Source organism: Salmo salar, chromosome ssa06 (assembly GCF_905237065.1).
Source record: "Salmo salar chromosome ssa06, Ssal_v3.1, whole genome shotgun sequence".
NCBI lineage: Eukaryota > Metazoa > Chordata > Actinopteri > Salmoniformes > Salmonidae > Salmo > Salmo salar.
In genome coordinates, this window is record NC_059447.1 from 481035 (window position 1) to 625213 (window position 144179).

The 144179-nt window shown below is 48.1% G+C and overlaps 2 protein-coding genes and 2 pseudogenes across 3 annotated transcripts in view; 1 reads left to right on the forward strand and 3 right to left on the reverse strand.

Moving 5' to 3' along the window:
• Positions 1 to 4714: 4714 nt before the first annotated feature.
• On the reverse strand, positions 4715 to 13186 carry LOC123723667 (dynactin subunit 5). 2 transcript variants are annotated; one of them, XR_006770083.1, is made up of 7 exons: positions 13009 to 13186; positions 12184 to 12252; positions 11751 to 11869; positions 7866 to 7977; positions 6053 to 6155; positions 5182 to 5442; positions 4715 to 5110 (listed from the first exon to the last, which is right to left on the reverse strand). XR_006770083.1 is itself a non-coding variant. In XM_045719546.1 (6 exons), exons 1-6 carry the CDS (start codon positions 13054 to 13056, stop codon positions 5345 to 5347), a joined length of 549 nt encoding a protein of 182 aa, XP_045575502.1. In that variant the 5' UTR covers positions 13057 to 13186; the 3' UTR covers positions 4715 to 5344. The 2 variants fall into 2 exon arrangements, 1 of the variants encoding a protein (XP_045575502.1); XM_045719546.1 differs by having other exon boundaries at positions 4715 to 5442.
• A 356-nt stretch (positions 13187 to 13542) lies between these two features.
• LOC123743347 (acyl carrier protein, mitochondrial-like) lies at positions 13543 to 19376 on the forward strand (annotated as a pseudogene).
• Positions 19377 to 31859: 12483 nt separating this feature from the next.
• On the reverse strand, positions 31860 to 101108 carry LOC106594621 (trinucleotide repeat-containing gene 6A protein-like; annotated as a pseudogene).
• A 24896-nt stretch (positions 101109 to 126004) lies between these two features.
• Positions 126005 to 144179, reverse strand: part of LOC106597605 (E3 ubiquitin-protein ligase RBBP6-like) — a 39596-nt gene continuing 21421 nt past the window's right edge. The window contains 11 exon segments of the mRNA XM_045721263.1: positions 126005 to 126037; positions 126223 to 128726; positions 129892 to 129907; positions 130740 to 130846; positions 131112 to 131456; positions 133878 to 134098; positions 136142 to 136245; positions 136708 to 136880; positions 140401 to 140543; positions 140844 to 140940; positions 143278 to 143366. Of these exon segments, the coding sequence (XP_045577219.1) occupies positions 127286 to 128726; positions 129892 to 129907; positions 130740 to 130846; positions 131112 to 131456; positions 133878 to 134098; positions 136142 to 136245; positions 136708 to 136880; positions 140401 to 140543; positions 140844 to 140940; positions 143278 to 143366 (2736 nt within the window). The 3' untranslated portion in view covers positions 126005 to 126037; positions 126223 to 127285.

Below are 144179 nucleotides of genomic sequence, written 5' to 3' on the forward strand. Positions count from 1 at the left end.
AGGCTACCTGCCGTCCCTCTACTCTAACCACTAGGCTACCTGCCGTCCCTCCACTCTAACCACTAGGCTACCTGCCGCCTCTATACTCTAACCACTAGGCTTCCTGCCGTCACTCCACTCTAACCACTAGGCTACCTGCCCCCCCTCCACTCTAACCACTAGGCTACCTGCCGTCCCTCCACTCTAACCACTAGACTACCTGCCGCCCCTCCACTCTAACCACTAGGCTACCTGCCGCCCCTCCACTCTAACCACTAGGCTACCTGCCGTCCCTCCACTCTAACCACTAGGCTACCTGCCGCCCCTCCACTCTAACCACTAGGCTACCTGCCTCCCCCTCCACTCTAACCACTAGGATACCTGCCGTCCCTCCACTCTAACCACTAGGCTACCTGCCGTCCCTCCACTCTAACCACTCGGCTACCTGCCGCCCCTCCACTCTAACCACTAGGGCTACCTGCCTCCCCCTCCACTCTAACCACTAGGCTACCTGCCTCCCCTCCACTCTAACCACTAGGCTACCTGCCTCCCCCTCTAACCACTATTCTACCTGCAGCCCCTCCACTCTAACCACTAGGCTACCTGCCGTCCCTACACCCTAACCACTAGGCTACCTGCCCCCCCTACACTCTAACCACTAGGCTACCTGCCGTCCCTCCACTCTAACCACTAGGCTACCTGCCTCCCCCTCCACTCTAACCACTAGGCTACCTGCCTCCCCTCCACTCTAACCACTAGGCTACCTGCCGCCCCCTCCCTCTAACCACTAGTCTACCTGCAGCCCCTCCACTCTAACCACTAGTCTACCTGCAGCCCCTCCACTCTAACCACTAGGCTACCTGCCGTCCCTCCACTCTAACCACTAGGCTACCTGCCCCCCCCTCCACTCTAACCACTAGGCTACCTGCCGTCCCTCCACTCTAACTACTAGGCTACCTGCCTCCCCCTCCACTCTAACCACTAGGCTACCTGCCTCCCCTCCACTCTAACCACTAGGCTACCTGCCGCCCTCCACTCTAACCACTAGCCTACCTGCAGCCCCTCCACTCTAACCACTAGTCTACCTGCAGCCCCTCCACTCTAACCACTAGGCTACCTGCCGTCCCTACACTCTAACCACTAGGCTACCTGCCCCCCCTACACTCTAACCACTAGGCTACCTGCCGTCCCTCCACTCTAACCACTAGGCTACCTGCCTCCCCCTCCACTCTAACCACTAGGCTACCTGCCTCCCCTCCACTCTAACCACTAGGCTACCTGCCGCCCCTCCACTCTAACCACTAGTCTACCTGCAGCCCCTCCACTCTAACCACTAGTCTACCTGCCGTCCCTCCACTCTAACCACTAGGCTACCTGCCGCCCCTCCACTCTAACCACTAGGCTACCTGCCGCCCCTCCACTCTAACCACTAGGCTACCTGCAGCCCCTCCACTCTAACCACTAGGCTACCTGCAGCCCCTCCACTCTAACCACTAGGCTACCTGCCGTCCCTCCACTCTAACCACTAGGCTACCTGCAGCCCCTCCACTCTAACCACTAGTCTACCTGCCTCCCCTCCACTCTAACCACTAGGCTACCTGCCGTCCCTCCACTCTAACCACTAGTCTACCTGCAGCCCCTCCACTCTAACCACTAGGCTACCTGCAGCCCCTCCACTCTAACCACTAGGCTACCTGCCCCCCCCTCCACTCTAACCACTAGGCTACCTGCCTCCCCCTCCACTCTAACCACTAGGCTACCTGCCGTCCCTCCACTCTAACCACTAGGCTACCTGCCTCCCCACCACTCTAACCACTAGGCTACCTGCAGCCCCTCCACTCTAACCACTAGGCTACCTGCCGTCCCTCCACTCTAACCACTAGGCTACCTGCCTCCCCACCACTCTAACCACTAGGCTACCTGCCTCCCCCTCCACTCTAACCACTAGGCTACCTGCCGTCCCCCCCCTCTAACCACTAGGGCTACCTGCCTCCCCTCCACTCTAACCACTAGGCTACCTGCCGTCCCTCCTCTCTAACCACTAGGCTACCTGCCGTCCCTCCACTCTAACCACTAGGCTACCTGCCTCCCCCTCCACTCTAACCACTAGGCTACCTGCCGCCCCTCCACTCTAACCACTAGGGCTACCTGCCTCCCCCTCCACTCTAACCACTAGGCTACCTGCCGTCCCTCCACTCTAACCACTAGGCTACCTGCCTCCCCACCACTCTAACCACTAGGGCTACCTGCCTCCCCCTCCACTCTAACCACTAGGCTACCTGCCGTCCCCCCCTCTAACCACTAGGCTACCTGCCTCCCCTCCACTCTAACCACTAGGCTACCTGCAGCCCCTCCACTCTAACCACTAGGCTACCTGCCCCCCCCTCCACTCTAACCACTAGACTACCTGCCGTCCCTCCACTCTAACCACTAGGCTACCTGCCGCCTCTCCACTCTAACCACTAGGCTACCTGCCGTCCCTCCACTCTAACCACTAGGCTACCTGCCTCCCACTCTAACCACTAGGCTACCTGCCTCCCACTCTAACCACGGGCTACCTGCCTCCCACTCTAACCACTAGGCTACCTGCCTCCCACTCTAACCACTAGGCTACATGCCTCCCACTCTAACCACTAGGCTACCTGCCGTCCCTCCACTCTAACCACTAGGCTACCTGCCGGTCCCTCCACTCTAACCACTAGGCTACCTGCCTCCCCTCCACTCTAACCACTAGGCTACCTGCCGTCCCTCCACTCTAACCACTAGGCTACCTGCCGTCCCTCCACTCTAACCACTAGGCTACCTGCCTCACCCCTCTCACCACTAGGCTACCTGCCGTCCCTCCACTCTAACCACTAGGCTACCTGCCGTCCCTCCACTCTAACCACTAGGCTACCTGCCTCACCCCTCTAACCACTAGGCTACCTGCCGTCCCTCCACTCTAACCACTAGGCTACCTGCCTCCCCTCCACTCTAACCACTAGGCTACCTGCCGTCCCTCCACTCTAACCACTAGGCTACCTGCCGTCCCTCCACTCTAACCACTAGGCTACCTGCCGTCCCTCCACTCTAACCACTAGGCTACCTGCCGTCCCTCCAGTCTAACCACTAGGCTACCTGCCGTCCCTCCACTCTAACCAATAGCCTACCTGCCGTCCCTCCACTCTAACCACTAGGCTACCTGCCTCACCCCTCTCACCACTAGGCTACCTGCCGTCCCTCCACTCTAACCACTAGGCTACCTGCCTCCCCTCCACTCTAACCACTAGGCTACCTGCCGTCCCTCCACTCTAACCACTAGGCTACCTGCCGTCCCTCCACTCTAACCACTAGGCTACCTGCCGTCCCTCCACTCTAACCACTAGGCTACCTGCCGTCCCTCCAGTCTAACCACTAGGCTACCTGCCGTCCCTCCACTCTAACCAATAGCCTACCTGCCGTCCCTCCACTCTAACCAATAGCCTACCTGCCGTCCCTCCACTCTAACCACTAGGCTACCTGCCGTCCCTCCACTCTAACCCCTAGGCTACCTGCCGTCCCTCCACTCTAACCACTAGGCTACCTGCCGTCCCTCCACTCTAACCACTAGGCTACCTGCCGTCCCTCCACTCTAACCACTAGGCTACCTGCCGTCCCTCCACTCTAACCACTAGGCTACCTGCCGTCCCTCCACTCTAACCACTAGGCTACCTGCCGTCCCTCCAGTCTAACCACTAGGCTACCTGCCGTCCCTCCACTCTAACCACTAGGCTAGCTGCCGCCCCGCCACTCTAACCACTAGGCTACCTGCCGTCCCTCCAGTCTAACCACTAGGCTACCTGCCGTCCCTCCACTCTAACCAATAGCCTACCTGCCGTCCCTCCACTCCTAACCAATAGCCTACCTGCCGTCCCTCCACTCTAACCACTAGGCTACCTGCCGTCCCTCCACTCTAACCACTAGGCTACCTGCCGTCCCTCCACTCTAACCACTAGGCTACCTGCCGTCCCTCCACTCTAACCACTAGGCTACCTGCCGTCCCTCCACTCTAACCACTAGGCTACCTGCCGTCCCTCCACTCTAACCACTAGGCTACCTGCCGTCCCTCCACTCTAACCACTAGGCTACCTGCCGTCCCTCCACTCTAACCACTAGGCTACCTGCCGTCCCTCCACTCTAACCACTAGGCTACCTGCCGTCCCAACACTCTAACCACTAGGCTACCTGCCGTCCCTCCAGTCTAACCACTAGGCTACCTGCCGTCCCTCCAGTCTAACCACTAGGCTACCTGCCGTCCCTCCACTCTAACCACTAGACTACCTGCCTCCCCCTAACCACTAGGCTACCTGCAGCCCCTCCACTCTAACCACTAGACTACCTGCCTCCCCCCTAACCACTAGGCTACCTGCAGCCCCTCCACTCTAACCACTAGGCTACCTGCAGCCCCTCCACTCTAACCACTAGGCTACCTTTAAACTGTTTGTTGTTGTTATTGTTGATGCAAAACGTTTTTTTGTTTTTTAACGGAGTCCAACGAATGAATACACCCCCTCCCCTTTTTTTGGTTCTAATCAGACGAACTAAACGGGGAAATTGAAAGCGATTCAAAGCCAGAGATTATAATACAGTATGAATTCAAAGGACTGTAGCCCCCCACCAGTTACTGATGTGATGTAACAGACAAACACACTGGTTTAAAAACATGTTTATTAGTATCAACTATAACAAATGCAGGGCTGTGGGGGGGGGGCTGTGGGGGGTCTGGCGGGGGGAGTCAATCCGATTGCATGGTCGTCAAGGGTGCATGGTCGTCAAGGGTGCACCTTTAAAATGTGGTCTTTCCGTCAAACAACGGAAGAAGCAACAACCTTTTAAAACAAGGTGCATTGTTGACAAAACGCCGCAATCATATTGAATCCGCCGCCCCGAAGGGCCGATAATGAATGAAGAGGCCCAACAGCACGACAACAACACAGACAGACAGACAGACAGACAGACAGACAGACCTCTCACTTCCATCAGGCTGCTTTCTGTTCAAACCAACTCTGAATCAGGCTAAATGTGGTTTTCATGAGGGTAGGTTAAGGTCTACAATGTTGAGAGACAGCCCTGGTCTGGGAAGTGGAGGCTCGAGTCTGGTAGGGGGGTATATCTGGATAGGGTAGACTAGGGTAGAGTAGGGTAGGGGGGTATATCTGGGTAGGCTAGAGTAGGGGGTAATATCTGGATAGGGTAGAGTAGGGTAGGGGGTAATATCTGGGTAGGCTAGAGTAGGGGGTAATATCTGGATAGGGTAGAGTAGGGTGGGGGTAATATCTGGGTAGGCTAGAGTAGGGGGTAATATCTGGGTAGTGTAGAGCAGGGTAAAGTAGGTTAATGCAGGGATTTATATCTGGCTGAGGGAGAGGAATTTCTGGTAGTAACTCTTGGTCACGTCAATCATCAGGTCCTGGGTACATTCTGGGAGCTCTCCTGAAAACAGACCTGAGAGAGAGAGAGGGGGAGAGGGGGAGGGAGAGAGAGGGGGGAGAGAAAGAGAGGGGGGAGAGAGGGGGAGAAAGAGGGAGGGGAGAGAGAGAGAGGGAGAGAGGAGGAGAGCGAGAGGGGGAGAGGGGGGAGAGAGAGAGGGGAGAGAGAGAGGAGGAAGAGGAGGGGGAGAGAGGGGGGAGAGAGAGAGGGGGAGAGAGAGAGGAGGAAGAGGAGGGGGAGAGAGAGGGGGAGAGAGAGGGGAGAGGGGGGAGAGAGGAGGAGAGAGAGAGGAGGAAGAGGGGGAGAGAGAGAGGAGGAAGAGGAGGGGGAGAGAGAGGGGGAGAGAGACACCAGTTAGAAAGAGTTGAAAGCAATTCCATCCATTTTCAGGCGTATTCAGCATCTCCAGCACCATACCAGGGTCTACATGCCAAAACGGGGATGTCATCGAGGTGGAGGTATTTTTTTACGAGATTGGGGGAGGGGGAGGTGGAGGAGGAGGGGGAGAGAGGGGGGAGGTAGAGGAGGAGGGGGGAGAGAGGGGGAGGTGGAGGAGGAGGGGGGAGAGAGGGGGGAGGTAGAGGAGGTAGAGGAAGGGGTGGAAGAGGAGGAGGTGTGTTCTGACCTGGGCATCCTGAGAACACGGTGAAGGGAGGAACCACGGTCTCAGGAGGAAGAACTGTGTTGTCTAGGATCTTACAGCAATCCTTCAACACACACCGCCGGCCCTGGAACACACACACACACACACACACACACACACACACACACACACACACACACACACAGCATTAACAACCAGACACAGCATTAACAACCAGACACAGTGACTCCCGGCCCCAGTCAGTGTGGGAGTGACTCCCGGGCCCAGTCAGTGTGGGAGTGACTCCAGGCCCCAGTCAGTGTAGGAGTGACTCCAGGCCCCAGTCAGTGTAGGAGTGACTCCAGGCCCCAGTCAGTGTAGGAGTGACTCCAGGCCCCAGTCAGTGTAGGAGTGACTCCCGGCCCCAGTCAGTGTGGGAGTGACTCCAGGCCCAGTCAGTGTAGGAGTGACTCCCGGGCCCAGTCAGTGTGGGAGTAACTCCAGGCCCCAGTCAGTGTGGGAGTGACTCCAGGCCCCAGTCAGTGTGGGAGTGACTCCCGGCCCCAGTCAGTGTGGAAGTGACTCCCGGCCCAGTCAGTGTGGAAGTGACTCCCGGCCCAGTCAGTGTGGAAGTGACTCCCGGCTCAGTCAGTGTGGGAGTGACTCCTGGCCCCAGTCAGTGTGGGAGTGACTCCCGGCTCAGTCAGTGTGGGAGTGACTCCCGGGCCCAGTCAGTGTGGGAGTGACTCCCGGCCCAGTCAGTGTGGGAGTGACTCCCGGGCCCAGTCAGTGTAGGAGTGACTCCCGGCCCCAGTCAGTGTAGGAGTGACTACCCTGTAATGAATACAATCACGTATTACCCTGTAACAGGGAATCTAATGAAGCTAGCCCGCTAGCCAGAGACTAGCACTGTTCAGACCAGGCTAGTAGAACATGGACCCAACTAGCCCGCTAGCCAGTGGCTAGCACTGTTCAGACCAGGCTAGTAGAACATGGACCCGGCTAGTACTGTTCAGACCAGGCTAGTAGAACATGGACCCAACTAGCTCGCTAGCCAGAGGCTAGCACTGTTCAGACCAGGCTAGTAGAACATGGACCCGGCTAGTACTGTTCAGACCAGGCTAGTAGAACATGGACCCGGCTAGCACTGTGCAGACCAGGCTAGTAGAACATGGACCCAACTAGCTCGCTAGCCAGAGGCTAGCACTGTTCAGACCAGGCTAGTAGAACATGGACCCGGCTAGCACTGTTCAGACCAGGCTAGTAGAACATGGACCCAACTAGCCCGCTAGCCAGAGGCTAGCACTGTTCAGACCAGGCTAGTAGAACATGGACCCGGCTAGTACTGTTCAGACCAGGCTAGTAGAACATGGACCCGGCTAGCACTGTTCAGACCAGGCTAGTAGAACATGGACCCAACTAGCCCGCTAGCCAAAGGCTAGCACTGTTCAGACCAGGCTAGTAGAACATGGACCCGGCTAGCACTGTTCAGACCAGGCTAGTAGAACATGGACCCGGCTAGTACTGTTCAGACCAGGCTAGTAGAACATGGACCCGGCTAGCACTGTTCAGACCAGGCTAGTAGAACATGGACCCGGCTAGCCCGTCTGGCCAGTGAAATGTTGCCTTTCCAAGCATCACATGGCCCAGATTTAGGACCTGAATGTTCCCGCGGCCAGTGTGTGTGTGTCTGTGAGTGTGTGTGTGTTTGTGTAACTCTGTGTGTGTGTGTGTGTGTGACTCTGTGTGTGTGACTCTGTGTGTGTGTGTGACTCTGTGTGTGTGTGTGTAACTGTGTGTGTGTGTGTGTGTATAACTGTGTGTGTGTGTGTGTGTGAGACTCTGTGTAACTCACGATGACACAGTTCTTCCCGATGTGTACGTAAGATCCGATCTGAGCAGCGTTCACCACACAGTCCTCCTCTATAAACACATGGTCTCCGATGTGCAGCGGGAAGAAGGCCACTCTGGAGGACAAGGGGTTAGAGGTCAGACCACAGAGACCTGCTACACTGGACGTTCAACATTAACTTACACACAACTACATCATGATCGTGTGTATCGACTGGGTCACGACGTCATGCAGCAGCAGTAGGTCCAAAACAGCAGAAACAACAACACCCCTGGTCTAGAATAGGGGACCCCTGGTCTAGAATAGGGGACCCCTGGTCTAGAAGAGGAGACCCCTGGTCTAGAAGAGGGGACCCCTGGTCTAGAAGAGGTTGGAGACCCCTGGTCTAGAAGAGGAGACCCCTGGTCTAGAAGAGGTTGGAGACCCCTGGTCTAGAAGAGGTTGGAGACCCCTGGTCTAGAAGAGGTTGGAGACCCCTGGTCTAGAAGAGGGGACCCCTGGTCTAGAAGAGGTTGGAGACCCCTGGTCTAGAAGAGGAGACCCCTGGTCTAGAAGAGGGGACCCCTGGTCTAGAAGAGGAGACCCCTGGTCTAGAAGAGGGGACCCCTGGTCTAGAAGAGGGGACCCCTGGTCTAGAAGAGGAGACCCCTGGTCTAGAAGAGGGGACCCCTGGTCTAGAAGAGGGGACCCCTGGTCTAGAAGAGGAGACCCCTGGTCTAGAAGAGGGGACCTCTGGTCTAGAAGAGGAGACCCCTGGTCTAGAAGAGGGGACCCCTGGTCTAGAAGAGGAGACCCCTGGTCTAGAAGAGGAGACCCCTGGTCTAGAAGAGGTTGGAGACCCCTGGTCTAGAAGAGGTTGGAGACCCCTGGTCTAGAAGAGGGGACCCCTGGTCTAGAAGAGGAGACCCCTGGTCTAGAAGAGGGGACCCCTGGTCTAGAAGAGGAGACCCCTGGTCTAGAAGAGGTTGGAGACCCCTGGTCTAGAAGAGGAGACCCCTGGTCTAGAAGAGGGGACCTCTGGTCTAGAAGAGGAGACCCCTGGTCTAGAAGAGGGGACCCCTGGTCTAGAAGAGGGGACCCCTGGTCTAGAAGAGGGGACCCCTGGTCTAGAAGAGGAGACCCCTGGTCTAGAAGAGGGGACCCCTGGTCGAAAAGAGGAGACCCCTGGTCTAGAAGAGGGGACCCTTGGTCTAGAAGAGGAGACCCCTGGTCTAGAAGAGGAGACCCCTGGTCTAGAAGAGGAGACCCCTGGTCTAGAAGAGGGGACCCCTGGTCTAGAAGAGGGGACCCCTGGTCTAGAAGAGGAGACCCCTGGTCTAGAAGAGGAGACCCCTGGTCTAGAAGAGGGGACCCCTGGTCTAGAAGAGGTTGGAGACCCCTGGTCTAGAAGAGGTTGGAGACCCCTGGTCTAGAAGAGGTTGGAGACCCCTGGTCTAGAAGAGGGGACCCCTGGTCTAGAAGAGGAGACCCCTGGTCTAGAAGAGGAGACCCCTGGTCTAGAAGAGGGGACCCCTGGTCTAGAAGAGGAGACCCCTGGTCTAGAAGAGGGGACCCCTGGTCTAGAAGAGGTTGGAGACCCCTGGTCTAGAAGAGGTTGGAGACCCCTGGTCTAGAAGAGGTTGGAGACCCCTGGTCTAGAAGAGGGGACCTCTGGTCTAGAAGAGGAGACCCCTGGTCTAGAAGAGGAGACCCCTGGTCTAGAAGAGGGGACCCCTGGTCTAGAAGAGGGGACCCCTGGTCTAGAAGAGGAGACCCCTGGTCTAGAAGAGGGGACCCCTGGTCTAGAAGAGGTTGGAGACCCCTGGTCTAGAAGAGGTTGGAGACCCCTGGTCTAGAAGAGGGGACCTCTGGTCTAGAAGAGGAGACCCCTGGTCTAGAAGAGGGGACCCCTGGTCTAGAAGAGGAGACCCCTGGTCTAGAAGAGGGACCCCTGGTATAGAAGAGGGGACCCCTGGTCTAGAAGAGGGGACCCCTGGTCTAGAAGAGGAGACCCCTGGTCTAGAAGAGGAGACCCCTGGTCTAGAAGAGGGGACCCCTGGTCTAGAAGAGGAGACCCCTGGTCTAGAAGAGGGGACCCCTGGTCTAGAAGAGGAGACCCCTGGTCTAGAAGAGGGGACCCCTGGTCTAGAAGAGGAGACCCCTGGTCTAGAAGAGGGGACCCCTGGTCTAGAAGAGGAGACCCCTGGTCTAGAAGATTGGCGACCCCTGGTCTAGAAGAGGTTGGCGACCCCTGGTCTAGAAGAGGAGACCCCTGGTCTAGAAGAGGAGACCCCTGGTCTAGAAGAGGAGACCCCTGGTCTAGAAGAGGAGACCCCTGGTCTAGAAGAGGGGACCCCTGGTCTAGAAGAGGGAGACCCCTGGTCTAGAAGAGGAGACCCCTGGTCTAGAAGAGGAGACCCCTGGTCTAGAAGAGGTTGGAGACCCCTGGTCTAGAAGAGGTTGGAGACCCCTGGTCTAGAAGAGGTTGGAGACCCCTGGTCTAGAAGAGGGGACCTCTGGTCTAGAAGAGGGGACCCCTGGTCTAGAAGAGGGGACCCCTGGTCTAGAAGAGGGAGACCCCTGGTCTAGAAGAGGGGACCCCTGGTCTAGAAGAGGGGACCCCTGGTCTAGAAGAGGGACCCCTGGTCTAGAAGAGGAGACCCCTGGTCTAGAAGAGGGGACCCCTGGTCTAGAAGAGGAGACCCCTGGTCTAGAAGAGGAGACCCCTGGTCTAGAAGAGGAGACCCCTGGTCTAGAAAAGGTTGGCGACCCCTGGTCTAGAAAAGGTTGGCGACCCCTGGTCTAGAAGAGGAGACCCCTGGTCTAGAAGAGGGGACCCCTGGTCTAGAAGAGGAGACCTCTGGTCTAGAAGAGGAGACCCCTGGTCTAGAAGAGGAGACCCCTGGTCTAGAAGAGGGGACCCCTGGTCTAGAAGAGGGGACCCCTGGTCTAGAAGAGGAGACCCCTGGTCTAGAAGAGGGGACCCCTGCTCTAGAAGAGGTTGGAGACCCCTGGTCTAGAAGAGGTTGGAGACCCCTGGTCTAGAAGAGGGGACCCCTGGTCTAGAAGAGGAGACCCCTGGTCTAGAAGAGGAGACCCCTGGTCTAGAAGAGGGGACCCCTGGTCTAGAAGAGGGGACCCCTGGTCTAGAAGAGGGGACCCCTGGTCTAGAAGAGGGAGACCCCTGGTCTAGAAGAGGGGACCCCTGGTCTAGAAGAGGAGACCCCTGGTCTAGAAGAGGAGACCCCTGGTCTAGAAGAGGAGACCCCTGGTCTAGAAGAGGGGACCCCTGGTCTAGAAGAGGAGACCCCTGGTCTAGAAGAGGGGACCCCTGGTCTAGAAGAGGAGACCCCTGGTCTAGAAAAGGTTGGACCCTAGTCTAGAAGAGGGGACCCCTGGTCTAGAAGAGGAGACCCCTGGTCTAGAAGAGGTTGGAGACCCCTGGTCTAGAAGAGGAGACCCCTGGTCTAGAAGAGGTTGGCGACCCCTGGTCTAGAAGAGAGACCCCTGGTCTAGAAGAGGAGACCCCTGGTCTAGAAGAGGGAGACCCCTGGTCTAGAAGAGGTTGGAGACCCCTGGTCTAGAAGAGGTGAGACCCCTGGTCTAGAAGAGGGGACCCCTGGTCTAGAAGAGGAGACCCCTGGTCTAGAAGAGGAGACCCTGGTCTAGAAGAGGGGACCCCTGGTCTAGAAGAGGAGACCCCTGGTCTAGAAGAGGAGACCCCTGGTCTAGAAGAGGTGGGGACCCCTGGTCTAGAAGAGGTTGGGGACCCCTGGTCTAGAAGAGGTGGAGACCCCTGGTCTAGAAGAGGAGACCCCTGGTCTAGAAAGGAGACCCCTGGTCTAGAAGAGGTTGAGACCCCTGGTCTAGAAGGGACCCCTGGTCTAGAAGAAGTTGAGCAGAACTCACCCTTTGCTGAATTTTTTGAACGGCGGTCGAATGACACTGCGGCTCTTCACAACACAGTGCCTCCCCACCCTGACATTGGCCAGGTCTCCACGGATTATACAGTCATTCATTACTATAGTCTGGAACAGACAGACAGACCAGACAGACAGACAGACAGACAGACAGACAGACAGACAGACAGACAGACAGGCAGACAGACAGACAGGCAGGGAGGCAGACAGACAGACAGACAGACAGACAGACAGACAGACAGAACAGACATGCAGACAGGGGAGGGTGACACAGACAGGGAGGGCAGGAGACAGGGGAGGGAGATAGACAGGGGAGGGAGGGAGACAGGGAGGAGAGGACAGACAGGGAGGGAGAATCATGGTTTATTACATGTATAGTCCCATCTCATGGTTTATTACCGGTATAGCTTGTTGTTACTTACTTTGCCGTTGAGGACGATGTTCTGACTGCCGCACAGCACCGACTGCCTGCTCACTTTGTTACCGGACGCCTGAGAGGGACAGTGGACATGCTGACAGGTTGGTATAAACGGCACTGACTTAGCTACAAGGTTTACAGACCACCGCTTGATGCAAACTGTAATCGGTGCCTTGTCAATTCAGCTGGCTAGCTAGCTGGCTAAGTGACCTAGCTAGCAATGCTGGTTCAGTGCATTGACTGTGCACTGTGTATACACAACATTAAAAACACCTGCTCTTTCCATAACATAGACTGACCAGGTGAATCCAGGTGAAATGATCCCTTATTGATGTCACTTGTTAAATCCACTTCAATCAGTGTAGATGAAGAAGGGGAGGAGACAGGTTAAAGGATTTGAGACATTGTATGTTTGCCATTCAGAAGGTGAACGGACAAGACAAAAAATATTGAAGTGCCTTTGAACGGGGGTTATGGTAGTAGGTGCCAGGTGCACCGGTTTGTGTCAAGAACTGCAAAGCTGCTGGGTTTTTCCACGCTCAAACAGTTTCCCCCGTGTGTATCAAGACTGGTGCACCACCCAAAGGACATCCAGCCAACTGGACACAACTGTGGGGAGCATTGGAGTCAACATGGACCAGCATCCCTGTGGGACGCTTTCTACACCTTGTAGAGTCCATGCCTCTGATGAATTGAGGCTGTTATGATATTAGGAAGGTGTTCTTAATGTTTTGTATACTCAGTGTAAATACCAATGAGCTAAACGCTAGCTAGCTAGCTAACTTGCTAATCGTTAACGTTATCTAGTCAAATAAACACCGAATATTACCGTTTCAATGTATTCCGCCTTGTTGTACAGTATCTCACACAATTCCATGATTGTAATTGTTGTTGTTGTTGTTTGTAAATGTACAGAAAAACGAGTTTTCTGTGGTTTGTTTTGCTCTGCTGTCTACCGCTCCCTTCAGACCCTACTAGCAGAGCACTGCAACATCGATGATGATGATGGTGGAAAACACTTCCGCTCACAAATAATAAGTCATATTCAACTAAAATTAAAATATGTGTGTTTAAAGAATTAACATCATTGTTAATGATCGACGAAATTTGAATATAATAGATTTTTTTGTTTTGTTCTGGTGATTTACGCATAGAATGATCGGTTACCCGATGTTGCGACAAAATTCAACCAAAGTCAACATTTTTTTTTACATCATTCCAATTTAATAAAATAATAAAAACATACGAGAAAGCATTATAATGACGTTATAGTGAATAAATAAAACCAAATCATATTAAATATCGGCGTTATTTTTTTATTTTTTTATAATAACCAGTGCGCCTGCGCACATTTGACCTCTTTTCCCTTTGACTTTGTGGCTGTGCTATCTAGTGGAAACTCCCGCTTGTCATCTAAACGCGTGTTTTACTTTGCACCGTATTTTAGTTTCAATCATGGCGTCCCGTGTCCTAGCGCAGTGTGTCCGCCAACTCGCCCGGTCTTCTGTGAGACTCTCGTCGGGTAACATTGCATTGAGAGCCGCAGCTGGTCCGGTCCTATTGAACCACCGACCGTTCTCCTTCATTGCCAGCAGTCAGCGGACACGGTGGATTGAACAAACGCAGGTTAGTCTTGGAATAACATTGACATGTTTTTGTCGCTGTTGTGGCCTAGCAGTACTGGATTGCACATTGACCTACCAGTGTCTTTCCAATAAAATCCGTAACTTGTGCTAGCTAACTTGCTATCCGGTCGCTGTGCTAGCTAGCTTGCTATCCGGTCGCTGTGCTAGCTAGCTTGCTATCCGGTCGCTGTGCTAGCTAGCTTGCTATCCGGTCGTGCTGTGCTAGCTAGCTTGCTATCCGGTCACTGTGCTAGCTAGCTTGCTACTGTCAGCTCTGCTTCCGGTCACTGCTAGCTTGCGTTCACGACAATGTTCTTAAAACCGGGTCCATTGCTAATTCAACGAAACTGTCTCTGAAAAAAATGCATAGTTTGAATGCTGCATGAATTTACGTTACAAAACAACCGACTGTGGTCTCATGCGTTAGCCTAGCTAAGCTAATATGTTCAAACTATTCATCTGTGGTACAATCAAGTACTGTACTGTTAGCCTAGCATTACTATGTGTACTAGCTAGATGACAGTCGATTGACACTTTTTAAAATTTAATCTAAAGTAAATGTGTAACTCTTATCTATTATAAAGACCTGGGGTTGTTGTGACAGGATGACGACTTGTGCACCAAATACAATGCGGTGGACATCTGTAACATTAGCTAGCTAGCTATTACCTAGGCTTGAACTAAACTGCTTGATTGGTCAAATGGGTGCAGAAGTGTTATGATCTCTGAACCCTTTCTTCCTTCCTGTCCTTCTTCTTCTCTCTAGATCTCTAGCTCAGTGGGAGTGTCCTGTAGACAGTATGGAGACCTGCCTCCCCTCACCATTGAAAGCATTAAAGAACGAGTCATGTACGTTCTGAAACTCTACGACAAGATCAACCCAGAGAAGGTAAGGACCGACCCCGAGGCACCGCGGCTCGCTTTGACGTTTACATTTAAGTCATTTAGCAGATGCTCTTATCCAGAGCGACTTACAAATTGGTGGATTCACCTTATGATATCCAGTGGAACAACCACTTTACAATAGTGCATCTAAATCTTTTAAGGGGGGGTTAGAAGGATTACTATATTCTATCCCAGGTATTCCTTAAAGAGGTGGGGTTTCAGGTGTCTCCCGGAAGGTGGTGATTGACTCCGCTGTCCTGGCGTCGTGAGGGAGCTTGTTCCACCATTGGGGTGCCAGAGCAGCGAACAGTTTTGACTGGGCTGAGCGGGAACTGTGCTTCCTCAGAGGTAGGGGAGGCGAGCAGGCCAGAGGTGGATGAACGCAGTGCCCTTGTTTGGGTGTAGGGCCTGATCAGAGCCTGAAGGTACGGAGGTGCCGTTCCCTTCACAGCTCCGTAGGCAAGCACCATGGTCTTGTAGCGGATGCGAGCTTCGACTGGAAGCCAGTGGAGAGCGGAGGAGCGGAGTGACGTGAGAGAACTTGGGAAGGTTGAACACCAGACGGGCTGCGGTTTTGAGACTAGGAATACCGGTGGTGTAATCATTAGTCCAGGCGAAACAAGACAGTTTCTTCTATTGGACATATTCTCTTCTGTTTCGTTCCATTCGTTTCCTCATGGGTCTGTTTGGTGTGTAGTGGATTTACACCCCACGTGTCTAGGATCAGTCAACACTCCTTATCTATGATACATTTATTCATACCATTTCCTCCTTCCAACAAGATTTAGTCCCGACACAAGTCCTAAGGTGGCTACCCAATCTGGCTGGTCGTTCGTTCGATCGGGTCGGGTTGCCAGAGACCCAGTCGTTCAGTCTTTATGTTCTGTATCTGACGGCCCAGTCGTTCTGTATCTATGGACGTGACCCGGTCGTTCAGTCTTTTTGTTCTGTATCTATGGCGCGACCCCGTCACGTTCTGTATCTATGGACGTGACCCGGTCGTTCAGTCTTTTGTTCTGTATCTATGGACGTGACCCAGTCGTTCAGTCTTTTGTTCTGTATCTATGGCGCACCTTGTTTATCATGTCGTTCAGTCTTTTGGTTCTGTATCTATGGACCACCCTCGTTCAGTCTTTGTTCTGTATCTATGGACGCGACCCAGTCGTTCAGTCTTTTGGTTCTGTATCTATGGACGCGACCCGGTCGTTCAGTCTTTGGTTCTGTATCTATGGACCCAGTCTTTCGTGCCATACTGGCTGGCTACGTTCTTATCCCTCAGCTAGCCAACTACGGCTAATTTACAATCACGTCAAAAAGTTTAGCTGCATTTACATTTGTTTAAGCTGTTTTCTAGTGACGTTTATTTGGATAAATCCATAACAATGGGTTAATGAGGTGCGATTTCACCTGGTATAGAAAATGTGCTCACTCGTCAGGACACTGTTGTTCAGAGGAGCTACAACACAGCTAAACACAATCACTTCAAACTAGCCCATCCAATCTACCGCATCCCCATACTGTATTTATTTATTTATCTATCTTGCTCCTTTTGCACCCCAGTATCTCTACTTGCACATTCATCCTCTGTACATCCTATCACTCCAGTGTTTAATTGCTATATTGTAATTACTTCACCACTCTGGCCTATTTATTGCCTTACCTCCCTAATCTTACCTCATTTGCTCACATTGTATATAGACTTATTTTTCTACTGTGTTATTGACTGTATGTTTGTTTTACTCCATGTGTAACTCTAAGTGTCGAACTGCTTTGCTTTATCTTGGCCAGGTAGCAGTTGTAAATGAGAACTTGTTCTCAACTGGCCCACCTGGTTAAATAAAGGACTTGTTCTCAACTGGCCTACCTGGTTAAATAAAGGACTTGTTCTCAACTGGCCTACCTGGTTAAATAAAGGACTTGTTCTCAACTGGCCCACCTGGTTAAATAAAGGACTTGTTCTCACTTTCAACTGGCCTACCTGGTTAAATAAAGGACTTGTTCTCAACTAGCCTACCTGGTTAAATAAAGGACTTGTTCTCCAACTAGCCACCTGGTTAAATAAAGGTGAAATAAAACAAACTGAATCTGGAAATACTGCAAACTAGCTGCACTTCGTTTCAACCTTTTTTTCAGTTGTCATTTCTTTGTTTTGATCCATAAACGATGACGGCTGATTCATGATTTCGACTGGCTGAGAAACACTGTCTGTCTGCCCCCCGCCGACACGTTCATTACTACGGGACGACTGGAGACTATTTCAATCTTCTAATTCAATGTTGTAAATGTCGGAGAGACAGACAGTAAAGGTTTATACAAATCTCCGCTGTTGAAAACTAAATGTTAGTCCTAAAAGAAATATGAGATCATGTCTAGATGCTTTTTATAGTGGAGATGAAGTTTATAAATTGCCTGGCTGGGCTGATGAGACAGTGGATTGCAGCAGTCAGATGGAACCCGAGTAAATAGACATTTTAACATCATCGATTAGACCCAGCTGTTGTATAAATACAAAAGTATGTGGACACCCTTTCAAAATGGTTAACGCCCATGATTTTGGATGAGTAGGTGTCCACATACTTTTGAGTCATGTAGTGTATCTCAGAGTAGGACTGCAGATCTAGGGACGTCCCTGTCTGTCCTCCTCGACCTGTCGACCAGCCCTGTCTGTCCTGACCTCCTCTGACCTGTCGACCAGTCCTGTCTGTCCTGACCTCCTCTCTGTCCTGACCTGTCGACCAGCCCTGTCTGTCCTGACCTGTCGACCAGCCCTGTCTGTCCTGACCTTTCCTCCTACCTGTCGACCAGCCCTGTCTGTCCTGACCTCTGTCGACCAGCCCTGTCTGTCCTGACCTGTCGACCAGCCCTGTCTGTCCTGACCTGTCGACCAGTCCTGTCTGTCCTGACCTCCTCCTGACCTGTCGACCGGCCCTGTCTGTCCTGACCTGTCGACCAGCCCTGTCTGTCCTGACCTGTCGACCAGTCCTGTCTGTCTCTGACCTGTCGACCAGCCCTGTCTGTCCTGACCTGTCGACCGGCCCTGTCTGTCCTGACCTGTCGACCAGTCCTGTCTGTCCTGACCTCCTCTGACCTGTCGACCAGCCCTGTCTGTCCTGACCTTGCGCCCTTTCTGCCTGTCTATCGACCAGCCCTGTCTGTCCTGACCTCCTCTGACCTTCGACCGGCCCTGTCTGTCCTGACCTGTCGACCGGCCCTGTCTGTCCTGACCTCCGCCTACCTGTCGACCAGTCCTGTCTGTCCTGACCTCCTCTGACCTGTCGACCAGCCCTGTCTGTCCTGACCACCTTCCTGACCTGTCGACCGGCCCTGTCTGTCCTGACCACCTCTGACCTGTCGACCGGCCCTGTCTGTCCTGACCGACCTCTGACCTGTCGACTCGGCCCTGTCTGTCCTGGACCTCCTCCCTGACCTGTCGACCAGCCCTGTCTGTCCTGACCTCCTTCTGTCCTGACCTATCGACCGGCCCTGTCTGTCCTGACCTGTCGACCGGCCCTGTCTGTCCTGACCTCCTGACCTGTCGACCAGTCCTGTCTGTCCTGACCTCCTCTGACCTATCGACCAGTCCTGTCTGTCCTGACCTCCTCCTGACCTATCGACCAGCCCTGTCTGTCCTGACCTCCTCTGATCTATCGACCCGGCCCTGTCTGTCCTGACCTGTCGACCGGTCCTGTCTGTCCTGACCACCTCTGATCTATCGACCAGCCCTGTCTGTCCTGACCTCCTCTGATCTATCGACCAGCCCTGTCTGTCCTGACCTCCTCCTGACCTGCTCGACCAGTCCTGTCTGTCCTGACCTCCTCTTGATCTATCGACCAGTCCTGTCTGTCCTGACCTCCTCTGACCTATCGACCAGTCCTGTCTGTCCTGACCTCCTCTGATCTGTCGACCAGCCCTGTCTGTCCTGACCTCCTCTGACCTGTCGACCAGCCCTGTCTGTCCTGACCTCCTCTGATCTATCTGTATCCTCAGCTGGCGACGTCGTCCCACTTCCTGAAGGACCTGGGGTTAGACAGCTTGGACCAGGTCGAGATCATGCTATGGCCATGGAGGATGAGTTTGGTGAGTCTGTCTCTCCGTCCCTGTACCCCTCCTCTGTGTTTGACTGTCGGTCTGTCTCTCCCTCCCCGTCTCTCCGTCCCTGTCTCTGTGTTTGACTGTCGGTCTGTGCTCTCCCTCCCTGTCTCTCTCTCCCTGTCGGTCTGTCTCTCCCTCCCTGTCTCTCCCTCCCTGTATGTCGGTCTGTCTCTCCTCCCTGTCTCTCTCTCTCTCCCCCGTCTCTCTCTCTCCCTCCCTGTCTCTCCCTCCCCGTCTCTCTCACCATGTCTCTGTCTCCCCGTCTCTCCCTCCCTCCCTGTCTCTCTCTCTCTTCCCGGGTCTGTCTCTCTCCATGTCTCTGTCTCCCTGCTGGTCCACCTGTTGATGTGAATCGGAATGTTCTAGACTAGTCCGTTCTATTTCCATGACGATAACTTAGATGTTTGTATGGACTAACCCTTCCACTTCCTACATACAACTGTGGTTACGTGTGTTAAGCCTAGTGTGTGTGTGTGTGTGTGTGTGTGTGTTCCTGCTGCAGGGTTTGAGATCCCGGATGCGGAGGCAGAGAAGTTAATGTCTCCCCCAGGATATTGTCCAGTACATCGCTGACAAGAAGGACGTGTGCGAATAAGAACCAGGAATTACTAACACGCCCAGTGAGTCTCCACGGCGACGACAAGGGAGTAACGCATTTAAACAACTATTAAAACGTTGTGTTTTGGCCTTCATCATAACTCCAATGACGTGTGTGTGTTATAATATATATATATATCCCCTGAATTGCTGATGTTAATGTTTCGGCCATGGAGAGACTTTTTAAAGCCACCGGTTCCACTATATTCCCGCGTAGAAAATAAATGGAATTCAACAGTATTTTAATTTAATTTTTTTTGTATTTTCTGTATTTAAGGTGTTTTTGTAGTGAGGACAATAAACATCAGTACTTTTTCCCCCAAAAAATGTATAACATTAAGGAAAATATTTTTCATTTGTTTAGCGGATGTAAAAGCTGTCTGTAATTCAATAAACGAGGCAACATTAGTAAATTAATTTCTATAACGTCCAAAGTATCGTTTTTACAACGGTGGGGGGGGGGTCAAGATGGAGGCCTGGTGGCTTCAACACAGCGCCCCCTATCAGTCATTTAGTGCAGTGGATCCCAAACTGTGTGACGCGCCCCCTAGAGGGGTGGCAGGGAAGGGGTGCGGGCCTCAGTCCGGCTTTTAACTTGCCCGTGGGAGAGGGGGGTGGGATGTTCCCCCGTTGCTGGAAGGGGGGGTCCCGAGTGAAACAGTTTGAGAACTCCCTGCTCTAAATCAATCAAATGTATTTATAAAGACCTTCTTACATCAGCTGATATCTCAAAGTGCTGTACAGAAACCCAGCCTAAAAACCCCCAAACAGCAAGCAATGCAGGTGTAGAAGCACGGTGGCTAGGAAAAACTCCCTAGAAAGGCCAGAACCTAGGAAGAAACCTAGAGAGGAACCAGGCTATGAGGGGTGGCCAGTCCTCTTCTGGCTGTACTGGGTAGAGAGGAACCAGGCTATGAGGGGTGGCCAGTCCTCTTCTGGCTGTACTGGGTAGAGAGGAACCAGGCTATGAGGGGTGGCCAGTCCTCTTCTGGCTGTACCTTGGTCTTCGGGTAGAGAGGAACCAGGCTATGAGGGGTGGCCAGTCCTCTTCTGGCTGTACTGGGTAGAGAGGAACCAGGCTATGAGGGGTGGCCAGTCCTCTTCTGGCTGTACTGGGTAGAGAGGAACCAGGCTATGAGGGTGGCCAGTCCTCTTCTGGCTGTACTGGGTAGAGAGGAACCAGGCTATGAGGGGTGGCCAGTCCTCTTCTGGCTGTACCGGGTAGAGAGGAACCAGGCTATGAGGGGTGGCCAGTCCTCTTCTGGCTGTACTGGGTAGAGAGGAACCAGGCTATGAGGGGTGGCCAGTCCTCTTCTGGCTGTACTGGGTAGAGAGGAACCAGGCTATGAGGGTGGCCAGTCCTCTTCTGGCTGTACTGGGTAGAGAGAGGAACCAGGCTATGAGGGTGGCCAGTCCTCTTCTGGCTGTGCTCTAGTGTGCTTCTTGTGTGTGCGTGTATAGAAATCAATTAGCCCCCATGTCATTACCATTTCAGCAGGAAATCAAGACAGTTGAATGACCTGCGATGTACTTTTAAAAAGGGACATTTCCCAGAAATCACGTCGACTGTAAAATGCTGCAGATGTCTTGTTTTGAATCCCTGCCTTTTTTTATTCACTAGTTTAAAACCCATAGAATCAGCTTCTACTTCATCACATTTAAACCACGATTAAGTTTAAGCTGTGTTTACTGAGGTGGAACTTCCTGTTTTTCTCCTCTCAGGAAGTCCTGATGATGCTGTCCCGATGGGCTGGGCAGGGCAGCGCCCCCCACCCACCCACCACACTTCATCAGTCCCGCTTCTCCTTCCTCCGTTCTCCCTGTGGCATCTGATGCCCTGTCTTGTGTTCCACTGTATTTAATGACAAATAAACATCACTTTATGGTTGGACTCTTGTTGTACAGCGCCACCTTGTGGTTCAGGGAGTCCCCCTCACTACACCCCAACCAAATTCACATTAGAAATATGAGTTATAGAGATTGGTCATTGAAAGCAAGTCTAAGAACCAGTAAGAGTGGGTTCTATGTGTTCTATTTCTATGCTTCCCATTCAAAATACATTTTACAACGATTCTCTACATGCTTGTTTTGTCACATATTCGGACATTTTAGCAGGAATGATCTTCACAGTATCTTTAAGAACACCTTCCTAATATTGAGTTGTCGTTCCCCCCTTTTGTCTCAATTCTTCGGAGAATGGACTCTACAAGGTGTAGAAAGCCGTTCCACAGGGATGCTGGCCCATGTTGACTCCAATGCTTCCCACAGTTGTGTCAAGTTGGCTGGTGATCACACAGGGAAATTGTTTGAGTGTGAAAAACCCTTCTTCAACCCGTCTGTCTCCTCCCCTTCCCTTCATCTACACTGATTGAAGTGGATTTAACAAGTGACATCATCTTTTACCTGGATTCACCTGGTCAGTCTGTCATGGAAAGAGGTGTTCTTAATGTTTTGTTCACTCGGTCTATAACCACGTTTCAATCCCCGTTTTTTTGAGTAAAGTTATACCGTATATATAAAACAATTAATTACGACGGAAACAAGTCGAGTCGTAGTGGGTTTAAACCTCATCACATAACCTAATAAACCTGCATGTTAAACCTCATCACACATATTATATAACCTAATAAACCTCATCACGCCACTATTATATAACCTAATAAACCTCATCACGCCATATTATATAACCTGATAAACCTCATCACGCCATATTATATAACCTAATAAACCTACGCATGTTAAACCTCATCACGCCATATTATATAACCTGATAAACCTGCATGTTAAACCTCATCACGCCATATTATATAACCTGATAAACCTCATCACACCATATTATATAACCTAATAAACCTGCATGGAGATCTGGGAGGATTTGTCAGGTGTAATCAATATTGTAATAGCAATGTGGAAGTTTCACCATTATGTTTGACATTTGTGATTTAGCAGATGCTGTTATCCAGAGAAATTTACAGGAGCGTTTGGGTTCAGTACCTTGCTCAAAGGCACGTCGACAGATTTTTCACCTCGTCGGCTCGGAGATTGGAAACCAGCAAGCTTTCAGTTACTGTCCCAACGGTCTTAACCACTAGGCCCCCCCCCTACCATGTTGATTACACCTCTCCAATCCCAGAAAGTGTGTAGGGTGTAGGGCTCTGTTTGGGATAGGGCCATAAACTCACTCAAGAGAAATGACCAGACAACAGACAACATCAGTTAAATCACTGTTAGTCTTTATTGAGGGTTGTACCCAAGTTATACAGCTTTGTGTTCCGACACTACGGCCAGAAGGTTTACAAACAGTTATCAATCTGTCTAGCGCTCGGTCGCGTCGGCCCTGGAGACCAACCACCTTATAACACTACACCTTTAGTACACATTCTCTTAAGAGCACTAAAATAATCACAAAAAAAGGAAAAAAAAATATATATATCATTATTATTATTATGAAATAAAAACAATGACAACAGAACAACAGCATCATGGTGGTCGTCGTGGTGACGATGGGAGGAGACATGGATGACAGTGGGAGGAGCAGGCTGGAGTTTCTACCCCAAGGTAGCACGTCACATCAGGCCTCTGTTACCAAATAAGGATTGTCCTTCAGAAAGTGCAGTTCCCCCCCTCCCCGAAGAAACCACCCTGCCCCCCCATCCTCCTGTCAGGAAGACATGCAACGCCAAAACACCCTCCCTGTAACTTTAAAGACAAGTCTTTATTATTAGTAAATATTATAGACGTTGGGTTGTTTTCTCTCTGTACATCGTTTCTTATCAGCCTCCCGAAGCAATGTGCATATTAGGTTCACAGGTCAGGAGAATATTCTACTCTGCAGCTCGAGGTCTGAGACTTCCAGCTGATAGAATTCTCAGTGATAGAACGTCTCTATAAAGGAGAGGAGAGGCTTCTAGAATTCTCAGTGATAGAACGTCTCTATAAAGGAGAGGAGAGGCTTCTAGAATTCTCAGTGATAGAACGTCTCTATAAAGAAGAGGTGCTTCTAGATTCATTAGAGGCTTCAATGTGATAGAACGTCTCTATAAAGAGAGGAGAGGCTTTAGAATTCTCAGTGATAGAACGTCTCTATAAAGAAGAGGCTTCTAGCTTCTAGAATTCTCAGTGATAGAACGTCTCTATAAAGATTATGAACGTCTCTATAAAGGAGAGGCTTCTAGAATTCTCAGTGATAGAACGTCTCTATAAAGGAGAGGCTTCTAGCTGATAGAATTCTCAGTGATAGAACGTCTCTATAAAGGAGAGGAGAGGCTTCTAGAATTCTCAGTGATAGAACGTCTCTATAAAGGAGAGGCTTCTAGAATTCTCGTGAATAAGGAGAGGCTTCTAGAATTCTCAGTGATAGAACGTCTCTATAAAGGAGAGGCTTCTAGAATTCTCAGTGATAGAACGTCTCTATAAAGGAGAGGCTTCTTAGAATTCTCAGTGATAGAACGTCTCTATAAAGGAGAGGCTTCTAGCTTCTAGAATTCTCAGTGATAGAATGTCTCTATCAAAAGCAGCAGTAAATCTATGGTTCCAGCAGTCCTCATCTGTGTCCCAACAGAAACCAGCGGGGGGGGGAGGGACTTTGTAAATCTAACCTTCTGCGTGTGGCTGGTTGGTTGGCTAGTAGGTAGAAAAGGTGATGGCACACATGTTTTTAGGAATACTGTGAGCCCTGGCTGCACCGTAGTCCCTACGTAGGGAGCAATCCCTGTCTATGAGTCCCTGGTTATAAGTAGTGCACTGACATAGGAGACCAGTGTCTTGTCTGGAACACTGCTCAGGTCTCCACTGTGGACTGGGCTTTAGATAGAAACCCCAAATGGACATGGAAGGCTGGATAACACCATTGCATAGTCTCTTTGTGCACCCCACTCCCCTCGTTACCCTCCCTAATCCTCCCCGTTACCCTCCCCATTACCCTCCCTAATCCTCCCCCATTACCCTCCCTCATCCTCCCCGTTAACCTCCCTCGTTACCCTCCCTAATCCTCCCCGTAACCCCTCTAACTCCCAGGTCTTTGTGCTGTGCTGATATATATATAAGACTAAAGCTTTTCAGGGTCATCATCAATGTAAATGACAATGAGACACGTGATTCCTCCCAGTTCATCAGTCAAGTCTACTAAAAAAGCCACAGAGCCTCATTGTAAACCAGCGGCAGAAAGGAAACCTGTTAACACGCAGCGTCGTCGTGTCTCTTCAATAGAAGACTAATGGATCACAGGATAATATCGTCTGAAACACGAGAAGCTAGGAGCCCGGGGCTCCGTGGCGACTAGGCAGCTATAGGGGATTGTACATTGCTCATAGTTTAAACTTTCTTTCTATAAAAATTCCTCAACTTCCTTTTGTTGATTTCAAGCATAAACGTTGTCCAGCTTTTCCACGGACAACATCGTCCCTTTCCTTCCTCTCTTCTTCCTCGGTTTGGCATGACGGTCGTAGTAATGACTAGGAACATTACATACTACTACACTGGGTTGAGTTAGAGAGAGAGAGAGAAACAGAGAGAGAGACAGAGAGACGAAGAGAGCGCGAGAGATGAAGAGAGAGAGAGAGAGAGACGAAGAGAGAGAGAGAGACGAAGAGAGAGAGAGAGACGAAGAGAGAGAGAGACGAAGAGAGAGAGAGACGAAGAGAGCGAGAGAGAGAGAGAGACAAAGAGAGAAGAGAGAGAGAGAGGAAAGAGAGAGGAAAAGAGAGAGAGAGAGAGAGACGGGAAGAGAGAGAGAGACAAAGAGAGAGAGAGAGGAAAAGAGAGAGAGAGGAAAAGAGAGAGAGAGGAAAAGAGAGAGAGAGACAAAGAGAGAGAGAGAGAGAGAGAAAGAGAGAGAGGAAAAGAGAGAGAGAGAGAGAGACAAGAGAGAGAGAGAGAGAGAGAGAGACAAAGAGAGAGAGAGAGAGAGAAAAGAGAGAGAGACAAAGAGAGAGAGAGAGAGACAAAGAGAGAGAGAGAGAGAGGAAAAGAGAGAGAGAGAGAGAGAGAGAGACGAAGAGAGAGACAGAGAGACGAAGAGAGAGAGAGAGAGAGAGAGAGAGAGAGACGAAGAGAGAGACAGAGAGAGACTTGGGTGCAGCGTCACGTCTCAACAGACAGAAGTCTTGTCCCTCGTCTAACCGTCATCTCCACAGACACACAATAACACCCAGTGATAACGGATCAGAGGGCTTTAGTGACCTGGTCCCTTCTCCCTGATGGTTTAAGGTTAGGATGTAAGGAGGAGAGATGATCCTACATCTGTGTTAAAGGGGAGGACTTGTGCCCAAAAGCATGGTATTCCCTGAACAGCCTTGAAGAACCAAAATCAGATTTAGAACCCCTTTCCTGAGTCAGGCTAAGAGCCAATCAGAACCCCTTTCCTGAGTCAGGCTAAGAGCCAATCAGAACCCCTTTCCTGAGTCAGGCTAAGAGCCAATCAGAACCCCTTTCCTGAGTCAGGCTAAGAGCCAATCAGAACCCCTTTCGAGTCAGGCTAAGAGCCAATCAGAACCCCTTTTCCTGGAGTCAGGCTAAGAGCCAATCAGAACCCCTTTTCCTGAGTCAGGCTAAGAGCCAATCAGAACCCCTTTTTCCTGAGTCAGGCTAAGAGCCAATCAGAACCCCTTTTTCCTGAGTCAGGCTAAGAGCCAAATCAGAACCCCTTTTCCTGAGTCAGGCTAAGAGCCAATCAGAACCCCTTTTCCTGAGTCAGGCTAAGAGCCAATCAGAACCCCTTTTCCTGAGTCAGGCTAAGAGCCAATCAGAACCCCTTTTCCTGAGTCAGGCTAAGTGGCGGTCCTCTGAAACAATAGCAACTAGCACCATGCTAACAGCGCCATGCTAGCAGCACCATGCTAGCAGCACCATGCTACCCTGAAATGTAGTTAACTCATCCCACGTGACAGTACCCTCTGCTGGGTTAGATCAGCACAGAGACACCCCTCATACCACCACACTACCAGCCTGTCTACCCTGTCAGAGCACAACAACACACACTAACATACACACACCATCCAGGCCTCCTAGTCTGCAGAGAGAGACAGACAGGCCTCCCTAGTCTGCAGAGAGAGACAGACAGGCCTCCTAGTCTGCAGAGAGAGACAGACAGGCCTCCTAGTCTGCAGAGAGAACAGACAGGCCTCCTAGTCTGCAGAGAGACAGACAGGCCTCCTAGTCTGCAGAGAGAGACAGACAGGCCTCCTAGTCTGCAGAGAGAGACAGACAGGCCTCCTAGTCTGCAGAGAGAGACAGACAGGCCTCCTAGTCTGCAGAGAGAGACAGACAGGCCTCCTAGTCTGCAGAGAGAGACAGACAGGCCTCCTAGTCTGCAGAGAGAGACAGACAGGCCTCCTAGTCTGCAGAGAGAGAACCAGACAGGCCTCCTAGTCTGCAGAGAGAGACAGACAGGCCTCCTAGTCTGCAGAGAGACAGACAGACAGGCCTCCTAGTCTGCAGAGAGAGACAGACAGGCCTCCTAGTCTGCAGAGAGAGACAGACAGGCCTCCTAGTCTGCAGAGACAGAGAGACAGGCCTCCTAGTCTGCAGAGAGAGAGACAGACAGGCCTCCTAGTCTGCAGAGAGAGAGAGACAGACAGGCCTCCTAGTCTGCAGAGAGACAGACAGGCCTCCTAGTCTGCAGAGAGAGAGACAGACAGGCCTCCTAGTCTGCAGAGAGAGAGACAGACAGGCCTCCTAGTCTGCAGAGAGAGACAGACAGGCCTCCTAGTCTGCAGAGAGAGAGAGACAGACAGGCCTCCTAGTCTGCAGAGAGACAGACAGGCCTCCTAGTCTGCAGAGAGAGAGACAGGACGCAGACCAGAGGCTGTCTTCTCTCCTCTCCTTCCATCTTTAAATAATCCAAGTGCAAATCCAAAAGCTCCTCAGTTCAGCGTCTCAATAAAGTTATTATTAACACCTCAGTTCAGCGTCTCAATAAAGTTATTATTAACACCACAGTTCAGTGTCTCAATAAAGTTATTATTCACACACAAAAAATAAACCTGGTTTCCAATGTTTCATGCAACAGTTTGTTAAAACAAAAAAGTGAGATAAGCCAAAAAAATATATATATATCTGGAATTAAGTAAACAAATATTATTATTGTTGTTGTTGATTGGAATGATATTTGGTAGAGCGGTTGTTTAACACGGTTGAATACTGGCACAGCACTGGCAGAATAATACTCAAGGGGGTTTGTATTGTACCGCTAATGCTTTTAAGTTATTCAGTACAGTCAAGGAACGCGACGTCAAAAAAAACACAACTAGCAACTTCTACCAGTCAAATAAAACTACTGGGAGAGAAACAACAGTTTTTATTATTATTTTGTTCGTTTTTTTTTTTAAAGACACTAAATAAAAAATCGAAGTAAATAAATGAAGGTCCATGGCTTTGCCTAATGCTGTTTTGAAGCTTTCACACATTGTGCATCATCATAACTCAACAATCAACATTGTAAATAGTGGCTAAATCTATGTTTATTATTTAAAGGCATTGTGTTTACGACCAACGATAGGTTACATTCACCCCCCAGCGATGACAGACAGAGAGCCATCTAGGGAGGTATGAAGAAGCCAAAACACCCCTTCCCGATTCAACAGGACCGATTCTAAAATGGCTGCCTGCTCCCCACACCAGCAGTAGTGCACTAAAGGGAATAACAACGGGAGTCTTTAGAGCCACACAGATGAGACTACCAGTCTTACCTGTCAAGACTACCAGTCTTACCTGTCAAGACTACCAGTCTTACCTGTCAAGACTACCAGTCTTACCTGTCAAGACTACCAGTCTTACCTGTCAAGACTACCAGTCTTACCTGTCAAGACTACCAGTCTTACCTGTCAAGACTACCAGTCTTACCTGTCAAGACTACCAGTCTTACCTGTCAAGACTACCAGTCTTACCTGTCAAGACTACCAGTCTTACCTGTCAAGACTACCAGTCTTACCTGTCAAGACTACCAGTCTTACCTGTCAAGACTACCAGTCTTTCCTGTCAAGACTACCAGTCTTTCCTGTCAAGACTACCAGTCTTACCTGTCAAGACATTACAATCATGCTCTGTTGTAAACAGACAGGTTTAAAAAAACAAAACACTGGACTTGCTGCATCTTCTCTTCAGGACACAAGTAACAAGGCAATGAAATGTGGACGACTTTTACACTGTTCAAAATATTAAATCAACCCAAAATAATAAAAAACACGATTATTATTATAGTTTGTTGTTGACAGAGTTTTTTTTCTTTGACCACCATCTGTGGCAATGAGAGAGATTGAAACAAGGTCATATATATATATATTGATCATCGTCACATTCATTTCTGGAAATATTTTAAAACATTTTGACGCTGTGACGCTGGACAGAACAAGCCTCCCCCCATTTCTGTAGTCCTTGTGACTGGCTACATTATGCATAGATACAAAAATCAGCTTTATGGTTCAGTCACACACACACACACACACACACACACACACACACACACACACACACACACACACACACACACACACACACACACACACACACACACACACACACAGGGGAGGACAGTGGCGAGGAGGAGGAGGAAGCACGTTGATCATTCTACCTTTCCTTAAAAAAGACAGCATTTTATTTGGACAAGCAGTGTGCAGTGAACCCGCAGAGCTGTTCCACCATTAAAGCAGGTATTTTGGCAGAGAACAAACTAACTCACACTGCTAGAAGCCATTTCAGTGCTGGAAAGATGGACGCTTCCTACAAAGGAGAGGATCTGTGTGGGGGGGAACTGCCTCCATTTCCTGAGAACCACTGCTGTTCATTAAGCAGGCGAGAGAAATAGGTCTAACCAGAACTCAACGGGTCAGAACACTGAGCAACCCACCAACACCAGATCTACGGGTCAGAACACTGAGCGACCCCCCAACACCAGATCTACGGGTCAGAACACTGAGCGACCCCCCCAACACCAGATCTACGGGTCAGAACACTGAGCGACCCCCCAACACCAGATCTACGGGTCAGAACACTGAGCGACCCCCCCAACACCAGATCTACGGGTCAGAACACTGAGCGACCCCAACACCAGATCTACGGGTCAGAACACTGAGCGACCCCCCAACACCATCGGGTCAGAACACTGAGCGACCCCCCAACACCACGGGTCAGAACACTGAGCGACCCCCCAACACCAGATCTACGGGTCAGAACACTGAGCGACCCCCAACACCAGATCTACGGGTCAGAACACTGAGCGACCCCCTATACCAGATCTACGGGTCAGAACACTGAGCGACCCACCGACACCAGATCTACGGGTCAGAACACTGAGCGACCCCCCAACACCAGATCTACGGGTCAGAACACTGAGCGACCCCCCCAACACCAGATCTACGGGTCAGAACACTGAGCGACCCCCCAACACCAGATCTACGGGTCAGAACACTGAGCGACCCCCCCAACACCAGATCTACGGGTCAGAACACTGAGCGACCCCCCAACACCAGATCTACGGGTCAGAACACTGAGCGACCCCCAAACACCAGATCTACGGGTCAGAACACTGAGCGACCCCCCAACACCAGATCTACGGGTCAGAACACTGAGCGACCCCCCCAACACCAGATCTACGGGTCAGAACACTGAGCGACCCACCAACACCAGATCTACGGGTCAGAACACTGAGCGACCCCCCAACACCAGACCTACGGGTCAGAACATGGATCCCCAGTTCCCAGAGTTTCAGCATCGTCCTCTATAGAGTTACGGTATAGATTTTTTCATTTTTTTTAAAATTTTTTTGATATTTTTTCGAGCGATTTTTTTAATTTCATTTTAATATATATTTTTTTGGAGTTTATTTTATTTTTAAAATGAAGGAAGATGACCACCCACCTGTCGCCCTCCTAAGGCCTGTAAACAAGAGGCCGTCTCCATAACAACCAGAGGCCGTCTCCATAACGACGTCGCCATAACAACCGGGCGTCGTCGCCATAACAACCGGACGTCGTCGCCATAACAACCCGGAGGCCGTCGCCATAACAACCGGAGGCCGTCCCCATAACAACCGGAGGCCGTCCCCATAACAACAATAGGCTGGTCTCTAACAACATGTTCTGCCTCTGTTGTCAAAGTGCCGTCCGTCCCCCATCCGTCCCCCGCCCGCCCGTCCCCCGTCCCCCATCCGTCCCCCGTCTGGCAGGGTGGGACTCTAGTCACAGCTGTGAGTGGATACAGGCCTTTACACTGCAGAGCCTCACACGTTTTTTTTTACTTTTTAAAACACAACATTGGTGCAATACTTCTGTCTTTACCATCATCAAATAATCCTAAATCAGCATTTCTATATTGTTAAACTGGTTCTCCACAATACCACCGGAAGGTATTTGTGCCAAGGCAGAGAGGAGAGCGCACACACACACACACACACACACACACACACACACACACACACACACACACACACAGTAAGAACGTCCTTGAGTAAACAGCTACACTGGAACTGGCAGCTCCTCTGTATTGCAGATTAAACACTGAGAAAAACCCATTTCAGTGCAAAGTGGAGAGAGAGAGAGAAAACACAAAGCTCATAACTCCAACATGGTCAGCAAAACACAACGACAAAAACAACCCAATGATTGGAATTCCAACAGACAGGAACATGACAAAATAGACAAAGCTTTCATTAGTTTTTCTTTTAGGTTTCAGTTTGTCGTCAGAAGAAGCACTACCTGGGAAAAAGCATAAGGCATTTACTGTCCTTCACATTATAGAATTGGCTGCATGATTCAAGTATACCGACTGATATGTGGGGGTTTTTTCGGGGGGGGCGAAAAAAACGTGGATATATGTGCAGGGAAAAAAACGTAACGTATTTTCCACAGGGCGACCCCCCCACCACTCACTTCCTGTCGTATTTTCCACAGGGCGACCCCCCACTCACTTCCTGCACGTATTTTCCACAGGGCGACCCCCCACTCACTTCCTGTACGTATTTTCCACAGGGCGACCCCCACTCACTTCCTGCACGTATTTTCCACAGGCCCCCCCACTTCCTGTCGTATTTTCCACAGGGCACCCCCACTTCCTGCACGATTTTCCACAGGGCGACCCCCCCACTTCCTGTACGTATTTTCCACAGGGCGACCCCCCCCTCACTTCCTGAATTTTCCACAGGGCGACCCCCCCACTTCCTGTACGTATTTTCCACAGGGCGACCCCCCACTCACTTCCTGTACGTATTTTCCACAGGGCGACCCCCCACCACTTCCTGTAGTATTTTCCACTGGATGACCCCCCACTTCCTGTAGTATTTTCCACAGGGTGACCCCCCCCTCTGTAGTATTTTCCACAGGGTGACCCCCGTAGTATTTTCCACAGGGTGACCCCCCTCCTGTAGTATTTTCCACAGGGTGACCCCCCCTCCTGTATATTTGTAAGTGAGAAGGAGACCAACTAGTTACATTGTATTATTTACCGAGTCTTTTTTGTCTTTGTGTTTGAGACTGTGGCGGTAACGATTCTAGACTATTCCGTCTGTCGTCACGCTGTCCAGCGTTTGACTGACGCTCGACTGAGGCGGGCTTTTACATGGAGTCCCCGCCCCTGTCAGGTGATCCACGGGGAGGAAGGAGCTGATTGGAGAAGGGCTGTTGATCCTCCCGCCCTCGCTGGCGCCCATAGGCTAGTGGAATAGTTCAACCCGCCCCAAAGGGAGGAGCTGTGGAGGTCGCTGACGTTCCACTGACTGGGCTCCGGGCGCGGCTGGGAAGGGGTGGAACCCTCCAAGGCTCCGCCCATTCGGCTCTGAGAGGAGCCAATGGCCTGCCAGCCCGGGAGGCAGCGGCCAATGACTGACCTTGTGCAAAGAAACGGTTGATTTCCTCCTCACTGGCAAACTCAGCCAGGATGGTAGTGTTCCCTAGTACGCACCTGAGGAGAGAGAGAAGAGAGAGGGGGGATGAAGAGAGAGAGGGGACGAAGAGAGAGAGAGAGGGAGAGAGGGGAGAGAGAGAGAGAGAGAGAGAGAGAGAGAGAGGAAGGGGGGACGAAGAGGAGAGAGAGAGAGAGAGAGAGGGAGAGAGAGAGGAGAGGAGAGAGAGAGAGGGGGACGAAGAGGAGAGAGAGGGGGGACGAAGAGGAGAGAGAGAGAGAGAGAGAGAGAGAGAGGGGGACGAAGAGGAGAGAGAGAGAGAGAGAAGAGAGAGAGAGAGAGGGGGACGAAGAGGAGAGAGAGAGAGAGAGAGGAGAGAGAGAGAGAGAGAAGAGAGAGAGAGGAGAGAGACGAAGAGGAGAGAGAGAGAGACGAAGAGGAGAGAGAGAGAGGGGGACGAAGAGGAGAGAGAGAGAGAGAGGGGACGAGAGAGAGAGAGCGAGAAGAGAGGGACGAAGAGGAGAGAGAGGGGGACGAAGAGGAGAGAGAGGGGACGAAGAGGGAGGCGAAGAGAGAGAGAGAGAGAGGGACGAAGAGGAGAGAGAGGGGGACGAAGAGGAGAGAGGGGGACGAAGAGGAGAGAGGGGGGGGACGAAGAGGAGAGAGAGAGACGAAGAGGAGAGAGAGAGAGAGACAGAGAGAGAGAGAGAGAGGGACGAAGAGGAGAGAGAGAAGAGGAGAGAGAGAGAGAGCAGAGGAGAGAGAGAGAGGGACGAAGAGGAGAGAGAGAGGGGACGAAGAGGAGAGAGAGGGGACGAAGAGGAGAGAGAGAGGGGACGAAGAGGAGAGAGAGAGGAGGGACGAAGAGGAGAGAGAGAGAGACGAGAGAGAGAGAGAGAGACGAGAGAGAGAGAGAGGGGACGAAGAGGAGAGAGAGGGGAGAAGAGGAGAGAGAGAGAGGGACGAAGAGGAGAGAGAGAGGAAGAGGGACGAAGAGGAGAGCGAGAAGAGAGGGACGAAGAGGAGAGCGAGAAGAGAGGACGAAGAGGAGAGAGAGGGGACGAAGAGGAGAGAGAGAGGGGGACGACGAGGAGAGAGAGAGAGAGAGGGACGAAGAGGAGAGAGGGGGACGAAGAGAGAGAGAGAGGGGGACGAAGAGAGAGAGAGAGAGAGAGGGGGACGAAGAGGAGAGAGGAGGGGACGAAGGAGAGAGAGAGAGAGAGGGGGACGAAGAGGAGAGAGAGAGGGGAGCGAGAGGGATGAAGAGGAGAGAGAGGGAGGGGAGAGAGGGGGGATGAAGAGGAGAGAGAGAGGAGAGAGAGGGATGAAGAGGAGAGAGAGGGAGGGATGAAGAGGAGGAGGGAGTTGCGTGTGTGTGCGTGTATAATTGTCTTACATGTGCAGACTCTTCTGTGCCTTGGCTGCCTCGTCCTTGGAGCTGTAACATACCACAGCATTGCCGTGCGGCAGGTTGAGGTGGAATGTAATCAGAGGACCGTGCTGCATACAGAGAGTCCTCAGAGTAGAACCATCCATCTGGAGAGGAGGGAGGAGAGGAGGGAGGAGAGGACGGGAGGAGGAGAGGGAGGGAGGGAGGAGAGAGGGAAGGGAGGAGAGGACGGGAAGGGAGGAGAGGACGGGAAGAGAGGAGAGGACGGGGAAGAGAGGAGAGGACGGGAAGGGAGGAGGGAGAAGGGAGGAGAGGAAGGGAGGAGGGAGGAGAGGAAGGGAGGAGGGAGGAGAGGAAGGGAGGAGGGAGGAGAGGAAAGGGAGGAGAGGGGAAGGAGGAGAGGGGAAGGGAGGAGAGGGAAGGAGGAGAGGGAAGGAGGAGAGGGAAGGAGGAGAGGGAAGGAGGAGAGGGAAGGAGGAGAGGGAAGGAGGAGAGCAGTTAGTAACATACATTGTCCTCAGAGAAGAGCAGTCAATCTACAGAGTAGTAGGAGTTAAGACATGGAAGTAACAGCCCTTGAAGAAGCCATCACTAGTCCCTTGGTAGTCCACCTAAAAGTAGCCAACCAGTCCTAGTCCTCCTAAAAGTATCCAACCAGTCACTAGTCCACCTAAAAGAAGCCAACCAGTCACTAGTCCTCCTAAGTCCCCAGTCACTAGTCCTCCTAAAAGTAGCCAACCAGTCACTAGTCCACCTAAAAGTAGCCAACCAGTCACTAGTCCACCTGAAAGTAGCCAACCAGTCACTAGTCCCCCTAAAAGTAGCCAACCAGTCACTAGTCCTCCTAAAAGTAGCCAACCAGTCACTAGTCCCCCTAAAAGTAGCCAACCAGTCACTAGCCCTCCTAAAAGTAGCCAACCAGTCACTAGTCCCCCTAAAAGTAGCCAACCAGTCACTAGCCCCCTAAAAGTAGCCAACCAGTCACTAGCCCCTTGGAGTCCTCCTAAAAGTAGCCAACCAGTCACTAGCCCCTTGGTAGTCCACCTAAAAGTAGCCAACCAGTCACTAGCCCCTTGGTAGTCCTCCTAAAAAGTAGCCAACCAGTCACTAGCCCCTTGGTAGTCCACCTAAAAGTAGCCAACCAGTCACTAGCCCCTTGGTAGTCCACCCAAAAAGTAGCCAACCAGTCACTAGCCCCTTGGTAGTCCACCTAAAAGTAGCCAACCAGTCACTAGTCCCTTGGTAGTCCACCTAAAAGTAGCCAACCAGTCACTAGTCAGTCCTCCTAAAGTAGCCAACCAGTCACTAGTCCTCCTAAAAGTAGCCAACCAGTCACTAGTCCTCCTAAAAGTAGCCAACCAGTCACTAGTCCTCCTAAAAGTAGCCAACCAGTCACTAGTCCTCCTAAAAGTAGCCAACCAGTCACTAGTCCTCCTAAAAGTAGCCAACCAGTCACTAGTCCTCCTAAAAGTAGCCAACCAGTCACTAGTCCCCTAAAAGTAGCCAACCAGTCACTAGTCCCCCCTAAAAGTAGCCAACCAGTCACTAGTCCTCCTAAAAGTAGCCAACCAGTCACTAGTCCTCCTAAAAGTAGCCAACCAGTCACTAGTCCCCCTAAAAGTAGCCAACCAGTCACTAGTCCTCCTAAAAGTAGCCAACCAGTCACTAGTCCACCTAAAAGTATCCAACCAGTCACTAGCCCCTTGGTAGTCCACCTAAAAGTAGCCAACCAGTCACTAGTCCCTTGGTAGTCCACCTAAAAGTACCCAACCAGTCACTAGTCCTCCTAAAAGTAGCCAACCAGTCACTAGTCCCTTGGTAGTCCACCTAAAAGCGGCCAACCAGTCACTAGTCCACCTAAAAGTGGCCAACCAGTCACTAGTCCACCTAAAAGTAGCCAACCAGTCACTAGCCCCTTGGTAGTCCTCCTAAAAGTAGCCAACCAGTCACTAGTCCACCTAAAAGTGGCCAACCAGTCACTAGGCCACCTAAAAGTGGCCAACCAGTCACTAGGCCACCTAAAAGTGGCCAACCAGTCACTAGTCCACCTAAAAGTAGCCAACCAGTCACTAGTCCTCCTAAAAGTAGCCAGCCAGTCACTAGCCCCTTGGTAGTCCTCCTGAAAGTATCCAACCATTTTTTTCCAGTTTCATGACACTGTTGTAGCTAGTGTGTTGAATTATGCAAGAGAGAGATTTTCTGACAAAGTCCCCACTGGTCAAGTCAAGTCCTACAACACTGGTAGACAGTAGACCGGAGTGTGTGAGTGTGTTTTTATACCTGAGTTGTGAGATTCTTCGAGAACGAGCCAGTTGGTTCTCCCTGAGCTGCTGCTACCGTCACTCCAACTACAACCTGAGAGAACAGACGATTATTACCCAGACACACTTCATTTCCACGACAGGGCCAGTCCGGTAGCTCACCGGCTCTCCGGGGCCAATCCGTACCCCACTGGCTCTCGGGGCCAATCCGTACCCCACTGGCTCTGGGGCCAATCCGCACCCTACTGGCTCTGGGGCCAATCCGTACCCTACTGGCTCTGGGGCCAATCCGTACCCTACTGGCTCTGGTGTTTGTTCTCCCATGTTCCTTATAACATGGTTCCAGCAACTACAGGTGCCTTCGAAAAGTATTCAGACCCCTTGACTTTTTTTCCACATTTTGTTACGTCACAGCCTTATTCTAAAAATTGATTAAATTGTCACCCCCCTCTCCTCAATCTACACACAATATAGCAAATGTATTAAAAATAAAAACTGAAATATCACATTTACATAAGTATTCATGACCCTTTACTCAGTACTTTGTTGAAACACCTTTGGCAGTGATTACAGCCTTGAGTCTTCTTTGGTATGACGCTACAAGCTTGGCACAACTGTATTTGGGGAGTTTCTCCCATTCTTCTCTGTAGATCCTCTCAAGCTCTGTCAGGTTGGATGGGGAGCGTTGCTGCACAGCTATTTTCAGGTCTCTCCAGAGATGTTTGATCGGGTTCAAGTCCGGGCTCTGGCTGGGCCACTCAAGAACATTCAGAGACTCGTCCAGAAGCCACCCTGCGTTGTCTTGGCTGTGTGCTTAGGGTCGGTGTCCTGTTGGAAGGTAAAGCGTCACCCCAGTCTGAGATGCGGAGCACTCTGAAGCAGGTTTTCATCAGGGATCTTTCTGTATTTTGCTCCGTTCATCTTTCCCTCGATCCTGACTAGTCTCCCAGTCCCTGCCGACGAAAAACATCCCCAAAGCATGATGCTGCCACCACCATGCTTCACCATAGGGATGGTGCCAGGTTTCCTCCAGATGTGATGCATGGCATTCAGGCCAAAGAGTTCAATCTTGGTTTCATCAGACCAGAGAATCTTGTTTCTCATGGTCTTAGAGTCTTCAGGTGCATTTTGGCAAACTCACAGCGGGCTGTCATGTGCCTTTTACTGAGGAGTGGCTTCCCACTGGTCACTCTACCATAATTTCAATAATAATTTTTTTCTAAGGCTGGCCATGCTTTCCACCTGGCTACCCCTACCCCGGTCAACAGCACCCCCACAGCAACTCGTCCAAGCCTCCCCCATTTCTCCTTCACCCAAATCCAGATAGCTGATGTTCTGAAAGAGCTGCAAAATCTGGACCCCTACAAATCAGCTGGGCTAGACAATCTGGACCCCTACAAATCAGCTGGGCTAGACAATCTGGACCCCTACAAATCAGCTGGGCTAAACAATCTGGACCCCTACAAATCAGCTGGGCTAAACAATCTGGACCCCTACAAATCAGCTGGGCTAGACAATCTGGACCCCTACAAATCAGCTGGGCTAAACAATCTGGACCCCTACAAATCAGCTGGGCTAAACAATCTGGACCCCTACAAATCAGCTGGGCTAGACAATCTGGACCCTCTTCCTACAATTATCTGCCGAAATTGTTGCAACCCCTATTACTAGCCTGTTCAACCTCTCTTTCGTATCGTCTGAGATCCCCAAAAGATTGAAAGCTGCCGTGGTCATCCCCTCTTCAAAGGTGTGACACTCTGGACCCAAACTGCTACAGACCTATATCTATCCTACCCTGCATTTCTAAGGTCTTCGAAAGCCAAGTTAACAAACAGATCACCGACCATTTCGAATCCCACCGTACCTTCTCCACTATGTTTCAGAGCTGGTCATGGGTGCACCTCAGCCACGCTCAAGGTCCTAAACGATATCATAACCGCCATCGATAAGAGACATTACTGTGCAGCCATATTCGTCGACCTGGCCAAGGCTTTCGACTCTGTCAATAACCGTATTCTTATCGGCAGACTCAACAGCCTTGGTTTCTCAAATGACTGCCTCGCCTGGTTCACCAACTACTTCTCAGACAGAGTTCAGTGTGTCAAAAATCGGAGGGCCTGTTGTCCGGACCTCTGGCAGTCTCTATGGGTGTACCACAGAGTTCAATTCTTGGGCCAACTCTTTTCTCTGTATACATCAATGATGTCGCTCTTGCTGCTGGTGATTCTCTGATCCACCTCTACGCAGACGACACCATTCTGTATACTTCTGGCCCTTCTTTGGACACTGTTAACAACCCTCCAGACGAGCTTCAATGCCATACAACTCTCCTTCCGTGGACTCCAACTGCTCCTAAATACAAGTAAAACTAAATGCTCTTCAACCCATCGTTGCCCGCACCTGCCCGCCCGTCCAGCATCACTACTCTGGACGGTTCTGACTTAGAATATGTGGACAACTACAAATACCTAGGTGTCTGGTTAGACTGTAAACTCTCCTTCCAGACTCACATCAATCATCTCCAATCCAAAATTAAATCTAGAATCTGCTTCCTATTCGCAACAAAGCATCCTTCACTCATGCTCAAACATACCTCGTAAAACTGACTATCCTACCGATCCTCGACTTCGGTGATGTCATCTATAAAATGTCCTCCAATACCCTACTCAATAAATTGGACTCCATCCATCACAGTGCCGTCCGTTTTGTCACCAAAGCCCCATACACAACCCACCACTGCGACCTGTATGCTCTCATTGGCTGGCCCTCGCTTCATACTCATTGCCAAACCCACTGGTTCCAGGTCATCTATAAGTCCTTGCTAACTTTAAGCACCAGCTATCAGAGCAGCTCACAGTTCACTGCACCTGTTCATAGCCCATCTGTAAATAGCCCATCCAACTAACTCATCCCCATACTGTATTTATTTATTTATCTTGCTCCTTTGCACCCCAGTATCTCTACTTGCACATTCATCTTCTGCACATCTATCACTCCAGTGTTTAATTGCTAAATTGTAATTATTTCACCACTTTGGCGTATTTATTGCCTTACCTCCCTAATCTTACCTCATTTGCTCACACTGTATATAGACTTTTTCTACTGTGTTATTGACTGTATGTTTGTTTTATTCCGTGTGTATCTCTGTGTTGTTGTATGTGTCGGACTGCTTTGCTTCATCTTGGCCAGTTGTAAATGAGAACTTGTTCTCAACTGGCCTACCTGGTTAAATAAAGGTGAATAAATAAATAAATAAAAAGGCCTGATTGGTGAGTGCTGCAGAGATGGTTGTCCTTCTGGAAGGTTCTCCCATCTCCACAGAGGAACTCTGGAGCTCTGTCAGAGTGACCATCGGGTTCTTGGTCACCTCCCTGACCAAGGCCCTTCTCCACCGATTGCTCAGATTGGCCGGGCGGCCAGCTCTAGGAAGAATCTTGGTGGTTCAAAACGTCTTCCATTTAAGAATGATGGAGGCCACTGTGTTCTTGGGGACCTTCAATACTGTATAAATGTTTTGGTTCCCTTCCCCAGATCTGTGCCCCTCGACATAATCCTGTCTCTCGAGCTCTACGGACAATTCCTTCGACCTTGTGGCTTGGTTTTGTCTGACATGCACTGTCAACTGTGGGACCTTATAAGACAGGTGTATGCCTTTCCAAATCATGTCCAATCAATTGAATTTACCACAGGTGGAGTCCAATCAAGTTGTAGAAACATCTCAAGGATGAGTAATGGAAACAGGAAGCACCCGAGCTCAATTTCAAGTCTCATAGCAAAGGGTCTGAATACTTATGGAAATAAAGTATTTCAGTTTTTTTACTTGTAATAAAATGTATAAAAACCTGTTTTCGCTTTGTCATTATGGGGTATTGTGATGTCATTATGGGGTATTGTGATGTCATTATAGGGTATTGTGATGTCATTTAGTATTGTGTGTAGATTGGATGAGGGAAAAAATATTATTTAATCCATTTTAGAATAAGGTCTTCTCCCACGTAGCAAAAACGTGGGAAAAGACAAGGTCTGAATACTTTAAGGTACTGTATAGTGATGTGAAACTAGGCCAGAACAGCTCAGTTTGGCCCTAGTGTGAATTAGGCAACACACACACACAATTTCCCCAAACCCACAATAACATTTGATTTGACACAGTCTTGTACCTTATGGGGACACAAAATTCAGTCCCATTCAAAATCCTATTGTACCTAACTTTAACCCTAAACCTAACTTTAACCCTAACCTTAACCCTAAACCTAACCTTAACCCTAACCCAACCCTAAACCCTAACCCTAACCTTAACCTTAACCAAAACCTAAACCTTAAAACCTTAACCTTCAAACCCTAACCTTAAACCTTAACCTTAAACCTTAACCTTAAACCTCAACCCAAACCCTTAACCCTAAACCTTAACCCCAAACCTTAACCCCAACCTTAACCCCAACCTTAACCCTAAACCCTAACCTTAACCCTAAACCTAACCTTAACCCTAACCCTAACCTTAACCCTAACCTTAACCCTAAACCCTAACCTTAACCCCAAACCAACCTCAACCCTAAACCCTAACCTTAACCCTAAACCCAACTTAACCCCAACCCCCACCTCCAACCCTAAATCCCCACAACCCTAAACCCAACCTTAACCCTAAAACCAAACCTCAACCCTAAACCTTAACCCTAAACCTAACCTTAACCCTAACCTTAACCCTAAACCCAAACCCACAACCCAACCAACTTAACCCTAAAAAACTTAACCCAAACTAACAACAAAACCCCTAACTTAACCCCAAACCTAAACTTAACCCTAAACCCTAAACTAACCCAAACCAACAACAAACCCTAAAACAACCAACAACTAAACCTAACCAACCTAAACCAACCTAACCCAAACTAACCCAACCCCACACCTAACCAACCCTACTTAACCCTAATAACAACCCTTAACCCAACCTTAACCTAACCCTAAACCCAACCTCAACCCTAAACCTAACCTTAACCCTAAACCCAACCTTAACCCTAAACCCACCTAAACCTTAACCTTAACCTAACCTTAACCCTAAACCCTAAACCCACAACCCTAAACCCTAAACCTAACCCTAAACCCTAACCTTAACCCTAAACTTAACCCCAAACCCTAAACTTAACCCTAAACCCTAAACAATAAACCCTAACCCTAAACCCAACCTTAACCCTAAACCCAACCTTAACCTAAACCCAACCTTAACCCTAAACCCAACCTTAACCCTTAACCCAACCTTAACCCTTAACCCTTAACCCTAACCTTTAACCCTTAACCTAACCTTAACCCTAAACTAACCTTAACCTTAACCCTAAACCTAACCTTAACCCTAAACCTAACCTTAACCCTAAACCTAACCTAAACCTAACCTTAACCCTAAAACTTAACCCTAAACCCCCTTGAAAACAGCATATTACCTTGTTAAGGACCCAACAACATCAAAAAAATGTCCCCAGTCGGCTCAAATGTTTGTTTGTTTACTGTTGTCGCTGGGACTTCTGGTCTTCCAGTACAGTAAACACACCCACCCCTTTTTTAAAAGGCAGCTCACAGGTGTGTATCTGGAGTGAGGACCCCAGCAAGCGGAGAGGAGCTTCCCCCAGGATGGAAGGGGTTTCTGTGGGTGGCTGGTGAGACCGGGAGGAGGGCGGGAAGGAGCTGAAAGACCAGGAGGCAGAGGGACCTTCCACAGCTCATGGGCCAGAGACAGTTACACCTCCTGGGGACCATTTAGACTCACCGGACCTGGCTGGAGGGAGGGAGAGAGATAGAGATGGGAGGGAGGGAGGGGAGAGGGAGGGAGAGAGAGAGGGGGAGGGAGAGGAGGGAGGGGAAAGAGAGAGAGACACCGATCCATAGGTGATAATGACAGAAGGAGTTTACCACATGGTGCTTTAAACCCTTCCTCCAGTGTGATGGTTATAACCATCACCAATCACCCATATTAACAAAACGCTTTTCATTTCTCTAGTACAGAATACGATCACAATGAATAATCATGTTCTATGTATCGTCCCAGCTGAGGGTTGGGGGTTTTAGCCCTACCTGTAATGCTTTGGGGGGGACCTACCTGTAATGCTTTGGGGGGGGACCTACCTGTAATGCTTTGTGGGGGGGTTAGACCTACCTGTAATGCTTTGGGGGGACCTACCTGTAATGCTTTGGGGGGGACCACCTGTAATGCTTTGGGGGACGGACCTACCTGTAATGCTTTGGGGGACGGGACCCCCTGTAATGCTTTGGGGGGGACCCACCGTAATGCTTTGTGTGGGGGGGGGTTTAGACCTACCTGTAATGCTTTGGGGGGACCTACCTGTAATGCTTTTTGGGGGGGGGACCTACCTGTAATGCTTTTTTTTGGGGGGGGGTGTTAGACCTACCTGTAATGCTTTGGGGGGGGGTTAGACCCACCTGTAATGCTTTGGGTCGTACTGGTGAGTGAACCACTGTGGCTGGAGGCACGACTAGATGACCAGGCACTGTTAGAAGGCATCGTGGTGTTCAGAGATGAGGATGGTCCTGGAGAGAGAGAGAGGAGAGAAGGAACAACAACGAGAAAGAGAGAAAGGAGAGATAGAAAGAAAGAGAGAGAGAGAGAGAGACAGAGAGAGATAGAAAGGAGAGAGAAAGAATGAGAAAGGAGAGAGAGAGAGAGAGAGAGAGAGGAAGAGAGAGAGGAAGAGAGAGAGAGAGAGAGAAGAGAGAGAGAGGAAGAGAGAGAGAGAGGAAGAGAGGAAGAGAGAGAGAGAGGAAGAGAGAGAGAGAGGAAGAGACACAGGGTTCAGTGAAACACAAAGTTAACACAGGACAGAACAATAGACTACAAAAGCAGGGATGAAACGAAGCTCGCACCAGCCTGAGGACAGTCCGTTTCAGACTGGGTTAGTTGACCTGACAACAAGCTTCAGCTGTACAAATCATCAAGTCAGGGATAATCAATAGCGCTGAGAGATTAAACAACATCTCAGTTATTTCTGCTTTTTGATGTAGTAGGGAGTTGTAGTTTCTCTAGAGATAAATCAGATCCAGACTGAACTGTGTGATGTAGTAGAGAGTTGTAGTTTCTCTAGAGATAAATCAGATCCAGACTGAACTGTGTGATGTAGTAGGGAGTTGTAGTTTCTCTAGAGATAAATCAGATCCAGCCTGAACTGTGTGATGTAGTAGGGAGTTGTAGTTTCTCTAGAGATAATCCCTTGTATGCCTGCTTGTCCGGTCTGTGAGGGTCAGAAGAGACAGCTGGATGGAGAGAGACACTAATGTAATATATATATATAAATAAAACTAATGTAATATATATATAAATAAAACTAATGTAATATATATATTTTAAACTAATGTAATATATATATATAAATAAAACTAATGTAATATATATTTAAAACTAATGTAATATATATATAGAAATAAAACTAATGTAATATATATTTAAAAACGAATGTAATATATATAAAACTAATGTAATATATAAATAAAAACCAATATAATATATAAATAAAACTGATGTAATATATAAATAAAACTAATGTAATATATAAATGAATCCAAAATAATATATAAATAAAACCGATATAATATATAAATAAAACTGATATAATATATAAATAAAACTGATATAATATATAAATAAAACTGATATAATATATAAATAAAACTGATATAATATATAAATAAAACTGATATAATATATAAATAAAACTGATATAATATATAAATAAAACTAATGTAATATATAAATGAATCCAAAATAATATATAAATAAAACTGATATAATATATAAATAAAACTGATATAATATATAAATAAAACTGATATAATATATAAATAAAACTGATATAATATATAAATAAAACTAATGTAATATATAAATGAATCCAAAATAATATATAAATAAAACTGATATAATATATAAATAAAACTGATATAATATATAAATAAAACTGATATAATATATAAATAAAACTAATGTAATATATAAATGAATCCAAAATAATATATAAATAAAAACTGATATAATATATAAATGAATCCAAAATAATATATAAATAAAACTGATATAATATATAAATAAAACTGATATAATATATAAATAAAACTGATATAATATATAAATAAAACTGATATAATATATAAATAAAACTAATGTAATATATAAATGAATCCAAAATAATATATAAATAAAACCGATATAATATATAAATAAAACTGATATAATATATAAATAAAACTGATATAATATATAAATAAAACTAATGTAATATATAAATGAATCCAAAATAATATATAAATAAAACTGATATAATATATAAATGAATCCAAAATAATATATAAATAAAAACTGATATAATATATAAATAAAACTGATATAATATATAAATAAAAACTGATATAATATATAAATAAAAACTGATATAATATATAAATAAAACTGATATAATATATAAATAAAAACTGATATAATATATAAATGAAACTGATATAATATATAAATGAAACTGATATAATATATAAATAAAAACTGATATAATATATAAATAAAACTGATATAATATATAAATAAAAACTGATATAATATATAAATAAAACTGATATAATATATAAATAAAACTGATATAATATATAAATAAAACTGATGTATTGATTCCTTTATTCTGAGTTGTTCCAGCATCCCACCCACATAACGCATCGCGCATTTAATGTTAAAATTAATACATCTAAACCGGAAAAACTATGACTATGTTTTTTAAGAATCGAACGAAAAACGACCTCAAAAATTAAAAAATTCAACGAGGGGCTCTGCGTTCTATGTAAAATAACGGACGATGTGGGAAGGTGGGCGACGCCATCTTGTATCATCTTCCATAGAATACAGAGTCCAGAGTCGATTATCCCACTTCCACCACGGACATCATTTAACACACATACAGAAACCTGCTCAAACAGCCACTGTTATACCTGGCAGGTCTCTGAGGGGGTCTACATGAGGACGGTGTGTTACCTGGCAGGTCTCTGAGGGGTCTTATAGAGGCGGTGTGTTACCTGGCAGGTCTCTGAGGGGGTTACATAGAGGACGGTGTGTTACCTGGCAGGTCTCTGAGGGGGTCTACATAGAGGACGGTGTGTTACCTGGCAGGTCTCTGAGGGGGTCTACACAGAGGACGGTGTGTTACCTGGCAGGTCTCTGAGGGGGGTCTACATAGAGGACGGTGTGTTACCTGGCAGGTCTCTGAGGGGTCTATATAGAGGACGGTGTGTGTTACCTGGCAGGTCTCTGAGGGGGTCTATATAGAGGACGGTGTGTTACCTGGCAGGTCTCTGAGGGGGTCTACATAGAGGGACGGTGTGTTACCTGGCAGGTCTCTGAGGTCTACATAGAGGACGGTGTGTTACCTGGCAGGTCTCTGAGGGGGTCTACATAGAGGACGGTGTGTGTTACCCGGCAGGTCTCTGAGGGGGTCTACATAGAGGACGGTGTGTTACCTGGCAGGTCTCTGAGGGGGTCTACATAGAGGACGGTGTGTGTGTACCTGGCAGGTCTCTGAGGGGGTCTACATAGAGGACGGTGTGTACCTGGCAGGTCTCTGAGGGGTCTACATAGAGGACGGTGTGTGTTACCTGGCAGGTCTCTGAGGTCTACATAGAGGACGGTGTGTTACCTGGGCAGGTCTCTGAGGGGGTCTAGAGAGGACGGTGTGTTACCTGGCAGGTCTCTGAGGGGGGTCTACATGAGGACGGTGTGTTTACCTGGCAGGTCTCTGAGGGGGTCTACAGAGACGCGTGTGTTACCTGGCAGGTCTCTGAGGGGGTCTACATAGAGGACGGTGTTTACCTGGCAGGTCTCTGAGGGGGGTCTGCGTGGCGGGACGGTATTGATGGAGAGGTTGTTGATGACACTACCAGGGGTCACGAAAGGGTCAGTCTCAGGGTCGATGTTGGGGTAACCTTTCCATGGCTCCCGGGCCGGAACTCTGGGGAGAGACATACAGGAAGTTGAAGTTGAAGAATTGTGCATTTAACATTTTTATTATTTTTTTAAAACTGTAATTATCATTTCCTGAAACCTAGGGGTGTTTCCACAATATGCATACTACCGCCTCATCACGCCTCCAAATTCATTATTCAACCACGTTGTCTTCAGGACGTTCTTGTGGAGGACCGAGTGTTTAGAGGAACCCGTAAAAAAACAGAACGTTTGAGAATCTCTCCAACTACTGTATTAACCTCACGCTGCAGCTTCCCATTCACGGAGCCTTCTTACAGCAAGGACAATAGGAGACTCTTAACTAGATATACACAAAGGAAATTGTTTTACTTCATAACTTCTCAGCTAGCTATATGTGAATCGTAATAATGTAGCTAACCAGCTAGTTTATGTCAGGCAACAAAAAAAAATGACCTAAAACTAATATTATGCAAGATTTTATGTCAATTCTTTGTGGGTAGCTAGCTAACAATTTGTTGTGGTTGTCTGGATAGCTAACAGTACTAGTAGCTAGCCAGCTAGCCCTAACAGTACTAGTAGCTAGCCAGCTAGCCCTAACAGTACTAGTAGCTAGCCAGCTAGCCCTAACAGTACTAGTAGCTAGCCAGCTAGCCCTAACAGTACTAGTAGCCAGCCAGCTAGCCCTAACAGTACTAGTAGCTAGCCAGCTAGCCCTAACAGTACTAGTAGCTAGCCGGTTAGCCCTAACAGTAGCTAGCTAACAATTTGTTGTGGCTGTCTGGATAGCTAACAGTACTAGTAGCTAGCCAGTTAGGCCCTAACAGTACTAGCCAGCTAGCCCTAACAGTACTAGTAGCCAGCCAGCTAGCCCTAACAGTACTAGTAGCCAGCCAGTTCGCCCAAACAGTACTAGCCAGTTCGCCCTAACAGTACTAGCCAGCTAGCCCTAACAGTACTAGCCAGCTAGCCCTAACAGTACTAGCCAGCTAGCCCTAACAGTACTAGTAGCTAGCCCTAACAGTACTAGTAGCTAGCCCTAACAGTACTAGTAGCTAGCCCTAACAGTACTAGCCAGTTAGCCCCAACAGTACAGCCACAGTTAGCCCTAACAGTACAGCCAGTTAGCCCTAACAGTACTAGCCAGTTAGCCCTAACAGTACCCAGTAGCTAGCCAGCTAGCCCTAACAGTACCAGTAGCTAGCCAGCTAGCCCTAACAGTACCAGTAGCTAGCCAGCTAGCCCTAACAGTACTAGTAGCTAGCCAGTTAGCCCTAACAGTACCAGTAGCTAGCCCTATCAGTACCAGTAGCTAGCCAGTTAGCCCTATCAGTACTAGTAGCTAGCCAGTTAGCCCTAACAGTTCTAGTAGCTAGCCAGTTAGCCCTAACAGTACTAGTAGCTAGCCCTATCAGTACTAGTAGCTAGCCAGTTAGCACTAACAGTACTAGTAGCTAGCCAGTTAGCACTAACAGTACTAGTAGTTAGCCAGTTAGCCCTAACAGTACTAGTAGCTAGCCAGTTAGCCCTAACAGTACTAGTAGCTGCCAGTTAGCCCCAACAGTACCAGTAGCTAGCCAGTTAGCCCTAACAGTACCAGTAGCTAGCCAGTTAGCACTAACAGTACTAGTAGCTAGCCAGCCAGCCCTAACAGTACTAGTAGCTAGCCCTAACAGCACTAGTAGCTAGCCAGTTAGCCCTATTAACTTATTATGGGCTTGTGATCTATGGTATTGTAGGCAGGTGGTAAACATGCCAAAAAATTAAACACAGCATGTATTTATTAACATATCAAGATAAAATATTGTAGTCAGGCAACATTTCATTCTGAAGTCTGACTGTATTTTCTCTCATTTCAGCTCAAATAATTTAAGAAAACATGTCATTTTTTTATTTGTACGTTGTTGCATCATATTTCTTTGCACACTTTTTCGCTGAAGCTGGCGTCGACGCTTCAAAACACGAACAAACGCATTTGGACTCATCCAAGTCAAAGTACAGAGGTCACTTCTCAAACCCCGTTTCGCTTTGTCATTATGGAAAAGTGTGTGTATATTGCCCATTTAAAAAAATTGTATTTATATATTTTTTTTAAAGACACTGCGTCTCAGTGATTGAGGCGTCACTGCAGTATCTGGTTCGAATCCAGGCTGTATCACATCCGGGCCGTGATTGGGAGTCCCATAGGGAGGCGCATAATTGGCCAAAGCGTCGTCCCTGGGTTTGGCCCGTCATTGTAAATAAGAATTTGTTCTTAACCGACTTGCCCTGGTTAAATAAAAAGGTTAAATTTAAAAACAAGTAGAGCTGTATTGAGATGTTACTGCTCTGTTTCACCTGTTCCTATTTAAAGTGCGACCTGGGGGCAGTAACGTTTGTGTTTCCATGGGGGATTTGGCACGAGGGGGCCAGCTGTCGCCCACCGAGCCCATTGATTGGCCGGGAGAGTTGAGGGGGAGCCAGCAGACAGGAAGTCGTAACGGACCGAAGGGAGAATCTTCCAGACGCAGCCCAGACGACATGGCACCTGGAGACACACACACACACACTGTTAAACACACACACACACACACACACACACACAAGTTACACACACACCACACGCCACAGCCAATAACCCATAGCACCAGGAGACATACCTGGTGTTTGAGATGGATTACATTACAGTCAGAGACTGACTGACCTTCAAATCACCTTCTAGATAGAACAGCCAGTCAGCTCCTAAATAACTATTACTGTCAGTCAGTCAGCCAGCCAGCCAGCCAGTCAGCCAGTCAGTTCCTAAATAACTATTACTGTCAGCCAGTCAGTCAGTCAGCCAGTCAGCTCCTAAATAACTATTACTGTCAGTCAGTCAGCTAGCCAGCCAGCCAGTCAGCTCCTAAATAACTATTACTGTCAGTCAGCCAGCCAGTCAGCCAGTCAGTCAGCCAGTCAGTCAGCCAGTCAGTCAGCCAGCCAGCCAGCCAGCAAGCTCCTAAATAACTATTACTGTCAGCCAGTCAGTCAGTCAGTCAGCCAGTCAGTCAGCCAGCTCCTAAATAACTATTACTGTCAGCCAGTCAGTCAGCCAGCCAGCCAGCCAGTCAGCTCCTAAATAACTATTACTGTCAGCCAGTCAGTCAGCCAGCCAGCCAGCCAGTCAGCCAGTCAGCTCCTAAATAACTATTACTGTCAGCCAGTCAGTCAGTCAGTCAGCCAGCCAGTCCCTAAATAACTATTACTGTCAGCCAGTCAGCCAGCCAGCCAGCCAGCTCCTAAATAACTATTACTGTCAGCCAGCCAGCCAGTCAGCCAGCCAGTCCCTAAATAACTATTACTGTCAGCCAGCCAGCCAGCCAGTCAGCCAGCCAGCCAGCCAGCCAGTCAGCCAGCCAGCCAGCTCCTAAATAACTATTACTGTCAGCCAGTCAGTCAGTCAGTCAGTCAGCCAGCCAGCCAGTCAGCCAGCCAGCTCCTAAATAACTATACAGTCAGTCAGTCAGTCAGTCAGTCAGCCAGCCAGCCAGCCAGCCAGCTCAGCTGGTGATCAGTAACGGAGAAAAAAATGTATTCTCTCCAATGCGACACACAAGACACACACACACACAACACGCACGCGGACACACACACACAACACGCACGCGGACACACACAACACGCACGCGGACACACACACAACACGCACGCGACACACACACACAACACGCACGCACACAACACGCACGCGACACACAACACGCACGCGACACACAACACGCACGCGACACACAACACGCACGCGGACACACACACACACACAACACGCACGCGGACACTGAGTGACGTACCAGGTTTTTCGCTCCAGAGGCGTAGTTAACGCCCATGGCCGTCCATTTCTTCAGACGAGACTGAGGCTCTTACAGCCCACACCAGACCCCATGTCCAGGCCTACATTCAGGTTAGAGGTCAAGCCTGGAGGACACGAGAGACCAGAGTCTACGGTAGTAGTTCAGACACACACAGACAGGACTACGAGAGGATAAAACCCTGTCTTGGACCACAGAACTATGTAGACACCAGGATAAAACCCTGTCTTGGACTACGTAGAGGATAAAACCCTGTCTTGGACTACAGAACTATGTAGACACCAGGATAAAACCCTGTCTTGGACTACGTAGAGGATAAAACCCTGTCTTGAACTACGTAGACACCAGGGATAAAAACCCTGTCTTGGACTACGAGAAGATAAAACCCTGTCTTGGACTACGGAGGATAAAACCCTGTCTTGGACTACGAGAGGATAAAACCCTGTCTTGGACTACGAGAGGATAAAACCCTGTCTTGAACTACGGAGAAGATAAAAACCCTGTCTTGAACTACGTGAAGATAAAACCCTTCATCGAGAGGATAAAACCCTGTCTTGGACTACGAGAGGATAAAACCCTGTCTTGGACTACGAGAGGATAAAACCCTGTCTTGGACCACGTAGAGGATAAAACCCTGTTTGGACTACGTAGAGGATAAAACCCTGTCTTGGACTACGAGAGGATAAAACCCTGTCTTGGACTACGAGAGGATAAAACCCTGTCTTGGACTACGAGAGGATAAAACCCTGTCTTGGACTACGTAGAGGATAAAACCCTGTCTTGGACTACGTTTGTCTTGGACTACGAGAGGATAAAACCCTGTCTTGAACTACGTAGAGGATAAAACCCTGTCTTGGACTACGTAGAGGATAAAACCCTGTCTTGGACTACGAGAGGATAAAACCCTGTCTTGGACTACGAGAGGATAAAACCCTGTCTTGGACTACGTAGAGGATAAAACCCTGTCTTGGACTACGAGAGGATAAAACCCTGTCTTGGACCACGAGAGGATAAAAATCCTGTCTTGGACTACGTAGAGGATAAAAACCCTGTCTTGGACTACGAGAGGATAAAAACCCTGTCTTGGACCACGTAGAGGATAAAACCCTGTCTTGAACTACGTAGAGTGATAAAAACCCTGTCTTGACTACGTAGAGGATAAAACCCTGTCTTGAACTACGAGAGGATAAAACCCTGTCTTGGACTACGTAGAGGATAAAACCCTGTCTTGGACTACGGAGGATAAAACCCTGTCTTGAACTACGAAGAGGATAAAACCCCTGTCTTGGACTACGAGACACCAGGATAAAAACAGAATGGTCCACAGGACAGACACTAGTCTATCTCCTGTTTCTGTAGTGAGACAGCTTGATGTACCAGGACACCCCTGGACAGGACACTAGTCTATCTCCCTGTTTCTGTAGTGAGACAGCTTGATGTACCAGGACACCCCCTGGACAGGACACTAGTCTATCTCCTGTTTCTGTAGAGAGACAGCTTGATGTACCAGGACACCCCCTGGACAGGACACTAGTCTATCTCCTGTTTCTGTAGTGAGACAGCTTGATGTACCAGGACACCCCCTGGACAGGACACTAGTCTATCTCCTGTTTCTGTAGAGAGGCAGCTTGATGTACCAGGACACCCCTGGACAGGACACTAGTCTATCTCCTGTTTCTGTAGTGAGGCAGCTTGATGTACCAGGACACCCCCTGGACAGGACACTAGTCTGTCTCCTGTTTCTGTAGTGAGACAGCTTGATGTACCAGGACACCCCTGGACAGGACACTAGTCTATCTCCTGTTTCTGTAGTGAGACAGCTTGATGTACCAGGGACACCCCCTGGACAGGACACTAGTCTGTCTCCTGTTTCTGTAGTGAGACAGCTTGATGTACCAGGACACCCCCTGGACAGGACACTAGTCTATCTCCTGTTTCTGCAGTGAGACAGCTTGATGTACCAGGGACACCCTGGACAGGACACTAGTCTGTCTCCTGTTTCTGTAGTGAGACAGCTTGATGTACCAGGACACCCCCTGGACAGGACACATGTCTATCTCCTGTTTCTGTAGTGAGACAGCTTGATGTACCAGGACACCCCTGGACAGGACACTAGTCTATCACAGGCCCCCTGGGTGTGAGGACCCTATTAAATTATCAGGTTGATATTTCCCATCAGGCATCATGAAGGCCTACCTAAAGGGAAGTTGGTAAAAGAGCCCGTGGAGTTGGGCTCCTTCTGCAGCTCAGATGCATTCTGGGGCATGTAGTTGTCCATGTAGGACTTATGGGGCTGGTGGGCGGGGTTCTGCTTCAGGAGGGAGGGGTCAAGGTGATGCGGAGGCTGCATCACCGACTGGGACGAACCAATAGGACGGCCCTGCACACACAGAGAGGGGAGGGGTTAGATTTACACAACGGCACAACTGCACCATTAGTCTGTACTATATACAGACTGCCCCATATACAGACTGCCCGTATACACAGACTGCCCCATATACAGACTGCCCCATATACAGACTGCCGTATACACAGACTACCCCTATACAGACTGCCCCATATACAGACTGCCGTATACACAGACTACCCCATATACAGACTGCCCCATATACAGACTGCCCCATATACAGACTGCCCCATATACAGACTGCCCCATATACAGACTGCCCCATATACAGACTGCCCATATACAGACTACCCACACCCTATATACAGACTACCGTATACACAGACACCCACAGACTGCCCCATACAGACTGCCCCATATACAGACCCCCCATACACAGACTACCCCATATACAGACTGCCCCATACAGACTGCCCCATAACAGACTGCCCCATTAGTCTGTACTACCCTATATACAGACTGCCCCATATACAGACTGCCCTATATACAGACTGCCCTATATACAGACTGCCCTATATACAGACTGCCCTATACACAGACTACCCCATACACAGACTACCCCATAACAGACTACCCCATATACAGATTACCCCATATACAGACTACCCCATATACAGACTACCCCATATACAGATTACCCCATAACAGATTACCCCATTAGTCTGTATTATATACAGACTATCCCATATACAGACTGCCCCATATACAGACTACCCTATATACAGACTACCCTATACACAGACTGCCCATTAGTCTGTACTATACTATATACGGACTGCCCCATATACAGACTTCCATATATACAGACTTCCATATACACAGACTGCCCCATTAGTCTGTACTACCCTATATACAGACTGCCCCATATACAGACTGCCCCATATACAGACTGCCCCATTAGTCTGTACTAGACTATATACAGACTGCCCCATATACAGACTGCCCTACATACAGACTGCCCCTATATACAGACTACCCTATATACAGACTACCCTATATACAGACTACCCTATATACAGACTACCCTATATACAGACTGCACCATTAGTCTGTACTGTACTATATACAGACTGCCCCATATACAGACTGCACCATATACAGACTGCCCCATATACAGACTGCCCCATATACAGACAGACTGCCCGGTATACAGACAGACTGCCCCTTTACAGACAGACTGCCCCGTATACAGACTACCCTAGACACAGACTACCCTAGACACAGACTACCCTAGACACAGACTACCCTAGACACAGACTGCCCCATATACAGACTACCCTAGACACAGACTGCCCTAGACACAGACTGCCCCACATACAGACTGCCCCACATACAGACTGCCCCATTAGTCTGTACTAGACTATATACAGACTACAGCATTAGACAGAGCCACAGCCAGCCAGACAGACAGAGCCACAGCCAGCCAGACAGACAGAGCCACAGCCAGCCAGACAGACAGAGCCACAGCCAGCCAGACAGACAGAGCCACAGCCAGACACAGACACAGACAGAGCCACAGCCAGACACAGACACAGACAGAGCCACAGCCAGACAGAGAGACACAGCCAGACACAGAGACACAGCCAGACACAGAGACACAGCCAGACACAGAGACACAGCCAGACACAGAGACACAGCCAGACACAGAGACACAGCCAGACACAGAGACACAGCCAGACACAGAGCCAGCCAGCCAGACAGAGACACAGCCAGACACAGAGACACAGCCAGACACAGAGACACAGCCAGACACAGAGACACAGCCAGCCAGACAGAGACACAGCCAGACACAGAGACACAGCCAGCCAGACACAGAGCCAGCCAGACAGAGAGCCAGTATGTACCTGTTGCTGCTGGTGTCCACCAGGGATGGGTCTGTGATTCTGCTGCTGTCCACCAGGCATGGTCCTCTGCTGCTGCTGCGACTGGAGGAGGAGACGCTGCGGAGACAAAACCACCTCGTCAGGAACTACACAACATTTTACATCCCAGTTCACTGGAATTAAGTGTTAGAGAGGTGTGTGTGTGTGTGTGTGTGTGTGTGTGTGTGTTCACCTGTAACTGGTTAAGCTGGTTGAGTTGAGACAGCTGGTTGAGCTGAGACAGCTGGTTGAGAACAGCGACCTGCTGTGGACCAAACAGGTTCAGACCTCCTGCACTGGGAGGGTACTTCAGTAGAGAGGAGGGACCTGGAACACAGTCACGCCAACTAGATCAGTATTATAGACTCCAGACCTCCTGCACTGGGAGGACAGCTAGATCAGTATTACAGACTCAGACCTCCTGCACTGGGACCCTTGAGTAGGACAGACTCAGACCTCCTGCACTGGGAGGACAGCTCGATCAGTATTACAGACTCAGACCTCCTGCACTGGGAGGACAACTAGATCAGTAGAGATGTCAATAATAAGGCAATGGGGAGAATATTGTTGGACCTTCAGGAGGCTGAACATCCCCTTTAAAAAGGGACCCCTGGTTCACATCCCCTTTAAAAAGGGACCCCCTGGTTCACATCCCCTTTAAAAAGGGACCCCCTGGTTCACATCCCCTTTAAAAAGGGACCCCCTGGTTCACATCCCCTTTAAAAAGGACCCCCTGGTTCACATCCCCTTTAAAAAGGGACCCCCTGGTTCACATCCCCTTTAAAAAGGGACCCCTGGTTCACATCCCCTTTAAAAAGGGACCCCCTGGTTCACATCCCCTTTAAAAAGGGACCCCCTGGTTCACATCCCCTTTAAAAGGGACCCCCTGGTTCACATCCCCTTTAAAAGGGACCCCCTGGTTCACATCCCCTTTAAAAGGGACCCCTGGTTCACATCCCCTTTAAAAGGGACCCCCTGGTTCACATCCCCTTTAAAAAGGGACCCCCTGGTTCACATCCCCTTTAAAAGGGACCTTCTGGTTCACATTTTTAGATAATCACACCAGGTGTGTGTGTGTGTGTGTGTGTGTGTGTGTGTGTGTGTGTGTGTGTGTTTACCTGAGAGGACAGGACGGGTGGAGGCACTTGGTTACGGAGATTGTTCTGGGCTGAGTTGAGGGGGCTGGGGGAGCCGTTATGAGACGGGGCTACACTGCTGCCGTACATGGAATTTACATTCTGAAAACACACACACACACACACACGTTAAGAAGACAAACACACAGGATACACACACTTCAGACAGATTGTTCACACACACACTATATTCAAGAGCAGCAGTAACCACTCACCTGCCTACCAGCCTCAGAGACAGAGGGGTGGGAGCCTGCCCTGAGCAGAGAGAGGGGATAGGCTGAGCAGAGTGGGAGGGGGAAAAAGCTCATGCCGTGATTGGAGGAGAGCTCCTCCGAGGCGGATCTATCGTAAGCAGAGAGCGGCAGGGAGAGCTGCAGAGGCAAGGACAGATGAGGAAGAGGCATGACATCGTGGAAATCAAGGGGAGGAGAGAGAAAGACAGCAGGAGGAGAGGAGGCCCCAGAGGATGGAGGGAGAAAGAGAAGGAGGGAGGAGAGGAGGCCCCAGAGGATGGAGGGAGAAAGAGAAGGAGGGAGGAGAGGAGGCCCCAGAGGATGGAGGGAGAAAGAGAAGCGACAGGAGAAAGAAAGCCAAAGCTTTTTTATGTCACTGAGCTACCACCAGGGGACTACATTCTGATATAACACTGAGCTACCACCAGGGGACTACATTCTGATATAACACTGAGCTACCACCAGGGGACTACATTCTGATATAACACTGAGCTACCACCAGGGGACTACATTCTGATATATCACTGAGCTACCACCAGGGGACTACATTCTGATATAACACTGAGCTACCACCAGGGGACTACATTCTGATATAACACTGAGCTACCACCAGGGGACTACATTCTGATATATCACTGAGCTACCACCAGGGGACTACATTCTGATATATCACTGAGCTACCACCAGGGGACTACATTCTGATATAACACTGAGCTACCACCAGGGGACTACATTCTGATATAACACTGAGCTACCACCAGGGGGACTACATTCTGATATATCACTGAGCTACCACCAGGGGATTACATTCTGATATAACACTGAGCTACCACCAGGGGACTACATTCTGATATAACACTGAGCTACCACCAGGGGACTACATTCTGATATAACACTGAGCTACCACCAGGGGACTACATTCTGATATAACACTGAGCTACCACCAGGGGACTACATTCTGATATAACACTGAGCTACCACCAGGGGACTACATTCTGATATAACACTGAGCTACCACCAGGGGACTACATTCTGATATATCACTGAGCTACCACCAGGGGACTACATTCTGATATAACACTGAGCTACCACCAGGGGACTACATTCTGATATATCACTGAGCTACCACCAGGGGACTACATTCTGATATATCACTGAGCTACCACCAGGGGACTACATTCTGATATATCACTGAGCTACCACCAGGGGACTACATTCTGATATATCACTGAGCTACCACCAGGGGACCACATTCTGATATAACACTGAGCTACCACCAGGGGACTACATTCTGATATAACACTGAGCTACCACCAGGGGACTACATTCTGATATATCACTGAGCTACCACCAGGGGACTACATTCTGATATATCACTGAGCTACCACCAGGGGACTACATTCTGATATATCACTGAGCTACCACCAGGGGACTACATTCTGATATATCACTGAGCTACCACCAGGGGGACTACATTCTGATATATCACTGAGCTACCACCAGGGGACTACATTCTGATATAACACTGAGCTACCACCAGGGGACTACATTCTGATATAACACTGAGCTACCACCAGGGGACTACATTCTGATATAACACTGAGCTACCACCAGGGGACTACATTCTGATATAACACTGAGCTACCACCAGGGGGCTACATTCTGATATAACACTGAGCTACCACCAGGGGGCAGTGCAGCGCTGGGAGACGGTACACCACACAGACAGAGGAAAGAGCAACACACAAGACAGTACCTTGTCGTAGTAAGGGCTTCTCTCCATGGAAGGCTCTTTGTGAATCTGGTGCCTGGAGGCAGGGTTTTTCCCCATCACTCCACTGTACTCTCCCATGTTCACATCCATACGCTTGTCTGACATCATCCCTCCTCCCATCTCCATCTTGTTGCTCTTCGACAAGTCTTCAGGAGAGTCCCTCTAGGGGATGGACAGAGAGAGGGAAAGATAGGTCAGACGAGAGAGAGAGAGAGCGAGAGAGAGAGACGAGAGAGAGAGACGAGAGAGAGAGAGGCGAGAGAGAGAGCGAGAGAGAGAGAGAGAGAGAGAGAGCGAAAGAGAGAGCGAAGAGAGACGAAAGAGAGAGCGAGAAAGAGAGAGATCCACTAATGTGCTGGGGGCTGGTCTAGTGGTAGTGCTGCTGCCCCTGGAGGCAGAGGTTTGCAAGTGCAGCAGCAGAAATTGTACAATTATTTATCATCTCGCTCTCAGGTCCTAGCAGGCAGATCTGTTACACATAAGTCCACCCAAGGCCTGTTACAGTCCCACCTGAAGGGTCGGGTTCAGGGAACAGAAAACCCAAGACCGGTTACAGTCCCACCTGAAGGGTCGGGTTCAGGGAACAGAAAACCCAAGACCGGTTACAGTCCCACCTGAAGGGTCGGGTTCAGGGAACAGAAAACCCAAGACCGGTTACAGCCACACCTGAAGGGTCGGGTTCAGGGAACAGATTACCCTGAAGGGCGACATCTGACGAGTTCCAACCCCTCTTCGCTATTTAACAACTTTTCTTGAGTTTCTATCTTTATTTTTGGTGCAGAAAGATCATACTATTATCTCATGTGACCACCAAGCACTTCTGGACCAACAGAAGGACAATTCCTAACCTCCATTTAGGACTTCACATCCCAAAGTGGAGAAACCAGCTGATTGAAATAAATCAAAAAGTTTGATGAAGAGTTGGTTATTAAAAATCAGCTGCGTAGTGCTAGGGCTCCGTCGGGTCGTCGGGGAGAAGGGTTCCGTCGGGTCGTCGGGGGAAGGGCTCCGTCGGGGGAAGGGCTCCGTCGGGGGGAAGGGCTCCGTCGGGGGAAGGGCTCCGTCGGGGGAAGGCTCCGGCGGGGGAAGGGCTCCGTCGGGCCGGAAGGGCTCCGTCGGGGGGGGGGAAGGGCTCCGTCGGTCGTCGGGGGAAGGGCTCGTCAGTCAGCGTTTCACGGTAAAGTTCTACTACGCCTGTTGTATTCGGTGAGTTGTTACAAAAAACAGCATTTGATTTTGAGGGTTCAAGGTTCAAGGCTGCATACTCACAACGTAGTTCATGTTGTTGAACTGTTTAACAAACTGGGTCATCCAGGCATCCTCCTGCTTGTTCACTGATTTGTTCATCTGAAACACAGAGAGAGACCCGGTTAATATCCTACACAGAGAGACCCGGTTAATATCCTACACAGAGTGAGAGACCCGGTTAATATCCTTCACAGAGAGAGACCCGGTTAATATCCTACACAGAGAGACCCGGTTAATATCCTACACAGAGAGAACCCGGTTAATATCCTACACAGAGAGAGACCCGGTTAATATCCTACACAGAGAGAGACCCCGGTTAATATCCTACACAGAGAGAGAGAACCCGGTTAATATCCTACACAGAGAGAGAGACCCGGTTAATATCCTACACAGAGAGAGACCCGGTTAATATCCTACACAGAGAGAGAGACCGGTTAATATCCTACACAGAGAGAGAACCCGGTTAATATCCTACACAGAGAGAGAGACCCGGTTAATATCCTACACAGAGAGAGAGACCCGTTAATATCCTACACAGAGAGAGAGACCCGGTTAATATCCTACACAGAGAGAGAGACCCGGTTAATATCCTACACAGAGAGAGAGACCCGGTTAATATCCTACACAGAGAGAGAGACCCGGTTAATATCCTACACAGAGAGAGACCCGGTTAATATCCTACACAGAGAGAGAGACCCGGTTAATATCCTACACAGAGAGAGAACCCGGTTAATATCCTACACAGAGAGAGAGACCCGGTTAATATCCTACACAGAGAGAGCCCGGTTAATATCCTACACAGAGAGAGAGACCTGGTTAATATCCTACACAGAGAGAGAGCCCGGTTAATATCCTACACAGAGAGAGAGACCCGGTTAATATCCTACACAGAGAGAGAGACCCGGTTAATATCCTACACAGAGAGAGAGAGACCCGGTTAATATCCTACACAGAGAGAGAGCCCTGGTTAATATCCTACACAGAGAGAGCCCGGTTAATATCCTACACAGAGAGACCGGTTAATATCCTACACAGAGAGAAGACCCGGTTAATATCCTACACAGAGAGAGACCTGGTTAATATCCTACACAGAGAGAGAGACCCGGTTAATATCCTACACAGAGAGAGAGACCGGTTAATATCCTACACAGAGAGACCCTGGTTAATATCCTACACAGAGAGCCTGGTTAATATCCTACACAGAGAGACCTGGTTAATATCCTACACAGAGAGAGAGACCTGAGTTAATATCCTACACAGAGAGAGAGACCTGGTTAATATCCTACACAGAGAGAGAGACCCGGTTAATATCCTACACAGAGAGACCTGGTTAATATCCTACACAGAGAGACCTGGTTAATATCCTACACAGAGAGAGAACCCGGTTAATATCCTACACAGAGAGACCTGGTTAATATCCTACACAGAGAGACCCGGTTAATATCCTACACAGAGAGACCTGGTTAATATCCTACACAGAGAGAGAGACCTGGTTAATATCCTACACAGAGAGACCTGGTTAATATCCTACACAGAGAGACCTGGTTAATATCCTACACAGAGAGACCTGGTTAATATCCTACACAGAGAGACCTGGTTAATATCCCTACACAGAGAGACCTGGTTAATATCCTACACAGAGAGACCTGGTTAATATCCTACACAGAGAGACCTGGTTAATATCCTACACAGAGAGACCTGGTTAATATCCTACACAGAGAGACCCGGTTAATATCCTACACAGAGAGACCTGGTTAATATCCTACACAGAGAGACCCGGTTAATATCCTACACAGAGAGAGCCTGGTTAATATCCTACACAGAGAGAGAGACCTGGTTAATATCCTACACAGAGAGAGAGACCTGGTTAATATCCTACACAGAGAGACCTGGTTAATATCCTACACAGAGAGAGAGACCCGGTTAATATCCTACACAGAGAGACCTGGTTAATATCCTACACAGAGAGACCTGGTTAATATCCTACACAGAGAGAGAGACCCGGTTAATATCCTACACAGAGAGACCTGGTTAATATCCTACACAGAGAGACCTGGTTAAAATCCTACACAGAGAGACCTGGTTAATGACCTTCACAGTAATACCTTAGGAGGGATTTTCTTCATGTAGTTCCAGCTGTGTTGCTGGGGCCCATTGTTCCTGTTGTCCTGACCGTGGCCGTCTCTCTCCCGGTCTCTGTGGTTCTCTCTGTGACCGTCTCTCTCCCGGTCTCGGTGACTTGGGGCGTTGCTCCACATCCCGATCTCCACCTCCTCCTCTGGTTCCCAACTGGACTGGCACGACACCTCCTCACCACACCAGGTATTACTCTCCTGCTGGTGCATGGGCTTGGGACCTGGAGAGAGGAGGGGAGAGAGGACGAAAGGGATGAAACCCTGGAGAGAGAACAGGGAGACAAGGGGGGACGGGACCCGGGGGGAGACGAGGGGGGACGGGACCCGGGGGACGGGACCCGGAGGGAGACGAGGGGGGACGGGACCCGGGGGGAGGGGACCCGGGGGAGACGAGGGGGGACGGGCCCCGGGGAGACGAGGGGGACGGGACCCGGGGGACGGGACCCGGAGGGAGCGGGACCCGGGGGAGACGGGACCCGGGGGAGACGAGGGGGACGGGACCTGGGGGAGACCGGGACCTGGAGGGAGACGAGGGGATGTGTGTGTGTGTCTCACCAGGTTTGTGGTGGTTCTGTGGTCCAGGTCCTTCCCAGCCTCCCGTCCCAGAGTTGTCCCCTCTGTCTCTGTCCCCTCTGTGTCCCAGCTCCTCCCAGGTGGAGCTGGTGTCCATGGGTTTCCCCCAGGCCGATGTCCCGTTGTCCACAGAGACAGGGGGGCCTGACGGCTCACACCACGTTCCTGACTCCATCTTCTGGGGACCTCCGTACTGTTCACCCCAGCCTGGAGGCAGGAGAGGGGGGAGAGGAAAGAGGGGAGAGAGGCGGAGGTATGTGAGATGGAGATTCCTAAATGGCAGGTAACTTTGTACCTTCTGAACTCTGCTGTTGTACTGATCAATAACAGACGAGCTGGGCTTCTAGTCTCAGACGGATCAATAACAGTCGTTTAGCGCCTAGCATGAGGCTAGCGTTTAGCGCCTAGCATGAGGCTAGCGTTTAGCGCCCTAGCATGAGGCTATCTGGGAGTGATTTATATAGAGCCCTGGATCTGGGAGGGATTTATATAGAGCCCTGGATCTGGGAGGGGTTTATATAGAGCCCTGGATCTGGGAGGGGTTTATATAGAGCCCTGGATCTGGGAGTGGTTTATATAGAGCCCTGGATCTGGGAGTGGTTTATATAGAGCCCTGGATCTGGGAGTGGTTTTATATAGAGCCCTGGACCTGGGAGGGGATTTATATAGAGCCCTGGACCTGGGAGGGGTTTATATAGAGCCCTGGACCTGGGAGGGGTTTATATAGAGCCCTGGATCTGGGAGGGGTTTATATAGAGCCCTGGATCTGGGAGTGGTTTATATAGAGCCCTGGATCTGGGAGTGGTTTATATAGAGCCCTGGATCTGGGAGTGGTTTATATAGAGCCCTGGATCTGGGAGTGGTTTATATAGAGCCCTGGATCTGGGAGTGGTTTATATAGAGCCTTGGATCTGGGAGTGGTTTATATAGAGCCCTGGATCTGGGAGTGGTTTATATAGAGCCCTGGATCTGGGAGTGGATTATATAGAGCCCTGGATCTGGGAGTAATTTATATAGAGCCCTGGATCTGGGAGTGGTTTTATACAGCCCTTTCAGTCTCCCCCTTTCTGTCTCTCTCCTGTCAGTCTCCCCCTTTCTGTCTCAGTCATCCCCCTTTCTCTCAGTCCCCACCCACCCTGGAACTCTCTGTATTTCAGACCAAACAAAGGTCTGTGTTTCTGCCTGCTCTCACAGCGCAGAGAGAAAAATCAATGCTGTAGAACATTCCAGAAGGATGACGCAACCCAAACACACACACACACACACACACAGTGTCCTCCACCTCCCCTTAGTGTGTGTGTGTGTGTAAAGCTCCCTCCACTCACCAGGGCTGCAGGTCTTGTCCTTGTCGGCCATGTTGTTCAGGGGTGGTGGGGGCTGCTGGGTCTGCGGGGGTTTGGTCATGACCATGGCATCCTGCTCTGATTGGCTGGTCTTGTTCCACATATTAACCCCGCTACAGTTGTATTTGTTGGGGTCTCCCCATGCCGACGTCCCGTCGTCGATCTCCATCCGTCTCCTCACCGACTCTGGACTAGGCTCCTCCCACCCGGTAGGCTCCTCCTCTTTGTGGGAGGATCCAACAGGGACCGCCCCTCCAGTCCAGCCGCTGGGTTTGGAACCTCCGGGACCTGAGGGTTGGGGACCACCTGGTGGAAGTCCTCTAGGGTCCTGGCCAGGGTTGGAATTAGAGTCTGGGCTTTTACCCCAATCGGAAGGGGGCGCCGGGTCTCCCCAGTTCTGAGAAGGGTGGTTGGGCTTCATGGCCGACTCGCCCCATCCCCCTTGGGTCTGGTGGTTCTGGGGCTTGGGTCCGGGGATGGATACGGAGGGCTCTCCCCAGCCAGAGTGAGGGTTGTTGGGGCGTTCAGGGGTGTTGGACCCTCCGCTGCCACCCCAGGTGCTGCTGCTGTCGTCGGTGTGTGTGTTGGTGTTGACCGGGTGGCCGGGTTCACCCCATCCTCCAGACCCCGAACGGTCGCTGTCGTTGTCCCATCCCCCAGACCCGCTAGTCTTCTGGGGCTGGCCCCAGTAGCTGCTCCCTCCTCCTCTGGAGCGGTCTCCACCACCACTAGGGGGGCGCCCCAGCTCTGCTGCTTTTGGGGTTTAGGAGGGTTCGTCCAGGTGTTGGACTGATCTTCCTTCTGGCTGTTACCCCAGGTAGAGGAAGAGTTGCTGTTCTCCCATCCTCGCTCTCCTCCAGGGCCTTTGTTGTCTCTGTCTCCACACCCAGACAAGGTCTTCTGCTCTGCCCAGGCAGGCCCTCCTGACTCTGGGCTTGTATTTCCCGGCCCGTCCCCCATCCTCCAGAGCTGGAGGTCTGAGAACGGGCTGCGTGGCTTTTCGATCCCCAGCCAGGGCCTCCGTTACCGGGCTTCCTGTCATCGGGTCTGGGGGCAGGAGAGGTGACGTCCCAGGCTGTGTTCTGGCGTATGGGGGTCTGACCCCAGCCGGTGTTGCAGAGGACACGGGGTCCACGTCTGTACAGGAGAGGACTTGCTGAGTTGACCCAGGAGGGGGACTCTTCGACGGGGATCGTTCCTGTCCCGGTCTAAGCTACGGCCTACAGAGCTCTCCCCGCTCCCCTCACTGCCTCCAGACGTACCCCAGCACCCGCTCGCATGTCCCTGCACTCCTCCTCCTCCTCCCATCCTGAGGGCATCATCTTCAAGACTCTTCCAGCCGTTGGCTCCTCCCCCCGACTTCCGTCCGTCGCTGGAATCCTGAGATTTGTTGCCGGGCAACGAGCTCCACTCCCCCATTGGGGGGTTGCCTGTTGGAGGAGGAGCCAGATGAAGAACAGGAGGAAGAGGAGGAGGCGCTGCCCCACGGTCGGGGGATGCCAGCAGGACCCACTCCGTTCCCGTTGATCCCACCTCCTCCAGTCCCCAAGGACAGGTTGTGAGGAGAGGAGGAAGCAGCGGGGCCAGAGTCCCACCTCCCTACAGGGGTCTTGCTGTTATTTTTACTGTTGTAAACAGCAGCAGCAGCAGCAGGGGAGGAGGGGCTGGCCCTGTCCCTGGCCGTTCACAGTGTCTCCAGGGCCCGAAACCCCCCAGGGCTTAGAGAAGCCCCCTGCCAGGCCGTCGCTGTAGGGGTGCTGGGCGCCATAGAGGGTCCCGTTGGAGAGCTGATCTCCAGGCTCTGACCCTCCTCCTCCTCCTCCTCCTCCAGCTCCCCAGGAACGCTGCCCCGAGCCGGATTCGTTCCTCTGCACTGAGCCGCCCGTAGAGTTTGGTAAACTAGAGGTGTTTATGGCGTTAGTAGTGTTATTTGGTCCGTTGGTCGCTTCAGTGTTAAGGTGGTGAGTCTTGACAGTAGTATCATTCAGGAGGTGGTGCTGTTGTTCTGATAGAGACGGAGAGAGGCTGTCCGGCTGTATCGCTCCCCAGCCCAGAGAGCCTCCCTGCTGGCCAATCTTACAGCCAGAGGGTCCCTGGGGACCAGGCCAGGCACTGTGGTTAACATTTGGGTTCAAAGTGCTGGGGTTCACACCAGCTCCGTTGGCCGACGCCCGGTGGCTCGGCTTGTTGCCGCGGCTACCGTCGGCGGGGGCGGAGGCGTCGTTGTCGTCGGGGCGGCGTTCATCGCCGAGCCGTTGGTCACGCCCCCACGGGCTTTTCACCGCCCGTTACACATTATGACGTTATTGCTGCTGCTACAGGGAGGAGGGGCGCAGCCGTTAGTCACCGTCAGGGGGAGAAGTGGTTCCCGTTACGGTCTCCGTTAACGCCCGGGCGGCGACGACAACGTCATCACGGTGACCAAGTTCTTCTCCGAGCCGCCAGAGCTAGAGGCGGAGTCTGTGTCCATGCATTCTGAGGTGAGCTCGGGGTCGCTGCCGGAGCTGCTGCCGGATGCCGAGTTGGACGAGGAGGAAGGCGCGTCACTGCAGACCGAGTCTACCAGCACCTTGAAAAGAAAAATCAATTTTTATTAAGAAATAAAACGTTATTTATAAAAAATCGAGCCTTTAAAAAAATTTACAAATTCTAAAAAAGGGACCCAAATTCGCTTTACACTTGTATAAACATCCACATGGCAGTCAGAGATACTGAAATACATGGATATTGCGTCTGAAAACTAAAAAAAACGGTCCCAAATTCTGATCTTTTTAAAATCATATCTTTATCAGAACCAGTTTTTAACGGGCTTTTAAAGTTGACTTCAGCCGCAAAGGTTTAGGAGGAAAACACCAATGAGATTGAATGTTTGAATTACTTTACAATAGGATACATATATTTGAATTGGAGACTAAATTCCTTCAAAAATATTAAAACACTAAAAGAAATATGCTTTTGATTTCACTATATTCAACACTGGATGAAACACGACAACAACAAAAACAATGACAATCATTTCAATTCAGCAGGAACGGGTTGCGGAACGGGTTACAGAACGGGTTGCGGAACGGGTTACAGAACGGGTAGGGAACGCGTTGGAAAACGGATTGCGGAACGGGTTACAGAACGGGTTACAGAACGGGTTACAGAACGGGTAGGGAACGCGTTGCGGAACGGGTTGCGGAACGGGTTACAGAACGGGTTACAGAACGGGTAGGGGAACGCCGTTGCGGAATGCGTTGCCGAACGGGTAGGGGAAACGCGTTACAGAACGGGTTGCGGAACGGGTTACAGAACGGGTAGGGAACGCGTTGCGGAACGGGTTACAGAACGGGTAGGGAACGGGTAGGGAACGCGTTGCGGAACGGGTTACAGAACGGGTAGGGGAACGGGCAAGAAGCTTCTCGCTTCCAACACAGCTAACGACTGAGAGCAAGAAGCTTCTCGCTTCCAACATAGCTAACGACTGAGAGCAAGAAGCTTCTCGCTTCCAACATAGCTAACGACTGAGAGCAAGAAGCTTCTCGCTCCAACACAGCTAACGACTGAGAGCAAGAAGCTTCTCGCCCAACACAGCTAACGACTGAGAGCAAGAAGCTTCTCGCCCAACATAGCTAACGACTGAGAGCAAGAAGCTTCTCGCTTCCAACACAGCTAACGACTGAGAGCAAGAAGCTTCCGCTTCCAACACAGCTAACGACTGAGAGCAAGAAGCTTCTCGCTTCCAACACAGCTAACGACAGAGCAAGAAGCTTCTCGCTTCCAACACAGCTAACGACAGAGAGGAAGAAGCTTCGCTTCCCAACACAGCTAACGACAGAGAGGAAGAAGCTTCTCGCTTCCAACACAGCTAACGACAGAGGAAGAAGCTTCGCTTCCAACACAGCTAACGACAGAGAGCAAGAAGCTTCTCGCTCCAACATAGCTAACGACTGAGAGGAAGAAGCTTCTCGCTTCCAACACAGCTAACGACAGAGAGCAAGAAGCTTCTCGCCCAACATAGCTAACGACAGAGAGCAAGACGCTTCTCGCTTCCAACACAGCTAACGACTGAGAGCAAGACGCTCTCGCTTCCAACACAGCTAACGACTGAGAGCAAGACGCTTCTCCGCCCAACACAGCTAACGACTGAGCAAGACGCTTCGCTTCCAGCAAATTAAAGATAGGATAGCGATTGCTTTGCTACCCAAAACCAAAGTAATTCTGAACTGCTGAAATTACTGCAATACTGTTAATATATTTTCATGTCATTTTTTTCCCCCAGTCCTACCCACTGATGAAGCAACATCGGAAGGAAGTGTGAACAGCTTTAATGAACGCAAGCTACAGCGTACGACTACTTGTTGATTCAAATGACAAGCCGACCCACTTGTATTCAGAACCACGTTGTTGACTGACAACTTTACTAACTAGCTAGTTTATTATTCGGTCTAAACCCGTCTGATTTCATTACTAACTAGCTAGTTCACTATTCTGTCTAAACCAGTCTGATTTCATTACTAACTAGCTAGTTCACTATTCTGTCTAAACCAGTCTGATTTCATTACTAACTAGCTAGTTCACTATTCTGTCTAAACCAGTCTGATTTCATTACTAACTAGCTAGTTCACTATTCTGTCTAAAACCAGTCTGATTTCCAACACAGCTAACGACTGAGAGGAAGAAGCTTCTCGCTTCCAACATAGCTAACGACTGAGAGCAAGAAGCTTCTCGCTTCCAACATAGCTAACGACTGAGAGCAAGAAGCTTCTCGCTTCCAACACAGCTAACGACTGAGCAAGACGCTTCTCGCTTCCAGCAAATTAAAGATAGGATAGCGATTGCTTTGCTACCCAAAACCAAAGTAATTCTGAACTGCTGAAATTACTGCAATACTGTTAATATATTTTCATGTCATTTTTCCCCAGTCCTACCCACTGATGAAGCAACATCGGAAGGAAGTGTGAACAGCTTTAATGAACGCAAGCTACAGCGTACGACTACTTGTTGATTCAAATGACAAGCCGACCCACTTGTATTCAGAACCACGTTGTTGACTGACAACTTTACTAACTAGCTAGTTTATTATTCGGTCTAAACCCGTCTGATTTCATTACTAACTAGCTAGTTCACTATTCTGTCTAAAACCAGTCTGATTTCATTACTAACTAGCTAGTTCACTATTCTGTCTAAACCAGTCTGATTTCATTACTAACTAGCTAATTCCTTATTCGGTCTAAACCAGTCTGATTTCATTACTAACTAGCTAGTTCACTATTCGGTCTAAACCAGTCTGATTTCATTACTAACTAGCTAGTTCACTATTCTGTCTAAACCAGTCTGATTTCATTACTAACTAGCTAGTTCACTATTCTGTCTAAAACCAGTCTGATTTCATTACTAACTAGCTAGTTCATTATTCAGTCTAAACCAGTCTGATTTCATTAACTAGCTAGTTCATTATTCAGTCTAAACCAGTCTGATTTCATTACTAACTAGCTAGTTCACTATTCTGTCTAAAACCAGTCTGATTTCATTACTAACTAGCTAGTTCATTATTCGGTCTAAACCAGTCTGATTTCATTACTAACTAGCTAGTTCACTATTCTGTCTAAAACCAGTCTGATTTCATTACTAACTAGCTAGTTCATTATTTGGTCTAAACCAGTTAGCTGCGACAGTCTCAGGTCAGGAAGTTTGAGCTAGCGTTTTCACATTGGGCATGCTAACTAAACTTGGAAATGTTCCTGAAGTAAAATCATACAATAGTTTTTTTCCCTTTCTTTACATTACAGTAAAAGATTGAAATGATTTCAAAAACAACCAGAAAAAAAAAAACTAGATTTCCGTTCCATTTTTTTTTCGAGACATCCGAACGGGTTTCTCGTAAACCGCCTCACATTATAACGTTCCAAGATTAAAATACAAGTGAAACCCCCCCCCCAAAAAACAACAAACATGGCGGTATATACACTTGGAGAAGCTCAGAGAATCCTCACCTTGCCCCAGTTACTGTTGGTGTCACTGCTGCAGGGAGAACCAGAGCTCCACGGGCAATTCTCATACTGCGAATCCAGGCCAGGGTGGTCCAAACCTGGGGACAGAAAGGGGGAGAGACGAAAGGGGTGGTGGTGGAAGTTTGGTTAGCTCACAAGAGAACACAAACACAAACCAGGACGTTCTTTCACTAATCATTGATCTGACGTGTGGATTGGTGGAAACGGGAGGGGTGGAACCCAGACGTTCACCTGTTACTGAGCGAGAAGAAGGAAAGGTGCCTTGTAGAAGTGCTCCAATGTCTCTCTGATCTCAATAACACGAGTACTCTCCCAGTGTCCTCTAGCCCGGCCCGCCCCAGTGTCCCTCTAGCCCGGCCCGGCCCAGTGTCCCTCTAGCCCGGCCCGGCCCAGTGTCCCTCTAGCCCGCCCGGCCCAGTGTCCCTCTAGCCCGGCCCGAGTGTCCCTCTACCCGGCCCAGTGTCCCACGGCCCAGTGTCCCTCTAACCCGGCCCGCCCAGTGTCCCTCTAGCCCGGCCCGGCCCAGTGTCCCTCTAGCCCGGCCCGGCCCAGTGTCCCTCTAGCCCGGCCCGGCCCAGTGTCCCCTCTAGCCCGGCCCGGCCCAGTGTCCCTCTAGCCCAGTCCCAGTGTCTCTAACCCAGTCCCAGTGTCTCTAACCCAGTCCCAGTGTCTCTAACCCAGTCCCAGTGTCTCTAACCCAGTCCCAGTGTCTCTAACCCAGTCCCAGTGTCTCTAACCCAGTCCCAGTGTCTCTAACCCGGGGGAGGGGAGAGACGGGAAAGGAGGGGAGACGGGGAGGAGAGACGGGAGGGAGAGACGGGAAAGGGAGGGGGGAGGGGAGAGGTGAGAGGGAGGAGGGAGGGGCTGTTTATTCTTTTACGACGAGAACCTCTTCCTCCGTACTAAACTAACCCTTTCATGTCTCCTGTATCCGTTCTTCTCTTCTGGCAATTAGCCACCCTGCTTTTCTGTAAAGACTCGCTCCTTCTCACCAGTCACACACACACACACACACACACGGCGGCTGCCAATTCTCCTAGAATGTTGTCTAGTCTGCCTACTAAGTCAGAATGTCCCCCCTTCTCCTCCTCCCACCCTCTCCTCCTCCTCCCCCTCCCTCCTCCTCTCCCTCTACCACCTCCTCTCCCCCGTTGTACCCTAACCCTACCTTTGAAGGAGCCCATGCTGTGACAAAAGTAGTTTTAAAAGTTGAATAGCAAGGTGAGACGATCTTAAAAGGTTAACCGTAAGAGAGATCAGATCAATTTATATGTATTTCACCTTTACTTAACCAGGTAGGCAAGTTGAGAAACAAGTTCTCATTTACAACTGCGACCTGGCCAAGAATAAAGCAAAGCAGTTCGACACTTAGACTTACACATGGAGTAAAACAAACATACAGTGGAACAACTGGGCTTCAGGAATGACCTTGTTGTCTGACTGGAGTAGTACAGGCAGAGGTCCAGGAATGACCTTGTTGTCTGACTGGAGTAGTATAGGCAGAGGTCCAGGAATGACCTTGTTGTCTGACTGGAGTAGTACAGGCAGAGGTCCAGGAAGGCCTTGTGCAGACTGGAGAAGAAGAGTCAAGGTCAAAGGGTAAAAAAAAAAAAAAGTTTGTCACCTGTTTGGTTAGGGGAGTGGCTGACCGAGTCCCGAATTGGAGCCATGCCTAGGATAAAGGACAGAAGAGAGGAACGAAAATGAGAGGGGATAGCGAGAGAGAGAGAGGATGAGAGAGAGAGAGAGAGAGGGGATGGCGAGAGAGAGAGAGGATAGCGAGAGAGAGAGAGAGAGAGAGAGGGGATGGCGACCGAGAGAGGGATAGCGAGAGAGAGAGAGAGAGAGAGAGAGGGGATAGCGAGAGAGAGAGAGAGAGAGGGATGGCGAGAGAGAGAGAGAGAGAGAGAGAGGGGATAGCAGAGAGAGAGAGGGGATAGCAGAGAGAGAGAGGGGATAGCGAGAGAGAGGATGGCGAGAGAGAGAGAGGATGGCGAGAGAGAGAGGAGGGGATGGCGAGAGAGAGAGAGAGAGGGATGGCGAGAGAGAGAGAGAGAGGGATGGCGAGAGAGGAGAAGAGGGGATAGCGAGAGAGAGAGAGAGAGAGAGGAGAGAGAGGGGATAGCGAGAGAGAGGGAGGGATAGCGAGAGAGAGAGAGAGGGGATAGCGAGAGAGAGAGAGAGGGATGGCGAGAGAGAGAGAGAGGGGATGGCGAGAGAGAGAGAGAGAGGGATGGCCAGAGAGAGAGAGAGAGAGGATGGCGCGAGAGAGAGAGAGGGGATGGCGAGAGAGAGAGAGAGGATGGCGAGAGAGAGAGAGGGGATGGCGAGAGAGAGAGAGGGATGGCGAGAGAGAGAGAGGGGATGGCGAGGAGAGAGGGGGATGGCGAGAGAGAGAGAGGGCGAGAGAGAGGGGATAGCGAGAAAGAGGGAGAGAGGGATAGGAGAGGGAGGGAGAGAGGGGATAGCGAGAGAGAGGGGGATGGCGAGAGAGAGGAGGGGGAGAGAGGGCGAGAGAGAGGGGGATAGCGAGAGAGAGGGAGAGAGGGGATAGCGAGAGAGAGGGAGAGAGGGGATAGCGAGGAGAGGGATGGCGGGAGGCGAGAGAGAGGGGATAGCGAGAGAGAGGGAGAGAGGGGATAGCGAGAGAGGGGATACAGAGAGAGGGGATGGCGAGAGAGAGGAGGGCGAGAGAGAGAGGGCGAGAGAGAGAGAGGGCGAGAGAGAGAGAGGGCGAGAGAGAGAGGAGGGCGAGAGAGAGGGGATGGCGAGAGAGGGAGAGAGGGGATAGCGAGAGAGAGGGAGGGGATGGCGAGAGAGAGGAGGAGAGAGATGGCGAGAGAGAGGGGATAGCGAGAGGAGAGAGAGAGAGAGAGAGAAGAAAAACAATTAAATGTTAAAACAGCGTCAGGAAGACAAGCAGCCAAAGAAATAAAGCAGACACGACAACCGCCACCCGCAGACACACTACCGCCGCCACCCGCAGACACACTACCGCCGCCCCCGCAGACACACTACCGCCCGCCCCCGCAGACACACTACCGCCGCCACCCGCAGACACACTACCGCCGCCACCCGCAGACACACTACCGCCGCCCCCGCCGCCACACTACCGCCGCCACCCGCCGACACACTACCGCCACCCGCAGACACACTACCGCCGCCACCCGCAGACACACTACCCCGCCACACTACCGCCGCCACCCGCAGACACACCACCGCCGCCACCCGCAGACACACTACCGCCGCCACCCGCAGACACACTACCGCCGCCACCCGCCGCCACACTACCGCCGCCACCCGCAGCCACACTACCGCCGCCACCCGCAGACACACACCGCCGCCACCCGCCACACTACCCCACGCCACACCGCCGCCACCCCGCCGCCACACACCCCGCCACACTACCGCCGCCACCCGCAGACACACTACCGCCGCCACCCGCAGACACACTACCGCCGCCCCCGCAGACACACTACCGCCGCCCCCGCAGACACACTACCGCCGCCCCCGCAGACACACTACCGCCGCCACCCGCAGACACACTACCGCCGCCACACTACCGCCGCCACCCGCAGACACACTACCACCGCACACTACCACCACCACCCGCAGACACTACCACCCCACCCCCAGACACTACCGCCCCACCCCCAGACACTACCGCCACCCCCAGACACTACCACCACCCCCAGACACTACCACCACCCGCAGACACTACCACCACCCCCAGACACTACCACCACCCCCAGACACTACCACCACCCCCAGACACTACTACTGTCGAGCTAAAGGCTAGGAGCTGCCACTTTCAAGGAGCGCGACACTAATCCGGACGCTTATAAGAAATCGTCTCTGACGCTCGTCGGATGAGGCAGGGGGCTTGCAAACTATTACGGACGACGAAGGGAGACCCGGCCGCGAGCTGCCCAGTGAAGCGAGCCTACCAGACGAGCTAAATGCCTTTGATGTTCGCCTTGAGGCAAGCAACACTGAAGCATGCATGAGAGCACAAGCTGTTCCGGATGACTGTGTGATCACGCTCTCTGTAGCCGACGTGAGCAACACTTTTAAATAGGTCAACATTCCCAAGGACGCAGGGCCAGACGGATTACCAGGAACGTGGACTCAGAGTTTGCGCGGACAAACTGGTCTTCACTGACATTTTCAAACCACTCGCTGACCGAGTCTGTAATACCAACATGTTTCAAACAGACCACCATCCTGAGCCATAGAGGACCTTAGTGTTGACAGCACTAACCTACTGATACTAGAGGACCTTAGTGTTGACAGTACTAACCTACTGAGCCATAGAGGACCTTAGTGTTGACAGTTCTAACCTACTGAGCCATAGAGGACCTTAGTGTTGACAGTTCTAACCTACTGAGCCATAGAGGACCTTAGTGTTGCCAGTACTAACTTACTGAGCCATAGAGGACCTTAGTGTTGACAGTACTAACCTACTGAGCCATAGAGGACCTTAGTGTTGACAGTTCTAACCTACTGAGCCATAGAGGACCTTAGTGTTGACAGTACTAACCTACTGAGCCATAGAGGACCTTAGTGTTGCCAGTACTAACCTACTGAGCCATAGAGGACCTTAGTGTTGACAGTACTAACCTACTGAGCCATAGAGGACCTTAGTGTTGACAGTACTAACCTACTGAGACATAGAGGACCTTAGTGTTGACAGTTAGTGGACTAAACACTGAGCCATTAGAGGTACCTTAGTGTTGACAGTAACTAACCCACAGAGGCATAGAGGACCTTAGTGTTGACAGTTAGTGGACTAAACAGAGAGCCATTCAGATGTAGTCCAGGTGAGGTAATGTTTATAACAGTTAGGGGACTAAACAGAGATCCAGATGTAGTCCAGGTACGTTTACAGTAATCTAAATCTACATTGTATTACCTGTTAGTAGCGCTGCCTGTCCGGGTCAGGGCGCCGCCTGGCTGTGTGGAGGACAGCTGCACTGGGGGGTGGGGCTCCTACAGCCACGGGGTCAGCTTGTGGTCAGGGCTCAGGGCCGGGCACACAGGGGCAGGCTGGGAGAGGGGCTGGCAGCTGGCTGGGACCCTGTTGGCATCTCTGAAGATGCTCGGAGCAGTGTGTGTGTGTGTGTGTGTGTGTGTGTGTAGTGGGGACGTTTTCGTTCAGATTGGCAGGCCAAGGAGGAGGAGTCTGCCTGGATTTGATATGTTCTGACGCTGTAGAGGAAGAGGAGGAGAGAGGAGGGGGAGGAAGAGGAGGGAGGGAGGAAGAGGAGGAGGAGAAAGGAGTTAGGTTGGATACTCCTGTGTACTTTTATGTGAGTGTCAGACACCAGAACTTCTCCTACTTCCTCTGGTATCTTTTCTAAAACCTTTCGGCTGGCTGCACACTTCTCCTGATCCAGCCACTGACTAACACAGACACTACACACTTAGTGACAGTGATCCTCTCCCTCCCTCTCTCCCTCCCTCCCTCCCTCCCTCCCCCCTCTCTCCCCCCTCCCTCCCTCTCTCTCCCTCCCTCTCTCCCTCTCCCTCCCTCCCCCTCTCCCCTCCCTCTCTCTCCCTCCCTGGAGAATATCATGGACACCAGGCAGTGTAGCGTCAGCCTGGTAATTCCACACCTCTTCCAGGAGAACAGAATGTGTGTGTGTCTGTTTGTAAACATGGCCGAGAGCCCAGAGAGGAGAGATAACATTACAGTCACAAGTGTGTTACTTCCCTCCTCGACTCTGACGACTGTGAGAACAGGGAACTCTAGTCACTGTTATACAACAGGCTTAGGAAAAGACCTGACTCCATGGCAACAAAACCTCAGAGACAGAGAGAGAAGCTAGGTAGGAGAGAGCTAGGTGTTGGTATGTGGACTAGGTGCTGGTATGTGGACTAGGTGTTGGTATGTGGACTAGGTGCTGGTATGTGGACTAGGTGTTGGTATGTGGACTAGGTGCTTTAGGTATGTGGACTAGGTGTTGGTATGTGGACTAGGTGCTGGGTTAGGTGTTGGTATGTGGACTAGGTGCTGGGTTAGGTGCGGGCATGTGGACTAGGTGTTGGGTTAGGTGCGGGCATGTAGACTAGGTGCGGGCATGTGGACTAGGTGCGGGCATGTGGACGGGGTGCGGGCATGTGGACGAGGTGCTGGCATGTGGACGAGGTGCTGGCATGTGGACGAGGTGCTGGCATGTGGACTAGGTGCTGGTATGTGGACTCAGGTGCTGGGTAGGTGTTGGTTGTGGACTAGGTGTTGGGTGGCTAGGTGTTGGTATGTGACTAGGTGTTGGTATGTGGACTAGGTGTTGGTATGTGGACTAGGTGTTGGTATGTGGACTAGGTGTTGGTATGTGGACTAGGTGTTGGTATGTGGACTAGGTGTTGGGTTAGGTGTTGGTATGTGGACTAGGTGTTGGGTTAGGTGTTGGTATGTGGACTAGGTGTTGGTATGTGACTAGGTGTTGGCATGTGGACTAGGTGTTGGGTTAGGTGTTGGTATGTGGACTAGGTGTTGGTATGTGGACGAGGTGCTGGCATGTGCGAGGTGCTGGCATGTGGACGAGGTGCTGGGTTAGGTGCTGGCATGTGGACTAGGTGCTGGGTTAGGTGCGGGCATGTGGACTAGGTGTTGGGTTGTGCGGGCATGTGGACTAGGTGTTGGTTAGGTGCGGGCATGTGGACTAGGGAGGTGCGGCTATGTGGACGAGGTGCGGGCATGTGGACGAGGTGCTGGTATGTGGACGAGGTGCTGGCATGTGGACGAGGTGTTGTTAGGTGTTGGCTATGTGGACTAGGTGTTGGGTTAGGTGTTGGCTATGTGGACTAGGTGTTGGGTTAGGTGTTGGTATGTGGACTAGGTGTTGGTATGTGGACTAGGTGTTGGTATGTGGAATAGGTGTTGGGTTAGGTGTTGGTATGTGGACTAGGTGTTGGGTTAGGTGTTGGTATGTGGACTAGGTGTTGGTATGTGGACTAGGTGTTGGGTTAGGTGTTGGTATGTGGACTAGGTGTTGGGTTAGGTGTTGGTATGTGGACTAGGTGTTGGGTTAGGTGTTGGTATGTGGACTAGGTGTTGGTATGTGGACTAGGTGTTGGTATGTGGAATAGGTGTTGGGTTAGGTGTTGGTATGTGGACTAGGTGTTGGGTTAGGTGTTGGTATGTGGACTAGGTGTTGGTATGTGGAATAGGTGTTGGGTTAGGTGTTGGTATGTGGACTAGGGTGTTGGGTTAGGTGTTGGTATGTGGACTAGGTGTTGGGTTAGGTGTTGGTATGTGGACTAGGTGTTGGTATGTGGACTAGGTGTTGGTATGTGGACTAGGTGTTGGTATGTGGACTAGGTGTTGGGTTAGGTGTTGGTATGTGGACGCGGCGCTGGCATGTGGACGAGGTGCTGGCATGTGGACGAGGTGCTGGCATGTGGAACAGGTGCTGGCATGTGGGACGAGGTGCTGGCATGTGGGACGAGGTGCTGGCATGTGGCGAGGTGCTGGCATGTGGAACAGGTGTTGGTATGTGGACAGGTGTTGGCATGTGGAATAGGTGTTGGGTTAGGTGTTGGTATGTGGAATAGGTGTTGGGTTAGGTGTTGGCTATGTGGACTAGGTGTTGGGTTAGGTGTTGGTATGTGGACTAGGTGTTGGTTGTGGACTAGGTGTTGGTATGTGGACTAGGTGTTGGTATGTGGACTAGGTGTTGGTATGTGGACTAGGTGTTGGTATGTGGACTAGGTGTTGGTATGTGGACTAGGTGTTGGTATGTGGACTAGGTGTTGGTATGTGGACTAGAAGTTCAGATCACCATGGTGATCGTCTCTATAACTGATCTCTACTGCTGGTGCCTGAGGGGGACGTCCCATGTCATCAGCACCCGGGGAAATAGTTGTTGGAGAGAGAGAGAAAGAGAGGGCAGGAGAGAGCGGGGAGAGAGCGAGGAGAGAGCGAGCAGAGAGCGGGAGAGGGCGGGGAGAGAGCGGAGAGAGCGGGGGGGAGAGAGAGAGAGAGAGCGAGAGAGAGAGCGAGAGAGAGCGAGCGAGGAGAGAGCGAGGAGAGAGGCGAGGAGAGAGCGGGGAGAGAGGGCGAGGAGAGAGCGGGGAGAGAGGCGAGGAGAGAGCGGGGAGAGGGCGGGGAGAGAGCGGGGAGAGGCGGGGAGAGCGGGAGAGAGCGGGAGAGGGCGGGGAGAGAGCGGGGAGAGAGCGGGAGAGAGCGGGGAGAGAGCGAGGAGAGAGCGAGAGAGGCGGAGAGCGAGAGAGAGAGAGCGAGAGAGAAGCGAGAGAGAGAGAGAGCGAGAGAGAGGAGAGGGAGGCGAGAGAGAGAGAGGGGAAGCGAGAGAGAGAGGGGGGAAGAGAGAGAGGAGAGAGAGGGGGAGAGAGGGGGAGCGAGAGAGGGGGACGCGAGAGAGGGGAGCGAGAGAGGGGGAGCGAGAGAGAGAGGGCGAGGGGAGCGAGAGGGGGGAGCGCGAGAGAGGGGAGGACGAGAGAGGGGGGGAGCACGAGAGAGAGGGGGAGCGAGAGAGAGAGGGGGGAGCGAGAGAGAGAGGGGGGAGCGAGAGAGAGAGGGGGGGAGCGAGAGAGAGAGGGGGGGGGCGAGAGAGTTGGAATGAAAGCCTGCAACCCCCTGTGGCTCGTCAGGACCAGCGTGGGTTAGCCTAACAGGTAATCGACAGAGTGACAGAGGAGAGAACACGACTACAACAGGAAACTAACTTTATTGTCCTCCAGGGAAAGGAAGTGCTTGGTTCAGTCTCTTACAACTTATATAAACAACCCTGTACTAAAATACACCGACAGGAAAGAGGTGGATAGCCTGGTCTGTCCTCTGACTAGCTAGGCTAACAACATGTAACTGGCTAGTAGCTACCCTGCAGAACAGCTAGGCTAAACAACATGTAACTAGCGAGTAGCTACCCTGCAGAACAGCTAGGCTAACAACATGTAACGAGCTAGTAGCTACCCGGCAGAACAGCTAGGCTAAACAACATGTAACTAGCGCGTAGCTACCCGGCAGAACAGCTAGGCTAAACAACATGTAACTAGCTAGTAGCTACACTGCAGAACAGCTAGGCTAACATGTAACTAGCTACTACCTACCCTGCAGAACAGCTAGGCTAACATGTAACTAGCTAGTACCTACCCTGCAGAACAGCTAGGCTAACATGTAACTAGCTACTACCTACCCTGCAGAACAGCTAGGCTAACATGTAACTAGCTACTACCTACCCTGCAGAACAGCTAGGCTAACATGTAACTAGCTAGCACCTACCCTGCAGAACAGCTAGGCTAACATGTAACTAGCTAGTACCTACCCTGCAGAACAGCTAGGCTAACATGTAACTAGCTACTACCTACCCTGCAGAACAGCTAGGCTAACATGTAACTAGCTACTACCTACCCTGCAGAACAGCTAGGCTAACAACATATAGTAGCCTAGCTGTTACCCTGCAGAACAGCTAGGCTAACATGTAACTAGCTAGTAGCTACCCTGCAGAACAGCTAGGCTAACATGTAACTAGCTAGTAGATACCCTGCAGAACAGCTAGGCTAACATGTAACTAGCTAGTAGCTACTCTGTGCTGGGGACCCGGCTGTGGCTGTCTAGGGCAGGAGGTGATTTAACCCTGCTACTGAGACCCAGTCCTGACTAAAACCCTGCCTGACTATCAACTGTTTCACTCCTGCCAGTAAAAACAACCCAATTTCCTGGTCTGGGCACACTGCCCCGCTCCACTGGTTCCCCCACCAGAGTTCAATAGGTCAACTCTGTTCTATTTCCTCAATTAAAAAGGAAGTAGGCCTCTTTTTAAAATATAATTTCCTTGATTACTCACGTTCTCTTTCCTCACCACCTTCTCAAAACCCATTGGATGAGAAGGTTAGATGTCCCTCCCCCTCTGATCTTCTCATCCAATGGGTTTTGAGGCAGCGGTAAAAGGACACCATTTTACTTTATATTTTTTTTAAATCAAGGAAATTAAATTGAGATTCTCGCTTTTTGTTGTGTTGACATTGCAGCCCACCATGTTGTCTCAGGGGGCCGTGCTGTGGCACTTCGCCTGCCTGGGAAACGATGTAGGGTAAAACACAAGAGCTGAGCCGCCCGGGGGACCGAGGCTACCGGGCTGAGCCGCCGGGGGGACCAAGGCTACCGGGCTGAGCCGCCGGGGGGACCAAGGCTACCGGGCTGAGCCGCCGGGGGACCAAGGCTACCGGGCTGAGCCGCCGGGGGGACCAAGGCTACCGGGCTGAGCCGCCGGGGGACCAAGGCTACCGGGCTGAGCCGCCGGGGGGACCAAGGCTACCGGGCTGAGCCGCCGGGGGGGACCAAGGCTACTTGTGTTACCCTGGAAACCTCCAGATAGTAGCAGCATTGTGTTGTTGTTGTTCTTGTTGTTGTGTAAGACCATGTTCAGAGAACAACACGTTTCTACATCACGTCAGGGTTTCAAATCTCTCTAAAACGGTTCAGTCCACAACAGCAGAGAATCTATTGGCTCAGGAGGTTTTCAAACAGAGGACAGTCAGTGTCAGTCCTGGTAGATTAGACATCAACAGATTTCTAAAACCAGTGTATTATGTAAATGTCGACGATGTTAAATATCTAAAAAGGTTCTTCTTACCTGTTGACCAGCCCTCTTTATCTTATACTCCTTCCTCTTCACTGTCTGTCTCTCGCTGGTCCATCCACTGTTCTGTCTTCTATGGGCTGGTTTCCTGTAGAGGCAGAGTGGGGGAGACGTTAGGTCCATCTATATACACCACACAAGGGCCTTGTGTTACTGGGGGAGCGCCGACCTGCCTCTGGGGCTCCTGACCAGGACTGGAACATGTTACTGGGGGAGCCCCGACTACTGGGTCCTGCCTCTGGGGGCTTGTTACTGGGGAGCCCCGACTACTGGGTCCTGCCTCTGGGGCCCTGGGAGCCCCGACTACTGGGTCCTGCCTCTGGGGCAGGACTGGATCATGTTTCTATTCCCTAATAAGGTGCACCCTACTCCCCACGTAGTGCACCCTACTCCCCACCTAGTGCACCCTACTCCCCACCTAGTGCACCCTACTCCCCACCTAGTGCACCCTACTCCCCACCTAGTGCACCCTACTCCCCACCTAGTGCACCCTACTCCCCACCTAGTCCACCCTACTCCCCACCTAGTGCACCCTACTCCCCACCTAGTCCACCCCTACTCCCCACGTAGTGCACCCTACTCCCCACCTAGTGCACCCTACTCCCCACCCTACTCCCCACCTAGTGCACCCTACTCCCCACGTAGTGCACCCTACTCTGTCTCCAACGTAAGTCCACCCTACTGCTCCACATCGGTAAGTCAACCCTAGCTGCTCCACGTTCATACGGTAGCATACCCTAGCTGCTCCAGTTCATACGGTGCAACCCGCTAGCTGCTCACAGGGGTTCATAACGGTAAAGTCATACCGGCTAGCTGCTCCAGGGGTTCATAACGGTAAAGTCATACCGGCTAGCTGCTCCAGGGGTTCATAGCGTGAAGTCATACCCGGCTAGCTGCTCCAGGGGGTTCATAACGGTAAAGTCATACCGGCTAGCTGCTCCAGGGGTTCATAACGGTAAAGTCATACCGGCTAGCTGCTCCAGGGGGTTCATAACGGTAAAGTCATACCGGCTAGCTGCTCCAGGGGGTTCATAACGGTAAAGTCATACCGGCTAGCTGCTCCAGGGGGTTCATAACGGTAAAGTCATACCGGCTAGCTGCTCCAGGGGGGTTCATAACGGTAAAGTCATACCGGCTAGCTGCTCCAGGGGGTTCATAACGGTAAAGTCATACCGGCTAGCTGCTCCAGGGGGTTCATAACGGTAAAGTCATACCGCTAGCTGCTCCAGGGGGTTCATAACGGTAAAGTCATACCGGCTAGCTGCTCCAGGGGGTTCATAACGGTAAAGTCATACCGGCTAGCTGCTCCAGGGTTCACCAAATCCATGGTTCAGTAGTTAAAAGTGGTTTTGGGGTCATGGTTTGGTTTCGGGGGAACAGCAGGGAAATTAAAATGGAATTCACAATGTTCCTGGCATTGTCTGTTGTGACAGAATTGTTATGTTGGACCTCTTAGAGTTTCCACTCTGATGTTGTGTTCGTAACCACGTGGGAGGTGGGAATTTACCAGTAGTGAAGTCATAAATACCAGTTGAATGCGTTCGTGAGATATGAACTCATGGGGCGAAAATGACTAATAACCAACAAATAAAAAATAAAATGCTGTTATAGATGTCATTTCGTTTAGTAGGTGAGGTCAGTTATTATTAGTTAGTTATTACAAGTTGGAGAGGCGCTCCAAGTGGATTTCACACAGTCGCGTGTGATAAATTCCCCACGTCCATGTTGATTCATGAACGCAGAATCCCGTTGCCTTTCTTCAGGACCAGATGAGCACGTCGTTTGTCTCTCAGCAAGAGGGCGTGTTTTGGTCTGTAACGCGGTCAAGTCAAAACGCAGCACAGGGTACATTAACCAGTACAAAAAAACCCCGGTCAGAAAAATCAGCTGTGAAGGTCTGCTTGAACGCTGAGGGGGGGAAACGACGTCATGTGGTTTCATTGCTGTTCCCGTCTTTCTCCCGCTACCCCGGGGCGACGTCAGCGTAAAAATGTGTCAGCGTATTTTGAGGTGTTTGGCAAGTCACCACGTCGAGCGTGACGACACACTACTAACGCTGTCAATTTACCGTCGTCGTCGAGACTAAATGTTCCCAAACTGGGAGATTTAATTAAAAAAACTATGGAGGAGAATCCTCCTGGTTTTAGATCAATTCCATCACAGCACAGAACTCGTTTCCTGGTTGGGCCTCAGAAAACAAAACGAACCAATTATGATTAGAATTTTGAAATGAACCAATTAAAAAGATATGAATTTTGATTTGTTACGTGCGCAGAATACAACAGGTGTAGAACATACAGTATAATGCTTACATTCATAAATCAAGATGGACGTGGGGAATTTATCGCAATCGACTGTGTGAAATCCACTTGAACGCCTCAACAGGTAATTACTATATACAACCAACAGTGCCATTTTTAAGTTAAAAAAGGTATTAGGTGAACAATAGTAAGGAAATAAAAAACAACAGTAGAGAGGCCCTATATACAGACAGGGCACCGAGGCCCTAGACAGGAAACCGAGGCCCTAGACAGGAAACCGAGGCCCTATAGACAGGGCACCGAGGCCCTAGAGACAGGGCACCGAGGCCCTAGAGACAGGGCACCGAGGCCCTATAGACAGGGCACCGAGGCCCTATAGACAGGAAACCGAGGCCCTAGACAGGGCACCGAGGCCCTATAGACAGGAAACCGAGGCCCTATAGACAGGAAACCGAGGCCCTAGACAGGGGCACCGAGGCCCTAGACAGGGCACCGAGGCCATAGACAGGACACCGAGGCCATAGACAGGAAACCGAGGCCATAGACAGGGCACCGAGGCCATAGACAGGAAACCGAGGCCATAGACAGGAAACCGAGGCCATAGACAGGAAACCGAGTCCATAGACAGGAAACCGAGTCCATAGACAGGAAACCGAGTCCATAGACAGGAAACCGAGGCTATAGACAGGAAACAGAGGCTATAGACAGGAAACAGAGGCTATAGACAGCCGGTTAGTCAGGCTGATTGAGGTAGTATGTACATATGGTTAAAGTGACTATGTATATATGATAAACAGAGAGCAGCAGCAGAGAGGCTATATACAGACAGAGATATATAGGGTGAACAGAGAGGAGCAGCAGAGAGGCTATATACAGACAGATATATAGGATGAACAGAGAGGCTATATACAGACAGAGATATATAGGATGAGAAGAGAGGCTATATACAGACAGAGATATATAGGATGAACAGAGAGGCTATATACAGACAGAGATATATAGGATGAACAGAGAGGCTATATACAGACAGAGATATATAGGATGAACAGAGAGGCTATATACAGACAGAGATATATAGGATGAACAGAGAGGCTATATACAGACAGAGATATATAGGATGAACAGAGAGGCTATATACAGACAGAGATATATAGGATGAACAGAGAGGCTATATACAGACAGAGATATATAGGATGAACAGAGAGGCTATATACAGACAGAGATATATAGGATGAACAGAGAGGCTATATACAGACAGAGATATATAGGATGAACAGAGAGGCTATATACAGACAGAGATATATAGGATGAACAGAGAGGCTATATACAGACAGAGATATATAGGATGAACAGAGAGGCTATATACAGACAGAGATATATAGGATGAACAGAGAGGCTATATACAGACAGAGATATATAGGATGAACAGAGAGGCTATATACAGACAGAGATATATAGGATGAACAGAGAGGCTATATACAGACAGAGATATATAGGATGAACAGAGAGGCTATATACAGACAGAGATATATAGGATGAACAGAGAGGCTATATACAGACAGAGATATATAGGATGAACAGAGAGGCTATATACAGACAGAGATATATAGGATGAACAGAGAGGCTATATACAGACAGAGATATATAGGATGAACAGAGAGGCTATATACAGACAGAGATATATAGGATGAACAGAGAGGCTATATACAGACAGAGATATATAGGATGAACAGAGAGGCTATATACAGACAGAGATATATAGGATGAACAGAGAGGCTATATACAGACAGAGATATATAGGATGAACAGAGAGGCTATATACAGACAGAGATATATAGGATGAACAGAGAGGCTATATACAGACAGAGATATATAGGATGAACAGAGAGGCTATATACAGACAGAGATATATAGGATGAACAGAGAGGCTATATACAGACAGAGATATATAGGATGAACAGAGAGGCTATATACAGACAGAGATATATAGGATGAACAGAGAGGCTATATACAGACAGAGATATATAGGATGAACAGAGAGGCTATATACAGACAGAGATATATAGGATGAACAGAGAGGCTATATACAGACAGAGATATATAGGATGAACAGAGAGGCTATATACAGACAGAGATATATGGATGAACAGAGAGGCTATATACAGACAGAGATATATAGGATGAACAGAGAGGCTATATACAGACAGAGATATATAGGATGAACAGAGAGGCTATATACAGACAGAGATATATAGGATGAACAGAGAGGCTATATACAGACAGAGATATATAGGATGAACAGAGAGGCTATATACAGACAGAGATATATAGGATGAACAGAGAGGCTATATACAGACAGAGATATATAGGATGAACAGAGAGGCTATATACAGACAGAGATATATAGGATGAACAGAGAGGCTATATACAGACAGAGATATATAGGATGAACAGAGAGGCTATATACAGACAGAGATATATAGGATGAACAGAGAGGCTATATACAGACAGAGATATATAGGATGAACAGAGAGGCTATATACAGACAGAGATATATAGGATGAACAGAGAGGCTATATACAGACAGAGATATATAGGATGAACAGAGAGGCTATATACAGACAGAGATATATAGGATGAACAGAGAGGCTATATACAGACAGAGATATATAGGATGAACAGAGAGGCTATATACAGACAGAGATATATAGGATGAACAGAGAGGCTATATACAGACAGAGATATATAGGATGAACAGAGAGGCTATATACAGACAGAGATATATAGGATGAACAGAGAGGCTATATACAGACAGAGATATATAGGATGAACAGAGAGGCTATATACAGACAGAGATATATAGGATGAACAGAGAGGCTATATACAGACAGAGATATATAGGATGAACAGAGAGGCTATATACAGACAGAGATATATAGGATGAACAGAGAGGCTATATACAGACAGAGATATATAGGATGAACAGAGAGGCTATATACAGACAGAGATATATAGGATGAACAGAGAGGCTATATACAGACAGAGATATATAGGATGAACAGAGAGGCTATATACAGACAGAGATATATAGGATGAACAGAGAGGCTATATACAGACAGAGATATATAGGATGAACAGAGAGGCTATATACAGACAGAGATATATAGGATGAACAGAGAGGCTATATACAGACAGAGATATATAGGATGAACAGAGAGGCTATATACAGACAGAGATATATAGGATGAACAGAGAGGCTATATACAGACAGAGATATATAGGATGAACAGAGAGGCTATATACAGACAGAGATATATAGGATGAACAGAGAGGCTATATACAGACAGAGATATATAGGATGAACAGAGAGGCTATATACAGACAGAGATATATAGGATGAACAGAGAGGCTATATACAGACAGAGATATATAGGATGAACAGAGAGGCTATATACAGACAGAGATATATAGGATGAACAGAGAGGCTATATACAGACAGAGATATATAGGATGAACAGAGAGGCTATATACAGACAGAGATATATAGGATGAACAGAGAGGCTATATACAGACAGAGATATATAGGATGAACAGAGAGGCTATATACAGACAGAGATATATAGGATGAACAGAGAGGCTATATACAGACAGAGATATATAGGATGAACAGAGAGGCTATATACAGACAGAGATATATAGGATGAACAGAGAGGCTATATACAGACAGAGATATATAGGATGAACAGAGAGGCTATATACAGACAGAGATATATAGGATGAACAGAGAGGCTATATACAGACAGAGATATATAGGATGAACAGAGAGGCTATATACAGACAGAGATATATAGGATGAACAGAGAGGCTATATACAGACAGAGATATATAGGATGAACAGAGAGGCTATATACAGACAGAGATATATAGGATGAACAGAGAGGCTATATACAGACAGAGATATATAGGATGAACAGAGAGGCTATATACAGACAGAGATATATAGGATGAACAGAGAGGCTATATACAGACAGAGATATATAGGATGAACAGAGAGGCTATATACAGACAGAGATATATAGGATGAACAGAGAGGCTATATACAGACAGAGATATATAGGATGAACAGAGAGGCTATATACAGACAGAGATATATAGGATGAACAGAGAGGCTATATACAGACAGAGATATATAGGATGAACAGAGAGGCTATATACAGACAGAGATATATAGGATGAACAGAGAGGCTATATGCAGACAGAGATATTTAGGATGAACAGAGAGGCTATATACAGACAGAGATATATAGGATGAACAGAGAGGCTATATACAGACAGAGATATATAGGATGAACAGAGAGGCTATATACAGACAGAGATATATAGGATGAACAGAGAGGCTATATACAGACAGAGATATATAGGATGAACAGAGAGGCTATATACAGACAGAGATATATAGGATGAACAGAGAGGCTATATACAGACAGAGATATATAGGATGAACAGAGAGGCTATATACAGACAGAGATATATAGGATGAACAGAGAGGCTATATACAGACAGAGATATATAGGATGAACAGAGAGGCTATATACAGACAGAGATATATAGGATGAACAGAGAGGCTATATACAGACAGAGATATATAGGATGAACAGAGAGGCTATATACAGACAGAGATATATAGGATGAACAGAGAGGCTATATACAGACAGAGATATATAGGATGAACAGAGAGGCTATATACAGACAGAGATATATAGGATGAACAGAGAGGCTATATACAGACAGAGATATATAGGATGAACAGAGAGGCTATATACAGACAGATATATAGGATGAACAGAGAGGAGCAGCAGCGTAAAATTATCGTGTACGTCGTATCTAGTTGCTTAAACAGAATGAAATGTGGGTTTTATTTTTTAAAGCTCAGATTTACTCAAGAAAACAGTCCTACAACACAGAGTAGGCACCATAGACTATAGGCCTTGTGTTGTTTATTTATTTGGCTTATTTATTTTAACTTTAAATGCTAGCGTTACCCATAGACTTCCAGTCATTGTGCTAACGCTAGTTAAGAGTATGGCTCACGAAACTACATCCAACTTACTTCATACCGGACACAGAGACATAAGAAGTTAATCTGACTCTGGGGATGTAGATAAAAAAGGGGGCATCACTGACGAAATCCCAAAAAGTGTCCCTTTTAAGAATTGGACTGTATTCTGAGAAATGTTTCTCCGTCAGAGAATTGAGGACCAAACCGCCCCGGCCTCCCCAGGGCTTTAGGCCTCCTCTCCCCCTAGGGCTACGGCTTCTCCACCCTCCCAGGGGCCACTCTCCACTAGGCCCCTCTCCACCCTCCCAGGGCTCCACAGGACCCTCCCAGGGGCCTCCTCTCCACCCTCCCAGGGGCCTCCTCTCCACTCACCCTCCCAGGGGCCTCCTCTCCACTCACCCTCCCAGGGGCCTCCTCTCCACTCACCCTCCCAGGGGCCTCCTCTCCACTCACCCTCCCAGGGGCCTCCTCTCCACCCTTGAAGTGCTCCAGCAGATAGCTGTCTAAAGGCATCAGCGTGCTTCAGTGTGCCCATATACTCGCCTAAAAGAGGGCCCCAACTAAAAGCGGCAATAGTACAGTTTGTCCATTTTCAGATGCCGTAGCCAGTACACAGAACAGGGCGGCGGGTCCTCCCTCCCTGACAGAACATCAAGGGTCTCCCTCTCTGTCAGAACAGAGGCGCAGCAGACCAGCAGAACACAGAACAGAGCAGAGGCAGCAGCAGAACAGAGGCAGCAGCAGAACAGAGGCAGCAGCAGAACAGAGGCAGCAGGGCATCTGGTGGTGTGAGGAGATCAACCAGCCTGTCATCGCTGAGGAGACAAGACCAGAGCTCTAGTAGAGAGAGAACAGCCAGCCTGTCATCGCTGAGGAGACAAGACCAGAGCTCTAGTAGAGAGAGGAGAACAACCAGCCTGTCATCGCTGAGGAGACAAGACCAGAGCTCTAGTAGAGAGAGGAGAACAGCCAGCCTGTCATCGCTGAGGAGACAAGACCAGAGCTCTAGTAGAGAGAGGAGATCAACCAGATTGCAGTTCCATACGTGACAGAGATCAGAAAATCTGTTAGAAACTTAGAGGGAGCTCTAAAGATGCAAAAACTAGGATGGGTTGCTTCGCCTTCTGGACAACAAAAATAAAGTTGCTATGTAAATCAATAGAACAAGGAGAGAAATGCCTTAGTGGTGGGTCTAATAGGGAAGTAAACGGAAAATATATTTGCCAAAATTATATATAAAAATTACTCCAGTTTGTACAGAAATAAATAAAAATAATTCAAAATATTTCACCAGAAAGCATGAAAATAGCTGTGGATTGTTTAAATAAATTATTTAAAAAACAGCTTGGGAAGTCTGTAATTTGGGCAGAGCGCGTGTAGCAGTAGGTCTAGCTGATTACTGAGTTCAGCCGTCATGTGAAAAACATCTCAGATATCCGTGTGAAGATAACGCGTGTTCAGTAATAATAAAAACATGTCGAGACAGGAAGGGGAGGGAGATAAACAAGCCCAGTCTCCCTCCAGAACGGCTCTGCCGTCTCCCGCCAAATCTTGTGCATTAAACCGTTTCATTGTGTGAATCGTTTGCCTTTAAGTTTTAATTAAAAAATAAAACATCAATTGCCCCACTACGTCACCACTAGAAAATGTACTGTTCATCCCCATCATTTGGTTTCATTCATGTCTGTTAATGCAGGTATTAATTACAGTCCTTTCACCGTTTCTCATTCTCAGAGTGGAACACGTTGGTTTGCAGAGTTTCACGAACCCGCTACACTTTTTGGTTCATTTCATAAACTATCGTTTTTTAGGAGATTTGTCACGTGTTTTCGTCGGTCTGGTGTTTTGTAGTGGCTCCATGTCGTCTGGTTTCTCTGTCCTGATAAACGTTGTGAGGGTTTTTGCATAGAAGTACCTGGCCCGCTGCTCCGAAATGAAGAAAAAATGTTTGTTTTTTTAACATCCATTGAGAATGATAATATATTGAAACTATAGTTCCTCACAGTAGGCTATTTGGAGATAAATAATCTCCACTTCGATAAATCACCAATCCTCAGTGTGAAAGACCAATGGAAGTTATAGGCCTACTGCTGCAATTAGCAATTAGCAACTAGCCTATAAGCTAGGAGTTTCATGAGCTAATTTCTTTAGCCGCCAATGAATCACTGGTATATCAATGTGTTTATATGGATCACTGGGGTATCAATGTGTTTATATGGATCACTGGGGTATCAATGTGTTTATATGGATCACTGGTATATCAATGTGTTTATATGGATCACTGGTATATCAATGTGTTTATATGAATCACTGGTATATCAATGTGTTTATATGGATCACTGGTTATCAATGTGTTTATATGAATCACTGGTATATCAATGTGTTTATATGGATCACTGGTGTATCAATGTGTTTATATGGATCACTGGGGTATCAATGTGTTTATATGGATCACTGGTGTATCAATGTGTTTATATGGATCACTGGTATATCAATGTGTTTATATGGATCACTGGTATATCAATGTGTTTATATGGATCACTGGCATAGAAGTACTTGGCTCAAGCTCTGTATGCTGTGTTGATAGCTGTGTTATATAAATAATAAAACTATGACTAAACCAAAAAGATACACAGGCCAATTTAACACCAATAAATTATGCCAAATTACTAATATATATATATATATATATATATATATATATAGACCGATAAGCATGACAGCCAAATGTATTTACATCAACTGTTACTGACATCAATTAATACAAATCATTACTTTATAACGGTATATTTATTTATATTACCAACTGTTTTATTTAAAATATATTCACCTCATTCAACTAAAAGGTGGGGGATGGGGTCAGGGTAGAGGATGGGGAACGGGGTAGAAGCTAGATTACGGGGTACAAGCTGGGGGTCTGGGGACGGGGTAGAAACTGGGGGACGGGGTACAAGCTGGGGGTCTGGGGACGGGGTAGAAGCTAGGGAACGGGGTACAAGCTGGGGGTCTGGGGACGGGGTACAAGCTGGGGGTCTGGGGACAGGGTAGAAACTGGGGACGGGGTACAAGCTGGGGGTCTGGGGACGGGGTAGAAGCTGGGGACGGGGTACAAGCTGGGGGTCTGGGGACGGGGTAGAAGATGGGGGGTCTGGGGACGAGGTAGAAGCTGGGGGACGGGGTACAAGCTGGGGGTCTGGGGACGGGGTAGAAGATGGGGGTCTGGGGACGAGGTAGAAGCTGGGGGACGGGGTAGAAGCTGGGGACGGGGGGTCTGGGGACGGGGTAGAAGCTGGGGAACGGGGGTCTGGGGGGGTCACAGGTCTTTTGTCTCTGCATGAACTGTATGACTACAATGAGCTACACAAACAGCCGTCTACAACAAAAAGTGTGGCAGTGGTTTTCATTCAGCCTTTAAAACAGCAGCGCTTACTCAGCAGTCGGGGCCCGGCCGCTCGGTCGCTACGCTACAACGGAACCGCGGTGGGCTTTGACAAGCAGCAGCTGCTGTCACCAGACTTTACCTCCAGTACGCACACGCACACACACGCACGGCCACAATGGAAAAGACCAGAAGGGCAGGCAGGCACACAGATCCAGGGCTCTATATAAACCACTCCCAGATCCAGGGGCTCTATATAAACCCCTCCCAGGTCCAGGGCTCTATATAAACCCCTCCCAGGTCCAGGGCTCTATATAAACCCCTCCCAGATCCAGGGCTCTATATAAACCCCTCCCAGATCCAGGGCTCTATATAAACCCCTCCCAGATCCAGGGCTCTATAAACCCCTCCCAGGTCCAGGGCTCTATATAAACCCCTCCCAGATCCAGGGCTCTATATAAACCCCTCCCAGATCCAGGGCTCTATATAAACCCCTCCCAGATCCAGGGCTCTATATAAACCCCTCCCAGATCCAGGGCTCTATATAAACCCCTCCCAGATCCAGGGCTCTATAAAACCCCTCCCAGATCCAGGGCTCTATATAAACCCCCTCCCAGATCCAGGGCTCTATATAAACCCCTCCCAGGTCCAGGGGCTCTATATAAACCCCTCCCAGATCCAGGGCTGTATATAAACCCCTCCCAGATCCAGGGCTGTATATAAACCCCTCCCAGATCCAGGGCTGTATATAAACCCCTCCCAGATCCAGGGCTCTATATAAACCCCTCCCAGATCCAGGGCTCTATATAAACCCCTCCCAGATCCAGGGCTCTATATAAACCCCTCCCAGATCCAGGGCTCTATATAAACCCCTCCCAGATCCAGGGCTCTATATAAACCCCTCCCAGATCCAGGGCTCTATATAAACCCCTCCCAGATCCAGGGCTCTATATAAACCCCTCCCAGATCCAGGGCTCTATATAAACCCCTCCCAGATCCAGGGCTCTATATAAACCCCTCCCAGATCCAGGGCTCTATATAAACCCCTCCCAGATCCAGGGCTCTATACAAACCCCTCCCAGATCCAGGGCTCTATATAAACCACTCCCAGGTCCAGGGCTCTATATAAACCCCTCCCAGATCCAGGGCTCTATATAAACCCCTCCCAGATCCAGGGCTCTATATAAACCCCTCCCAGATCCAGGGCTCTATATAAACCCCTCCCAGATCCAGGGCTCTATAAACCACTCCCAGGTCCAGGGCTCTATATAAACCACTCCCAGATCCAGGGCTCTATATAAACCCCTCCCAGATCCAGGGCTCTATATAAACCACTCCCAGGTCCAGGGCTCTATATAAACCACTCCCAGGTCCAGGGCTCTATATAAACCCCTCCCAGATCCAGGGCTCTATATAAACCCCTCCCAGATCCAGGGCTCTATATAAACCCCTCCCAGATCCAGGGCTCTATATAAACCTCTCCCAGATCCAGGGCTCTATATAAACCACTCCCAGATCCAGGGCTCTATATAAACCCCTCCCAGATCCAGGGCTCTATATAAACCACTCCCAGATCCAGGGCTCTATATAAACCCCTCCCAGATCCAGGGCTCTATATAAACCCCTCCCAGATCCAGGGCTCTATATAAACCCCTCCCAGATCCAGGGCTCTATATAAACCCCTCCCAGATCCAGGGCTCTATATAAACCCCTCCCAGATCCAGGGCTCTATATAAACCCCTCCCAGATCCAGGGCTCTATATAAACCACTCCCAGGTCCAGGGCTCTATATAAACCACTCCCAGATCCAGGGCTCTATATAAACCCCTCCCAGATCCAGGGCTCTATATAAAACCCCTCCCAGGTCCAGGGCTCTATAAACCACTCCCAGATCCAGGGCTCTATATAAACCCCTCCCAGATCCAGGGCTCTATATAAACCCCTCCCAGATCCAGGGCTCTATATAAACCCCTCCCAGATCCAGGGCTCTATATAAACCTCTCCCAGATCCAGGGCTCTATAAAACCACTCCCAGATCCAGGGCTCTATATAAACCCCTCCCAGATCCAGGGCTCTATATAAACCACTCCCAGATCCAGGGCTCTATATAAACCCCTCCCAGATCCAGGGCTCTATATAAACCACTCCCAGATCCAGGGCTCTATATAAATCCTCACCTGTTTTGACTCTTGAGTTTGTTTCTTCGTTGGTAACAGCTTGTATTGTGTTGTATTGAGCTCTAAAAAAAGACAGGTCAGTTCATCTATCCAGCTCGCTAATCTGCTCCCGAGAGGCGCAGCGGTCTAAGGCACTGCGTCTCAGTGCAAGAGGCGTCACTACAGACCCCGGTTCGAATCCAGGCTGTATCACATCCGGCTGTGATTGGGAGTCCCATAGGTCGGCGCACAATTGGCCCAGCGTCGTTCAGGTTTGACCCGGGGTAGGCCGTCATTGTAAATAAGAATTTGATCTTTAATTTAACTAGGCAAGTAAGTTAAGGTTAAATAAAACATATAAATAAATGAATTAACTCTCCAGTCAAAGACCAGTCAGATCATTTATCCTGGTCGCTAATTAACTCTCCAGTCAAAGACCAGTCAGATCATTTATCCTGGTCACTAATTAACTCTCCAGTCAAAGACCAGTCAGATCATTTATCCTGGTCACTAATTAACTCTCCAGTCAAAGACCAGTCAGATCATTTATCCTGGTCGCTAATTAACTCTCCAGTCAAAGACCAGTCAGATCATTTATCCTGGTCGCTAATTAACTCTCCAGTCAAAGACCAGTCAGATCATTTATCCTGGTCGCTAATTAACTCTCCAGTCAAAGACCAGTCAGATCATTTATCCTGGTCGCTAATTAACTCTCCAGTCAAAGACCAGTCAGATCATTTATCCTGGTCACTAATTAACTCTCCAGTCAAAGACCAGTCAGATCATTTATCCTGGTCGCTAATTAACCTCTCCAGTCAAAGACCAGTCAGATCATTTATCCTGGTCGCTAATTAACTCTCCAGTCAAAGACCAGTCAGATCATTTATCCTGGTCGCTAATTAACTCTCCAGTCAAAGACCAGTCAGATCATTTATCCTGGTCACTAATTAACTCTCCAGTCAAAGACCAGTCAGATCATTTATCCTGGTCACTAATTAACTCTCCAGTCTAAGAATAACCACAGCAGACTAGGGAAATTCTACAATAACAGAACTATGTAGAGAATGTAAAACTGTATACCAAATAAAAAACCATTGATTTAAAAAAATAATTAATAGGTTAAAAACAAACCACACAACTCTAAGCACAATGGCTACTTAGAACAATTAACACTGTAAAATAAATTACATTTTAGTGGAACAAACTGCAGATGCAAAGTTTGGTAACAGAATTACAGTAAAATCTCCCTCACGTTTAATTCTGCTACAGAACTTTGGATCTGAAAAGGATCTTACTGTAAAAATGTGATTTTTTTTTGTACAATTTTCAGTGGCGCTTGTAAAAAAATTAAAAAATACTTTGAAAATCAAAGGTTTTTTGTTTGGTATACATTTTAAGAGACAGTTTTTTTGTTGTCTTATTTATTTATTTTGCTCCTTTGCACCCCAGTATTTTCTACTTTGCACTTTCTTCCACTACAAATCTACCATTCCAGTTTTACTTGCTATATTGTGTTTACTTTGCCACCATGGCCTTTTTTTGCCTTTACCTCCCTTATCTCACCTCATTTGCTCACATTGTACATAGACTTATTTTTCTACTGTATTATTGACTGTATGTTTGTTTTACTCCATGTGTAACTCTGTGTTGTTGTATGTTGTCCAACTGCTTTGCTTTATCTTGGCCAAGTCGCAGTTGTTAATGAGAACTTGTTCTCTACTTGCCTACCTGGTTAAATAAAGGTGAAATAATATTTTTATTTATTTTTACATTCAGTTAGTATGGAATAGACCACTAGGCGTTAAGAGTTTAAAATAAGTTTCTTATTTCAGAAATGTAAATATTATATAGATCTAGCTACGGACCCGTCTACCAGGGTTTGGGTCAATTCCATTTATCTAGCTACGGACCCGTCTACCAGGGTTTGGGTCAATTCCATTTTAATTCAATTTCATTCAGGTAATACACTAAAAGTTTTTTGATTCAGAATAAAACATAATTAAAAAATGGAATTTGGTTAACTTTCTGAGATAGACTGGAATTGACAGGGTTGGGCAGTAACCGAAAGGTCGCTGGGTCGAATCCGAGCTGGCCACGTAAAAATAAAAACATTATGGATGTTCCCTTGAACAAGGCACTGAACCCTAAACGCTCCTGTAAGTGGCTCTGCATAAAGAGCATCTGTTAAATGACTAAAATGTCAAACAAAATGAAGGGGAAAAAATGAAAATGTAGAAGGGCCGATGGCCACACACCAACATGGGATTTGACAGTCAAACTATCCCTTAAAATAGCAGCCAACCGTTGTCACTGTTGATATCCTCTATGTCGCGTCGTAATTCGTTTAAGAAAACAAACAAAACAAAAAACAGATGTCTGTTACCTGTCGTGGCAGCCTTCCTAAACCAACATCCGATGTTCCAGAATATAGATATAACCCTTACTGTCGTGGCAGCCTTCCTAAACCAACATCCGATGTTCCAGAATATAGATATAACCCTTACTGTCGTGGCAGCCTTCCTAAACCAACATCCGATGTTCCAGAATATAGATATAACCCTTACTGTCGTGGCAGCCTTCCTAAACCAACATCCGATGTTCCAGAATATAGATATAACCCTTACTGTCGTGGCAGCCTTCCTAAACCAACATCCGATGTTCCAGAATATAGATATAACCCTTACTGTCGTGGCAGCCTTCCTAAACCAACATCCGATGTTCCAGAATATAGATATAACCCTTACTGTCGTGGCAGCCTTCCTAAACCAACATCCGATGTTCCAGAATATAGATATAACCCTTACTGTCGTGGCAGCCTTCCTAAACCAACATCCGATGTTCCAGAATATAGATATAACCCTTACTGTCGTGGCAGCCTTCCTAAACCAACATCCGATGTTCCAGAATATAGATATAACCCTTACTGTCGTGGCAGCCTTCCTAAACCAACATCCGATGTTCCAGAATATAGATATAACCCTTACTGTCGTGGCAGCCTTCCTAAACCAACATCCGATGTTCCAGAATATAGATATAACCCTTACTGTCGTGGCAGCCTTCCTAAACCAACATCCGATGTTCCAGAATATAGATATAACCCTTACTGTCGTGGCAGCCTTCCTAAACCGACATCCGATGTTCCAGAATATAGATATAACCCTTACTGTCGTGGCAGCCTTCCTAAACCAACATCCGATGTTCCAGAATATAGATATAACCCTTACTGTCGTGGCAGCCTTCCTAAACCAACATCCGATGTTCCAGAATATAGATATAACCCTTACTGTCGTGGCAGCCTTCCTAAACCAACATCCGATGTTCCAGAATATAGATATAACCCTTACTGTCGTGGCAGCCTTCCTAAACCAACATCCGATGTTCCAGAATATAGATATAACCCTTACTGTCGTGGCAGCCTTCCCCAAACCAACATCCGATGTTCCAGAATATAGATATAACCCTTACTGTCGTGGCAGCCTTCCTAAACCAACATCCGATGTTCCAGAATATAGATATAACCCTTACTGTCGTGGCAGCCTTCCTAAACCAACATCCAGAATATAGATATAACCCTTCTGCAGGAGCTCATCTAACCAGCCACGTAAAGGTTATAACCCTTCCGCGAGGAGCTCATCTAACCAGCCACGTAAAGGTTATAACCCTTCCGCAAGAGCTCATCTAACCAACCACGTAAAGGTTATAACCCTTCCGCAGGAGCTCATCTAACCAACCACGTAAAGGTTATAACCCTTCCGCAAGAGCTCATCTAACCAACCACGTAAAGGTTATAACCCTTCCGCAAGAGCTCATCTAACCAACCACGTAAAGGTTATAACCCTTCCGCAAGATCTCATCTAACCAACCACGTAAAGGTTATAACCCTTCCGCAAGAGCTCATTTAACCAACCACGTAAAGGTTATAACCCTTCCGCAAGAGCTCATCTAACCAACCACGTAAAGGTTATAACCCTTCCGCAAGAGCTCATCTAACCAACCACGTAAAGGTTATAACCCTTCCGCAAGAGCTCATCTAACCAACCACGTAAAGGTTATAACCCTTCCGCAAGAGCTCATCTAACCAACCACGTAAAGGTTATAACCCTTCCGCAAGAGCTCATCTAACCAACCACGTAAAGGTTATAACCCTTCCGCAAGAGCTCATCTAACCAACCACGTAAAGGTTATAACCCTTCGCAGGAGCTCATCTAAGCAACCGCGTAAAGGTTAAAGGTTATTCCAAGTGTCCCTGTGGCCTGTGAATAGTGTTAGTTTAAGCAGAGCTAAACCCCAAACCATTAGCTTCCTGTTCTATTGATTTCAGTGTGACGTCGATGGACGTGATTAACAACAACAACAATAAAGTGTTGCGTTACTCTTACTGCGTTGGGCGACCCACTAAAGAAAAAAAAGTGGGGGGAAAGCGTAATACTTCAAAATGAAGCTAGCAGTCCTTTAGGAAATTGTTCTCTAAACAGTGATGTACACATTATTCCCAGAATCCTGTGTGTTTTTGTTGTTGTTGTTAAACTGTGTTGGTTGAACCTCATCTCCCCGCTCTCGCGCAATTGATTTCCCGTGTGGCTCAGTTGGTAGAGCATGGTGTTTGCAACGCCAGGGTTGTGGGTTCGATTCCCACGGGGGACCAGTACGGAGAAGAGAGAAAAAAAAAATGTATCAAATGTATGTATTCACTACTGTAAATCGCTCTGGATAAGAGCGTCTGCTAAGTGACTAAAATGTAACATTTCAACGTGATATGAGTTGGCTATTAGGTGTTGCTTTTCTCTTTTGTGTTTTTAGTAGCGAACTGTCTTCTGTAGGTTGTTCGCTAACCTGTGATGGAAACTGGTGAGGTTGTTGTTGTTGTGTTAGTTTCATCCGTACGTACAACCTGATTTCCCCCTTATCGATACCAGTGATTTATTGCCACTAGTTGAAACAACAGGGTTTTTTTGGTGAATGAAGTCATGTGATTACCAGGTAGTACATGTTATGTTTATGGTTTCAACATATCAAACCGGTTTCCACATATTCGGTTATTGATCTGGACGCGTTAAAACTGTTTTGACATTCGGTTATTGATCTGGACGCGTTAAAACTGTTTTGACATTCGGTTATTGATCTGGACGCGTTAAAACTGTTTTGACATTTTGGTTATTGATCTGGACACGTTAAAACTGTTTTGACATTCGGTTATTGATCTGGACACGTTAAAAACTTGTTTTGACATTCGGCTATTTATCAAAACGTCTTGTCAACAGGAAGCAGAAACAGCATCATTTTCAACATGAATTTCCAAAAGGTATTGTACTTTTAAAAAAAAATCAGCGGGTAAAAACTGCTGAATGAGTCCAAAAACATGCTGCAATCAGGGCCTCACATTAACACCTACCACCTGCCAAATACGGGTAGATTTTGGCAACGGCAGGTACGATGTCTATTTCACTAGCCACGTTGGCAGGTGGTCAGAGCTCTACAGTGCGAGCATTTCATTCACATTTGTGAATAAAAATAGTCAAGTATGATCACATTTATAGTCAAATGAATGCTGCAGTAGCTGTTTTCAAAGTCTTTTTTGCCATTTTTTTTCATTGCTAGTAAATTAATAGCACAAAGTCAAAGTAGAAGAAATCTTAAATAAGCCTATTCCACCTCACGCTGCAACACTTCCTGGTTGGGGGCTGTGGGCACGTCAAGAGCAGAGTGAAATATTCATTTTTTAGAAGTGTGGGCATGCAAGTTCATCTAATTTACTTGAAAAGAAAGTCGACTTTATCCTCGTGTTTCTTGGTCTATTTACATTGTTTAGTTTACAAGCTAGGATGTTTTTCCAAAATGTTTGAGTTTCAACTGTTAAGAGAAGACAACACTTGTACTAGTCACATGACAAGTCATGTTACCATGGTAACCTGCTGCCCTTAAAGGGGCAGGCACATTTTTTTTGTCTCATCTGTGACATTTTGGTTAATAGACAAAAAAATATGAAACTAAACAATATACCGCATTACCTCTTACTAGTAAAACATTTGTTTTAGAAACATTACAATGCATGCTGATCTGTTTTTTTTTGTGTTTCACTGGTATAATTTTAGGGCCCCCAAAAATATTTTGGCTGGTATTATTTATTTTTAAATCTACTTGCCACAGTGGCTGGTGGACCCAAAAGTACATTTTATGCCCTGACTGCGATTTATTTATTTTTGAAGATTTACCAGAAGTGACCAAAACGGGTTTGCCATGCCTACTACATGTAACCTAGTACATGATGTACTATGGGCCTGGGCAGAGCCAATGAGCATGTTGACCACATAGAGACGTTAAAAGAAATGTGGGAAAACGGTTGCCCCCACCTCCCACTAGTACAGCAGGCGTGAGGCTGGAGCAACACCGCGCCAAACTAGCTAGCTAACGACACCGAGCGCAAACTAGCTAGCTAACGACACCGAGCGCAAACTAGCTAGCGAAGCGACACCGCGCGCAAAACTAGCTAGCAAGCGACACCGCGCAAACTAGCTAGCTAACGACACCGTGTGCAAGCTTGCTTGTTAGCTAGCACACGATGTCGCCCCGCCTCCCGTCTGCCGTGTACCGTCGGGGCCATGGGCACTGTCTACCGGTCATCCCCGCCTCCCGCTAGCAACACTGTGTACTAGCTTCTAGTTAGCACACGGTGTCACCCCCCAGCATCCTGTGTACCAGAGAAAACCGTGCCCGACAGCTAGCTTGCTAGTCAGCTAAGACAGTGTTGCTCCCGGCTAAGCTAGCACACGCCTGCCGTCACCGTCGTTAACAGAACTGTGGGAAAACAGAGCCCGACAGGCGGGGGCGAAGGTCACGACAGATGTGTACTAGCTATATGTAACAGTGTAGCTTCCGTCCCTCTCCTCGCCCCTACCTGGGCTCGAACCAGGGACCCTCTGCACACATCGACAACAGCCACCCCACGAAGCATCGTTACCCATCGTTCCACAAAATCCGCGGCCCTTGCAGAGCAAAGGGGGAAACGACTACTTCAAGGTCTCAGAGCGAGTGACGTCACCGATTGAAACGCTATTAGCGCGCACCACCACTAACTACCTAGCCATTTCACATCGGTTACATATAGCTAGCTACGGTTATTGCTTCCCGCCTCTTCTGTGGGGTTTATCGGCAGTTGGCATCCAATGTTATGGCGCATTACCGCCATCTACTGTACTGGAGCGCCTCAGCCTCCCGCCTATGTACTGAAGTCATAGCCTAAAAAAAAATTCGACCAATAGAAGTATATAAAAGAGGGGATCCTGCAGATACAGGAACGCCCCGAATTGCTGGCTGCAGGTGCACCCTTATCGGTCAGCTAGCCAAACGTTAATAAGAGTTTAAGCCTGAAAGGAAAATAAGAGGGTTTTGATCGGTGTTGATCGGCCATTAGATGGTTTGCTAACCAGCTTAACATGGCCACTGACTGTACTGGCTGGCTCTGCGAAAGGTGTTTATTCACACGGCGTTAACAGCTAACTAGTAAACATCACACATGTTTAAAATGTATATGTATTACTTTAGGAAACACTTGTTTGGTTTGATAGAAGAAGAACAGCCAAAATCGATAACTAGCTAATGCAATGAAACTAGTTAGCGCTAGGCTACTCCTGTGCATAAAATCTCGGTTGTTTAGCTAGCTAACAGGCTAACTAAAACAAAATACAGTCTGAAACACCGGGACAATAGCTTGCTGGTTATCAAAACAACCCAAGGACAAATAAGATATTTTTGCACACTAAAGTTATTTGTTAATAAACCTGTGCCGTGGCTACAGTGAGGACATTCTGCAGCCGCGTATCCAAGCGACAACTTGGTTGAATATATGCTAACTAGCAGTTAGCCTAACTAACATTCTCTTAACTAGCTATTGGTAAAAAAAAAACGAAATCACAAATCGATCAAACAGTTAAGCAGAAATCTTAACATCTATGTGTTGGCAATGTTGATGAAATTAAGTTACCAGAAAAATCGCCTTATATTTGACGCCCTTTAATTCTGCACCATCGTCTTGTCTGCAAGGCAACGTAGCCAACATTTAGCTAACTAGCTAGCTAGCCAACAGAACTTTCACACCGGGTCATCCACAATACCGGTAATATTAACTAATCAAAATCGTACAGTGGCCTTTCAATCCTTTTTTTTTTTTTTTTTTTTTAAAACAGTCGTTTCGCTATTTTCTTCCATGGAAAGAAAAACACACACAGTACCGCGTAACTACGACTTATGTAGCTAACATGTTCATTAGAAACGGGCTAACAAGCTAGCTAGGTAACCAACCAGCGGGCAAACTGAACTACGACTTATGTAGCTAACATGTTCATTAGAAACGGGCTAACAAGCCAGCTAGGTAACCAACCAGCGGGCAAACTGAACTACGACTTATGTAGCTAACATGTTCATTAGAAACGGGCTAACAAGCTAGCTAGGTAACCAACCAGCGGGCAAACTGAACTACGACTTATGTAGCTAACATGTTCATTAGAAACGGGCTAACAAGCTAGCTAGGTAACCAACCAGCGGGCAAACTGAACTACGACTTATGTAGCTAACATGTTCATTAGAAACGGGCTAACAAGCTAGCTAGGTAACCAACCAGCGGGCAAACTGAACTACGACTTATGTAGCTAACATGTTAATTAGAAACGGGCTAACAAGCTAGCTAGGTAACCAACCAGCGGGCAAACTGAACTACGACTTATGTAGCTAACATGTTCATTAGAAACGGGCTAACAAGCTAACTAGGTAACCGACCAGCGGGCAAACTGAACTACGACTTATGTAGCTAACATGTTCATTAGAAACGGGCTAACAAGCTAGCTAGGTGGGCAACCAGCGGGCAAACTGAACTACGACAAGCTTTCCCCCGGTTACCTGCGTAACACATCGATATACTGGCTAAAACAATAAACAACACGATAACACAATCTAGAAGAAAAAAAGCCTTACCTCATACAATATAAAGTGCAACAACAGAGTGGAAATGGAAGCCGGCTGTAAGGCTAAAGACTAAAGAAATTCAACGCATTTGCCGCTTTTACGAGAGGAGCCATTTGTCCTGTACCATCGCCATTTTCTTCACTCGCTAACCTTTTTTTTGTGTGTTGTGTGTGTGTTGCTTTCCCTCTTCTTTCTCGCTGTGTTGTGTTGCTTTCCCCCTCTTCTCGCTGTGTGTGTTCAGGGGGGGCTGCAGGAAACTAGTTTGCTGGAGCACCACTTCCTCTAGAAGCCACACAGAGACACACAGACCCAAAATGGAGGCTTTGGAGTAGAGGACTTTAGTGAGTGCTAAAAGTCTATCTTCTCCTGAGTTATAGTAGAGGACTTTAGTGAGTGTCTATCTTCTCCTGAGTTATAGTAGAGGACTTTAGTGAGTGTCTATCTTCTCCTGAGTTATAGTAGAGGACTTAGTGAGTGCTAAAAGTCTATCTTCTCCAGAGTTATAGTAGAGCACTTTAGTGAGTGCTAAAAGTCTATCTTCTTCTCCAGAGTTATAGTAGAGGACTTTAGTGAGTGCTAAAAGTCTATCTTCTTCTCCTGAGTTATAGTAGAGGACTTTAGTGAGTGCTAAAAGTCTATCTTCTCCAGAGTTATAGTAGAGGACTTAGTGAGTGCTAAAAGTCTATCTTCTTCTCCTGAGTTATTTATAGTAGCTAGACACTGTTTTATACTGGTAGTTAGTGTTGAGTGAAGAAATACACTACTTCAAATTCTAAAAGAGGGTTTGTTTTGAATACTAAGTTGATTACAGTATCATTCACACAACTTAGGTTACAAGGTTACCAAAGTCCAACAGTTGATAAGAGTTAAGTTCTTATCAGTAAGTTATTGACAACAAAACAATAACGCAAATCACAATTTGATTATGTCACATGCTCCGAATACGACAGTGAAATTCTTACTTCTTTACAAGCCCTTAAAGCAACAATGCAGTACAGAAAAAATAACTGTTAAGTCAAAAATAAAAGGCGATCTTTATAAACTCTCTACTCCAGATCACCTGCGGGCTGCTCTCAATGTTATTGGGAAATAGCCAGTGGTGTAAAGTACTTAAGTTAAAATACTTTAAAGTACTACTTAAGATATTTTTTTGGGGGGAGTATCTTTACTATTTATATTTTCGCTACTTTTACTTCACTACATTCCTAAAGAAAAGTATGTACTTTTACTCCATACATTTTACCTGACACCCAAAAGTACTCGTTACATTTTGAATGCTTAGACAGGACAGGAAAATGGTCCCATTCACGCACTTATCAAGACAACACATGGTCCATCCCTTCTGCCTCTGATCTGGCGGACTCGCTAAACACAAATGCATCTTTGGTCAATTATGTCTGAGTGTTGAAGTGTGCACCTGGCTAACCATACGATTTAAAAACAAGAAAATGGTGCCGTCTGTTTAAAAGAAGGAATTATTTAAGTATTTATACTTTTATTTTGATACTTTAGATAGTATATTTACAATCAAATACTTTTAGACTTTTACTCAAGTAGTATTTTACTGGGTGACTTTGACTTTTACTTAAGTAACTTTCTATTAAGGTATCTATACTTTTACTCAAAAATGACATTTGGGTACTTTTACCAACACTGGAAAATAACCTAAAACTAGTGTGCAGTTCAGTTTTCAGGACCGGTGTCAGACAGAGATGGTGACAGATTCTGTCAATACAAGATAATACTCAGATCATAGATGAAAAGGGGGGCTGGGAAAGAGATGACTTCCTGGTGTAACTCTTAAAGTATGAGCCAATATAGCACAGATTTAGAACTGACCAGGGGAGAGCTGTACAGAGTACACAAACACGGAGAGAAAAAGGACAGGACTAAAGGAGCCTAAATGTTAATCCTTATAGTTCGATCTATAACTAGAGGTCTCCTGATATCTCCAGGAGTGAGAAGTATAATTTTCTGAAATCTGTCGTTGTCTAGTCGTTGTCTTTTGTAAACTGTGGGCCCATCTTCTTTAAATAGCTGTCTGTCTTTTTGTAAACTAGGGGGCCCATCTTCTTTAAATAGCTGTCTGTCTTTTTTGTAAACTGTGGGCCCATCTTCTTTAAATAGCTGTCTGTCTTTTTGTAAACTAGGGGCCCATCTTCTTTAAATAGCTGTCTGTCTTTTTGTAAACTAGGGGCCCATCTTCTTTAAATTTGGGGCGGTAGCGTAGCCTAGTGGTTAGTTAGAGTGTTGGACTAGTAACCGAAAGGTTGCAAGATCGAATCCCAGACCTGACAAGTTAAAAATCTGTCGTTCTGCCCCTGAACGAGGCAGTTAACCCACTGTTCCCTGGTAGGCCGTCATTGAAAATAAGAATTTGTTCTTAACTGACTTGCCTCGTTAAATAAAGGTACAAAAAATAGCTGTCTTTCTAGTGGCCTATTTGGTGTGTGAACTGCTCATAACTTGTAGCTGATTGTTGACACATCAACCAGAATTAAAGGGATACTTTGGGATTTTGGCAGAGGACCCCTTTATCTCCTTCCCCCAGAGACAGATGAACTCGTGGATGTCTCTGTGTCCTGTATGAAGGACGTTAAGAGGTAGTTCACGAGCCAATGCTAACTAGCGTTAGCGCAATGACTGGACGTCTAGGGGTATCTACTAGCATGCTAGCAGATATCTAATCTTTACTAGAGGCCGTTTGCCTACTAATCTCACTACTTAGTTTCCTTTACTGTCTCCCTTTCCTCCAACCCTAACTACAAAGCTCTCTACCCAGATGTTCGTGCGCCATCCATCCCAATCTTCTCTCTCACTTTGTTTTAGTTATTTTATCTTTATTTAACAAGGCAAGTCAGTTAAGAACAAATTCTTATTTTCAATGACAGCCTAGGAACAGTGGGTTAATAACTGCCTTGTTCAGGGGCAGAACGACAGATTTTGTACCTTGTCAGCTCGGGGATTCGATCTTGCAACTTTTTGGTTACTAGTCCAACGCTCTAACCACTAGGCTATGCTGCCGCCCCACTACTCTCTCTTCTATCCTATCATCTCTCCTTTCGACTAAATTCTTCTCCCTCCTGTCTTCTGATTCTGTCTCTTCGACCCTATTGTCCTCCCTTTCCGCATCCTATGATTCACACTGTCCCCTTTCCTCGCGGCCGGCTCGGCCCTCCTCCTACTCCGTGGCTGAGATACTCATTGTGAGTTTACAGAACAGGGCTGTGGGCAGCTGAGTGAAAATGGAGGAAAACTAAACTTCTGGAGGACCTATCATCCTTTCCTCCCTCCTTTCTACCTTCTGTTCCTCTGTATCTGCTGTTAAAGCCACTTTCTATCACTCTCCAAATTTCAAGCTTCTGCCTCTAACCCTAGGAAACTCTTTTCCACTTTCTCCTCCCTCCTTAATCCTCCAGCCCTCCCCCTCCCCCTATGCGGACGACTTTGTCAACCACTTTGACAAGAAGGTTGAGAAGGTTGTAAAGGTTGTAAAAGTACACAGTGATGCTCCTTCTTTCCGAATAAATATCGAAGGTCTTATTCTGGTGGCATGAAAATCGATGCTTGTAAGTCGCTCTGGATAAGAGCGTCGTCTGAATGACAAAAAAAATGTAAGGACATTACATGTTTATTTATTTTATTTATTTATATGTATTTCACCTTTATTTAACCAGGTGGGCAAGTTGAGAAACAAGTTCTCATTTACAATTGCGACCTGGCCAAGATAAAGCAAAGCAGTTCGACAACATACAACAACACAGAGTTACACATGGAGTAAAACAAACATACAGTCAATAATATAGTAGTAAAATAAGTCTATATACAAAGTGAGAAATGAGGTGAGAAGGGAGGTAAAGGCAAAAAATAGGCTATGGTGGCGAAGTAAATACAATATAGCAAGTAAAACACTGGAATGGTAGATTTGTAGTGGAAGAAAGTGCAAAGTAGAAATAGAAATAATGGGGTGCAAAGGAGCAAAATAAATAAATAAATACAGTAGGGGAAGAGGTAGTTGTTTGAGCTAAATTATAGATGGGCTATGTACAGGTGCAGTGATCTGCTCTGACAGCTGTTAAAAGACGAATTGGCTCTGGGAAACCAAAACAGCCAAATAGTCCCCATCTAAACGTGAATCGCTTCTCTAATTGTGGTACTGTTTCTAGAAAACATAAACCCCTCTACTTTCATATAACGTCAAAAAAAAAAACATTCTCACAAATGCTAAATACACACTTACAATACAGTGTTTTATCACAGTTGCAGCTGACAGTATGTTTCCATGACAACTCATTTGTCTTCCGTTTACACACACAGGTGTTTCGGAGACGCAGATTGCTAATTAGCACAGGTTGTCCACTCTTGTCTTCAGTCTGTTTTACGTAAACAAACGCTCTAACATGGAAATATTTTCCCCAGTGGGAACCCTAACCCTATAAAAGGTGTGTTGTTTATTTAAAGGGATACTTTGGGATTTTGGCAATGAGGCCCGGACTTTATCTACTTCCCGAGAGTCAGATTAACTCACGGATACCATTTTATGTATCCAGTATGAAGGAAGTTAGAAGGTAGTTTCATGAGCCAATGATAACTAGCATTAGCGCAATGACTAGAAGTCTATGGTATCTACTAGCATGCTAGCAGACGAACTCACGGATACCATTTTTATGTATCCAGTATGAAGGAAGTTAGAAGGTAGTTTCACGAGCCAATGATAACTAGCATTAGCGCAATGACTAGAAGTCTATGGTATCTACTAGCATGCTAGCAGACGAACTCACGGATACCATTTTTTATGTATCCAGTATGAAGGAAGTTAGAAGGTAGTTTCACGAGCCAATGATAACTAGCATTAGCGCAATGACTAGAAGTCTATGGTATCTACTAGCATGCTAGCAGATGAACTCATGGATACCATTTTTATGTCTTTGCGTGAGGTTCGAAGAAAGTTGCTAACTAGCATTAGCGCAATGACTAGAAGTCTATGGTATCTACTAGCATGCTAGCAGATGAACTCATGATTACCATTTTTATGCCTCTGCGTGAGGTTCAAAGAAAGTTGCTAACTAGCATTAGCGCAATGACTAGAAGTCTATGGTATCTACTAGCATGCTAGCAGACGAACTCACGGATACCATTTTTATGTCTCTGCGTGAGGTTCGAAGAAATTTGCTAACTAGCATTAGCGCAATGACTGGACTTGTATGGGTTATCTGCTAGAAGATACTAGAGATCGCTCCTTATGTTTCCAAAAAACGTACCGCGCGTGCGTGTAAACGCTTTAGAGCAAGCGTCGGGGCTCTTAGCATCTTCTGCTTGTGGGAGTGTTGCTAAGAGCCCCGATGCTAACTACCTTTAGCGTCTATTAACGATGGTATCTTCTGATCGGGCAGTGTTGCTATCGTTAATAGGTGCTAAGGGTAGTTAGCATCGGGGCTGTTAGCAACACTCCCCCGATCAGAAGATACTATCGATTATAGGCGCTAAGGGAAGTTAGCATCGGGGCTCTTAGCAACACTGCCCCGGTCAGAAGATACTATCGTTAATAGGCGCTAAATGTAGTTAGCATCGGGGGCTCTTAGCAACACTGCCCCACTCAGAAGATACCATCGTTAATAGGCGCTAAAGGTAGTTAGCATCGGGGCTCTTAGCAACACTCCCCCGATCAGAAGATACCATCGTTAATAGGCGCTAAGGGTAGTTAGCATCGGGGCTGTTAGCAACACCTCCCGATCAGAAGATACTATCATTAATAGGCGCTAAGGGTAGTTAGCATCAGGGCTCTTAGCAACACTGCCCCGGTCAGAAGATACTATCGTTAATAGGAACTAAAGGTAGTTAGCGTATCTATGAATGGTATAACTCAGACCCTTGTGTGTGTGTGTGTGTGTGTGTGTGTGACAGAACACAATGAAGTGACCATTGACCTGCCTGCAACAAAAACAACTCCTCTGCCTTCTCACCATCTCTTCATTAACTCTGTGAGTGTGTCACAGATAGACGGACGGAGAGGGAGACGGGTAGAGAGAGCGACAGACGGTCTTTATACTGTCAACACTACAACTATAAACCGGTCTTTAGACTGTCAACACTACAACTATAAACTGGCAACCCTACAACTATAAACTGTCAACCCTACAACTATAGACTGGTCTTTAGACTGTCAACACTACAACTATAAACTGGCAACCCTACAACTATAAACTGGCAACCCTACAACTATAGACTGGTCTTTAGACAGTCAACACTACAACTATAAACTGGTCTTTAGACTGTCAACACTACAACTATAAACCGGTCTTTAGACTGTCAACCCTACAACTATAAACTGTCAACCCTACAACTATAAACTGGTCTTTAGACTGTCAACACTACAACTATAAACTGGTCTTTAGACTGTCAACACTACAACTATAAACCGGTCTTTAGACTGTCAACACTACAACTATAAACCGGTCTTTAGACTGTCAACCCTACAACTATAAACTGTCAACCCTACAACTATAAACTGTCAACCCTACAACTATAGACTGGTCTTTAGACTGTCAACACTACAACTATAAACTGGTCTTTAGACTGTCAACCCTACAACTATAAACTGTCCCCTCCTTAGACTGGTCTTTAGACTGTCAACACTACAACTATAAACTGGTCTTTAGACTGTCAACACTACAACTATAAACTGGTCTTTAGACTGTCAACACTACAACTATAAACCGGTCTTTAGACTGTCAACACTACAACTATAAACAGTCAACACTACAACTATAAACCGGTCTTTAGACTGTCAACACTACAACTATAAACTGGTCTTTAGACTGTCAACACTACAACTATAAACTGGTCTTTAGACTGTCAACACTACAACTATAAACCGGTCTTTATACAGTCAACACTACAACTATAAACCGGTCTTTAGACTGTCAACACTACAACTATAAACCGGTCTTTAGACTGTCAACACTACAACTATAAACTGGTCTTTAGACTGTCAACACTACAACTATAAACTGGTCTTTATACAGTCAACACTACAACTATAAACTGGTCTTTAGACTGTCAACACTACAACTATAAACTGGTCTTTAGACTGTCAACACTACAACTATAAACTGGTCTTTATACTGTCAACACTACAACTATAAACTGGTCTTTATACAGTCAACACTACAACTATAAACCGGTCTTTAGACTGTCAACACTACAACTATAAACCGGTCTTTATACTGTCAACCCTACAACTATAAACTGGTCTTTAGACTGTCAACACTACAACTATAAACTGGTCTTTAGACAGTCAACACTACAACTATAAACTGGTCTTTATACAGTCAACACTACAACTATAAACCGGTCTTTATACAGTCAACACTACAACTATAAACCGGTCGGACAGACAGACAGACAGAAAAAAAGGAACAGTCATAAACTACACTGAAAATAGACTATACAAAAATAGCACCACCACGTCACCTGCTATGTCGGATAAGGTTTATTTTCCTTGCATCTGTCCCAGTTCCTCCACGATTCTGCGATCGTAAATGTTTTTTTTTTCTTCTTCTTCTTCCCAAAATCAACAATTCCCCGCATATTAATGCAAGAGCTTACACATGTGATCAATTACTGCATAAAACAGTCAAATCGTCGCAAATTTGTGTCGCGTAAAACTGACCCATCAGCGCACTAGAAAAGAGGCGCTCGCAATTTCAACCAATCACTGCACATTTACCGCATAATACGTTTCAATCAAGTCAAGAAACTTATCAGAATTGGTCCACAAATATCACAAAAAAATGACAAATTACCAGGAAGTCCTGGATGGACTGATCTTTCCGATAGCTGGAGATCTGATGAGGTAGAGGGGTAGAGAGGTGGAGTATTGTGTTGATTGAATATTACCAGGAGAGAAGAAAAAAAAAACACCTAGAATATAAATGTGTTTTAAATGAGATCAAATCACATTTTGTAGACCGACAGTGAAATGCTTTACTTACAGGGTTTTTTTCCCAACAGGGCAGAGTTAAATATATAACAATATATAGAAATAGGAACAGTAACAAGTCAAAATAACATGGCTATATACAGAGAGTACCAGTACTGAGTCCACGTACCCCCTGCATTAGTAATGAATACACAGTCAATAACAAGTCAAAATAACATGGCTATATACAGAGAGTACCAGTACTGAGTCCACGTACCCCTGCATTAGTAATGAATACACAGTCAATAACAAGTCAAAATAACATGGCTATATACAGAGAGTACCAGTACTGAGTCCACGTACCTCTGCATTAGTAATGAATACACAGTCAATAACAAGTCAAAATAACATGGCTATATACAGAGAGTACCAGTACTGAGTCCACGTACCCTCTGCATTAGTAATGAATACACAGTCAATAACAAGTCAAAATAACATGGCTATATACAGAGAGTACCAGTACTGAGTCCACGTACCCCTGCATTAGTAATGAATACACAGTCAATAACAAGTCAAAATAACATGGCTATATACAGAGAGTACCAGTACTGAGTCCACGTACCCCTGCATTAGTAATGAATACACAGTCAATAACAAGTCAAAATAACATGGCTATATACAGAGAGTACCAGTACTGAGTCCATGTACCCCTGCATTAGTAATGAATACACAGTCAATAACAAGTCAAAATAACATGGCTATATACAGAGAGTACCAGAGAGTGGCCAAAAGTATGTGGACACCTGCTCGTCCAACATCTCATTCCAAAAATCATGGTCATTAATATGGAGTTGGTCCCCCCCCTTTGCTGCTATAACAGCCTCCACTCTTCAGGGAAGGCTTTCCACGAGATGTTGGAACATTGCTGCGGGGACTTGCTTCCATTTAGCCACACGAGCATTAGTGACCATTAGTGGCGTACCAATTCATCCCAAAGGTGTTCGATGGGGTTGAGGTCAGGGCTCGGTGCAGGCCAGTCAAGTTCTTCCACACCAATCTCGAATAAACCATTTCTGTATGGATGCCGCTTTTGTGCATGTGGGCAGTGTCATGCTGAAACAGGAAAGGGCCCACACACTGGACTCTACCCAAGAGAGTTAGTTAAAAAAAAAAATGGTCAATGTAGGTAGTCAAAAAGCCATTTGATGAGCTATTTATCAGTCCTGTTTAGGAGTCTTATGGATTCGGGGTAGAAGATGTCCAGGGTCCTGTTGGTTCTAGACGTGGTGCATCGGTACCGCTTGCCATGTGGTAGCAGAGAGAACTGGACTTGGGAGGCATGAGTCTGACCATTTTTAGGCCCTTCCTCTGACGAGGCCTGGTATTGAGACATTTACATTTACATTTTAGTCATTTAGCAGACGCTCTTATCCAGAGCGACTTACAGTAGTGAATGCATACATTTCATTTTCATTTCATGCATTAAAAAAATGGGAATTCCCGTGGGTTGTGGGAATCGAACCCACAACCCTGGCGTTGCACACACCATGCTCTACCAACTGAGCCACAGGGAAGACGTCCTGGAAGGCAGGAAGCTTGGCCCCAGTGATGTTCTGGGTGATGCAGCCAGTCAAGATGCTCTCGATGGTGCAGCTGTAGAACTCTTTGAGGATCCGAGAGCCTTATGACAAATCTTTTCAGCCTCCTGAGGGGGGAAGAGGTGTTGCCGTGCCCTCTTCATGACCGTGGGGGTGTATGTGGACCATGTCCTGTGGATGGGAACGTCCCGCTCTGCCCTCCGTTTCCTGTAGTCCACCATCAGCTCCTTTGTCTTGCAGACAAAATAGGATGTCCCCCCCTGCTGGAAGTGGGACCTGAGTGGAGAAGATTTGGGAGCCCCTGTGTAACAGTATATAGGTTCGCGTCCCCTCTCCTTGCCCCCTACCTGGGCTCGAACCAGGGACCCTCTGTACACATCGACAACAGTCACCCCACGAAGCATCGTTACCCATCGCTCCACAAAAGCCGCGGCCCTTGCAGAGCAAAGGGGGAACGACTACTTCAAGGTCTCAGAGCGAGTGACGTCACCGATTGACACGCTATTAGCACGCACCACCACTAACTAGCCATTTCACATCGGTTACACCACCGCTAACTAGCCATTTCACATCGGTTACACCACCGCTAACTAACTAGCCATTTCACATTGGTTACACCACCACTAACTAACTAGCCATTTCACATCGGTTACACCACCGCTAACTAGCTAGCCATTTCACATTGGTTACACCACCGCTAACTAGCTAGCCATTTCACATCGGTTACACTTGCTCCACAGCACATTAAATACATGTAGTTTATAGCCAGCCTTATTAACGTTATAGTGCCTGTAGCCAGCTAGCCTGCTACGCTAGGTTAAACGTAAATGTAATTATTTGCAGGACAAACATGGTAAATTAACCTTCCGTTTCAAACCTGTTATGTCAATACTTTTACCTTTTTCCTCAGGTGGGACCGCTCTCTTGTCGACGACTGGTGGTCCATATTTTCCATCCGATTAAAATGGGCATTAAAGTGGGCGAATCATTGAAGCTCATGTTTGTCACTTTGGTCAATGAGTCAACTAATTTAAAAACATTTACCGAACTAGTTAAAAACGTATATCTCCCTACTACTAGTTTAACTGCATCACAACCGGCCATGATCGGGAGTCCCATACGGGCGGCGTACAACTGATCCAGCATCGTCCGGAGTTTGGCCGGGGTAGGCCCGTCATTGAAAATAAGATTTTTTTCTTAACTGACTTGCCTAGTTAAATAACTAAAATAAATAAATAAAGCTGCAGACTTCTGTTAACCTCGTTCCCCCATCTCCCTCTTTTGCCTGAGGCCTAAAAACTCATCTTGGCGTCGACCTTCCTTGCGGTTCCTGCTCTTGACTAAGTATGGTAGGCGACTTCAATTAAAGTTCCTAAAACCTAGCCGAGGTATAGCTGAACAATACATTTAGAAGGTCAAAGTGCAAACTTTTCACTTGGACACCTCTGGATAACACTTTAAGGGTCCGTAATAAACCATTTATATAGTATTTATAAAAGTGTTTGTTCATCTTTATTAATCATTACTCCAAATGTATAAAACATTTATATAGTATTTAAAAGTGTTTGTTCATGTTTTATACTCCAAATGTATAAACCATTTATAAAAGTGTTTGTTCATCATGTATTAATCATCAACCCCAAATGTATTAACCATTTACTAATCATTTGTAAAGTATTTTTTGTAGTCCCACAAATATACATTTGTGACTAGCTTTAGTAAAACATTAACAAATGTGGAAGTAACAATGATTTAAAAAAGGTGAGCAAACTGTTTATAAATGATTTATTACAGACCCTTTAATATAAAGTTATCCACATTTGAAGCACCCTTTGATTTCTGGGTAAAAAACTAAAAAGGTGGAAAGAACAAGAAAATGGAGAACATTTTTTTTTTTTTGTTGCAAGAATTAATTTTATTATTATCTTCAAAACAAGAGAAAAAAATAAAATAAAAAAATGTCCCTCCGGTTCAGTTCATTCAGCTGGTAGTTTAAATTAAATAGAGGTCATTGCAAAAAATAAAAATAAAATTTAAATTAAAAGGAACAAATTTGATGAATCTTCACAGTGCACGGAACCTTTTAAACCCAAGACATGGACCTTTAACACCCTCCAGTATCTCTACCCCCGTCCGCGCTCAACGAACAACAATATTCACATATTGTCAGAATTGTGTAAATATAATTCAGGTATCATAAGACACAACTACCACTAAGGGGCTGAACAACTCTGGTAACTTTACAACAACAACAAAAATCCAACAAAAAAAAAAAATCACAGATTCCTGAAATCAAGAAGGAAATCTGTGAATCCTACAACCTGGGATTTCTGGGAAATCTGGTGAATTTTAGGGGGGAAGTAATTTTGCAAAACATAGGCCAACAACTACCTCTAGGTCACTCTTGCTCAGTCTGCTTACAGCAGAGTAACAGTCATTTACATCTCGATAGTGCTTTTTTCCCTCCTCCTCCTCCTACACGTTTTCACTCTAGAGAATACAAATCTGATATGAAAGATGGAATATTGTGTGTGTCCATAATAGTTCACTATTCTTGTTTACTAGTCCACAACATCGGGAACTGGTTGCTATTTGGGATGCATCCCAGGTCGTAGAAACTCTTCAAAAATAACCTGGGGGGGGGGGACGGGGACGGTGGGGGACAGGGACAAATCAAGGTTTTAGCAATTACACTTTTTTTTTTTAAACACAAAAAATAAAAATCGAAGCATCATTCAAGTAAATTGACTCGTCCAAGCAACAGCCTATGTTGAGCAGAGTCTAAAATTTTATATATTTTATACATCAGCCTTAAATTCATTAAATTAATTCAAATCCTCAGCAAAAAAATAAAAAATAACAAAACCCCCCAAACAAAGTGTTGAACTAAAGTGAACAAGCTTGCAGAGTCCTCTTATGGTCTTCACTACGGGGTCCCGTCACAAATGACACCCACATTCCCTACATAGTGCCCTATTATTATAGGGAATATGGGCCCTCGTCAAAAGTAGTGCCCTATATAGGGAATAGGATGGTATTTGGAATGCAGAGGCTGTGTGACGCCTCTTTGAGACCTTTACAGTTCACTGACAGGAGGCTCGGAAGGAAACCAAATATCTTTCCTCCGAAATGGCGCCCAATTCCCTTCTTAGTGCACTAGGTTTGGGCCACGAGCCTTAAAGTCGTGCACTAGTTAGGGAATAAGGTTTGGGCCACGAGCCTTGGGCTGAAACGTGTGGAAAAAACGCTTCACGACGAAATGTCTCATAAGGCTACGCTAGACATTTGGTCTTCGCCTCTTCTCTCCTCCTCCTCTTCTCTCTCTCTCTGTTATTGTCCTTGTTCTTCTTCTTCTTGTGTTTGTGTTTCAGTCCTGCGATCTCTCCCTCCTCAGCCTCCAGTCTCTTCTGCTTTCTGTCTTTCTTCTGTTTCTTCTTCTCTTTCTTCTTCTCTTTTTTATCTTTCTTCTTCTTCTTGTCTTTCTTGTTGCCCAGGCTACCGACAGAGCTGGCGCTGCTGCTACGACTTCTGCTGCTGCCCCCATGCACCGCTGGCTCTCCCTCCACCGCTCGCTGTCCGCCCACTTTTTTCTCTCCTTCCTCCTCCTCCCCCTCTGAGATCTCTCCCTCGCTGTAGTCCGGTTCGAAGGCTGCCTCATCTGTCTCTCTGACCAGGTCAGAAGGAGGTCTAGAAGAAGGGACCGAGGGAGGAGGTTTGGAAGAATGGAACGTGGAAGGTTTGGAAGAATGGACCGAGGGAGGAGGTCTGGCTTTAGGGTGCTCTGTCTCTCTCTCCTTCTCCCTATCCACCCCTTTCTCTCTCTCCTTCTCCCTATCCACCCCTTTCTCTCTCTCCTTCTCCCTATCCACCCCCTTCTCTCTCTCCTTCTCCCTATCCACCCCTTTCTCTCTCTCCTTCTCCCTATCCACCCCTTTCTCTCTCTCCTTCTCCCTATCCACCCCCTTCTCTCTCTCCTTCTCCCTATCCACCCCCTTCTCTCTCTCCTTCTCCCTATCCACCCCTTTCTCTCTCTCCTTCTCCCTATCCACCCCTTTCTCCTTCTCCCTAGCCACCCCTTTCTCTCTCTCCTTCTCCCTATCCACCCCCTTCTCTCTCTCCTTCTCCCTATCCACCCCTTTCTCTCTCTCCTTCTCCATCTTCTCCCTCATCTTTTGTATCTGCCACTCTCTCTCTTTCTTTCTCTCTCTCTCTCTGACAGCTCGGGGCACCCCTGCCCTGTTGTCAGTCCTGGGGGGCTGTAGGAGTGAGGCCGGGTGTTGTTGGGGCTTTCCACCACTCGTCTCCTTCTCTAGGGTTCCTAGGCTGGCCTGCTGGCTCTGTCTCCCCGCCGAGAAGCTCTCTGCTCTGGGCTCTTCTCCCTCAGCCTTTCCCCTCCCGGGCTGGTTCTCCATGGAGCCGTATATATCCTGCGTCGTGTCCCTGCCAGGGCTGCTCTCGCTGGGTCTGGTGGGCTCAGACCCTCCCTGAGATCTCTGAGTGGAGGAGGAGGAGGAAGAGGAAGGGTCAGATGGGGGTTGGTCGCTCTTGGAGACGGGCGAGGCACCGCCTAGCTCCCGGGTGGTCTCCCGGTGGTCTCCCGGTGGTCTACGGTCAGTAGAGTCGGTGTTACGGCCAACGGTGGATGAGATCTGGTCGTTGTTGTCTTCATGTTTGTGGTGGAGGTGGTCTCTGTGCTCCCCTGGCTCTGGGGTCCGGTGGTCTACGGTCAGAAGTTGCTTTGTGGTCCCTGGAAGAAGATAAAGGTTTACGATCCCGTGAGTGAGAGTGTGAGGAGGAAGACGAGCTCTTCTCACTGCTGTGGTCGCTCCCTCTCTCTCCAGTCCTCTCTCCTTCTCTCCTCTCTCGCTCCGGCCGCTGAGACGAGCTCTTCTCACTGCTGTGGTCGCTCCCTCTCTCTCCAGTCCTCTCTCCTTCTCTCCTCTCTCGCTCCGGCCGCTGAGACGAGCTCTTCTCACTGCTGTGGTCGCTTCCTCTCTCTCCAGTCCTCTCTCCTTCTCTCCTCTCTCGCTCCGGCCGCTGAGACGAGCTCTTCTCACTGCTGTGGTCGCTCCCTCTATCCCCAGTCCTCTCTCCTTCTCTCCTCTCTCGCTCCGGCCGCTGAGACGAGCTCTTCTCACTGCTGTGGTCGCTCCCTCTATCCCCAGTCCTCTCTCCTTCTCTCCTCTCTCGCTCCGGCCGCTGAGACGAGCTCTTCTCACTGCTGTGGTCGCTCCCTCTCTCTCCAGTCCTCTCTCCTTCTCTCTCTCTCCTCTCCCTCTCCGGACGCTGAGACGAGCTCTTCTCACTGCTGTGGTCGCTCCCTCTATCCCCAGTCCTCTCTCCTTCTCTCCTCTCTCGCTCCGGCCGCTGAGACGAGCTCTTCTCACTGCTGTGGTCGCCTCCTCTCTCCCCAGTCCTCTCCCCAGTCCTCTCTCCTCTCTCCCTCCTCTCTCGCTCCGGCCGCTGAGACGAGCTCTTCTCACTGCTGTGGTCGCTCCCTCTCTCCCCAGTCCTCTCTCCTTCTCTCTCTCTCCTCTCTCGCTCCGGACGCTGAGAGGAAGAGAGAACCTTTCTCGGTCTGTCCATATCTTTGTCAGAAGCGCGGCTGTGTTCCCTCTCTCTCTCTTTCCCCCGCTCTGTCTCCCTCTCTCTCCTCCGCATCTTTTCCTTTAACCGATCTCTCTCCCTCTCCATCTCTCTGTCTTTCTCAGTAGGTATGTGGTCTCCGGACTGTTTCCTATCCTGCAGGCCGTCTTCTCTGTCTCTGCCACTAGAGGGGGACATAGTTCTCTCCGGCTTGGGAAAGGTACAGTCCCTCTCTTTCCATCGCCCTGCCTCCGTCTCCGTTGTCACGGCGACGTGGGGTCCGGGGGGGAAAGGGAGGGAGGGGGCGAGCAAGGGGCGGAGTAGTTGAACCCTGACCCCTCCTTCCTCTTCCTCTGATTCGTAGTCCTCCTTCTCCCACTTGGAGCGAGGGACCTGGAGGAGGAGAGAAGAGAACATCTGTATGTGTGAGATGTCTCTCTCCTGTATGAGTACTATCTGGTCTAACAGGTGTAGAGCTGTGTGTCTCCTGTATGAGTACTATCTGGTCTAACAGGTGTAGAGCTGTGTGTTTCCTGTATGAGTACTATCTGGTCTAACAGGTGTAGAGCTGTGTGTTTCCTGTATGAGTACTATCTGGTCTAACAGGTGTAGAGCTGTGTGTCTCCTGTATGAGTACTATCTGGTCTAACAGGTGTAGAGCTGTGTGTCTCCTGTATGAGTACTATCTGGTCTAACAGGTGTAGAGCTGTGTCCCCTGTATGAGTACTATCTGGTCTAACAGGTGTAGAGCTGTGTGTCTCCTGTATGAGTACTATCTGGTCTAACAGGTGTAGAGCTGTGTGTCTCCTGTATGAGTACTATCTGGTCTAACAGGTGTAGAGCTGTGTCCCCTGTATGAGTACTATCTGGTCTAACAGGTGTAGAGCTGTGTGTCTCCCTGTATGAGTACTATCTGGTCTAACAGGTGTAGAGCTGTGTGTCTCTCCTGTATGAGTACTATCTGGTCTAACAGGTGTAGAGCTGTGTCCCTGTATGAGTACTATCTGGTCTAACAGGTGTAGAGCTGTGTCCCCTGTATGAGTACTATCTGGTCTAACAGGTGTAGAGCTGTGTGTCCCCTGTATGAGTACTATCTGGTCTAACAGGTGTAGAGCTGTGTGTCTCTCCTGTATGAGTACTATCTGGTCTAACAGGTGTAGAGCTGTGTGTCTCTCCTGTATGAGTACTATCTGGTCTAACAGGTGTAGAGCTGTGTGTCTCCTGTATGAGTACTATCTGGTCTAACAGTTCTGTGTGTCTCCTGTATGAGTACTATCTGGTCTAACAGCTGTGTGTCTCCTGTATGAGTACTATCTGGTCTAACAGGTGTCTGTGTGTCTCCTGTATGAGTACTATCTGGTCTAACAGTGTAGACTGTGTGTGTCTCCTGTATGAGTACTATCTGGTCTAACAGGTGTAGAGCTGTGTGTGTCTCCTGTATGAGTACTATCTGGTCTAACAGGTGTAGAGCTGTGTGTGTCTCCTGTATGAGTACTATCTGGTCTAACAGGTGTAGAGCTGTGTGTGTCTCCTGTATGAGTACTATCTGGTCTAACAGGTGTAGAGCTGTGTGTGCTCTGCCTGTATGAGTACTATCTGGTCTAACAGGTGTAGAGCTGTGTGTCTCCTGTATGAGTACTATCTGGTCTAACAAGCTGTGTGTCTCCTGTATGAGTACTATCTGGTCTAACAGGTGTAGAGCTGTGTGTCTCTCCTGTATGAGTACTATCTGGTCTAACAGCTGAATGTGTCTCACCTGTATGAGTACTATCTGGTCTAACAGGTGTAGAGCTGTGTGTCTCTGACCTGTATGAGTACTATCTGGTCTAACAGCTGTAGAGCTGTGTGTCTCACCTGTATGAGTACTATCTGGTCTAACAGGTGTACAGCTGTGTGTCTCTGACCTGTATGAGTACTATCTGGTCTAACAGTGCTGTGTGTCTCTCCTGTATGAGTACTATCTGGTCTAACAGGTGTAGAGCTGTGTGTCTCTGCCTGTATGAGTACTATCTGGTCTAACAGGTGTAGAGCTGTGTGTCTCTCCTGTATGAGTACTATCTGGTCTAACAGGTGTAGAGCTGTGTGTCTCCTGTATGAGTACTATCTGGTCTAACAGGTGTAGAGCTGTGTGTCTCCTGTATGAGTACTATCTGGTCTAACAGGTGTAGAGCTGTGTGTCTCCTGTATGAGTACTATCTGGTCTAACAGGTGTAGAGCTGTGTGTCTCCTGTATGAGTACTATCTGGTCTAACAGGTGTAGAGCTGTGTGTCTCCTGTATGAGTACTATCTGGTCTAACAGGTGTAGAGCTGTGTGTCTCCTGTATGAGTACTATCTGGTCTAACAGGTGTAGAGCTGTGTGTCTCCTGTATGAGTACTATCTGGTCTAACAGGTGTAGAGCTGTGTGTCTCCTGTATGAGTACTATCTGGTCTAACAGGTGTAGAGCTGTGTGTCTCCTGTATGAGTACTATCTGGTCTAACAGGTGTAGAGCTGTGTGTCTCCTGTATGAGTACTATCTGGTCTAACAGGTGTAGAGCTGTGTGTCTCCTGTATGAGTACTATCTGGTCTAACAGGTGTAGAGCTGTGTGTCTCCTGTATGAGTACTATCTGGTCTAACAGGTGTAGAGCTGTGTGTCTCCTGTATGAGTACTATCTGGTCTAACAGGTGTAGAGCTGTGTGTCTCCTGTATGAGTACTATCTGGTCTAACAGGTGTAGAGCTGTGTGTCTCCTGTATGAGTACTATCTGGTCTAACAGGTGTAGAGCTGTGTGTCTCCTGTATGAGTACTATCTGGTCTAACAGGTGTAGAGCTGTGTGTCTCCTGTATGAGTACTATCTGGTCTAACAGGTGTAGAGCTGTGTGTGTCTCCTGTATGAGTACTATCTGGTCTAACAGGTGTAGAGCTGTGTGTCTCTGACCTGTATGAGTACTATCTGGTCTAACAGGTGTGCTGTGTGTCTCCTGTATGAGTACTATCTGGTCTAACAGGTGAAGAGCTGTGTGTCTCTGACCTGTATGAGTACTATCTGGTCTAACAGGTGTAGAGCTGTGTGTCTCTCCTGTATGAGTACTATCTGGTCTAACAGGTGTAGAGCTGTGTGTCTCTCTGTATGAGTACTATCTGGTCTAACAGGTGTAGAGCTGTGTGTCTCTCCTGTATGAGTACTATCTGGTCTAACAGGTGTAGAGCTGTGTGTCTCTCCTGTATGAGTACTATCTGGTCTAACAGGTGTAGAGCTGTGTGTCTCCTGTATGAGTACTATCTGGTCTAACAGGTGTAGAGCTGTGTGTCTCCTGTATGAGTACTATCTGGTCTAACAGGTGTGAGCTGTGTGTCTCCCTGTATGAGTACTATCTGGTCTAACAGGTGTAGAGCTGTGTGTCTCCCTGTATGAGTACTATCTGGTCTAACAGGTGTAGAGCTGTGTGTCTCCCTGTATGAGTACTATCTGGTCTAACAGGTGTAGAGCTGTGTGTCTCCTGTATGAGTACTATCTGGTCTAACAGGTGTAGAGCTGTGTGTCTCACCTGTATGAGTACTATCTGGTCTAACAGGTGTAGAGCTGTGTGTCTCTGCTGTATGAGTACTATCTGGTCTAACAGGTGTAGAGCTGTGTGTCTCCTGTATGAGTACTATCTGGTCTAACAGGTGTAGAGCTGTGTGTCTCTGCCTGTATGAGTACTATCTGGTCTAACAGGTGTAGAGCTGTGTGTCTCCCTGTATGAGTACTATCTGGTCTAACAGGTGTAGAGCTGTGTGTCTCCTGTATGAGTACTATCTGGTCTAACAGGTGTAGAGCTGTGTGTCTCCTGTATGAGTACTATCTGGTCTAACAGGTGTAGAGCTGTGTGTCTCCCTGTATGAGTACTATCTGGTCTAACAGGTGTAGAGCTGTGTGTCTCTCCTGTATGAGTACTATCTGGTCTAACAGGTGTAGAGCTGTGTGTCCTCCTGTATGAGTACTATCTGGTCTAACAGGTGTAGAGCTGTGTGTCTCTCCTGTATGAGTACTATCTGGTCTAACAGGTGTAGAGCTGTGTGTCTCCCTGTATGAGTACTATCTGGTCTAACAGGTGTAGAGCTGTGTGTCTCCTGTATGAGTACTATCTGGTCTAACAGGTGTAGAGCTGTGTGTCTCCTGTATGAGTACTATCTGGTCTAACAGGTGTAGAGCTGTGTGTCTCCTGTATGAGTACTATCTGGTCTAACAGGTGTAGAGCTGTGTGTCTCTCCTGTATGAGTACTATCTGGTCTAACAGGTGTAGAGCTGTGTGTCTCCTGTATGAGTACTATCTGGTCTAACAGGTGTAGAGCTGTGTGTCTCCTGTATGAGTACTATCTGGTCTAACAGGTGTAGAGCTGTGTGTCTCCCCTGTATGAGTACTATCTGGTCTAACAGGTGTAGAGCTGTGTGTCTCTCCTGTATGAGTACTATCTGGTCTAACAGGTGTAGAGCTGTGTGTCTCTCCTGTATGAGTACTATCTGGTCTAACAGGTGTAGAGCTGTGTGTCTCCTGTATGAGTACTATCTGGTCTAACAGGTGTAGAGCTGTGTGTCTCTGACCTGTATGAGTACTATCTGGTCTAACAGGTGTAGAGCTGTGTGTCTCCTGTATGAGTACTATCTGGTCTAACAGGTGTAGAGCTGTGTGTCTCCTGTATGAGTACTATCTGGTCTAACAGGTGTAGAGCTGTGTGTCTCTCCTGTATGAGTACTATCTGGTCTAACAGGTGTAGAGCTGTGTGTCTCCTGTATGAGTACTATCTGGTCTAACAGGTGTAGAGCTGTGTGTCTCCTGTATGAGTACTATCTGGTCTAACAGGTGTAGAGCTGTGTGTCTCCTGTATGAGTACTATCTGGTCTAACAGGTGTAGAGCTGTGTGTCTCCTGTATGAGTACTATCTGGTCTAACAGGTGTAGAGCTGTGTGTCTCCTGTATGAGTACTATCTGGTCTAACAGGTGTAGAGCTGTGTGTCTCCTGTATGAGTACTATCTGGTCTAACAGGTGTAGAGCTGTGTGTCTCCTGTATGAGTACTATCTGGTCTAACAGGTGTAGAGCTGTGTGTCTCCCTGTATGAGTACTATCTGGTCTAACAGGTGTAGAGCTGTGTGTCTCCTGTATGAGTACTATCTGGTCTAACAGGTGTAGAGCTGTGTGTCTCCTGTATGAGTACTATCTGGTCTAACAGGTGTAGAGCTGTGTGTCTCCCTGTATGAGTACTATCTGGTCTAACAGGTGTAGAGCTGTGTGTCTCCCCTGTATGAGTACTATCTGGTCTAACAGGTGTAGAGCTGTGTGTCTCCCCTGTATGAGTACTATCTGGTCTAACAGGTGTAGAGCTGTGTGTCTCCTGTATGAGTACTATCTGGTCTAACAGGTGTAGAGCTGTGTGTCTCCTGTATGAGTACTATCTGGTCTAACAGGTGTAGAGCTGTGTGTCTCCTGTATGAGTACTATCTGGTCTAACAGGTGTAGAGCTGTGTGTCTCCTGTATGAGTACTATCTGGTCTAACAGGTGTAGAGCTGTGTGTCTCCTGTATGAGTACTATCTGGTCTAACAGGTGTAGAGCTGTGTGTCTCCTGTATGAGTACTATCTGGTCTAACAGGTGTAGAGCTGTGTGTCTCCTGTATGAGTACTATCTGGTCTAACAGGTGTAGAGCTGTGTGTCTCCTGTATGAGTACTATCTGGTCTAACAGGTGTAGAGCTGTGTGTCTCTGACCTGTATGAGTACTATCTGGTCTAACAGGTGTAGAGCTGTGTGTCTCCTGTATGAGTACTATCTGGTCTAACAGGTGTAGAGCTGTGTGTCTCACTGTATGAGTACTATCTGGTCTAACAGGTGTAGAGCTGTGTGTCTCTGCTGTATGAGTACTATCTGGTCTAACAGCTGTAGAGCTGTGTGTCTCTGACCTGTATGAGTACTATCTGGTCTAACAGGTGTAGAGCTGTGTGTCTCCTGTATGAGTACTATCTGGTTTAACAGGCTGTGTGTCTCCTGTATGAGTACTATCTGGTCTAACAGGTGTAGAGCTGTGTGTCTCTGACCTGTATGAGTACTATCTGGTCTAACAGGTGTAGAGCTGTGTGTCTCTGACCTGTATGAGTACTATCTGGTCTAACAGGTGTAGAGCTGTGTGTCTCTGCCTGTATGAGTACTATCTGGTCTAACAGGTGTAGAGCTGTGTGTCTCTCCTGTATGAGTACTATCTGGTCTAACAGGTGTAGAGCTGTGTGTCTCCTGTATGAGTACTATCTGGTCTAACAGGTGTAGAGCTGTGTCTCTCCTGTATGAGTACTATCTGGTCTAACAGGTGTAGAGCTGTGTGTCTCCTGTATGAGTACTATCTGGTCTAACAGGTGTAGAGCTGTGTGTCTCCTGTATTAGTACTATCTGGTCTAACAGGTGTAGAGCTGTGTGTCTCCTGTATGAGTACTATCTGGTCTAACAGGTGTAGAGCTGTGTGTCTCTGACCTGTATGAGTACTATCTGGTCTAACAGGTGTAGAGCTGTGTGTCTCTGCTGTATGAGTACTATCTGGTCTAACAGGTCTAGAGCTGTGTGTCTCCTGTATGAGTACTATCTGGTCTAACAGGTGTAGAGCTGTGTGTCCCTGTATGAGTACTATCTGGTCTAACAGGTGTAGAGCTGTGTGTCTCCTGTATGAGTACTATCTGGTCTAACAGTTGTAGAGCTGTGTGTCTCCTGTATGAGTACTATCTGGTCTAACAGGTGTAGAGCTGTGTGTCTCCTGTATGAGTACTATCTGGTCTAACAGGTGTAGAGCTGTGTGTCTCCTGTATGAGTACTATCTGGTCTAACAGGTGTAGAGCTGTGTGTCTCCTGTATGAGTACTATCTGGTCTAACAGGTGTAGAGCTGTGTGTCTCCTGTATGAGTACTATCTGGTCTAACAGGTGTAGAGCTGTGTGTCTCCTGTATGAGTACTATCTGGTCTAACAGGTGTAGAGCTGTGTGTCTCCTGTATGAGTACTATCTGGTCTAACAGGTGTAGAGCTGTGTCTCCCTGTATGAGTACTATCTGGTCTAACAGGTGTAGAGCTGTGTGTCTCCTGTATGAGTACTATCTGGTCTAACAGGTGTAGAGCTGTGTGTCTCCTGTATGAGTACTATCTGGTCTAACAGGTGTAGAGCTGTGTGTCTCCTGTATGAGTACTATCTGGTCTAACAGGTGTAGAGCTGTGTGTCTCCTGTATGAGTACTATCTGGTCTAACAGGTGTAGAGCTGTGTGTCTCTGACCTGTATGAGTACTATCTGGTCTAACAGGTGTACAGCTGTGTGTCTCTGACCTGTATGAGTACTATCTGGTCTAACAGCTGTGCGTCTCCTGTATGAGTACTATCTGGTCTAACAGGTGTAGAGCTGTGTGTCTCTGACCTGTATGAGTACTATCTGGTCTAACAGGTGTAGAGCTGTGTGTCTCTCCTGTATGAGTACTATCTGGTCTAACAGGTGTAGAGCTGTGTGTCCTGTATGAGTACTATCTGGTCTAACAGGTGTAGAGCTGTGTGTCTCCTGTATGAGTACTATCTGGTCTAACAGCTGTGTGTCTCTGACCTGTATGAGTACTATCTGGTCTAACAGGTGTAGAGCTGTGTGTCTCCTGTATGAGTACTATCTGGTCTAACAGGTGTAGAGCTGTGTGTCTCCTGTATGAGTACTATCTGGTCTAACAGGTGTAGAGCTGTGTGTCTCCTGTATGAGTACTATCTGGTCTAACAGGTGTAGAGCTGTGTGTCTCCCCTGTATGAGTACTATCTGGTCTAACAGGTGTAGAGCTGTGTGTCTCCCTGTATGAGTACTATCTGGTCTAACAGGTGTAGAGCTGTGTGTCTCCTGTATGAGTACTATCTGGTCTAACAGGTGTAGAGCTGTGTGTCTCCTGTATGAGTACTATCTGGTCTAACAGGTGTAGAGCTGTGTGTCTCCTGTATGAGTACTATCTGGTCTAACAGGTGTAGAGCTGTGTGTCTCCTGTATGAGTACTATCTGGTCTAACAGGTGTAGAGCTGTGTGTCTCCTGTATGAGTACTATCTGGTCTAACAGGTGTAGAGCTGTGTGTCTCCTGTATGAGTACTATCTGGTCTAACAGGTGTAGAGCTGTGTGTCTCCTGTATGAGTACTATCTGGTCTAACAGGTGTAGAGCTGTGATGTTTCCTGTATGAGTACTATCTGGTCTAACAGGTGTAGAGCTGTGTGTGTCTCCTGTATGAGTACTATCTGGTCTAACAGGTGTAGAGCTGTGTGTCTCTGACCTGTATGAGTACTATCTGGTCTAACAGGTGTAGAGCTGTGTGTCTCTGACCTGTATGAGTACTATCTGGTCTAACAGGTGTAGAGCTGTGTGTCTCTGACCTGTATGAGTACTATCTGGTCTAACAGGTGTAGAGCTGTGTGTCTCTGACCTGTATGAGTACTATCTGGTCTAACAGGTGTAGAGCTGTGTGTCTCTGACCTGTATGAGTACTATCTGGTCTAACAGGTGTAGAGCTGTGTGTCTCTGACCTGTATGAGTACTATCTGGTCTAACAGGTGTAGAGCTGTGTGTCTCTGACCTGTATGAGTACTATCTGGTCTAACAGGTGTAGAGCTGTGTGTCTCTGACCTGTATGAGTACTATCTGGTCTAACAGGTGTAGAGCTGTGTGTCTCTGACCTGTATGAGTACTATCTGGTCTAACAGGTGTAGAGCTGTGTGTCTCTGACCTGTATGAGTACTATCTGGTCTAACAGGTGTAGAGCTGTGTGTCTCCTGTATGAGTACTATCTGGTCTAACAGGTGTAGAGCTGTGTGTCTCTGACCTGTATGAGTACAATATGGCCGTCAGCAGGTGTCGAGATGTTGTTGGTGTATTCCTCCAGTGTTTTAACGACAGTCTTCCTCTGCTCTGCTCTGCCGTCTGCTCCATCACCACACACAGCACTACTGCCCCCTGGAGGACTGGTGCTGTATTACACAACAACACACAGTTAATATAGGCACCACCTCCTCCACCACACAGGACTACTGCCCCCTGGAGGACTGGTGCTGTATTACACAACAACACAGTTAATATAGACACCACCTCCTCCACCACACAGGACTACTGCCCCCTGGAGGACTGGTGCTGTATTACACAACAACACAGTTAATATAGACACCACCTCCTCCACCACACAGGACTACTGCCCCCTGGAGGACTGGTGCTGTATTACACAACAACACACAGTTAATATAGACACCACCTCCACCACACAGGACTACTGCCCCCTGGAGGACTGGTGCTGTATTACACAACAACACAGTTAATATAGACACCACCTCCTCCACCACACAGGACTACTGCCCCCTGGAGGACTGGTGCTGTATTACACAACAACACAGTTAATATAGACACCACCTCCTCCACCGCACAGGACTACTGCCCCCTGGAGGACTGGTGCTGTATTACACAACAACACAGTTAATATAGACACCACCTCCTCCACCACACAGGACTACTGCCCCCTGGAGGACTGGTGCTGTATTACACAACAACACACAGTTAATATAGACACCACCTCCACCACACAGGACTACTGCCCCCTGGAGGACTGGTGCTGTATTACACAACAACACAGTTAATATAGACACCACCTCCTCCACCACACAGGACTACTGCCCCCTGGAGGACTGGTGCTGTATTACACAACAACACAGTTAATATAGACACCACCTCCTCCACCACACAGGACTACTGCCCCCTGGAGGACTGGTGCTGTATTACACAACAACACAGTTAATATAGACACCACCTCCTCCACCACACAGGACTACTGCCCCCTGGAGGACTGGTGCTGTATTACACAACAACACAGTTAATATAGACACCACCTCCTCCACCACACAGGACTACTGCCCCCTGGAGGACTGGTGCTGTATTACACAACAACACAGTTAATATAGACACCACCTCCTCCACCACACAGGACTACTGCCCCCTGGAGGACTGGTGCTGTATTACACAACAACACAGTTAATATAGACACCACCTCCTCCACCACACAGGACTACTGCCCCCTGGAGGACTGGTGCTGTATTACACAACAACACAGTTAATATAGACACCACCTCCTCCACCACACAGGACTACTGCCCCCTGGAGGACTGGTGCTGTATTACACAACAACACAGTTAATATAGACACCACCTCCTCCACCACACAGGACTACTGCCCCCTGGAGGACTGAGTAGGACTGTATCATGTGTTATCCCAGAGAGACTTCCTGTCATTCCAGTCAGGTAAACACTAGTTACTATTAGAGGAAACAGTCAGTTCCCCAGACAGCCAGTCTCACCTGGTGTAGTCCACTACGGTTCCTGGTCCGTCGGACGCTAGGACCCTACGGACCCTCTTGGCTTTGCTTCCCTTTATACAGCTGCTCTGATTGGCTGCCTCTGTTCCTCCGGCCACGCTCACAACCCCAGCGGTCCTCCTCCCTTCTTCTCTGTTGGTCTTGATCTTCCTCTGAGTTTCTCCTCCTTTCATCCCACTCTCCATCAGAGGCCTTACGGAAGCTCTCTCGTCCTCTCTTTCCGTCTCCTTCTCTACGTCACGTTTGAGGTTGCAGGTTTTTACGGTGTCGGTGAGCTCCACACTGGGAGATTTGATTTGGGGCACGTCCATCTCTTTATCAGACATACTCCTCTCTTCCTTTCTTGTTTTCCTCTCTTTCCCCTCTTCCTCCTCCTCCTCCTCCTTCCTCCTCCTCTTCTCAGATTTGGTGTCTGGAGCTTTGCCAGAGGCTCTCTCCTGCTCTCTACCCAGCCTGTTGTCAGCCTCTCTCCTGGGCTTGGCCTCTCTCCCTGAGCCCCTGTCCTGCCGAACCCCTGTATCTCTCTTCCCTCTCTGCTCCTCCTTGGCTGGTCTGGAATGGTCCAGGTCTGTTCTGACAGGTTTAAACTGGTTTGGGTCGGTTCTAACTGGTTTAAACTGGTCTGGGTCGGTTCTAACTGTGTTGAACTGGTTTAGGTCGGTTCTGAACGGTTTAAACTGGTCTGGGTCGGTTCTAACTGGTTTAAACTGGTTTAGGTCAGTTCTAACTGTGTTGAACTGGTCTGGGTCGGTTCTAACTGGTTTAAACTGGTCTGGGCCGGTTCTAACTGGTTTAAACTGGTTTAGGTCAGTTCTAACTGTGTTGAACTGGTCTGGGTCGGTTCTGACAGGTTTAAACCGGTTTGGGTCAGTTCTAACCGGTTTGAATGAGTCTGGGTGGATTTGAACTGTGTTGAACTGGTCTGGGTCGGTTCTGACAGGTTTAAACTGGTTTGGGTCAGTTCTAACCGGTTTGAATGAGTCTGGGTGGGGTTTAGGAGGAGGTCGTTTGGGAGCTGATGCTAAAGGTGCAGGGGATATGAGTTCTACCTCTCTTTGGGGGAAGTGGAAGTGTCTGGTTGGAAGGGAATGGATTCATCTTTAACCCGTTTGACTGACGGTTCTGTTAGAGAAGTCTCTTGGTAGGCCGTTCTGGCTGGGGTGGTCTTATCCCGGGCTGTACCGGTCTTGTCCTGGTCCGTCTCTACGTCTCTATCTCTTGCGGTCTTCCAGCTCTTGGACGATGAGTCTTTCCTCGCTGCTCTGGAATCCGGTCTGCGTTTATACACCTTGTCACTCTTTCTCCTCACTTCCTTCTCCTTAACGTCCCTGGTCCACCTGTCAGCTTTGTCCGGGGGGACTAGGTCTGAGGAGTCGCTGTCTATTGGCTCGTCCCGTACGGGGGTGGAGTCATCATGGCTTGACGAACCAACGGGAGTACTCCTGGTTCTCTTCTTCTTCTCCTCCTCTTCTTTCCGAGCGTCGTCCGTAGAGTCCGATGCACTGAAGGACTCCTCTTCCTCTTTCCCTTGCTCAGTCTTCCTCCTCTTCCTGTGCTTCTGCTCTTTCAGGTCGGAGGTCGCGGCGACGCTCGACGACGGATCTCTGTCACCCTTAGCGACCTTCAACGGCGTCTGAGGATCCTGATTGGCTGACCGGGTCACCGGCAGATTACCAAAGTGCTCGGCACACTTCTCCTGGTAAGTCATTGGCTGGTTCCTGCCCCTGGGGGAAGGGTTTGAGGAGGGAGGGGGATAGTCTTCACCTCGCCTCCTCTCACGGCTGAAGGGGGAAGATCCACGACCCAGGCGGTGTCGAGGGGAGGGGTAAAAGTCAGAGGGTGGAGGAGGGTTGAAGGGGTCTCTGTCTCGTCCGGCTGGGGGTGGCACCGGGGTGAAACTAAAGGCGGGTCGGCCCCTGTAGGGAGGGGGGTTATTGGGAGGAGGAGGGTCGTGGGAGTTGTAGTTTTTGAAGTATTTCTCGTACCATTCTCTGTACTCCTTCTCCCACTCCCGGTACCTCTCCCTCTCGTACGGGTCATTGTGCTCTGGACCACGGTCGTACGCCGCCGGCTCCCGATCCCTCTCCCGGATCCGGCCCGGGTATTTCCTCTCACCTTCCGGTGGAGGCCCAGCGACGACAGGTTTCCTGGAGCTTGGGGGTGGAGGAGTGTGGGTTCGGTACCCACCTTGGCCAGGTGATTTAGAGCGTGACCGGTAACCTCGTCCCCGTCCTCTACCCCGTCCCGCACCGTCTCGGTCCCTGAAAGGCGGCGGCGAGCGCGATCGGCGGTAGCCACGGGAACGGGAGCGGTAGCCGCGAGGTCGTCCGCGGCGGCGGGAGTACGGAGAGGAGCGGGAGTAAGACCTGGAACGGGATCTGGAACGGGACCTGGAACGGGATCTGGAACGACTGGAGGAACGGGAGTATGAACGAGAACGGGAACGGGATTTGGAGTAGGATGAGCTACTGTAGGAAGACCTGGACCTGGAGAGAGAGAGAGAGAGAGAGAGAGAGAGAGAGAGAGAGAGAGAAATGGACAGATGGAGAGGGAGAGAAAAAGAGAGAGAGATGGACAGATGGAGAGGGAGAGAGAGAGATGGACAGATGGAGAGGGAGAGAGAGAGAGAGGTGGGGAAGAGATTAAGTGTGAGTAGTATACAATACTATTGTGAGTATATAATACTACTACGCAGGTATAGAATACTATTATACAAGTATTATAGGAGTATTTTATTACAGTTATGAGTACTATGTGAAAATTGCATAGGTATTAAACGAGTATTATCTTTCTGTATTATATGAGTATTATACCTGGAATAAGAGCGTCTCCTCTCCTTCTGTATTATATGAGTATTATACCTGGAATAAGAGCGTCTCCTCTCCTTCTGTATTATATGAGTATAATACCTGGAATAAGAGCGTCTCCTCTCCTTCTGTATTATATGAGTATTATACCAGGAATAAGAGCATCTCCTCTCCTTCTGTATTATATGAGTATAATACCTGGAATAAGAGCGTCTCCTCTCCTTCTGGATCTTTCTGTATTATATGAGTATTATACCTGGAATAAGAGCGTCTCCTCTCCTTCTGTATTATATGAGTATTATACCTGGAATAAGAGCGTCTCCTCTCCTTCTGTATTATATGAGTATTATACCTGGAATAAGAGCGTCTCCTCACCTTCTGGATCTTTCTGTATTATATGAGTATTATACCTGGAATAAGAGCGTCTCCTCTCCTTCTGTATTATATGAGTATTATACCTGGAATAAGAGCGTCTCCTCTCCTTCTGTATTATATGAGTATTATACCTGGAATAAGAGCGTCTCCTCTCCTTCCGTATTATATGAGTATTATACCTGGAATAAGAGCGTCTCCTCTCCTTCTGTATTATATGAGTATTATACCTGGAATAAGAGCGTCTCCTCTCCTTCTGTATTATATGAGTATTATACCTGGAATAAGAGCGTCTCCTCTCCTTCTGTATTATATGAGTATTATACCTGGAATAAGAGCGTCTCCTCTCCTTCTGTATTATATGAGTATAATACCTGGAATAAGAGCGTCTCCTCTCCTTCTGGGTATTATATGAGTATTATACCTGGAATAAGAGCATCTCCTCTCCTTCTGTATTATATGAGTATAATACCTGGAATAAGAGCGCTCTCCTCTCCTTCTGTCTTCGTATTATATGAGTATTATACCTGGAATAAGAGCGTCTCCTCTCCTTCCGTATTATATGAGTATTATACCTGGAATAAGAGTGTCTCCTCTCCTTCTGTATTATATGAGTATTATACCTGGAATAAGAGTGTCTCCTCTCCTTCTGTATTATATGAGTATTATACCTGGAATAAGAGCGTCTCCTCTCCTTCTGTATTATATGAGTATTATACCTGGAATAAGAGCGTCTCCTCTCCTTCTGTATTATATGAGTATTATACCAGGAATAAAAGAGTCTCCTCTCCTTCTGTATTATATGAGTATTATACCTGGAATAAGAGCGTCTCCTCTCCTTCTGTATTATACCTGGAATAAGAGTGTCTCTCCTGTATTATATGAGTATTATACCTGGAATAAGAGCGTCTCCTCTCCTTCTGTATTATATGAGTATTATACCTGGAATAAGAGCGTCTCCTCTCCTTCTGGATCTTTCTGTATTATATGAGTATTATACCTGGAATAAGAGCATCTCCTCTCCTTCTGGATCTTTCTGTATTATATGAGTATTATACCTGGAATAAGAGCGTCTCCTCTCCTTCTGGATCTTTCTGTATTATATGAGTATAATACCTGGAATAAGAGTGTTTCCTCTCATTCTGTATTATATGAGTATTATACCTGGAATAAGAGCGTCTCCTCTCCTTCTGTATTATATGAGTATTATACCTGGAATAAGAGTGTTTCCTCTCATTCTGTATTATATGAGTATTATACCTGGAATAAGAGCGTCTCCTCTCCTTCTGTATTATATGAGTATTATACCTGGAATAAGACGTCTCCTCTCCTTCTGGATCTTTCTGTACTCTAGCAGCTCTTTGGCGAAGTCGTTCGTGAACTCATCCAGCTTGGACTTTTCCCGGTTACCGTAGCGACAGTGGGAGCTGGGGGTGGGGGGACGACAGGAAGAAAGAGGAACATATTTGGACAACAGTAGGAGAGAGTAAGACGAGAGAGAAGCAATACCGCAAAAAAGTTTAAACGAGCGTTCAAAAAAAAAAAAGTTTTCCTTGGTTTCCGTTTTGAAACGATAAAACTAGAGCGATCGAAACAGACTTGGCCTGAGACTTTAGTTCAGCGGGCTAACAGTCAGTCCATCAGAACAGAGGAAGACCACCCACTAAACAGGCAGAATGTCAGTCTACTCACTTATCCTTCAGTCTCTTCTGTTGTCTGTAGAACTCATCCTTGGACAGGAAGGAAGAGGGGATTGGCTTCCCGGTGAGGGGGGCTGGGTGTTGGGGGCGCCCAGGGGGGTTGGTGACTCCTGGGGTGGGGGTGTAGCCAGGAGGGGGCAGGGAGAAGCTGGAGGGGGGCTGTTGCCCGGGGGGGGAAGTGGGGAGGCGGGTAGTGGGGGGTATGACACCTGGCGGATGGGGGAGAGGGGAGGAGAAAATGGAGGGAGGGTTGTAGAGAGGGGGTGGCACGTTGGAGGGCGGCAGAGGCTGGGAGGGAGGGGCGCGGTCGCTATGGTTCCTGCCACGACCTGAGGGGCTGGAGAGAGACAGGAACAGGACGTGACATCATTAGTCAGGTGAGGCAAGAGATGACTGAGCAAAGGCAGGTAACACAGAGATAAAACACACACACCTGTATCTGTCCCAATGGACTGGTCCTTCAGGAAGTCTGGGAGGATTGGACCTGGGTGGAGGACCTGTCGTTTAGGAGGAGAACAACACCGTTAACTTCTTTGGGATAGGGGGCAGTATTTTCACGGCCGGATAAAAAAAACGTACCCGATTTAATCTGGTTATTACTCCTGCCCAGAAACTAGAATATGCATATAATTAGTAGATTTGGATAGAAAACACTCTAAAGTTTCTAAAACTGTTTTAATGGTGTCTGTGAGTATAACAGAACTCATATGGCAGGCAAAAAACCTGAGAAGATTCTGTACAGGAAGTGCCCTGTCTGACCATTTGTTGTCCTTCTGTTGCATCTCTATCGAAAATACAGCATCTGTGCTGTAACGTGACACTTTCTAAGGCTTCCATTGGCTCTCTAAAGCCGCCAGAAAGTGGAATGGGGTGTCTGCTGTCTCTGGGCAAAGAACAGCAGCAGAGTTTGTAAGTGGTCAGCCTGGGGACAGTGAGACTGGAGATGCGCGTTCACGAGACTTCAATTTTTTTTCTTTCAGTCTTTGAATGAATAACAACGTTGCCCGGTTGGAATATTATCGCTATTTTACGAGAAAAATAGCATAACAATTGATTTTAAACAGCGTTTGACATGCTTCTAAGTACGGTAATGGAATATTTTGAATTTTTTTTGTCACGAAATGCGCTCGCGCGTTACCCTTCGGATAGTCCTATAATTAGGGGTGTGTTTTGTCATGGGGATTTTGTGGGAGATTGTGTGTATAGCTTTGTGCCAGCCTGTTATTCGTCGTTGTGTTTTTTTTGGTTGTTTTGTCCATAATAAAAAGAGGAGGACATATTCCTGCAGCGTTTTGGTCCACTCGACCCTACGACAACCGTGACAGGGAGTGCATTCTGACGAAGAACAGCAAAGGTAATCCAATTTTTCTAATATATAAATACTGAGTTTAGTGAGCACCAAACTTGGTGGGTGTCAAAATAGCTAGCCATGATGGCTGAGCTATGTACTCAGAATATTGCAAAATGTGCTTTCGCCGAAAGCGATTTTAAAATCGGACATAGCGATTGCATAAAGGAGTTCTCTATCTATTATTCTTAAAGTAATTATGTTTTTTGTGAACGTTTATCGTGAGTAATTTAGTAAATTCACCGGAAGTTTGCGGTGGGAATGCTAGTTCTGAACGTCACATGCTAATGTAAAAAGCTGTTTTTTTATATAAATATGAACTTGATTGAACAAAACATGCATGTATTGTATAACATAATGTCCTAGGTGTGTCATCTGATGAAGATCATCAAAGGTTAGTGCTGCATTTAGCTGTGGTTTGGTTTTTGTGACATATATGCTAGCTTGAAAATAGCTGTGTGAATATTTTTTTGGATGGGTACTCTCCTGACATAATCTAATGTTTTGCTTTCGCTGTAAAGCCTTTTTGAAATCGGACAATGTGGTTCGATTAACGAGAGTCTTATCTTTAAAATGGTGTAAAATAGTTGATTGTTTGAGAAAATTGAATTGTGGTAATTTTAGTTGGTTTTTGTATTTCGCGCCGTGCGATGCCATTGGCTGTTGGCCAGGCAGAACGTCTGTCCTCAACAGGTTAGTGTGAATTGGAGGAGGGGGGTTACCTGTCCTCTGCAGGGAGGAGTGACCGTCAGACTGGGGTTGACCCATCACTGGAACACGATATCCCTATAGACAACAACACACACACACTCTGGTAGCAACAACAACGTGACGTCTGATATTACAGACCCGATCCATTTGGAAGGTGTGTGTGTGTGTGTGTGTGTGTGTGTGTGTGTGTGTGTGTGTGTGTGTGTGTGTGTGTGTGTGTGTTGTTCACCTTGGCTAGAGGGGGGTCGGCTGAGACCACCACAGACTGAACTCCTCCACTCTCTGGCTCTCTGGAAAAACAGACATGTAGCATCGTTACTAAAACCTACCTCAACCTCACAGACACCTCTGTTTCACTGGCTGTGTCTATGAGAGAGAGAGACAGAGAGAGGGAGACAGAGAGAGAGAGGGAGAGAGAGAACGAGACAGAAAGAAAGAAGGAGAGAGAAAGAAAGAGAAAGAGCCATTTTAAGAGAGAGAATCTTACTTTGTTATAATAAGCGTGTTGTTGTGATTGGTTGGGTGCTGGGGGAGGGCCCCGTTGAGTTATAGGAGGAGCCAGCAGCCATGTGGGAGGAGTTATTATGGTTCCCCGACTCTACGGTGTAAATAACACAATAGACGTGAGAGGAAAATGTCACCCAGACACCTGGGGGGTTATTCAGCATTTAACACTAGTGACAACTACATTTATCTTACCTGAGGGGCGGGCCAACCTGCTGCTGCTGCTGAGCCAATGGTGGCGTGTCTAAGGCTGGAGGGCGGGGCATGAGAGGGTCCTGCTGGCTCCTGATAGGCTGGAGCGGGCACTGAGGGCGGGATTGAGGCTGGAGAGGAGGGGTGGGGACGACGGGGGGCTGGGCTACTCTCGTCATCATGCGGTTGGTGTAACCGGTCTCGTTCTTAAAGTTATTTACCGCCTAGGGAGGGAGAGGTGAGGAGAGGAGGGAGGGGGAAAAAGGAGAGGGAGAGAAGAGGGAGAGAAGAGGGAGAGAAGAGGGAGAGAAGAGGGAGAGAAGAGGGAGAGAAGAGGGAGAGAAGAGGGAGAGAAGAGGGAGAGAAGAGGGAGAGAGAGGGAGAGGAGGGGAGGGAGGGGAGAGGGAGAGGAGAGGGAGGGAGAGGGAGGGAAGAGGGAGGGAAGAGGGAGGGAGAGGGAAGGAGAGGAATTCAACATATTTCTACAGTATGTTACTAATGAATTCAACATATTTCTACAGTATATTACTAATGAATTCAACATATTTCTACAGTATATTACTAATGAATTCAACATATTTCTACAGTATATTACTAATGAATTCAACATATTTCTACAGTATATTACTAATGAATTCAACATATTTCTACAGTATATTACTAATGAATTCAACATATTTCTATAGTATGTTACATGAACAGTATGTCATTTTATTTTATTTTTATATTGAATCTTTTTTAACAGTACATAGTATTGAATATACAGTGCGGTCGAAAGTATTCAGACCCCAGCCTATATTCTAAAATGGATTAAAAAAGTTCGCTCAATCTACACACAACACCCCATAATGACATATACCCAATGACATCGCAACACCCCATAATGACATCGCAACACCCCATAATGACATCGCAACCCCATAATGACATCGCAACACCCCATAATGACATCGCAACACCCCATAATGACAAAGTGAAAACAGGTTTTAATAAATGTTAGCAAATTTTGCTATGAGAGTTGAAATTGAGCTCAGGTGCTTCCTGTTTCCATAGATCGTCCTTGAGATGTTTCTACAACTTGATTGGAGTCCCCCTGTGGTAAATTAAATTGATTGGACATGATTTGGAAAGGCACACACCTGTCTATATAAGGTCCCACAGTTGACAGTGCATGTCAGAGCAAAAAACCAAGCCACGAGGTTGAAGAAATTGTCCGTAGAGCTCAGAGACAGGATTGTGTCAAGGCACAGATCTGGGGAAGGGTACCAAAACATTTATACAGTATTGAAGGTCCCCAAGAACACAGTGGCCTCCATCATTCTGAAATGGAAGAAGTTTTGAACCACCAAGACTCTTCCTAGAGCTGGCCGCCCGGCCAAACAAGATTCTCTGGTCTGTTTTAACCAAGATTGAACTCCTTGGCAAGAATTCCAAGCATCATGTCTGGAAGAAACCTGGCACCATCCCTACGGTGAAGCATGGTGGTGGCAGCATCATGCTGTGGGGATGTTTTTCAGCGGCAGGAACTGGGAGACTAGTCAGGATCGAGGGAAAGACGAACGGAGCAAAGTACAGAGAGATCCTTGATGAAAACCTGCTTCAGAGCGCTCCGCACCTCAGACTGGGGTGACGCTTTACCTTCCAACAGGACACCGACCCTAAGCACACAGCCAAGACAACGCAGGAGTGGCTTCAGGACACGTCTCTGAATGTTCTTGAGTGGCCCAGCCAGAGCCCGGACTTGAACCCGATCAAACATCTCTGGAGAGACCTGAAAATAGCTGTGCAGCGACGCTCCCCATCCAACCTGACAGAGCTTGAGAGGATCTACAGAGAAGAATGGGAGAAACTCCCCAAATACAGTTGTGCCAAGCTTGTAGCGTCATACCAAAGAAGACTCAAGGCTGTAATCACTGCCAAAGGTGCTTTAACAAAGTACTGAGTAAAGGGTCTGAATACTTATGTAAATGTAATATTTAATTTTTTTATTTATTTATTCTTAATACATTTTCCAAAATCTCAAAATCTGTTTTTACTTTGTCATTATGGGGCATTGTGATGTCATTATGGGTCATTGTGATGTCATTATGGGCATTGTGTGTAGATTTAATCCATTTTAGAATAAGGCTGTAAAGTAACAAAATGTGGGAAAAGTCAAGGGGTCTGAATACTTTCTGAAGACACTATATATTGTAGAAAATATTTCCTCCACGTTATCTCACTAAATAAAGCCCAGGGTTGAGCAGGCGGTGCCGAGAGAGTTTTACCTGGCGTAGGAACTTATTGGCTATGAGGGCGTCAGGGGAGACATTCGATTGGCTACAGGTGGGACAAACATGTTCCTCTGACTCCAGCAGAGACGTACGGATACCTGAGGAGAGGAGACAGCGTCAGTCACTATGGATACCTGAGGAGAGGAGACAGCATCAGTCACTACGGATACCTGAGGAGACAGCATCAGTCACTATGGATACCTGAGGAGAGGAGACAGCATCAGTCACTACGGATACCTGAGGAGAGGAGACAGCATCAGTCACTACGGATACCTGAGGAGACAGCATCAGTCACTAGGGATACCTGAGGAGACAGCATCAGTCACTACGGATACCTGAGGAGACAGCATCAGTCACTAGGGATACCTGAGGAGACAGCATCAGTCACTAGGGATACCTGAGGAGACAGCATCAGTCACTAGGGATACCTGAGGAGACAGCATCAGTCACTAGGGATACCTGAGGAGACAGCATCAGTCACTAGGGATACCTGAGGAGACAGCATCAGTCACTAGGGATACCTGAGGGAGAGGAGAGGTGGTGTGTGTTTGTTGACTCACAGTCGTCGCAGTAGGAGTTGCCGCAGCAGGGTATGACCACAGCGTCAGTCATCAGGTCTTTACACAGCAGACAGAGCAGCTCATCAGGGACCGGGTCCTCGTCCTCCTCGGAACTGGACTGGTCCCTGGGGACGAACGGAGGCCTCTCCTTCTTACCTAAAGCGTAGGCCTCACTGTGGAGGACACACACACACAGGTTTACGGGTTAGACGTCAGGGGTTAAAGGTCAGACTAACCTTAACCTTTCTAAAGCTCATGTCTGAGGTGATGACTCAAATCTCTGACCACTTTAATAATTAAAAAATCGGATGTAATTAAATGTATCACTAGTCACTTTAAACAATTCCACTTTATATAATGTTTTCATACCCTACATTACTCATCTCATATGTAAATACTGTACTCTATACCATCTACTGCATCTTGCCTATGCCGTTTGGCCATCGCTCATCCATATATTTATATGTACATATTCTTATTCATTCCTTTACCCTTGTGTGTATAAGGTAGTTGTTGTGAAATTGTTAGGTTATATTACATGTTAGATATTACTGCACGGTCGGAACTAGAAGCACAAGCATTTCACTACACTCACATTAACACCTGCTAAACATGTGACCAATAAGATTTGATTTGACTAGGCTTTATGATTCTGATGAAAATACGCTCTTTCTATAGTAGGGACGGAGTTCTCCCCTCGTCCACGTGGAAGTCAGGGGGACGGGGTCAGAGGTCAACAGTAACTCACGCGTCTATAGTAGGGACGGCGTAGCGGCCGGTGTTGGTCAGCAGTAACTCACGCGTCTACAGTAGGGACGGCGTAGCGGCCGTGTTGGTCAGCAGTAACTCACGCGTCTATAGTAGGGACGGCGTAGCGGCCGTGTTGGTCAGCAGTAACTCACGCGTCTATAGTAGGGACGGCGTAGCGGCCGGTGTTGGTCAGCAGTAACTCACGCGTCTATAGTAGGGACGGCGTAGCGGCCGGTGTTGGTCAGCAGTAACTCACGCGTCTATAGTAGGGACGGCGTAGCGGCGGTGTTGGTCAGCAGTAACTCACGCGTCTATAGTAGGGACGGCGTAGCGGCCGGTGTTGGTCAGCAGTAACTCACGCGTCTATAGTAGGGACGAAGCGTAGCGGCCGGTGTTGGTCAGCAGTAACTCACGCGTCTATAGTAGGGACGGCGTAGCGGCCGGTGTTGGTCAGCAGTAACTCACGCGTCTATAGTAGGGACGGCGTAGCGGCCGTGTTGGTCAGCAGTAACTCACGCGTCTATAGTAGGGACGGCGTAGCGGCCGGTGTTGGTCAGCAGTAACTCACGCGTCTATAGTAGGGACGGCGTAGCGGCCGGTGTTGGTCAACAGTAACTCACGCGTCTATAGTAGGGACGGCGTAGCGGCCGGTGTTGGTCAGCAGTAACTCACGCGTCTATAGTAGGGACGGCGTAGCGGCCGGTGTTGGTCAGCAGTAACTCACGCGTCTATAGTAGGGACGGCGTAGCGGCCGGTGTTGGTCAGCAGTAACTCACGCGTCTATAGTAGGGACGGCGTAGCGGCGGTGTTGGTCAGCAGTAACTCACGCGTCTATAGTAGGGACGGCGTAGCGGCCGGTGTTGGTCAGCAGTAACTCACGCGTCTATAGTAGGGACGGCGTAGCGGCGGTGTTGGTCAGCAGTAACTCACGCGTCTATAGTAGGGACGGCGTAGCGGCCGGTGTTGGTCAGCAGTAACTCACGCGTCTATAGTAGGGACGGCGTAGCGGCCGGTGTTGGTCAGCAGTAACTCACGCGTCTATAGTAGGGACGGCGTAGCGGCCGGTGTTGGTCAGCAGTAACTCACGCGTCTATAGTAGGGACGGCGTAGCGGCCGGTGTTGGTCAGCAGTAACTCACGCGTCTATAGTAGGGACGGCGTAGCGGCCGGTGTTGGTCAGCAGTAACTCACGCGTCTATAGTAGGGACGGCGTAGCGGCCGGTGTTGGTCAGCAGTAACTCACGCGTCTATAGTAGGGACGGCGTAGCGGCGGTGTTGGTCAGCAGTAACTCACGCGTCTATAGTAGGGACGGCGTAGCGGCCGTGTTGGTCAGCAGTAACTCACGCGTCTATAGTAGGGACGGCGTAGCGGCCGGTGTTGGTCAGCAGTAACTCACGCGTCTATAGTAGGGACGGCGTAGCGGCCGTGTTGGTCAGCAGTAACTCACGCGTCTATAGTAGGGACGGCGTAGCGGCCGGTGTTGGTCAGCAGTAACTCACGCGTCTATAGTAGGGACGGCGTAGCGGCGGTGTTGGTCAGCAGTAACTCACGCGTCTATAGTAGGGACGGCGTAGCGGCCGGTGTTGGTCAGCAGTAACTCACGCGTCTATAGTAGGGACGGCGTAGCGGCGTGTTGGTCAGCAGTAACTCACGCGTCTATAGTAGGGACGGCGTAGCGGCCGGTGTTGGTCAACAGTAACTCACGCGTCTATAGTAGGGACGGCGTAGCGGCCGGTGTTGGTCAGCAGTAACTCACGCGTCTATAGTAGGGACGGCGTAGCGGCGGTGTTGGTCAGCAGTAACTCACGCGTCTATAGTAGGGACGGCGTAGCGGCGGTGTTGGTCAGCAGTAACTCACGCGTCTATAGTAGGGACGGCGTAGCGGCCGGTGTTGGTCAACAGTAACTCACGCGTCTATAGTAGGGACGGCGTAGCGGCCGGTGTTGGTCAGCAGTAACTCACGCGTCTATAGTAGGGACGGCGTAGCGGCCGGTGTTGGTCAGCAGTAACTCACGCGTCTATAGTAGGGACGGCGTAGCGGCCGGTGTTGGTCAGCAGTAACTCACGCGTCTATAGTAGGGACGGCGTAGCGGCGGTGTTGGTCAACAGTAACTCACGCGTCTATAGTAGGGACGGCGTAGCGGCCGGTGTTGGTCAGCAGTAACTCACGCGTCTATAGTAGGGACGGCGTAGCGGCGGTGTTGGTCAACAGTAACTCACGCGTCTATAGTAGGGACGGCGTAGCGGCCGGTGTTGGTCAGCAGTAACTCACGCGTCTATAGTAGGGACGGCGTAGCGGCGGTGTTGGTCAGCAGTAACTCACGCGTCTATAGTAGGGACGGCGTAGCGGCGGTGTTGGTCAACAGTAACTCACGCGTCTATAGTAGGGACGGCGTAGCGGCGGTGTTGGTCAGCAGTAACTCACGCGTCTATAGTAGGGGACGGCGTAGCGGCCGGTGTTGGTCAGCAGTAACTCACGCGTCTATAGTAGGGACGGCGTAGCGGCCGGTGTTGGTCAGCAGTAACTCACGCGTCTATAGTAGGGACGGCGTAGCGGCGGTGTTGGTCAGCAGTAACTCACGCGTCTATAGTAGGGACGGCGTAGCGGCCGGTGTTGGTCAGCAGTAACTCACGCGTCTATAGTAGGGGACGGCGTAGCGGCCGGTGTTGGTCAGCAGTAACTCACGCGTCTATAGTAGGGACGGCGTAGCGGCCGGTGTTGGTCAACAGTAACTCACGCGTCTATAGTAGGGACGGCGTAGCGGCGGTGTTGGTCAGCAGTAACTCACGCGTCTATAGTAGGGACGGCGTAGCGGCGGTGTTGGTCAACAGTAACTCACGCGTCTATAGTAGGGACGGCGTAGCGGCGGTGTTGGTCAACAGTAACTCACGCGTCTATAGTAGGGACGGCGTAGCGGCCGGTGTTGGTCAGCAGTAACTCACGCGTCTATAGTAGGGACGGCGTAGCGGCCGGTGTTGGTCAGCATGGCCCCCTTTATAGACGGGTCGTCCACCTCCTTCATGAAGGACCGGGGGATCCCGGTGCTCTTCTTGATCCTCTGGGGCGGCTCAAACCCTTTCTCCTTCTGACACACACACACACACTTACTGGGTTGTTCTGGACAACGATAACACACACACACACACACTTACTGGCTTGTTCTGGACAACGATAACACACACACACACACATTTACTGGGTTGCTCTGGACAACGATAACACACACACACACTGGGTTGCTATGGACAACGATGACACACACACACACTGGGTTGCTCTTGACAACGAACACACACACACACACACACACACACACACACACACACACACACACTGGGTTGCCCTGGACAACGATAACACACAAACCAAGGTAGTGCTGTGTTACCCCGTTGGTAGGACAGTTCCTGATGTGGTGTCCGTTCTTCCCACAGCGATAACAGGTGTAGTTGGCTGGAGGGGGACCCGTCAACTTCTTCACATAACTAATAGCACGAATACAACATTAACACAACATTAACACAACATTAACACAGTTACATCCTGGTTCAGTTACAGGATAGAGCTGCTGCTGCTACATCCTGGTTCAGTTACAGGATAGAGCTGCTGCTACATCCTGGTTCAGTTACAGGATAGAGCTGCTGCAGTTACATCCTGGTTCAGTTACAGGATAGAGCTGCTGCTGCTACATCCTGGTTCAGTTACAGGATAGAGCTGCTGCAGTTACATCCTGGTTCAGTTACAGGATAGAGCTGCTGCAGTTACATCCTGGTTCAGTTACAGGATAGAGCTGCTGCAGTTACATCCTGGTTCAGTTACAGGATAGAGCTGCTGCAGTTACATCCTGGTTCAGTTACAGGATAGAGCTGCTGCAGTTACATCCTGGTTCAGTTACAGGATAGAGCTGCTGCAGTTACATCCTGGTTCAGTTACAGGATAGAGCTGCTGCAGTTACATCCTGGTTCAGTTACAGGATAGAGCTGCTGCAGTTACATCCTGGTTCAGTTACAGGATAGAGCTGCTGCAGTTACATCCTGGTTCAGTTACAGGATAGAGCTGCTGCAGTTACATCCTGGTTCAGTTACAGGATAGAGCTGCTGCAGTTACATCCTGGTTCAGTTACAGGATAGAGCTGCTGCAGTTACATCCTGGTTCAGTTACAGGATAGAGCTGCTGCAGTTACATCCTGGTTCAGTTACAGGATAGAGCTGCTGCAGTTACATCCTGGTTCAGTTACAGGATAGAGCTGCTGCAGTTACATCCTGGTTCAGTTACAGGATAGAGCTGCTGCAGTTACATCCTGGTTCAGTTACAGGATAGAGCTGCTGCAGTTACATCCTGGTTCAGTTACAGGATAGAGCTGCTGCAGTTACATCCTGGTTCAGTTACAGGATAGAGCTGCTGCAGTTACATCCTGGTTCAGTTACAGGATAGAGCTGCTGCAGTTACATCCTGGTTCAGTTACAGGATAGAGCTGCTGCTTACATCCTGGTTCAGTTACAGGATAGAGCTGCTGTTACATCCTGGTTCAGTTACAGGATAGAGCTGCTGTTACATCCTGGTTCAGTTACAGGATAGAGCTGCTGCTACATCCTGGTTCAGTTACAGGATAGAGCTGCTGCTACATCCTGGTTCAGTTACAGGATAGAGCTGCTGCTACATCCTGGTTCAGTTACAGGATAGAGCTGCTGCAGTTACATCCTGGTTCAGTTACAGGATAGAGCTGCTGCAGTTACATCCTGGTTCAGTTACAGGATAGAGCTGCTGCAGTTACATCCTGGTTCAGTTACAGGATAGAGCTGCTGCTACATCCTGGTTCAGTTACAGGATAGAGCTGCTGCTACATCCTGGTTCAGTTACAGGATAGAGCTGCTGCAGTTACATCCTGGTTCAGTTACAGGATAGAGCTGCTGCAGTTACATCCTGGTTCAGTTACAGGATAGAGCTGCTGCAGTTACATCCTGGTTCAGTTACAGGATAGAGCTGCTGCAGTTACATCCTGGTTCAGTTACAGGATAGAGCTGCTGCAGTTACATTCTGGTTCAGTTACAGGATAGAGCTGCTGTTACATCCTGGTTCAGTTACAGGATAGAGCTGCTGCTACATCCTGGTTCAGTTACAGGATAGAGCTGCTGCTACATCCTGGTTCAGTTACAGGATAGAGCTGCTGCTACATCCTGGTTCAGTTACAGGATAGAGCTGCTGCTACATCCTGGTTCAGTTACAGGATAGAGCTGCTGCAGTTACATCCTGGTTCAGTTACAGGATAGAGCTGCTGCTACATCCTGGTTCAGTTACAGGATAGAGCTGCAGTTACATCCTGGTTCAGTTACAGGATAGAGCTGCTGCAGTTACATCCTGGTTCAGTTACAGGATAGAGCTGCTGCAGTTACATCCTGGTTCAGTTACAGGATAGAGCTGCTGCTACATCCTGGTACTCACTGTATGGGGTCGTACTCAGACTGTGTGGTAATACTCACTGTATGGGGTCGTACTCGGACTGGGTGGTAATACTCACTGTATGGGGTCGTACTCGGACTGCGTGGTAATACTCACTGTATGGGGTCGTACTCGGACTGGGTGGTAATACTCACTGTATGGGGTCGTACTCGGACTGGGTGGTAATACTCACTGTATGGGGTCGTACTCGGACTGGGTGGTAATACTCACTGTATGGGGTCGTACTCGGACTGGGTGGTAATACTCACTGTATGGGGTCGTACTCGGACTGGGTGGTAATACTCACTGTATGGGGTCGTACTCGGACTGGGTGGTAATACTCACTGTATGGGGTCGTACTCGGACTGGGTGGTAATACTCACTGTATGGGGTCGTACTCGTGGTTGGACTGTGACATCATGGCTCTGATCTTGTCGTCCTCCGAGGCGTTGGCCTCCGCCAGGTTCCCCGTCTGTTTCCAGGAAATGATGTCAGCAGGATATACGACACAGTTAGATAGACACCAGGGGTGGAAGAGGACAGACAGACAGACAGACAGACAGACAGACAGGCAGGCAGGCAGGCAGGCAGAGATGACCGCCTCGCTTCGCGTTCCTATGCAGTATATGCAGTATTTTGTTTCCCATGTGTAAATACTGTATTCTATACCATCTACTGCATCTTGTCTATGCCGTTCGGCCATCACTCATCCATATATTTATATGTACATATTCTTATTCATTCCTTTACCCTTGTGTGTATAAGGTAGTTGTTGTGAAATTGTTAGGTTATATTACATGTTAGATATTACTGCACGGTCGGAACTAGAAGCACAAGCATTTCACTACACTCACATTAACACCTGCTGACCATGTGACCAATAAAAATTAGATTTGACGCCCTGGGTCCGTGTTCAGCAGGGAACAACGTCAGATAGAAATGTATAAAACAGACATGTTTCTCTGACACGTAGAACAAGAAGTCTTCAACAGCAGCTCTATCCATGGTATTTCTATCTGGGGCCGTGTTCAGCAGGGAACAACGTCGTGGAACAAAGTCACTCTCAATAGCAGCTCTGTCCATTGTATTTCCAACTGCAACACTGACTACGCTGCATCCTGCTAAACACAGTCTGTATCCTGTAAAGAGGTAGCTGCTGCTGCAGCATCCTGCTAAACACAGCCTGTATCCTGTAAAGAGGTAGCTGCTGCTGCAGCATCCTGCTAAACACAGCCTGTATCCTGTAAAGAGGTAGCTGCTGCTGCAGCATCCTGCTAAACACAGC

Excerpts from the sequence above, each read along its gene's own strand:
- LOC123723667 (XM_045719546.1), bottom strand. The coding sequence starts at position 13,056 with ATGGAATTGTGTGAGATACTGTACAACAAGGCGGAATACATTGAAACG. Across the intron at positions 6,156-7,865 it reads TCGGGAAGAACTGTGTCATC|GGCCGGCGGTGTGTGTTGAA; the intron begins GTGAGTTACACA and ends TGTGTGTTCCAG. Across the intron at positions 5,443-6,052 it reads CGTGTTCTCAGGATGCCCAG|GTCTGTTTTCAGGAGAGCTC; the intron begins GTCAGAACACAC and ends TCTCTCTCTCAG.